The sequence below is a fragment of the Heterodontus francisci genome, chromosome 7 (assembly GCF_036365525.1).
Source record: "Heterodontus francisci isolate sHetFra1 chromosome 7, sHetFra1.hap1, whole genome shotgun sequence".
NCBI lineage: Eukaryota > Metazoa > Chordata > Chondrichthyes > Heterodontiformes > Heterodontidae > Heterodontus > Heterodontus francisci.
Genome location: NC_090377.1, coordinates 3,644,959 through 3,782,597, shown reverse-complemented (window position 1 = coordinate 3,782,597; position 137,639 = coordinate 3,644,959). Strand labels below are relative to the sequence as shown.

At 51.0% G+C, this 137,639-nt stretch overlaps 1 protein-coding gene across 1 annotated transcript; it reads left to right on the top strand.

The window, feature by feature from the left end:
• Nucleotides 1-17,067: 17,067 nt before the first annotated feature.
• Nucleotides 17,068-125,822, top strand: chpfa (chondroitin polymerizing factor a). The gene is made up of 4 exons (XM_068034448.1): nucleotides 17,068-17,958; nucleotides 93,582-94,146; nucleotides 111,882-112,064; nucleotides 124,249-125,822. The coding sequence occupies exons 1-4, from the start codon at nucleotides 17,687-17,689 to the stop codon at nucleotides 125,509-125,511; spliced, it is 2,283 nt and encodes a 760-aa protein (XP_067890549.1). The 5' UTR covers nucleotides 17,068-17,686; the 3' UTR covers nucleotides 125,512-125,822.
• The last annotated feature ends 11,817 nt before the right edge of the window (nucleotides 125,823-137,639 follow it).

Sequence of the window (137,639 nt, the reverse complement as noted above, 5' to 3'; positions counted from 1 at the left end):
TCTACTCTCAATCATCAGTAAAGCGATGGAAGGTGTCATCAAGTGACACTTGCTTAGCAATAATCTGCTCACTGACGTTCAGTTTGGGTTCCACCAGGGCCACTCAGCTCCTGACTTCATTACAGCCTTGGTTCAAACATGGACAAAAGAACTGAACTCCAGAGGTGAGGTGAGAGTGACTGCCCTTGACATCAAGGCAACATTTGACAGAGTATGGCATCAAGGAGCCCTAGCAAAACTGGAGTCAATGGGAATCAGGGGAAAAACCCTCTGCTGGTTGGAGTCATACCCAGTGCAAAGGAAGATGGTTGTGGTTGTTGGAGGTCAATCATCTGAGTTCCAGGACATCACTGCAGGAGTTCCTCAGGGTAGTGTCCTAGGCCCAACCATCTTCAGCTGCTTCATCAATGACCTTCCTTCAATCACAAGGTCAGAAGTGGGGATGTTCGCTGATGATTGCACAATGTTCAGCACCATTCACAACTGCTCAGATACTGAAGCAGTCCGTGTAGAAATGCAGCAAGACCTGGACAATATCCAGGCTTGGGCTGATAAGTGGCAAGTAACATTCGTGCCACACAAGTGCCAGGCAATGACCATCTCAAACGAGAGAATCTAACCATCTCCCCTTGACATTTAACGGCATTACCATCACTGAATCCCCCACTATCAACATCCTGGGAGTTACCACTGACTAGAAACTGAACTGGACCAGTCACAAATACCGTGGCTACAAGAGCAGGTCAGAAGCTGGAAATTCTGTGGTGAGTAACTCACCTCCTGTCTCACCAGTGCCTGTCCACCATCTACAAGGTAGAAGTCAGGAGTGTGATGGAATACTCTCCACTTGCCTGGAGACACCATCCAGGACAAAGCAGCCCACTTGATTGGCACTCATCCACCACTGACACACAGTGGCAGCTGTGTGTACTATCTACAAGATGCACTGTAGCAACTCACCAAGGCTCCTTCGACAGCACCTTCCAAACCCACGACCTCTACCACACAGAAGGACAAGGGCAGCAAATACATGGGAACACCACCACCTGCAAGCTCCCCTCCAAATCACACACCATCCTGACTTGGAACTATATCGCCCTTCCTTCACTGTTGCCAGGTCAAAATCCTGGAACTCCCTTCCTAACAGCACTGTGGGTGTACCTACCCCACATGGACTGCAGCAGTTCAAGAAGGCAGCTCACCACCACCTTCTCAAGGGCAATTAGGGATGGGCAATAAATGCTGGCCTGGCCAGCGACACCCACATCCCATGAATGAATTAAAAAAAAAAACTCAGTGGCGTATCTGTGGAATTCTCTATCCGAGGGCTATGGATGTTCAGTTATTGAGTATGTTTAAGACGGAGATCAATAGATTTTTAGATATTAAAAAGATATCAAAAGATAAGGGGATAGGGCAGGAAAATGGTCTTGAGGTAGAAGATCAGCAATGATCTTGTTGAATAAAGGAACAGGCTCGAGGGAGCGAATGGCCCACTCCTGCTCCAATGGAATCACAAATCAGCCCAGAGTAGGTAAGGACAGCAGGTTTCCTTCCCTTAAAAAAGGACTTCAATGAACCGTTTGGGTTTTTGTGGCAATTCACAATTGCTGGCTCACTTCTACTGTGACCAGCTTTGTCACGTTATGCGGAATTCAAATTCTCAAACTGCCCAGTGTGATTTGAGCTCATGTTCTCTCGATTGTTAATCCAGCAATTAAACAACTCAGCTCCTGTAACCACAGGAGATTCATTCCCACACAGCACAGGCCGGAGGTGGAACCTGGGCCTGTCCTGCTCCATGTGGGGCTCAGTAGCACCACCACCACACTGAGTGAGACATGTACTCACAACACATCGAGCTTTATATTCAAGTCTGTGTCTCAAATATGCAACCAAAGTGTAATTGATTGAAAAAAAAAGGTTCCAGATCACCCTAGTGCTGAGGCTCAAATAGAGAGATTCCGTTTTACCAGCAAGAAATGCCTGGTCTCAGTGACTGGTGACAGAACACAGTTCTTGCAGAGTCTTCTGAGGGGATTGTAACCCCCAGGGCTTAGCGGGAAGCTAGTTGGTGGGCTAAGGGTTTCTGTGCTGACTATACCTGCTACTGGCCTGTCCCTCTGGTCCAGTTTGGCCTGCAAGAGCCTTGAGGAGACTCTTCCGATCTTCATTCTGCAAAGCCATGGTTGAAACTTCAGTCCTCAGTATATCATGAGCCAACTGCAGCCTGTGTTCCTGTTGAGGGGGAGAAAACAAAACATGGAGAGGGGAAAGTACATTAGATAGGAAAGGAGACTAGAACCAGGGGTCAGTGTCACGAAAAGGGGCAAGCCATTTTGAATAGGGTGGGGGGAGGGGGGACGGGAAGGGGGAGGAGGGGTGTGGGGAAGAGGGAAAAGGGCCTGGGACAAGGACCAGGAGGGGATGGTCCTCAATCCACCTCATCTCACGGCTGCCATAGGATCTGAACAAGTCAGACAGGTACGAGATAAACTCTTGTCAGAGTGGGTTTAAAACATGTTAATAAGGTACCACAGAGACAGTGAGAGTCTGTACCTAATCCTGCAGCTTCTCGAATGCACTGCCTGAAAGCATAATCTAAACAGTCCCATTTTGAGAGGGTGCAAGAGCAGAGGGACCTGGGGTAAATATTCACAAATCTTTGAAGGTGACTGGGAAAAAGATGTAGTGGTGGGTCAAGAAAGCATATGGGATATTGGCTGGTTTCCAAAATTTTTTCGAAAATTCCCTAGATTCTAGAACGGTCCCAGCGGATTACAAGTTATCAAATATTGGAAAATGTTGGAATCTATTAAAGAAGTTTTCACAATGTGCTTAGAAAATCCTAGTATGATCAGACAGACAGTCAACATAGTCTTACAAAAGGGAAATAGTGTTTGACAAATTTGTTTTTTTGAGCATGTAACTAGTAGGGTAGATGAAGGAGAACCAGTAGATGTCGTATACTGGATTTCCAAAAGGCATTCGATAAGATGCCACACAAAAGATTAATACACAATATATTAGCATGGATAGAGGATTGGTTAATGGACAGAAAGCAGAGAGTAGGGATAATCAGGGAATTTTCAAGTTGGCAGGCTGTGACTTGAGAGTTACAAGCTAGCCAGGAAGGATCTAAAGGGAGAGATAAGAAGAGCAAGGAGAGGACACGAGAAGTCATCGGCGGATAGGATCAAAGAAAACCCTAAGGCTTTCTATAGGTATATCAGGAATAAAAGAATGACTAGAGATAGGTTAGGGCCAATCAAGGATAGTAGTGGGAAGTTGTGTGTGGAATCGGAGGAGATAGGGGAAGTGTTAAATGAATATTTTTCGTCAGTATTGACAGTGGAGAAAGAAAATGTTGTCGAGGAGAATACTGAGATTCAGACAACTAGGCTAGATGGGATTGAGGTTCACAAGGAGGAGGTGTTAGCAATTTTGGAAAGTGTGAAAATAGATAAGTCCCCTGGGCCAGATGGGATTTATCCTAGGATTCTCTGGGAAGCCAAGGAGGAGATTGCAGAGCCTTTGTCCTTGATTTTTATGTCGTCATTGTCGACAGGAATAGTGCCGGAAGACTGGAGGATAGCAAATGTTGTCCCCCTGTTCAACAAGGGGAGTAGAGACAGCCCTGGTAATTATAAACCTGTGAGCCTTACTTCGGTTGTGGGTAAAATGTTGGAAAAGGTTATAAGAGATAGGATTTATAATCATCTTGAAAAGAATAAGTTCATTAGAGATAGTCAGCACGGTTTTGTGAAGGGTAGGTCGTGCCTCACAAACCTTATTGAGTTTTTTGACAAGGTGACCAAACAGGTGGATGAGGGTAAAGCCGTGGATGTGGTGTATATGGATTTCAGTAAGGCGTTTGATAAAGTTCCCCACGGTAGGCTATTGCAGAAAATACAGAAGTATGGGATTGAAGGTGAATTAGTGCTTTGGATCAGAAATTGGCTAGCTGAAAGAAGACAGAGGGTGGTGGTTGATGGTAAATGTTCATCCTGGAGTATAGTTTCTAGTGGTGTACCGCAAGGATCTGTTTTGGGGCCACTGCTGTTTGTCATTTTTATAAATGACCTGGATGAGGGTGTAGAAGGGTGGGTTAGTAAATTTGCGGATGACACGAAGGTCGGTGGAGTTGTGGATAGTGCCGAAGGATGTTGTAGGTTACAGAGGGACATAGATAGGCTGCAGAGCTGGGCTGAGAGATGGCAAATGGAGTTTAATGCGGAAAAGTGTGAAGTGACTCACTTCAGAAGGACTAACAGGATTGCAGAGTACTGGGCTAATGGGAAGATTCTTGGTAGTGTAGATGAGCAGAGAGATCTTGGTGTCCAGGTACATAAATCCCTGAAAGTTGCCACCCAGGTTAATAGAGCTGTTAAGGCAGCATATGGTGTGTTAGCTTTTATTAGTAGGGGGATCGAGTTTAGGAGCCACGAGGTCATGCTGCAGCTGTACAAAACTCTGGTGAGACCGCACCTGGAGTATTGCGTGCAGTTCTGGTCACCGCATTATAGGAAGGATGTGGAAGCTTTGGAAAAGGTGCAGAGGAGATTTACTAGGATGTTGCCTGGTATGGAGGGAAGGTCTTACGAGGAAAGGCTGAGGGACTTGAGGTTGTTTTCGTTAGAGGGAAGGAGGAGAAGAGGTGACTTAATAGAGACATATAAGATAATCAGAGGGTTGGACAGGGTGGATAGTGAGAGCCTTTTTCCTCGGATGGTGATGGCAAACACGAGGGGACATAGCTTTAAGTTGAGGGGTGATAGATATAGGACAGATGTCAGAGGTAGTTTCTTTACGCAGAGAGTAGTAGGGGCGTGGAACGCCCTGCCTGCAGCAGTAGTAGACTCGCCAACTTTAAGGGCATTTAAGTGGTCATTGGATAGACATATGGATGAAAATGGAATAGTGTAGGTCAGATGGTTTCACAGGTCGGCGCAACATCGAGGGCCGAAGGGCCTGTACTGCGCTGTAATGTTCTATGTTCTATGTTCTATAATGGAGTGCGGAAGCACCAGCTATTTACAATCTATATTAATGACTTAGACAAAGAGGTTGAAAATACTGTGTCCAAATTTGCTGCTGAGAATTAGGTGGGAATGTAAGCTGTGATGAGAATGAGGCTGCAAAGAGATATCGACAGGTTAAGTGAGTGGGTAACAAGACAGCAGATGGAGTATAATGTGGGGAAGTGAGAGTTATTCACTTTCGTAGTAAAAATAGAAAAGCAAAATTTTTTTTAAAAAAGACATTAAACTTCGAAATGTTGCTGTTCAAAGAGACTTGTGGGGTACTCATACAAAAGGAATACAAAGTTAGCACGTAGGTACAGCAAGAAATTGGGAAATCAAATGGCATGTTGGTCTTTATTGCAAGGGGATTGGAGTACAGGAATAAAAAAGTAGTACTGTACTAGGTTTTGGTGAGACCACATCTGGAATACAGTGTGCAGTTTTGGTCTCCACATTTAAAGGAAGGGTATATTTCTAAAACCTTTTGCATTGTACAGTAACTCTGTCCAGTCAGTGGTTCCTAACTGGGATTCCTCCTAGACAATACTTCGATAATGTGTGGAAATAGTTTTCATATTTCTATATGGGTGATATTTTGCTACAGGGAGATTTAATAGAGGTCTTCAAATTATGAAGAGTTTTGATAAGAGTCAAAAAGGAGTAAGAGTTTTCAGTGGTAGGAGGGTCTGTTACCAGAGGACTTTGATTTAAGGTAACTGGCAAAAGGACCAGAGGAATGATCAGCAGAATTTATTGATTTATTTTTACACAGTGAGTTGTTGTGATCTGGAACGCGCTGCCTGAAAGGGCAGTGGAAGCAGATTCATGAACAACTTTCCAGAAGTAATTGGACAGTTGTCCCCCCACTTACCTTTTCTGCTCCACCCACATATTCCATCACCTCTTCAATAAATTCAGGCCAATCTTTATTGTCCATTCCTAAATACCCTCAACTGAGTGGCTTATTGGGCCATTTCAGAGGGCAGTTTAGAGTCAACTACATTGCTGTGGGTCTGGAGTCACATAGACCAGACTGGGCAAGGGCATTAGTGGACCAGATGAGTTTTTACAACAATCTAGTAGTTACATGGTCACCATCATTAAAACAGGCTTTTTATTCCAGATTTACTTCATTGAATTTAAATTCCCAGTCATGGGATTTGAACTCATGTCTCCAGGCCCTGGATTACAATGCTGGTAATTTTTTTTTTTTTTTTTAATATTCTTGCATGGAATGTGGGCATCACTGGCTAGGCTGGCATTTGTTACCCATCCCCAATTTCCCTTGACAGCTTATTGGACCATTTGAGGGCATTTAATAGTCAACCACATTGCTGTGGGTCTGGAGTTACACGTAGGCCAGACCCCAGGTAAGGACAGCAGATTTCCTTTCCTCAAGGAAATTAGTGAACGAGAGGGGTTTTTCTGATGATCGATGATCGTTTCATGGCACCATTATGAGACTAGCTTTCAATCCCAGAGTTTTTTTTTAATTAATTGAATTTAAATTCCACCAACTGCTGTGGTGGGATTTGAACCAGGGTCCCTGGTGTTTTAGCTTGGGCCTCTGAATTACTAGTTCAGTGACATTACCACTATGCCACCATCTCCCCCATTTAACATAACCACAATGCTCCCAAACTCTAAATGGAATAGTTAATATAAAGCTCAGATTCCCCAATTACAAGGCTTACTTTCACATTCGCCCTAATCAATCCCAAACAAACAGTACCACACAACTGAAGGTTTGATTTCAACCAGGGTCTATTGTGGGTTTCCTCTGCGAGTTCGCAGACCTTCCCCAAACTCCTACCAGCTGCTCGCAGGCCAGCTCAACCTTGTGTCTCCTCCGCAACTCGACATCCAGCTGGTTACAAGCATGTTTGAACCTCACTTCGAGAGCAGTCAGCTCAATGTCCATCTTCGCCAAGTGAGTTCTGCACGCTAACAACTCCTCCTCAGCATTCCACCATTTTTTCCTACAATTCTCAAAGTTCATTGCCAGTTGGAGCATTGCTGGAAGACAAAACACATTTCAATTCCATCAAGAACCTTTCATCATTGTATCACAACAACCTATATTTATATAGTGCATTTAACATTGTAAAACATCCCAAGGTGCTTCACAGGAGCATTCAGACAAAATTTGACAGATACATAAGGAGATATTAGGAAAGATGATCAACAGCCTGGTTAAAGAGGTAGGTTTTACAGAGCACATTAAGAGGAAGAGAGGTTTGGGGAGAGAATTCTAGAGCTTAAAGCACAGGCAACTGAAGGCACAGCCGGCAATATTAAAATCAGGGATGCACAAGAGGTCAGAAATGGAGGAGTGTGGAGATCTCAGAGGGTTGTAGGGCTGAAGGAGGTTTACAAAGATGTGGAGAAGAGGAGATGAGTAATTTGAACACAAGGATGCAAACATACTGTGTACGAGAGAGACTGCAGTGAGGATAGAGGGGGCTAGGGCCCAAACTGATTATCCAGGTCATACTAATGGGATGAATTCTCGCCCAAGAAAACTGGCTGAAGGTCCTGTATCACTGAAGAGATTGGGTGGATATATAAACTATATGTATTTGGGAAGTTATGTTCATTCAGTCCAATTACAGTCAAACCAAAGACAAGGAACAATCTTCCATCGGTCCTCAGAAAGTGATGTAATAAAGGGTGAAGTGTAGGAGCTCACTTTATATATTAATAACCCAGAGAATGAGTTCAAATCTCAGAATGGTAGATTGGCAATTTGAATTTGTAAAAGTGATTCTGAAACTGTCAGAAAAATCCATTGATTCACTAATGCCTTCCTCACCCAGTCTAGGCCTACATGTAACTCCAGTCCCACACCAATGTGGTTGACTCTTAACTATTCTCCGGTCTAACAAGACATTCAGTTGCATCAAACTACTAACAGAACAACAAATACCAGTTTTGTTAGTTATGCCCACATTCTGAGAATAAATTTACAAAGGGCAATCCAGCCCCAACTTCAGATATCCCTTTAAGCCCAATGATCACCTTGTTCATTCCTGTGACAGATTACTTCACTCAGTTGTATCAGAATATGCAGCTTATTCTCCACACTTGCTTTGAATGTTGCCATCATTCTGCAACTGAAAAGAGAGAACAGTCATGTAGATTTCAGAAATCTGATGATGTAACTTCCCTCCCACACAAACCATCTATCAGCTTGGATGTATACTGGGACATTCCTTTAAAATCACCAGCAATTGGCCAATTAAACAGTTAGTTAATTTGAGATTAGATGAGCTCAGTCAACATGCTGGAGTTTGTAAACAAGCAATGAGCTAATGAGGAGAAACAATGAGCCACAGTCTCCTTTTCTCATTAATTGGTACCTGATAATTGTAACATCGACAAGATGCACTGCAGCAACTCACCAAAGCTCTTTTGACAGCACCTTCCAAACCTGTGACCACTACCACCTAGAAGTGCAGAGATCTCAGAGGGTTGTGGGGCTGGAGATACAGAGGTAGGGAAGGAAAGAGACCTTGGAGGGGATTTGAAAACAAGGATGAGAGTTTTAAGATGAAGGTGTTGTTTAACCAGAGCCAGTGTAGGTCAATGAGCACAGGAGTGATGGGTGAACAGTACTTGGTGCAAGTTAGGACAAAGGCAGCAGAGTTTTGGATGGCCTCAAATTTTCAGAGGGTAGAATATGGGAGGCTGGCCAGGAGTGTGTTGGAATAGTCAAATCTAGAGGTAACATAGGCATGGATGAGCATTTCAGCTGCAGATGAGCTGAGTCAGGTGATGTTAGGGAGGTGGAAATAGGCAGTCTTAGTGATAGCGTGGATATGTTGTCGGAAGCTCATCTCGGGATCAAATATTACACCTAGGTTGTGAACAGTCTGGTTCAGCCTCAGACAGTTGCCAGGGAGAGGGATGGAGTCGGTGACTAGGAAATGGAGTTTGTGGCAGGGACCAAAGACAATGGCTTCGGTCTTCCCAATATTCGCTTGGAGGAAATTCCTGTTTATCCAACACTGGATGTTGGACAATCAGTCTGATAACTTTAGCAAGGCTTTCGACAAGGTCCCACATGGCAGACTGGTTAAAGAAATAAAAGCCCATTGGATCCAGGGAAATGCAGCAAGGTGGATACAAAATTGGCTCAGTGGCAGGAAACAAAGGGTAATTGTTGACGGGTGTTTTTGCAACTGGAGGGCTGTTTCCAGTGGTGTTCCGTGGGGTTCAGTACTGGGTCCCTGCTTTTTCTGGTATATATTAACGATTTGGATGGAAATGTAGGGGGCATGATCAAGACATTTGCAGAAGACACAAAGATTGGCCGTGTGGTAGATAGCGAGGAGGATAGCTGTCGGCTGCAGGAAGATATTGATGGGCAGAAAAGTGGCAAATGGAATTCAACCTGGAGAAGTGTGAGGTGATGCATTTGGGGAGGTCAAACAAGGCAAAGGAATACACGAATAATGGGAAAATACTGAGAAGTGGAGAGAAAGTGAGGGACCATGGAGTGAATGTCCACAGATCCCTGAAGGTAGCAGGACAGATCAATAAGGTGGTTAAGAAGGAAGATGCAATCCTTTCCTTTATTCGCTATGATATAGAATATAAGAGCAGGGAGATTATGCTGGAACTGTATAATTCATTAGTTAAGCCACAACTTGAGTACTGTGTGCAGTTCTGGTCACCTCATTACAGAAAGGATGTAATTGCACTAGAGAGGGGACAGAGGAGATTTATGAGATATTGCCAGGACTGGAAAAATGCAGCTATGAGGGAAGATTGGATAGGCTGGGGTTGTTCCCCTTGGAACAGAGAAGGCTGAGGGGAGATCTGATTGAAATGTACAAAATTTTGAGGATCCTGGATAGAGTGGAGGTGAAAGGTCTATTCACCTTAGCAGAGAGGTCAGTGACGAGGGGGCATAGATTTAAAGTGATTGGTAGAAAAATTAGAGGGGAGATGAGGGAAACCTTTTTCACCCAGAGGGTGATGGGTGTCTAGAATTCACTGCCAGAAAGGGTAGTTGAGGCAGAAACCCTCAACTCATTTAAAAGGTGCCTGCAACTCACTCCTGACTCCCCAAAGCCTGTACACAATCTACAAGGCACAAGTCAGGAGTGTGATGGAATACTCTCCACTTGCCTGGATGGGTGCAGCTCCAACAACACTCAAGAAGCTCAACACCATCCAGGACGAAGCGGCCCGCTTGATTGTCACCCCCTCCACAAACCCTCCACCACCGACGCACAGTGACAGCAGTGTGTACCATCTACAAGATGCACTGCAGCAACGCACCAAGTCTCCTTAGACAGCACCTTCCAAACCCGACCTCTAGCAACTAGAAGGACAAGGGCAGCAGATACATGGGAACACCACCACCTGCAAGTTCCCCTCCAAGTCACACACCATCCTCACTTGGAACTATATCACCGTTCCTTCACTGTCGCTGGGTCAAAATCCTGGAACTCCCTCCCTAACAGCACTGTGGGTGTACCTACCCCACATGGACTGCAGTGTTTCAAGAAGGTGGCTTACCACCACCTTCTCAAGGGCAATTAGGGATGGGCAATAAATGCTGGCCTGGTCAGTGACGCCCACATCCCATGAATGAATTTAAAAAAAAAGATAGGCACCTCGAGTGCCGTAATCTGCAGGGCTACAGAACAAATGCTGGAAGGTGGGATCAAGCTGGGTGGCTTTCTCCTGGCTGACGCAGATACGATGGGCCAAGTGGCCTCTTTCTGTGCCATAAACTTTCTATGATCTTAATTAAGAGATAGTGGAGGAGTTGAGAGAAGTGGTGGTGAGTTGGAGCTGGGTGTTATCAGTGCATAGAACATAGAACATAACAGCACAGTACAGGCCCTTCGGCCCACGATGTTGTGCCGAACCTTTAACCTGCTCTAAGATCAAACTAACTACATACCCTTCATTCTACTATCATCCATGTACCTATCCAAGAGTCGCTTAAATGTCCCTAATGTATCTGCTTCTACTACCACCGCTGGCAGTGCATTCCACGCACCCACCACTCTCTGTGTAAAGAACCTACCTCTGACATCTCCCCGAAACCTTCCTCCAATCACCTTAAAGTTATGCCCCCTGGTGATGGCCCTTTCCACCCTGGGAAAAAGTCTCTGACTATCCACTCTATCTATGCCTCTCATCATCTTGTACCCCTCTATGAAGTCACCTCTCATCCTTCTTCGCTCCAATGAGAAAAGCCCTAGCTCCCTCAATCTTTCTTCGTAAGACATGCCCTCCAGTCTAGGCAGCATCCTGGTAAATCTCCTCTGCACCCTCTCTAAAGCTTCCACATCCTTGCTATAATGAGGCGACCAGAACTGAACACAATATTCCAAGTGTGGTCTAACCAGGGCTTTATAGAGCTGCAGCATAACCTCGCGGCTCTTAAACTCAATCCCCCTGTTAATGAAAGCCAACACCCCATACGCCTTCTTAACAACCCTATCAACTTGGGTGGCAACTTTGAGCGATCTATGGACATGGACCCCAAGATCCCTCTGTTCCTCCACATTACCAAGAATCCTGTCTTTAAGCCTGTATTCCGCATTCAAATTCGACCTTCCAAAATGAATCACTTCACACTTTTCCAGGTTGAACTCCATCTGCCACTTCTCAGCCCAGCTCTGCATCCTGTCAATGTCCCGTTGCAACCTACAACAGCCTTCCACACTATCCACAACTCCAGCAACCTTCGTGTCATCGGCAAAGTTGCTAACCCAGCCTTCCACTTCCTCATCCAAGTCATTTATAAAAATCACAAAGAGCAGAGGTCCCACAACAGATCCTTGTGGAACACCACTGGTCACCGAGCTCCAGGCTGAATACTTTCCATCTACTACCACCCTCTGTCTTCTATGGGCCAGACAATTTTGTATCCAGACTGCCAACTTTCCCTGAATCCCATGCCTCCTTACTTTCTGAATGAGCCTACCATGGGGAACCTTATCAAACGCCTTGCTAAAATCCATGTACACCACATCCACTGCTCTTCCTTCATCAATGTGTTTTGTCACATCTTCAAAGAATTCAATAAGGCTTGTGAGGCATGACCTGCCCCTCATAAAGACATGTGTGAAAACTACCGCTGGATGATGTCGCCAAGGGGCAGCATGTAGATGAGAAAGAGGAGGGAGCCAAGGATAGATCCTTGGGGACACTAGAGGTAATGGTATGAGAGCAGGAAGAAAATCATTGCAGGTGATTCTCTGGCGACGGTAAGAATGGAACCAGGTGAGAGCAGTCCCACCCAGCTGGACGACAGTGGAGAGGTGTTGGAGGAGGATGATGTGGTCAACCATGTCTAAGGCTGCAAACAGGTCGAGAAGGGCAAGATTATAGAGTCATAACGTCATCAATGGCATAGAAGAAGGCCATTCTGCCAATCTTGGGTCAGTCTTCTCTCTGTCTCTCTCACTCGCTGCCCCGGGGCTATCCAGGGATAATATTTCTCCCTCTTGGGTCTATCCTGGGTTTATCTTTCTCTCTCTTGGGTCTATTCCAGGTTAATCTCTCCCTTTCTCTCGGACAAGTGGTATAAGTGTCAATGGGGGAGCATTTCGGGGATAGTGACCATAACTCTGGAAGATTTAAGGTAGTTATGGAAAAGGACAAAGACGGACCAGAAATAAAGGTACTGAATTGGGGAAACGCTGATTTCAATCTGATAAAACAGGATCTGGCCAAAGTGGACTGGGAGCAGCTACTTGTAGGAAAGTCTACATCAGACCAGTGAGAATCATTCAAAGAGGAAATAGTGAGAGTTCAGAGCCAACATGTTCCTGTAAAGGTGAAGGGTAGGACCAACAAGTCCAGGGAACTCTGGATGTCAAGGGATATAGAGGATTGGATCAGGGATACAAAGGAGGCTTATGGCAGATTCAGAGCACTGAAAACAGCGGAGGCCCTAGAGGAGTATAGAAAGTGTAGGGGATACTTAAAAAAGTAATTAGGAGAGCAAAGAGGGGGCATGAAAAATCACTGGCGGGCAAGAAAAAGGAAAATCCTAAGACGTTTTATAAGTATATTAAGGTCAAGAGGATAACCAAGGAAAGAGTAGGGTCCATTAGGGACCAAAGTGGCAATCTGTGTGTGGAGCTGGAGGGCAGAGGTGAGGTTTTAAATGATTACTTTTCATCTGTGTTCACTATGGAGAAGGACGATGTAGGTGTAGAGATCAGGGAGGGGGATTGTGATATACTTGAACATATTAGCATTGAAAGGGAGGAAGTATTAGCTGTTTTAGCGGGCTTAAAAGTGGATAAATCCTCAGGCCCAGATGAGATGTATCCCAGGCTGTTATGTGAGGCAAGGGAGGAGATAGCAGGGGCCCTGACACAAATTTTCAAATCCTCTCTGGCCACAGGAGAGGTGCCAGAGGACTGGAGGACAGCGAATGTGATACCATTATTCAAGAAGGGTAGCAGGGATAAACCAGGTAATTACAGGTCGGTGAGTCTAACATCAGTGGTTGGGAAAATATTGGAAAAAATTCTGAGGGACAGGATTAATCTCCACTTGGAGAGACAGGGATTAATCAGGGATAGTCAGCATGGCTTTGTCAGGGGAAGATTGTATCTCATCAATTTGATTACATTTTTTGAGGAGGTGATTAGATGTGTAGATGAGGGTAAAGTAGTTGATGTAGTCGACATGGACTTCAGTCAACCTTTTGATAAAGTCCTGCGAGGGAGATTGGTTGAGAAGGTAAGAGCCCATGGGATCCAGGACAATTTGGCAAACTGGATCCAAAATTGGCTTAGTGGCAGGAGGCAGAGGGTGATGGTCGAGGGTTGTTTTTGCGATTGGAAGCCTGTGACCAGTGGTGTAACACAGGGATCGGTGTTGGGACCCTTGCTGTTCGTAGTGTACATTAATGATTTAGATGTGAATATAGGAGGTATGATCAGTAAGTTTGCAGATGACACGAAAATTGGTGGTGTCGTAAATAGTGAGGAGGAAAGCCTTAGATTACAGGACGATATAGATGGGCTGGTAAGATGGGCGGAGCAGTGGCAAATAGAATTTAATCCTGAGAAGTGTGAGGTGATGCATTTCAGGACGATTAACAAGGCAAGGGAATATACAATGGATGGTAGGACCCTAGGAAGTACAGAGGGTCAGAGGGACCTTGGTGTACTTGTCCATAGATCACTGAAGGCAGCAGCACAGGTAGATAAGGTGGTTAGGAAGGCACATGGGACAATTACCTTTATTAGCCGAGGCATAGAATATAAGAGCAGGGAGGTTATGATGGAGCTGTATAAAACGCTAGTTAGGTCACAGCTGGAGTACTGTGTACAGTTCTGGGCACCACACTATAGGAAGGATGTGATTGCACTGGAGAAGGTGCAGAGGAGATTCACCAGGATGTTGCCTGGGCTGGAGCATTTCAGCTATGAAGAGAGACTGGATAGGCTAGGGTTATTTTCCTGAGAGCAGAGAAGGCTGAGGGGGGACCTGATTGAGGTATACAAAATTATGAGGGGGTTAGATAGGCAGAAACTTTTTCCCTTAGCGGAGGGGTCAATACCCAGGGGGCATAGATTTAGGATAAGAGGCAGGAGGTTTAGAGGGGATTTCAGGAAAGATTTTTTCACCCAGAGGGTGGTGGGAATCTGGAACATACTGCCTGAAGATGTGGTAGAGGCAGGAACCCTCACAACATTTAAGAAGTATTTAGATGAGCACTTGAAACGCCAGAGCATACAAGGCTATGGGCCAAGTGCTGGAAAATGGGATTAGAATGGATGGGCTTGATGGCCAGCACAGACACGATGGGTCAAAGAGCCTGTTTCTGTGCTATCTGACTCTATGACTCTCAGGTCTATCCCAGGTTAATGTTCCTCTCTCTCTCTGGTCTATCCCGGGCTAATCCTGGGTTTCTATCGCCCCTTCAATTTCATGGCACCTAGGTTCCAAACTGGACAACAACCAATCACAAAGGTCTTGTCATTCATCTGCCTGGCCATATGGTCCCAGCCCCACCCTCTCCTCCATTCATAAAATATCAGCTCCACTCCTTCCTGCTCCCTGCCCTCTCCAGTCTTCACTGGAATTTAGAAGAGTAAGAGGCAATTTGATTGAAACATATAAGATCCTGAGGGGTCTTGACAGGGTGGATGTGGAAAGGATGTTTCCTCTTGTGGGAGAATCTAGAACTAGGGGTCACTGTTTAAAAATAAGGAATCACCCATTTAAGACAGAGATGAGGTGAATTTTTTTCTCTCAGAGGGTCGTGAGTCTTTGAAACTCTCTTCCTCAAAAGGCGGTGGAAGCAGAGTCTTTGAATATTTTGAAGGCAGAGGTCGATAGATTCTTGATAAGCAAGGGGGTGAAAGGTTATTGGGGGCTGGGGGGAAATGTGGAGTAATCAGTTCAGCCATGAACTTATTGAATGGTGGAGCAGGCTCGAGGGGCCGAGTGGCCTACTCCTAGTTCATATTCATATTTGATGGAACAATCAGGGAGACTCTGTGACCCAGAAATCACTAAACAGAAATAATCTCAAATAAAAACTGGATGTGCTGATGAAAAGTCACTGACCTGAAACGTTAACTCTGCTTCTCTCTCCACAGATGCTGCCAGACCTGCTTAGTATTTCCAGCACTTTCTATTTTTATTTCAGATTTCCACCATCTGCAGTATTTTGCTTTTATTTTAGGAATAATCTCAAGTTTAGGGCAGCAGTATTGGGATGGTCCAATCAAACCAAAGAGATATCAATATAGGCTTCAAAGGCTATCAGAGGGCAGGACAGCATCCAACAAAACTAGGATGTAGTTAGTGATGTCTATAGGACCCTTAATATTTCCTGCGAATGGGACCTCACTGTCAGTGAAGCAAACTGCTAATGGAGTCAAAAGCAACTGAACTGCCAGTCCCAGGGTCAGCAAAGAATTAACAAACGCAGACCCAGCACTGAATAAACCATACTCAACCCCAACTGGGCAGAGATAGATTACGCCCTCTCAGTTATTGCTGACTATTTAGAATCTCTAGTTCCCTGAGTTGTCCTTATGCTTCCAGTAAAGTGGTCTAGACCAACTCCCACTGGCTTGCTCCCAAATGATAATTCATTGGCCTCCATTTCAAAATTCTCATCTTTTTTTATATCTACACTCCTCTAATTCAGGCCTCTTGAGTTTCCCCGATTTTAACTGCTCCACCATTGGCAGCCACTCCTAACTCTGAGTCAAAAGGTTCTGAGATCAAGTACCACTCCAGCCACTCGAGTACAAAATAAAGGCTGATACTCCCAGTGAGTACTGAGGGAGTGCTGCACTGTCGGAGGGTCAGTACTGAGGGAGTGCTGCACTGTCGGAGGGTCAGTACTGAGGGTGTGCTGCACTGTCGGAGGGTCAGTACTGAGGGAGTGCTGCACTGTGGGAGGGTCAGTACTGAGGGAGTGCTGCACTGTCGGAGGGTCAGTGCTGAGGGAGTGCTGCACTGTCAGATGGTCAGTACTGAGGGAGTGCTGCACTGTCGGAGGGTCAGTACTGAAGGAGTGCTGCACTGTCAGAGGGTCAGTGCTGAGGGAGTGCTGCACTGTCAGAGGGTCAGTGCTGAGGGAGTGCTGCACTGTCGGAGGGTCAGTACAGAGGGAGTGCTGCACTGTCGGAGGGTCAGTGCTGAGGGAGTGCTGCACTGTCAGATGGTCAGTACTGAGGGAGTGCTGCACTGTCGGAGGGTCAGTGCTGAGGGAGTGCTGCACTGTCAGATGGTCAGTACTGAGGGAGTGCTGCACTGTCGGAGGGTCAGTACTGAAGGAGTGCTGCACTGTCAGAGGGTCAGTGCTGAGGGAGTGCTGCACTGTCGGAGGTGCCATCTTGCAAATGCAATGTTTACCGATGCCCCCCTGCCCTCTCAGGTGGGCATTAAAGATACTTGGGCACTAGTTGAATGAAGAGTTGCTGTGATGTGGGACAGTCTCTCTCTCTCTTTCTCACTCTCTCTCTGCTGAATCAGTCCTGGGACAGGATCCCAGACAGAGAAGTGACGTTCAGGAGGAGGAGCGAGAAGGTGACACGTCAGGAGGAGAAGATTAAAAACGGAGAGAAAGAGGAATAGAGAGAGAGAGAGAGAGAGAAAATCACAGGGAAAGAGAGCGCGAGGGAGAAAAAGAGAGAAAAAGTGAGAGAGAGGGAGCGAGAAATTCAGGAAAGGAGTGAAAGAGATATAGAGAGGGATAGAGAGAGGGACAGAGAGAGGGATATAGAGAGGGATAGAGAGAGGGATAGTGATAGGGATAGAGAGGGGGATAGTGATAGGGATAGAGAGGGGGAGCGGGGATTCCCCCTCCCCGCACTGGTTACATTGTAACAAAGGAGCTGCGGCTGATCAAAGGCACCGGGAGTCCCGGGGTCTTAGTGATTCCTCCGTTTCAGGGTCAGTGATTCCCGGTTTGGGTTCGGGATTCCCGGTTTTTGAGAGTATTCCCGGTGTTTGGGGTTGTGATTCTCTGTTCTGGGAGGTATTCCCAGTTTTTGGTGGTTAGTCCTGAATTTTTGGTGGTTATTCCCACTTTTTGGGAGTATTCCCAAATTTGGGTGGTTATTCCCAGTTTCAGGGTATTCCTGAGTTTTGGAGGATATTCCCAGGCTTTGGAGTGTTTTCCGGGTTTTGCGATATTCCCGGTGCCACTCGCCATGCGTCTATCCATGCTGCTGGCCCTGGTTCGGCCAGTGGGTCCCATTGTGATCGGGGTGTCTCTGGGTTTCACCCTGAGTTTGCTGAGCAGCGGTTGGGGCGAGGAGCCCTGTTCACAGCCCCGGGAAGCTGCAGGGATCCGCGGTCGCAAACCCAGCTCGGTGGCTGCTGTTCCCGGAGCCGAGGCCGAGCCGAAACCGCAGGAATTCGAACCCAGGATCGTCCCGTATAAAGCAGCAAGTGTTAAAAATCCAGGCAAGAAAACTGTCAGGTAAGGGAATGGGATCGGGAATGGGGGAGAGGGGAATGTAGACAAGGGGCTGGATCTGGCAGTGTGACTGGAAGCAGGGAATTGGGGCTGATGAATGGGGATAGGGAACAAAGAATGGGAATATGGAATTGGAACAAAACATAGAATTCTTTGGGGAATGGGATAGGGATTGGGGAATGGGGTTGGGATCAGAGACTAGATATTGGTTTCAGGGATTGGGATCAGTTGATGGAAGTTAGATCTTGAATGAGATCAAGCAATGGGATAAAGGCCTTAACTTAAATCAGGAAATAGGATAGGGAGAAATCAGTGGGATATCATTCTAGACTGGGATCGAGGAGCAAATGTATTCCAATTTCTAGGCTTTATTATGAGTGGAAGGTGCCTGATAACTGAGTCACAGAGTTATACAGCACAGAGACAGGCCCATCGATAACTGGAGCTCACTTTCCTCTTCCCCCTTTCCAATATTCCGTACACCTCAGCTGAAAACATGATCTTTTGCACAGACACCATCCCAGAGACACCTGGTGACTTCCAGGAACTCACCTGATTCTTCATTCTTCACCTAGAATTCAGAACAGGCTTCTCAAAGCATCTCAGCCAAGGCTAATCCACTTCTTAACAAACACTCACATATTGTCCAGCACAGGGTCACTGGACAGGGGTCAGGAGCAGGAACTCTGCAATTTCTTTCCCTCCTATGTTGGGCAGTGAGGGCACTTAAAAAATTAGTTGAAAAATGGTGTCATTTTCCTGCAAATATCAGTTGACATTATGATCCAGTCAGCACCGGGATTACAGGACAGAGTTATAGCATGTGTGAAATGTTAGTGATGTATCCACATAAACGGAGAACAAAGCACGAGGGTCAATTCAATCTTTTCTACATCCAAATTCAGGCAGTATTGCAGGGAACATTATCAGCTGGAAAACACTGGGGTACAGTACTGGCGGGTACAGGTCTGACACTGTAAAACACTGGGGTACAGTACTGGTGGGTAAAGGTCTGACACTGTATAACACTGGGGTACAGTACTGGTGGGTAAAGGTCTGACACTGTAAAACACTGGGGTACAGTACTGGTGGGTACAGGTCTGACACTGTAAAACACTGGGGTACAGTACTGGTGGGTAAAGGTCTGACACTGTATAACACTGGGGTACAGTACTGGTGGGTAAAGGTCTGACACTGTATAACACTGGGGTACAGTACTGGTGGGTACAGGTCTGTTACTGTATATCACTGGGGTACAGTACTGGTGGGTACAGGTCTGTTACTGTATATCACTGGGGTACAGTACTGGTGGGTACAGGTCTGTCACTGCATATCACTGGGGTACAGTACTGGTGGGTAAAGGTCTGACACTGTATAACACTGGGGTACAGTACTGGTGGGTAAAGGTCTGACACTGTATGACACTGGGGTACAGTACAGGTGGGTAAAGGTCTGACACTGTATAACACTGGGGTACAGTACTGGTGGGTAAAGGTCTGACACTGTATAACACTGGGGTACAGTACGGGTGGGTACAGGTCTGACTGTAAAACACTGGGGTACAGTACTGGTGGGTACAGGTCTGACACTGTAAAACACTGGGGTACAGTACTGGTGGGTACAGGTCTGTCACTGTATAACACTGGGGTACAGTACTGGTGGGTACAGGTCTGTCACTGTATAACACTGGGGTACAGTACTGGTGGGTACAGGTATGTCACTGTATAACACTGGGGTACAGTACAGGTGGGGACAGGTCTGACATCTGTATAACACTGGGGTACAGTACTGGTGGGGACAGGTCTGACACTGTAAAACACTGGGGTACAGTACTGGTGGGTACAGGTCTGTCACTGTATAACACTGGGGTACAGTACTGGTGGGTACAGGTCTGTCACTGTATAACACTGGGGTACCGTACTGGTGGGTACAGGTCTGTCACGGTATAACACTGGGGTACAGTACTGGTGGGTACAGGTCTGTCACTGTAAAACACTGGGGTACAGTACTGCTGGGTACAGGTCTGTCACTGTATAACACTGGGGTACAGTACTGGTGGGTACAGGTCTGACACTGAATAACACTGGGATACAGCACTGGTGGGTACAGGTCTGACATTGTAAAACACTGGGGTACAGTACTGGTGGGTACAGATCTGTTACTGTATATCACTGGGGTACAGTACTGGTGGGTACAGGTCTGTCACTGCATAACACTGGGGGACAGGACTGGTGGGGAAAGGGTTGTCACTGTATAACACTGGGGTACAGTACTGGTGGGTACAGGTCTGTCACTGTGTAACATTGGGGTACACTACTGGTGGGGATAGGTCTGTCACTGTATAACACGGGTACAGTACTGGTGGGTACAGGTCTGTCACTGTGTAACATTGGGGTACACTACTGGTGGGGATAGGTCTGTCACTGTATAACACGGGTACAGTACTGGTGGGGACAGGTCTGTCACTGTATAACACGGGTACAGTACTGGTGGGTACAGGTCTGTCACTGTGTAACACTGGAGTACAGTGCTGGTGGGTACAGGCCTGTTACTGCATAACACTGGGGTACAGTACAGGTGGGTACAGGTCTGTCACTGTATAACACTGGGGTACAGTACTGGTGGGTACAGGTCTGTCTCTGTATAGTACTGGGGTACAAGTACTGATGGGCACATGTCGGTCACTGTATAACACTGGGATACAGTACTGGTGGGGACAGGTCTGTCACTGCATATCACTGGGGTACAGTACTGGTGGGTAAAGGTCTGACACTGTATAACACTGGGGTACAGTACTGGTGGGTAAAGGTCTGACACTGTATAACACTGGGGTACAGTACTGGTGGGTACAGGTCTGACACTGTATGACACTGGGGTACAGTACAGGTGGGTAAAGGTCTGACACTGTATAACACTGGGGTACAGTACTGGTGGGTAAAGGTCTGACACTGTATAACACTGGGGTACAGTACTGGTGGGGACAGGTCTGTCTTTGTTTAACACTGAGGTACAGTACTGGTGGGGACAGGTCTGTCACTGTATAACACTGGGGTACAGTACTGGTGGGGACAGGTCTGTCACTGCATATCACTGGGGTACAGTACTGGTGGGTAAAGGTCTGACACTATAACGGGTACAGTACTGGTGGGGACAGGTCTGTCACTGTATAACACTGAGGTACAGTACTGGTGGGTAAAGGTCTGACACTGTATGACACTGGGGTACAGTACAGGTGGGTAAAGGTCTGACACTGTATAACACTGGGGTACAGTACTGGTGGGTAAAGGTCTGACACTGTATAACACTGGGGTACAGTACTGGTGGGTACAGGTCTGACACTGTAAAACACTGGGGTACAGTACTGGTGGGTACAGGTCTGACACTGTAAAACACTGGGGTACAGTACTGGTGGGTACAGGTCTGTCACTGTATAACACTGGGGTACAGTACTGGTGGGTACAGGTCTGTCAATGTATAACACTGGGGTACAGTACTGGTGGGTAAAGGTCTGACACTGTATTACACTGGGGGACAGTACTGGTGGGTACAGGTCTGACACTGTAAAACACTGGGGTACAGTACTGGTGGGTACAGGTCTGTTACTGTATAACACTGGGGTACAGTACTGGTGGGTACAGGTATGTCACTGTATAACACTGGGGTACAGTACCGGTGGGTACAGGTCTGTCACTGTATAACACTGGGGTACAGTACTGGTGGGTACAGGTCTGTCACTGTAAATCACTGGGGTACAGTACTGGTGGGTACAGGTCTGTCACTGTATAACACTGGGGTACAGTACTGGTGGGTACAGGTCTGTCACTGTATAACACTGGGGTACAGTACTGGTGGGTACAGGTCTGTCACGGTATAACACTGGGGTACAGTACTGGTGGGTACAGGTCTGTCACTGTATAACACTGGGGTACAGTACTGGTGGGTACAGGTCTGACACTGTAAAACACTGGGGTACAGTACTGCTGGGTACAGGTCTGTCACTGTATAACACTGGGGTACTGTACTGGTGGGTACAGGTCTGACACTGAATAACACTGGGATACAGCACTGGTGGGTACAGATCTGTTACTGTATATCACTGGGGTACAGTACTGGTGGGTACAGGTCTGTCACTGCATAACACTGGGGGACAGGACTGGTGGGGAAAGGGTTGTCACTGTATAACACTGGGGTACAGTACTGGTGGGTACAGGTCTGTCACTGTGTAGCACTGGGGTAAAGTACTGGTGGGGACAGGTCTGGCACTGTATAACACTGGGGTACAGTACTGGTGGGGACAGGTCTGTCACTGTATAACACTGGGGTACAGTACTGGTGGGTACAGGTCTGTCACTGTATTACATTGAGATATAGTACTGGTGGGTACAGGTCTGTCTCTGTATAGTACTGGGGTACAAGTACTGATGGGCACATGTCGGTCACTGTGTAAGACGGGGGTACAGTACTGGTGGGGACAGGTCTGTCACTGTGTAACACGGGGGTACAGTACTGGTGGGGACAGGTCTGTCACTGTGTAGCACTGGGGTACAGTACTGGTGGGGACAGGGTTGTCACTGTAGAACACTGGGGTACAGTACTGGTGGGTAAAGGTCTGACACTGTATAACACTGGAGTACAGTACTGGTGGGTACAGGTCTGTTACTGTATAACACTGGGGTACAGTACTGGTGGGGACAGGTCTGTCTTTGTTTAACACTGAGGTACAGTACTGGTGGGGACACGTCTGTCACTGTATAACACTGGGATACAGTACTGGTGGGGACAGGTCTGTCACTGCATATCACTGGGGTACAGTACTGGTGGGTAAAGGTCTGACACTGTATAACACTGGGGTACAGTACTGGTGGGTAAAGGTCTGACACTGTATGACACTGGGGTACAGTACAGGTGGGTAAAGGTCTGACATTGTATAACACTGGGGTACAGTACTGGTGGGTACAGGTCTGACACTGTATAACACTGGGGTACAGTACTGGTGGGGACAGGTCTGTCTTTGTTTAACACTGGGGTACAGTACTGGTGGGGACAGGTCTGTCTTTGTTTAACACTGAGGTACAGTACTGGTGGGGACAGGTCTGTCACTGTATAACACTGGGATACAGTACTGGTGGGGACAGGTCTGTCACTGCATATCACTGGGGTACAGTACTGGTGGGTAAAGGTCTGCCACTGTATAACACTGGGGTACAGTACTGGTGGGTAAAGGTCTGACACTGTATAACACTGGGGTACAGTACTGGTGGGTAAAGGTCTGACACTGTATGACACTGGGGTACAGTACAGGTGGGTAAAGGTCTGACACTGTATAACACTGGGGTACAGTACTGGTGGGTAAAGGTCTGACACTGTATAACACTGGGGTACAGTACTGGTGGGTAAAGGTCTGACACTGTAAAACACTGGGGTACAGTACTGGTGGGTAAAGGTCTGACACTGTAAAACACTGGGGTACAGTACTGGTGGGTACAGGTCTGTCACTGTATAACACTGGGGTACAGTACTGGTGGGTAAAGGTCTGACACTGTATTACACTGGGGGACAGTACTGGTGGGTACAGGTCTGACACTGTAAAACACTGGGGTACAGTACTGGTGGGTACAGGTCTGTTACTGTATAACACTGGGGTACAGGACTGGTGGGTACAGGTATGTCACTGTATAACACTGGGGTACAGTACTGGTGGGGACAGGTCGGACATCTGTATAACACTGGGGTACAGTACTGGTGGGTACAGGTCTGACACTGTAAAACACTGGGGTACAGTACTGGTGGGTACAGGTCTGTCACTGTATAACACTGGGGTACAGTACTGGTGGGTACAGGTCTGTCACTGTATAACACTGGGGTACAGTACTGGTGGGTACAGGTCTGTCACTGTATAACACTGGGGTACAGTACTGGTGTGGACAGGTCTGTCACTGTATAACACTGGGATACAGTACTGGTGGGGATGGGTCTGTCACTGTATAACACTGGGGTACAGTACTGGTGGGTACAGGTCTGTCACTGTATAACACTGGGGTACAGTACTGGTGGGGATGGGTCTGTCACTGTATAACACTGGGGTACAGTACTGGTGGTTACAGGTCTGTCACGGTATAACACTGGGGTACAGTACTGGTGGGTACAGGTCTGTCACGGTATAACACTGGGGTACAGTACTGGTGGGGACAGGTCTGTCTTTGTTTAACACTGAGGTACAGTACTGGTGGGGACAGGTCTGTCACTGTATAACACTGGGATACAGTACTGGTGGGGACAGGTCTGTCACTGCATATCACTGGGGTACAGTACTGGTGGGTAAAGGTCTGCCACTGTATAACACTGGGGTACAGTACTGGTGGGTAAAGGTCTGACACTGTATAACACTGGGGTACAGTACTGGTGGGTAAAGGTCTGACACTGTATGTCACTGGGGTACAGTACAGGTGGGTAAAGGTCTGACACTGTATAACACTGGGGTACAGTACTGGTGGGTAAAGGTCTGACACTGTATAACACTGGGGTACAGTACTGGTGGGTAAAGGTCTGACACTGTAAAACACTGGGGTACAGTACTGGTGGGTACAGGTCTGACACTGTAAAACACTGGGGTACAGTACTGGTGGGTACAGGTCTGTCACTGTATAACACTGGGGTACAGTACTGGTGGGTAAAGGTCTGACACCGTATTACACTGGGGGACAGTACTGGTGGGTACAGGTCTGACACTGTAAAACACTGGGGTACAGTACTGGTGGGTACAGGTCTGTTACTGTATAACACTGGGGTACAGTACTGGTGGGTACAGGTATGTCACTGTATAACACTAGGGTACAGTACTGGTGGGGACAGGTCGGACATCTGTATAACACTGGTGTACAGTACTGGTGGGTACAGGTCTGACACTGTAAAACACTGGGGTACAGTACTGGTGGGTACAGGTCTGTCACTGTATAACACTGGGGTACAGTACTGGTGGGTACAGGTCTGTCACTGTATAACACTGGGGTACAGTACTGGTGGGTACAGGTCTGTCACTGTATAACACTGGGGTACAGTACTGGTGTGGACAGGTCTGTCACTGTATAACACTGGGATACAGTACTGGTGGGGATGGGTCTGTCACTGTATAACACTGGGGTACAGTACTGGTGGGTACAGGTCTGTCACTGTATAACACTGGGGTACAGTACTGGTGGGGATGGGTCTGTCACTGTATAACACTGGGGTACAGTACTGGTGGTTACAGGTCTGTCACGGTATAACACTGGGGTACAGTACTGGTGGGTACAGGTCTGACACTGTATAACACTGGGGTACAGTACTGGTGGGTACAGGTCTGACACTGTAAAACACTGGGGTACAGTACTGGTGGGTACAGGTCTGTCACTGTATAACACTGGGGTACAGTACTGGTGGGTACAGGTCTGTCACTGTATAACACTGGGGTACAGTACTGGTGTGGACAGGTCTGTCACTGTATAACACTGGGATACAGTACTGGTGGGGATGGGTCTGTCACTGTATAACACTGGGGTACAGTACTGGTGGGTACAGGTCTGTCACTGTATAACACTGGGGTACAGTACTGGTGGGGATGGGTCTGTCACTGTATAACACTGGGGTACAGTACTGGTGGTTACAGGTCTGTCACGGTATAACACTGGGGTACAGTACTGGTGGGTACAGGTCTGACACTGTATAACACTGGGGTACAGTACTGGTGGGTACAGGTCTGACACTGTAAAACACTGGGGTACAGTACTGCTGGGTACAGGTCTGTCACTGTATAACACTGGGGTACAGTACTGGTGGGTACAGGTCTGACACTGAATAACACTGGGATACAGCACTGGTGGGTACAGGTCTGACATTGTAAAACACTGGGGTACAGTACTGGTGGGTACAGATCTGTTACTGTATATCACTGGGGTACAGGACTGGTGGGTACAGGTCTGTCACTGCATAACACTGGGGTACAGGACTGGTGGGGAAGGGTTGTCACTGTATAACACTGGGGTACAGTACTGGTGGGTACAGGTCTGTCACTGTGTAACATTGGGGTACACTACTGGTGGGGATGGGTCTGTCACTGTATAACACAGGGGTACAGTACTGGTGGGTACAGGTCTGTCACTGTGTAACACTGGAGTACAGTGCTCGTGGGTATAGGCCTGTTACTGTATAACACTGGGGTACAGTACTGGTGGGTACAGGTCTGTCACTGTGTAGCACTGGGGTACAGTACTGGTGGGGACAGGTCTGGCACTGTATAACACTGGGGTACAGTACTGGTGGGGACAGGTCTGTCACTGTATAACACTGGGGTACAGTACTGGTGGGTACAGGTCTGACACTGAATAACACTGGGATACAGCACTGGTGGGTACAGGTCTGACATTGTAAAACACTGGGGTACAGTACTGGTGGGTACAGGTCTGTCACTGTGTAACACTGGAGTACAGTGCTCGTGGGTATAGGCTTGTTACTGTATAACACTGGGGTACAGTACTGGTGGGTACAGGTCTGTCACTGCATAACACTGGGGTACAGTACTGGTGGGGACAGGTCTGTCACTGTATAACACTGGGGTACAGTACTGGTGGGTACAGGTCTGTCACTGTATAACACTGAGGTACAGTACTGGTGGGTACAGGTCTGTCTCTGTATAGTACTGGGGTACAAGTACTGATGGGCACATGTCTGTCACTGTGTAACACGGGGGTACAGTACTGGTGGGTACAGGTCTGTCACTGCATAACACTGGGGTACAGTACTGGTGGGGACAGGTCTGTCACTGTATAACACTGGGGTACAGTACTGGTGGGTACAGGTCTGTCACTGTATAACACTGAGGTACAGTACTGGTGGGTACAGGTCTGTCTCTGTATAGTACTGGGGTACAAGTACTGATGGGCACATGTCTGTCACTGTGTAACACGGGGGTACAGTACTGGTGGGGACAGGTCTGTCACTGTGTAACACGGGGGTACAGTACTGGTGGGGACAGGTCTGTCACTGTATTACGCTGGGGTACAGTCCTTGTGGGTACAGGTCTGTCACTGTATAACACTGGGGTACAGTACTGGTGGGGACAGGCCTGTCACTGCATAACACTGGGGTACAGTACTGGTGGGGACAGGTCTGTCACTGTCTCACACTGGGGTACAGTACAGCTGGGGAGAGGTCTGTCACTGTATAACACTGAGGTACTGTACTGGTGGGGACAGGTCTGTCACTGTATCACACTGGAGTACAGTACTGGTGGGGACAGGTCTGTCACTGTATAACACTGGGGTACAGTACTGGTGGGGACAGGTCTGTCACTGTATAACACTGGGGTACAGTACTGGTGGGGACAGGTCTGTCTCTGTATAACACTGGGGTACAGTACTGGAGGGTAAAGGTCTGACACGGTATAACACTGGGGTACAGTACTGGTGGGTAAAGGTCTGACACTGTATTACACTGGGGTACAGTACTGGTGGGTACAGGTCTGACACTGTAACACACTGGGGTACAGTACTGGTGGGTACAGGTCTGACACTGTAAAACACTGGGGTACAGTACTGGTGGGTACAGGTCTGTCACTGTATAACACTGGGGGACAGTACTGGTGGGTACAGGTCTGACACTGTAAAACACTGGGGTACAGTACTGGTGGGTACAGGTCTGTTACTGTATAACACTGGGTTACAGTACTGGTGGGTACAGGTATGTCACTGTATAACACTGGGGTACAGTACTGGTGGGGACAGGTCGGACATCTGTATAACACTGGGGTACAGTACTGGTGGGTACAGGTCTGACACTGTATAACACTGGGGTACAGTACTGGTGGGTACAGGTCTGTCACTGTATAACACTGGGGTACAGTACTTGTGGGTACAGGTCTGTCACTGTATAACACTGGGGTACAGTACTGGTGGGTACAGGTCTGTCACGGTATAACACTGGGGTACAGTACTGGTGGGTACAGGTCTGACACTGTATAACACTGGGGTACAGTACTGGTGGGTACAGGTCTGACACTGTAAAACACTGGGGTACAGTACTGCTGAGTACAGGTCTGTCACTGTATAACACTGGGGTACAGTAGTGGTGGGTACAGGTCTGACACTGAATAACACTGGGATACAGCACTGGTGGGTGCAGGTCTGACATTGTAAAACACTGGGGTACAGTACTGGTGGGTGCAGATCGGTTACTGTATATCACTGGGGTACAGTACTGGTGGGTACAGGTCTGTCACTGCATAACACTGGGGTACAGGACTGGTGGGGAAATGGTTGTAACTGTATAACACTGGGGTACAGTACTGGTGGGGGCAGGTCTGTCACTGTGTAGCACTGGGGTAAAGTACTGGTGGGGACAGGGTTGTCACTGTATAACACTGGGGTACGGTCCTGGTGGGGACAGGTCTGTCACTGTATCACACTGGGGTACAGTACTGGTGGGTACATGTCTGTCACTGTATAACACTGGGGTACAGTACTGGTGGGTACAGGTCTGTCACTGTGTAACATTGGGGTACACTACTGGTGGGGATAGGTCTGTCACTGTATAACACAGGGGTACAGTACTGGTGGGTACAGGTCTGTCACTGTGTAACACTGGAGTACAGTGCTGGTGGGTATAGGCCTGTTACTGTATAACACTGGGGTACAGTGCTGGTGGGTACAGGTCTGTCACTGTGTAGCACTGGGGTACAGTACTGGTGGGGACAGGTCTGGCACTGTATAACACTGGGGTACAGTACTGGTGGGGACAGGTCTGTCACTGTATAACACTGGGGTACAGCACTGGTGGGTACAGGTCTGTCTCTGTATAGTACTGGGGTACAAGTACTGATGGGCACATGTCTGTCACTGTGTAACACGGGGGTACAGTACTGGTGGGGACAGGTCTGTCACTGTATAACGCTGGGGTACAGTACTTGTGGGTACAGGTCTGTCACTGTATAACACTGGGGTACAGTACTGGTGGGGACAGGCCTGTCACTGTATAACACTGGGGTACAGTACTGGTGGGGACAGGTCTGTCACTGTCTCACACTGGGGTACAGTACAGCTGGGGAGAGGTCTGTCACTGCATAACACTGAGGTACTGTACTGGTGGGGACAGGTCTGTCACTGTATCACACTGGAGTACAGTACTGGTGGGGACAGGTCTGTCACTGTATAACACTGGGGTACAGTACTGGTGGGGACAGGTCTGTCACTGTATAACACTGGGGTACAGTACTGGTGGGGACAGGTCTGTCGCTGTATAATACTGGGGTACAGTACTGGTGGGTAAAGGTCTGACACTGTATAACACTGGGGTACAGTACTGGTGGGTACAGGTCTGACACTGTTAAACACTGGGGTACAGTACTGGTGGGTAAAGGTCTGACACGGTATAACACTGGGGTACAGTACTGGTGGGTAAAGGTCTGACACTGTATAACACTGGGCTACAGTATTGGTGGGTACAGGTCTGTCACTGCATAACACTGGGGTACAGGACTGGTGGGGAAAGGGTTGTCACTGTATAACACTGGGGTACAGTACTGGTGGGGACAGGTCTGTCACTGTATAGCACTGGGGTACAGTATTGGTGGGGACAGGTCTGTCACTGTATAACACTGGGTCCAGTACTGGTGGGGACAGGTCTGTCACTGTATAACACTGGGGTACAGTACTGGTGGGGACAGGTCTGTCACTGTATAACACTGGGGTACAGTACTGGTGGGGACAGGTCTGTCACTGTATAATACTGTGGTGCAGTACTGGTGGTTACAGGTCTGTCACTGTGTAACACTGGGAGACAGTACTGGTGAGGACAGGTCTGTCACTGTATAACACTGGGGTACAGTCCTGGTGGGGACAGGTCTGTCACTGTATCACACTGGGGTACAGTACTGGTGGGGACAGGTCTGTCACTGTATAACACTGGGGTACAGTACTGGTGGGGACAGGTCTGTCACTGTATAATACTGTGGTGCAGTACTGGTGGTTTCAGGTCTGTCACTGTGTAACACTGGGAGACAGTACTGGTGGGTACATGTCTGTCACTGTATAACACTGGGGTACAGTACTGGTGGGTACAGGTCTGTCACTGTGTAACACTGGGGTACAGTACTGGTGGGGACAGGTCTGTCACTGCATCACACTGGAGTACAGTACTGGTGGGGACAGGTCTGTCACTGTATAACACTGGGGTACAGTACTGGTGGGGACAGGTCTGTCACTGTGTAGCACTGGGGTACAGTACTGGTGGGGACAGGTCTGGCACTGTATAACACTGGGATACAGTACTGGTGGGGATGGGTCTGTCACTGTATAACACTGGGGTACAGTACTGGTGGGTACAGGTCTGTCACTGTATAACACTGGGGTACAGTACTGGTGGGGATGGGTCTGTCACTGTATAACACTGGGGTACAGTACTGGTGGTTACAGGTCTGTCACGGTATAACACTGGGGTACAGTACTGGTGGGTACAGGTCTGACACTGTATAACACTGGGGTACAGTACTGGTGGGTACAGGTCTGACACTGTAAAACACTGGGGTACAGTACTGCTGGGTACAGGTCTGTCACTGTATAACACTGGGGTACAGTACTGGTGGGTACAGGTCTGACACTGAATAACACTGGGATACAGCACTGGTGGGTACAGGTCTGACATTGTAAAACACTGGGGTACAGTACTGGTGGGTACAGATCTGTTACTGTATATCACTGGGGTACAGGACTGGTGGGTACAGGTCTGTCACTGCATAACACTGGGGTACAGGACTGGTGGGGAAGGGTTGTCACTGTATAACACTGGGGTACAGTACTGGTGGGTACAGGTCTGTCACTGTGTAACATTGGGGTACACTACTGGTGGGGATGGGTCTGTCACTGTATAACACAGGGGTACAGTACTGGTGGGTACAGGTCTGTCACTGTGTAACACTGGAGTACAGTGCTCGTGGGTATAGGCCTGTTACTGTATAACACTGGGGTACAGTACTGGTGGGTACAGGTCTGTCACTGTGTAGCACTGGGGTACAGTACTGGTGGGGACAGGTCTGGCACTGTATAACACTGGGGTACAGTACTGGTGGGGACAGGTCTGTCACTGTATAACACTGGGGTACAGTACTGGTGGGTACAGGTCTGACACTGAATAACACTGGGATACAGCACTGGTGGGTACAGGTCTGACATTGTAAAACACTGGGGTACAGTACTGGTGGGTACAGGTCTGTCACTGTGTAACACTGGAGTACAGTGCTCGTGGGTATAGGCTTGTTACTGTATAACACTGGGGTACAGTACTGGTGGGTACAGGTCTGTCACTGCATAACACTGGGGTACAGTACTGGTGGGGACAGGTCTGTCACTGTATAACACTGGGGTACAGTACTGGTGGGGACAGGTCTGTCACTGTATAATACTGTGGTGCAGTACTGGTGGGGACAGGTCTGTCGCTGTATAATACTGGGGTACAGTACTGGTGGGTACAGGTCTGTCACTGTATAACACTGAGGTACAGTACTGGTGGGTACAGGTCTGTCTCTGTATAGTACTGGGGTACAAGTACTGATGGGCACATGTCTGTCACTGTGTAACACGGGGGTACAGTACTGGTGGGTACAGGTCTGTCACTGCATAACACTGGGGTACAGTACTGGTGGGGACAGGTCTGTCACTGTATAACACTGGGGTACAGTACTGGTGGGTACAGGTCTGTCACTGTATAACACTGAGGTACAGTACTGGTGGGTACAGGTCTGTCTCTGTATAGTACTGGGGTACAAGTACTGATGGGCACATGTCTGTCACTGTGTAACACGGGGGTACAGTACTGGTGGGGACAGGTCTGTCACTGTGTAACACGGGGGTACAGTACTGGTGGGGACAGGTCTGTCACTGTATTACGCTGGGGTACAGTCCTTGTGGGTACAGGTCTGTCACTGTATAACACTGGGGTACAGTACTGGTGGGGACAGGCCTGTCACTGCATAACACTGGGGTACAGTACTGGTGGGGACAGGTCTGTCACTGTCTCACACTGGGGTACAGTACAGCTGGGGAGAGGTCTGTCACTGTATAACACTGAGGTACTGTACTGGTGGGGACAGGTCTGTCACTGTATCACACTGGAGTACAGTACTGGTGGGGACAGGTCTGTCACTGTATAACACTGGGGTACAGTACTGGTGGGGACAGGTCTGTCACTGTATAACACTGGGGTACAGTACTGGTGGGGACAGGTCTGTCTCTGTATAACACTGGGGTACAGTACTGGAGGGTAAAGGTCTGACACGGTATAACACTGGGGTACAGTACTGGTGGGTAAAGGTCTGACACTGTATTACACTGGGGTACAGTACTGGTGGGTACAGGTCTGACACTGTAACACACTGGGGTACAGTACTGGTGGGTACAGGTCTGACACTGTAAAACACTGGGGTACAGTACTGGTGGGTACAGGTCTGTCACTGTATAACACTGGGGGACAGTACTGGTGGGTACAGGTCTGACACTGTAAAACACTGGGGTACAGTACTGGTGGGTACAGGTCTGTTACTGTATAACACTGGGTTACAGTACTGGTGGGTACAGGTATGTCACTGTATAACACTGGGGTACAGTACTGGTGGGGACAGGTCGGACATCTGTATAACACTGGGGTACAGTACTGGTGGGTACAGGTCTGACACTGTATAACACTGGGGTACAGTACTGGTGGGTACAGGTCTGTCACTGTATAACACTGGGGTACAGTACTTGTGGGTACAGGTCTGTCACTGTATAACACTGGGGTACAGTACTGGTGGGTACAGGTCTGTCACGGTATAACACTGGGGTACAGTACTGGTGGGTACAGGTCTGACACTGTATAACACTGGGGTACAGTACTGGTGGGTACAGGTCTGACACTGTAAAACACTGGGGTACAGTACTGCTGAGTACAGGTCTGTCACTGTATAACACTGGGGTACAGTAGTGGTGGGTACAGGTCTGACACTGAATAACACTGGGATACAGCACTGGTGGGTGCAGGTCTGACATTGTAAAACACTGGGGTACAGTACTGGTGGGTGCAGATCGGTTACTGTATATCACTGGGGTACAGTACTGGTGGGTACAGGTCTGTCACTGCATAACACTGGGGTACAGGACTGGTGGGGAAATGGTTGTAACTGTATAACACTGGGGTACAGTACTGGTGGGGGCAGGTCTGTCACTGTGTAGCACTGGGGTAAAGTACTGGTGGGGACAGGGTTGTCACTGTATAACACTGGGGTACGGTCCTGGTGGGGACAGGTCTGTCACTGTATCACACTGGGGTACAGTACTGGTGGGTACATGTCTGTCACTGTATAACACTGGGGTACAGTACTGGTGGGTACAGGTCTGTCACTGTGTAACATTGGGGTACACTACTGGTGGGGATAGGTCTGTCACTGTATAACACAGGGGTACAGTACTGGTGGGTACAGGTCTGTCACTGTGTAACACTGGAGTACAGTGCTGGTGGGTATAGGCCTGTTACTGTATAACACTGGGGTACAGTGCTGGTGGGTACAGGTCTGTCACTGTGTAGCACTGGGGTACAGTACTGGTGGGGACAGGTCTGGCACTGTATAACACTGGGGTACAGTACTGGTGGGGACAGGTCTGTCACTGTATAACACTGGGGTACAGCACTGGTGGGTACAGGTCTGTCTCTGTATAGTACTGGGGTACAAGTACTGATGGGCACATGTCTGTCACTGTGTAACACGGGGGTACAGTACTGGTGGGGACAGGTCTGTCACTGTATAACGCTGGGGTACAGTACTTGTGGGTACAGGTCTGTCACTGTATAACACTGGGGTACAGTACTGGTGGGGACAGGCCTGTCACTGTATAACACTGGGGTACAGTACTGGTGGGGACAGGTCTGTCACTGTCTCACACTGGGGTACAGTACAGCTGGGGAGAGGTCTGTCACTGCATAACACTGAGGTACTGTACTGGTGGGGACAGGTCTGTCACTGTATCACACTGGAGTACAGTACTGGTGGGGACAGGTCTGTCACTGTATAACACTGGGGTACAGTACTGGTGGGGACAGGTCTGTCACTGTATAACACTGGGGTACAGTACTGGTGGGGACAGGTCTGTCGCTGTATAATACTGGGGTACAGTACTGGTGGGTAAAGGTCTGACACTGTATAACACTGGGGTACAGTACTGGTGGGTACAGGTCTGACACTGTTAAACACTGGGGTACAGTACTGGTGGGTAAAGGTCTGACACGGTATAACACTGGGGTACAGTACTGGTGGGTAAAGGTCTGACACTGTATAACACTGGGCTACAGTATTGGTGGGTACAGGTCTGTCACTGCATAACACTGGGGTACAGGACTGGTGGGGAAAGGGTTGTCACTGTATAACACTGGGGTACAGTACTGGTGGGGACAGGTCTGTCACTGTATAGCACTGGGGTACAGTATTGGTGGGGACAGGTCTGTCACTGTATAACACTGGGTCCAGTACTGGTGGGGACAGGTCTGTCACTGTATAACACTGGGGTACAGTACTGGTGGGGACAGGTCTGTCACTGTATAACACTGGGGTACAGTACTGGTGGGGACAGGTCTGTCACTGTATAATACTGTGGTGCAGTACTGGTGGTTACAGGTCTGTCACTGTGTAACACTGGGAGACAGTACTGGTGAGGACAGGTCTGTCACTGTATAACACTGGGGTACAGTCCTGGTGGGGACAGGTCTGTCACTGTATCACACTGGGGTACAGTACTGGTGGGGACAGGTCTGTCACTGTATAACACTGGGGTACAGTACTGGTGGGGACAGGTCTGTCACTGTATAATACTGTGGTGCAGTACTGGTGGTTTCAGGTCTGTCACTGTGTAACACTGGGAGACAGTACTGGTGGGTACATGTCTGTCACTGTATAACACTGGGGTACAGTACTGGTGGGTACAGGTCTGTCACTGTGTAACACTGGGGTACAGTACTGGTGGGGACAGGTCTGTCACTGCATCACACTGGAGTACAGTACTGGTGGGGACAGGTCTGTCACTGTATAACACTGGGGTACAGTACTGGTGGGGACAGGTCTGTCACTGTGTAGCACTGGGGTACAGTACTGGTGGGGACAGGTCTGGCACTGTATAACACTGGGGTACAGTACTGGTGGGGACAGGTCTGTCACTGTATAACACTGGGGTACAGTACTGGTGGGTACAGGTCTGTCACTGTATAACACTGGGGTACAGTACTCGTGGGGACAGGCCTGTCACTGCATAACACTGGGGTACAGTACTGGTGGGGACAGGTCTGTCACTGTCTCACACTGGGGTACAGTACAGCTGGGGAGAGGTCTGTCACTGTATAACACTGAGGTACTGTACTGGTGGGGACAGGTCTGTCACTGTATCACACTGGAGTACAGTACTGGTGGGGACAGGTCTGTCACTGTATAACACTGGGGTACAGTACTGGTGGGGACAGGTCTGTCACTGTATAACACTGGGGTACAGTACTGGTGGGGACAGGTCTGTCTCTGTATAACACTGGGGTACAGTACTGGAGGGTAAAGGTCTGACACGGTATAACACTGGGGTACAGTACTGGTGGGTAAAGGTCTGACACTGTATTGCACTGGGGTACAGTACTGGTGGGTACAGGTCTGACACTGTAAAACACTGGGGTACAGTACTGGTGGGTACAGGTCTGACACTGTAAAACACTGGGGTACAGTACTGGTGGGTACAGGTCTGTCACTGTATAACACTGGGGGACAGTACTGGTGGGTACAGGTCTGACACTGTAAAACACTGGGGTACAGTACTGGTGGGTACAGGTCTGTTACTGTATAACACTGGGTTACAGTACTGGTGGGTACAGGTATGTCACTGTATAACACTGGGGTACAGTACTGGTGGGGACAGGTCGGACATCTGTATAACACTGGGGTACAGTACTGGTGGGTACAGGTCTGACACTGTATAACACTGGGGTACAGTACTGGTGGGTACAGGTCTGTCACTGTATAACACTGGGGTACAGTACTTGTGGGTACAGGTCTGTCACTGTATAACACTGGGGTACAGTACTGGTGGGTACAGGTCTGTCACGGTATAACACTGGGGTACAGTACTGGTGGGTACAGGTCTGACACTGTATAACACTGGGGTACAGTACTGGTGGGTACAGGTCTGACACTGTAAAACACTGGGGTACAGTACTGCTGAGTACAGGTCTGTCACTGTATAACACTGGGGTACAGTAGTGGTGGGTACAGGTCTGACACTGAATAACACTGGGATACAGCACTGGTGGGTGCAGGTCTGACATTGTAAAACACTGGGGTACAGTACTGGTGGGTGCAGATCGGTTACTGTATATCACTGGGGTACAGTACTGGTGGGTACAGGTCTGACACTGAATAACACTGGGATACAGCACTGGTGGGTGCAGGTCTGTCACTGCATAACACTGGGGTACAGGACTGGTGGGGAAATGGTTGTAACTGTATAACACTGGGGTACAGTACTGGTGGGGGCAGGTCTGTCACTGTGTAGCACTGGGGTAAAGTACTGGTGGGGACAGGGTTGTCACTGTATAACACTGGGGTACGGTCCTGGTGGGGACAGGTCTGTCACTGTATCACACTGGGGTACAGTACTGTTGGGTACATGTCTGTCACTGTATAACACAGGGGTACAGTACTGGTGGGTACAGGTCTGTCACTGTGTAACATTGGGGTACACTACTGGTGGGGATAGGTCTGTTACTGTATAACACTGGGGTACAGTGCTGGTGGGTACAGGTCTGTCACTGTGTAGCACTGGGGTACAGTACTGGTGGGGACAGGTCTGGCACTGTATAACACTGGGGTACAGTACTGGTGGGGACAGGTCTGTCACTGTATAACACTGGGGTACAGCACTGGTGGGTACAGGTCTGTCTCTGTATAGTACTGGGGTACAAGTACTGATGGGCACATGTCTGTCACTGTGTAACACGGGGGTACAGTACTGGTGGGGACAGGTCTGTCACTGTATAACGCTGGGGTACAGTACTTGTGGGTACAGGTCTGTCACTGTATAACACTGGGGTACAGTACTGGTGGGGACAGGCCTGTCACTGTATAACACTGGGGTACAGTACTGGTGGGGACAGGTCTGTCACTGTCTCACACTGGGGTACAGTACAGCTGGGGAGAGGTCTGTCACTGCATAACACTGAGGTACTGTACTGGTGGGGACAGGTCTGTCACTGTATCACACTGGAGTACAGTACTGGTGGGGACAGGTCTGTCACTGTATAACACTGGGGTACAGTACTGGTGGGGACAGGTCTGTCACTGTATAACACTGGGGTACAGTACTGGTGGGGACAGGTCTGTCGCTGTATAATACTGGGGTACAGTACTGGTGGGTAAAGGTCTGACACTGTATAACACTGGGGTACAGTACTGGTGGGTACAGGTCTGACACTGTTAAACACTGGGGTACAGTACTGGTGGGTAAAGGTCTGACACGGTATAACACTGGGGTACAGTACTGGTGGGTAAAGGTCTGACACTGTATAACACTGGGCTACAGTATTGGTGGGTACAGGTCTGTCACTGCATAACACTGGGGTACAGGACTGGTGGGGAAAGGGTTGTCACTGTATAACACTGGGGTACAGTACTGGTGGGGACAGGTCTGTCACTGTATAGCACTGGGGTACAGTATTGGTGGGGACAGGTCTGTCACTGTATAACACTGGGTCCAGTACTGGTGGGGACAGGTCTGTCACTGTATAACACTGGGGTACAGTACTGGTGGGGACAGGTCTGTCACTGTATAACACTGGGGTACAGTACTGGTGGGGACAGGTCTGTCACTGTATAATACTGTGGTGCAGTACTGGTGGTTACAGGTCTGTCACTGTGTAACACTGGGAGACAGTACTGGTGAGGACAGGTCTGTCACTGTATAACACTGGGGTACAGTCCTGGTGGGGACAGGTCTGTCACTGTATCACACTGGGGTACAGTACTGGTGGGGACAGGTCTGTCACTGTATAACACTGGGGTACAGTACTGGTGGGGACAGGTCTGTCACTGTATAATACTGTGGTGCAGTACTGGTGGTTTCAGGTCTGTCACTGTGTAACACTGGGAGACAGTACTGGTGGGTACATGTCTGTCACTGTATAACACTGGGGTACAGTACTGGTGGGTACAGGTCTGTCACTGTGTAACACTGGGGTACAGTACTGGTGGGGACAGGTCTGTCACTGCATCACACTGGAGTACAGTACTGGTGGGGACAGGTCTGTCACTGTATAACACTGGGGTACAGTACTGGTGGGGACAGGTCTGTCACTGTGTAGCACTGGGGTACAGTACTGGTGGGGACAGGTCTGGCACTGTATAACACTGGGGTACAGTACTGGTGGGTACAGGTCTGACATTGTAAAACACTGGGGTACAGTACTGGTGGGTAAAGGTCTGACACTGTAAAACACTGGGGTACAGTACTGGTGGGTAAAGGTCTGACACTGTATAACACTGGGGAACAGTACTGGTGGGTAAAGGTCTGACACTGTAAAACACTGGGGTACAGTAATGGTGGGTAAAGGTCTGACACTGTAACACACTGGGGTACAGTACTGGTGGGTACTGGTCTGTCACTGTATAACACTGGGGTACAGTACTGGTGGGTACAGGTCTGACTGTATAACACTGGGGTACAGTACTGGTGGGTAAAGGTCTGACACTGTATAACACTGGGGGAGAGTACTGGTGGGTACAGGTCTGACACTGTAAAACACTGGGGTACAGTACTGGTGGGTACAGGTCTGACACAGTATAACACTGGGGTACAGTACTGGTGGGTACTGGTCTGTCACTGTATAACACTGGGGTACAGTACTGGTGGGTACAGGTCTGACTGTATAACACTGGGGTACAGTACTGGTGGGTACAGGTCTGACACAGTAAAACACTGGGGTACAGTACTGGTGGGTACAGGTCTGTTACTGTATAACACTGGGGTACAGTACTGGTGGGTACAGGTCTGTCACTGTGTAGCACTGGGGTACAGTACTGGTGGGGACAGGTCTGGCACTGTATAACACTGGGGTACAGTACTCTTGGGGACAGGTCTGTCACTGTATAACACTGGGGTACAGTACTGGTGGGTACAGGTCTGTCACTGTATAACACTGAGGTACAGTACTGGTGGGTACAGGTCTGTGTCTGTATAGTACTGGGGTACAAGTACTGATGGGCACATGTCGGTCACTGTATAACACGGGGGTACAGTACTGGAGGGGACAGGTCTGTCGCTGTATAATTCTGGGGTACAGTACTGGTGGGTACAGGTCTGACACTGTAAAACACTGGGGTACAGTACTGGTGGGTAAAGGTCTGACACTGTATCACACTGGGGTACAGTACTGGTGGGTACAGGTCTGACACTGTAAAACACTGGGGTACAGTACTGGTGGGTACAGGTCTGTCACTGTATAACACTGGGGTACAGTACTGGTGGGTACAGGTCTGTCACGGTATAACACTGGGATACAGTACTGGTGGGTACAGGTCTGACACTGTATAACACTGGGATACAGTACTGGTGGGTACAGGTCTGACACTGTATAACACTGGGGTACAGTACTGGTGGGTACAGGTCTGACACTGTAAAACACTGGGGTACAGTACTGGTGGGGAAAGGGTTGTCACTGTATAACACTGGGGTACAGTACTGGTGGGGACAGGTCTGTCACTGTATAGCACTGGGGTACAGTACTGGTGGGGACAGGTCTGTCACTGTATAATACTGTGGTGCAGTACTGGTGGTTACAGGTCTGTCACTGTGTAACACTGGGAGACAGTACTGGTGAGGACAGGTCTGTCACTGTATAACACTGGGGTACAGTCCTGGTGGGGACAGGTCTGTCACTGTATCACACTGGGGTACAGTACTGGTGGGTACATGTCTGTCACTGTGTAACACTGGAGTACAGTGCTGGTGGGTAGAGGCCTGTTAGTGTATAACACTGGGGTACAGTACTGGTGGGTACAGGTCTCTCACTGTGTAGCACTGGGGTACAGTACTGGTGGGGACAGGTCTGGCACTGTATAACACTGGGGTACAGTACTGGTGGGTACAGATCTGACATTGTAAAACACTGGGGTACAGTACTGGTGGGTAAAGGTCTGACACTGTATAAAACTGGGGTACAGTACTGGTGGGTAAAGGTCTGACACTATATAACACTGGGGGACAGTACTGGTGGGTACAGGTCTGACACTGTAAAACACTGGGGTACAGTACTGGTGGGTACAGGTCTGACACTGTAAAACACTGGGGTACAGTACTGGTGGGTACAGGTCTGTCACTGTATAACACTGGGCGACAGTACGTTTGGGGACAGGTCTATCACTGTATAACACTGGGGTACAGTACTGGTGGGTACAGGTCTGACACTGTAAAACACTGGGGTACAGTACTGGTGGGTACAGGTCTGTCACTGTATAACACTGGGCGACAGTACGTTTGGGGACAGGTCTATCACTGTATAACACTGGGGTACAGTCCTGGTGGGGACAGGTCTGTCACTGTGTAACACTGGAGTACAGTGCTGGTGGGTAGAGGCCTGTTAGTGTATAACACTGGGGTACAGTACTGGTGGGTACAGGTCTGTCACTGTGTAGCACTGGGGTACAGTACTGGTGGGGACAGGTCTGTCACTGTATAACACTGGGGGACAGTACTGGTGGGTACAGATCTGACATTGTAAAACACTGGGGTACAGTACTGGTGGGTAAAGGTCTGACACTGTATAAAACTGGGGTACAGTACTGGTGGGTAAAGGTCTGACATTGTATAACACTGGGGTACAGTACTGGTGGGTAAAGGTCTGACACTGTATAACACTGGGGGACAGTACTGGTGGGTACAGGTCTGACACTGTATAACACTGGGATACAGTACTGGTGGGTACAGGTCTGACACTGTATAACACTGGGGTACAGTACTGGTGGGTACAGGTCTGACACTGTAAAACACTGGGGTACAGTACTGGTGGGGAAAGGGTTGTCACTGTATAACACTGGGGTACAGTACTGGTGGGGACAGGTCTGTCACTGTATAGCACTGGGGTACAGTACTGGTGGGGACAGGTCTGTCACTGTATAATACTGTGGTGCAGTACTGGTGGTTACAGGTCTGTCACTGTGTAACACTGGGAGACAGTACTGGTGAGGACAGGTCTGTCACTGTATAACACTGGGGTACAGTCCTGGTGGGGACAGGTCTGTCACTGTATCACACTGGGGTACAGTACTGGTGGGTACATGTCTGTCACTGTGTAACACTGGAGTACAGTGCTGGTGGGTAGAGGCCTGTTAGTGTATAACACTGGGGTACAGTACTGGTGGGTACAGGTCTCTCACTGTGTAGCACTGGGGTACAGTACTGGTGGGGACAGGTCTGGCACTGTATAACACTGGGGTACAGTACTGGTGGGTACAGATCTGACATTGTAAAACACTGGGGTACAGTACTGGTGGGTAAAGGTCTGACACTGTATAAAACTGGGGTTCAGTACTGGTGGGTAAAGGTCTGACACTATATAACACTGGGGGACAGTACTGGTGGGTAGAGGTCTGACACTGTAAAACACTGGGGTACAGTACTGGTGGGTACAGGTCTGACACTGTAAAACACTGGGGTACAGTACTGGTGGGTACAGGTCTGTCACTGTATAACACTGGGCGACAGTACGTTTGGGGACAGGTCTATCACTGTATAACACTGGGGTACAGTACTGGTGGGTACAGGTCTGACACTGTAAAACACTGGGGTACAGTACTGGTGGGTACAGGTCTGTCACTGTATAACACTGGGCGACAGTACGTTTGGGGACAGGTCTATCACTGTATAACACTGGGGTACAGTCCTGGTGGGGACAGGTCTGTCACTGTGTAACACTGGAGTACAGTGCTGGTGGGTAGAGGCCTGTTAGTGTATAACACTGGGGTACAGTACTGGTGGGTACAGGTCTGTCACTGTGTAGCACTGGGGTACAGTACTGGTGGGGACAGGTCTGTCACTGTATAACACTGGGGGACAGTACTGGTGGGTACAGATCTGACATTGTAAAACACTGGGGTACAGTACTGGTGGGTAAAGGTCTGACACTGTATAAAACTGGGGTACAGTACTGGTGGGTAAAGGTCTGACATTGTATAACACTGGGGTACAGTACTGGTGGGTAAAGGTCTGACACTGTATAACACTGGGGGACAGTACTGGTGGGTACAGGTCTGACACTGTAAAACACTGGGGTACAGTACTGGTGGGTACAGGTCTGACACTGTATAACACTGGGGTACAGTACTGGTGGGTACAGGTCTGTCACTGTATAACACTGGGGTACAGTACTGGTGGGTACAGGTCTGACACTGTATAACACTGGGGTACAGTACTGGTGGGTACAGGTCTGACACTGTAAAACACTGGGGTACAGTACTGGTGGGTACAGGTCTGTCACTGTATAACACTGGGGTACAGTACTGGTGGGTACAGGTCTGTCACTGTATAACACTGGGGTACAGTACTGGTGGGGACAGGTCTGACACTGTATAACACTGGGGTACAGTACTGGTGGGTACAGGTCTGTCACTGTATAACACTGGGGTAGAGCACTGGTGGGGACAGGTCTGTCACTGCATAACACTGGGGTACAGTACTCGTGGGGACAGGTCTGTCACTGTATAACACTGGGATACAATACTGGTGGGGACAGGTCTGTCATTGTTTAACACTGGGATACAGTACTGGTGGGGACAGGTCTGTCACTGTATAACACTGGGATACAGTACTGGTGGGGACAGGTCTGTCACTGCATATCACTGGGGTACAGTACTGGTGGGGAAAGGTCTGACACTGTATAACACTGGGGTACAGTACTGGTGGGTAAAGGTCTGACACTGTATAACACTGGGGTACAGTACTGGTGGGTAAAGGTCTGACACTGTATAACACTGGGGTACAGTATAGGTGGGTAAAGGTCTGACACTGTATCACACTGGGGTACAGTACTGGTGGGTAAAGGTCTGACACTGTATCACACTGGGGTACAGTGCTGGTGGGTAAAGGTCTGACACTGTATAACACTGGGGTACAGTACTGGTGGGTAAAGGTCTGACACGGTATAACACTGGGGTACAGTACTGGTGGGTACAGGTCTGACACTGTATAACACTGGGGTACAGTACTGGTGGGTACAGGTCTGACACTGTAAAACACTGGGGTACAGTACTGGTGGGTACAGGTCTGTCACTGTATAACACTGGGGTACAGTACTTGTGGGTACAGGTCTGTCACTGTATAACACTGGGGTACAGTACTGGTGGGTACAGGTCTGTCACGGTATAACACTGGGGTACAGTACTGGTGGGTACAGGTCTGACACTGTATAACACTGGGGTACAGTACTGGTGGGTACAGGTCTGACACTGTAAAACACTGGGGTACAGTACTGGTGGGTACAGGTCTGTCACTGTATAACACTGGGGTACAGTCCTGGTGGGGACAGGTCTGTCACTGTATCACACTGGGGTACAGTACTGGTGGGTACATGTCTGTCACTGTGTAACACTGAAGTACAGTGCTGGTGGGTAGAGGCCTGTTAGTGTATAACACTGGGGTACAGTACTGGTGGGTACAGGTCTGTCACTGTGTAGCACTGGGGTACAGTACTGGTGGGGACAGGTCTGGCACTGTATAACACTGGGGTACAGTACTGGTGGGGACAGGTCTGTCACTGTATAACACTGGGGTACAGTACTGGTGGGTACAGGTCTGACATTGTAAAACACTGGGGTACAGTACTGGTGGGTAAAGGTCTGACACTGTATAACACTGGGGTACAGTACTGGTGGGTACAGGTCTGACACTGTATAACACTGGGGTACAGTACTGGTGGGTACAGGTCTGACACTGTAAAACACTGGGGTACAGTACTGGTGGGTAGGGGTCTGACACTGAATAAGACTGGGAGACAGTACTGGTGGGTACAGGTCTGACACTGTATAACACTGGGGTACAGTACTGGTGGGTACTGGTCTGACATTGTTAAACACTGGGGTACAGTACTGGTGGGTACAGATCTGTTACTGTATAACACTGGGGTACAGTACTGGTGGGTACAGGTCTGACATTGTATAACACTGGGGTACAGTACTGGTGGGTAAAGGTCTGACACTGTATAACACTGGGGGACAGTACTGGTGGGTACAGGTCTGACACTGTAAAACACTGGGGTACAGTACTGGTGGGTACAGGTCTGACACTGTATAACACTGGGGTACAGTACTGGTGGGTACAGGTCTGTCACTGTATAACACTGGGATACAGTACAGGTGGGGACAGGTCTGTCACTGCATATCACTGGGGTACAGTACTGGTGGGGAAAGGTCTGACACTGTATAACACTGGGGTACAGTACTGGTGGGTAAAGGTCTGACACTGTATAACACTGGGGTACAGTACTGGTGGGTAAAGGTCTGACACTGTATAACACTGGGGTACAGTATAGGTGGGTAAAGGTCTGACACTGTATCACACTGGGGTACAGTACTGGTGGGTAAAGGTCTGACACGGTATAACACTGGGGTACAGTACTGGTGGGTAAAGGTCTGACACTGTAAAACACTGGGGTACAGTCCTGGTGGGTCCAGGTCTGACACTGTAAAACACTGGGGTACAGTACTGGTGGGTAAAGGTCTGACACTGTATAACACTGGGGTACAGTACTGGTAGGTGCAGGTCTGACACTGTAAATCACTGGGGTACAGTACTGGTGGGTACAGGTCTGTCACTGTAGAACACTGGGGTACAGTACTGGTGGGTACAGGTCTGTCACGGTATAACACTGGGGTACAGTACTGGTGGGTACAGGTCTGACACTGTATAACACTGGGGTACAGTACTGGTGGGTACAGGTCTGACACTGTAAAACACTGGGGTACAGTACTGGTGGGTACAGGTCTGTCACTGTATAACACTGGAGTACAGTACTGGTGGGTACAGGTCTGTCACTGTGTAGCACTGGGGTACAGTACTGGTGGGGACAGGTCTGGCACTGTATAACACTGGGGTACAGTACTGGTGGGGACAGGTCTGTCACTGTATAACACTGGGGTACAGTACTGGTGGGTACAGGTCTGACATTGTAAAACACTGGGGTACAGTACTGGTGGGTAAAGGTCTGACACTGTATAACACTGGGGTACAGTACTGGTGGGTACAGGTCTGACACTGTATAACACTGGGGTACAGTACTGGTGGGTACAGGTCTGACACTGTAAAACACTGGGGTACAGTACTGGTGGGTAGGGGTCTGACACTGAATAAGACTGGGAGACAGTACTGGTGGGTACAGGTCTGACACTGTATAACACTGGGGTACAGTACTGGTGGGTACTGGTCTGACATTGTTAAACACTGGGGTACAGTACTGGTGGGTACAGATCTGTTACTGTATAACACTGGGGTACAGTACTGGTGGGTACAGGTCTGTCACTGCATAACACTGGGGTGCAGGACTGGTGGGGAAAGGGTTGTCACTGTATAACACTGGGGTACAGTAATGGTGGGGACAGGTCTGTCACTGTATAACACTGGGGTACAGTACTGGTGGTTACAGGTCTGTCACTGTGTAACACTGGGAGACAGTACTGGTGAGGACAGGTCTGTCACTGTATAACACTGGGGTACAGTCCTGGTGGGGACAGGTCTGTCACTGTATCACACTGGGGTACAGTACTGGTGGTTACATGTCTGTCACTGTATAACACTGGGGTACAGTACTGGTGGGTACAGGTCTGTCACTGTGTAACATTGGGGCACACTACTGGTGGGGATAGGTCTGTCACTGTATAACACGGGTACAGTACTGGTGGTTACATGTCTGTCACTGTATAACACTGGGATACAGTACTGGTGGGTACAGGTCTGTCACTGTGTAACACTGGAGTACAGTGCTGGTGGGTATAGGCCTGTTACTGTATAACACTGGGGTACAGTACTGGTGGGTACAGGTCTGTCACTGTGTCGCACTGGGGTACAGTACTGGTGGGGACAGGTCTGGCACTGTATAACACTTGGGTACAGTACTGGTGGGGACAGGTCTGTCACTGTATAACACTGGGGTACAGTACTGGTGGGTACAAGTCTGACATTGTAAAACACTGGGGTACAGTACTGGTGGGTAAAGGTCAGACACTGTATAACACTGGGGTACACTACTGGTGGGTAATGGTCTGACACTGTATAACACTGGGGGACAGTACTGGTGGGGACAGGTCTGACACTGTAAAACACTGGGGTACAGTACTGGTGGGTACAGGTCTGACACTGTATAACACTGGGGTTTAGTACTGGTGGGTACAGGTCTGTCACTGTATAACACTGGGGTACAGTACTGGTGGGTACATGTCTGTTACTGTCTAACACTGGGGTACAGTACTGGTGGGTACAGGTCTGTCACTGTATAACACTGGGGTACAGTACTGGTGGGGACAGGTCTGACACTGTATAACACTGGGTTAGAGCACTGGTGGGGACAGGTCTGTCACTGCATAACACTGGGGTACAGTACACGCGGGGACAGGTCTGTCACTGTATAACACTGGGATACAATACTGGTGGGGACAGGTCTGTCATTGTTTAACACTGAGGTACAGTACTGGTGGGGACAGGTCTGTCACTGTATAACACTGGGATACAGTACTGGTGGGGACAGGTCTGTCACTGCATATCACTTGGGGAAAATACTGGTGGGTAAAGGTCTGACACTGTATAACACTGGGGTACAGTACTGGTGGGTAAAAGTCTGACACTGTATAACACTGGGGTACAGTACTGGTGGGTAAAGGTCTGACACTGTATAACACTGGGGTACAGTACTGGTGGGTAAAGGTCTGACACTGTATAACACTGGGGTACAGTACTGGTGGGTAAAGGTCTGACACGGTATAACACTGGGGTACAGTACTGGTGGGTAAAGGTCTGACACTGTATAACACTGGGGTACAGTACTGGTGGGTCCAGGTCTGACACTGTAAAACACTGGGGTACAGTACTGGTGGGTAAAGGTCTGTCACTGTGTAACACTGGGAGACAGTACTGGTGAGGACAGGTCTGTCACTGTATAACACTGGGGTACAGTACTGGTGGGTACGGGTCTGTCACTGCATAACACTGGGGAACGGACTGGTGGGGAAAGGGTTGTCACTGTATAACACTGGGGTACAGTATTGGTGGGGACAGGTCTGTCACTGTATAATATTGTGGTGCAGTACTGGTGGTTGCAGGTCTGTCACTGTGTAACACTGGGAGACAGTACTGGTGAGGACAGGTATGTCACTGTATCACACTGGGGTACAGTACTGGTGGGTACATGTCTGTCACTGTATAACACAGGGGTACAGTACTGGTGGGTACAGGTCTGTCACTGTGTAGCACTGGGGTACAGTACTGGTGGGGACAGGTCTGAGACTGTATAACACTGGGGTACAGTACTGGTGGGGACAGGTCTGTCACTGTATAACACTGGGGTGCAGTACTGGTGGGTACAGGTCTGTCACTGTATAACACTGAGGTACAGTACTGGTGGGTACAGGTCTGTCTCTGTATAGGACTGGGGTACAAGTACTGATGGGCACATGTCGGTCACTGTATAACACTGAGGTACAGTACTGGTGGGTACAGGTCTGTCTCTGTATTGTACTGGGGTACAAGTACTGATGGGCACATGTCTGTCACTGTGTAACACGGGGGTACAGTACTGGTGGGGACAGGTCTGTCACTGCATTACGCTGGGGTACAGTACTGGTGGGGACAGGCCTGTCACTGTATAACACTGGGGTACAGTACTGTTGGGGACAGGTCTGTCACTTTCTCACACTGGGGTACAGTACTGCTGGGGAGAGGTCTGTCACTGTATAACACTGAGGTACTGTGCTGGTGGGGACAGGTCTGTCACTGTATCACACTGGAGTACAGTACTGGTGGGGACAGGTCTGTCACTGTATAACACTGGGGTACAGTACTGGTGGGGAGAGGTCTGTCACTGTATAACACTGGGGTACAGTACTGGTGGGGACAGGTCTGTCTCTGTATAACACTGGGTTACAGTACTGGAGAGGACAGGTCTGTCGCTGTATAATACTGGGGTACAGTACTGGTGGGTACAGGTCTGTCACTGTATAACACTGGGGTACAGTACTGGTGGGTACAAGTCTGTCACTGTATAACACTGGGGTACAGTACTGGTGGGTACAGGTCTGACACTGAATAACACTGGGATACAGCACTGGTGGGTACAGGTCTGACATTGTAAAACACTGGGGTACAGTACTGGTGGGGACAGATCTGTTACTGTATAACACTGGGGTACAGTACTGGTGGGGAAAGGGTTGTCACTGTATAACACTGGGCGACAGTACGGCTGGGGACAGTTCTGTCACTGTATAGCACTGGGGTACAGTACTGGTGGGGAAAGGGTTGTCACTGTATAACACTGGGTGACAGTACGGCTGGGGACAGGTCTGTCACTGTATAGCACTGGGGTACAGTACTGGTGGGGACAGGGATGTCACTGTATAACACTGGGCGACAGTACGGCTGGAGACAGGTCTGTCACTGTATAACACTGGGGTACAGTACTGGTGGGGACAGGTCTGTCACTGTATAATACTGTGGTGCAGTACTGGTGGTTACAGGTCTGTCACTGTGTAACACTGGGAGACAGTACTGGTGAGGACAGGTCTGTCACTGTATAACACTGGGGTACGTTCCTGGTGGGGACAGGTCTGTCACTGTATCACACTGGGGGACAGTACTGGTGGGTACATGTCTGTCACTGTATAACACTGGGGTACAGTACTGGTGGGTACAGGTCTGTCACTGTGTAACATTGGGGAACACTACTGGTGGGGATAGGTCTGTCACTGTATAACACTGGGCGACAGTACGGCTGGGGACAGGTCTGTCACTGGATAACACTGGGGTACAGTACTGGTGGGGACAGGTCTGTCACTGTATAATATTGTGGTGCAGTACTGGTGGTTGCAGGTCTGTCACTGTGTAACACTGGGAGACAGTACTGGTGAGGACAGGTCTGTCACTGTATAACACTGGAGTACAGTGCAGGTGGGTATAGGCCTGTTACTGTATAACACTGGGGTACTGTACTGGTGGGTACAGGTCTGTCACTGTGTAGCACTGGGGTACAGTACTGGTGGGGACAGGTCTGAGACTGTATAACACTGAGGTACAGTACTGGTGGGGACAGGTCTGTCACTATAACACTGGTGTACAGTACTGGTGGGGACAGGTCTGTCACTGTATAACACTGAGGTACAGTACTGGTGGGTTCAGGTCTGTCTCTGTATAGTACTGGGGTACAAGTACTGATGGGCACATGTCGGTCACTGTATAACACTGGGGTACAGTACTGGTGGGGACAGGTCTGACACTGTATAACACTGGGTTAGAGCACTGGTGGGGACAGGTCTGTCACTGCATAACACTGGGGTACAGTACACGCGGGGACAGGTCTGTCACTGTATAACACTGGGATACAATACTGGTGGGGACAGGTCTGTCATTGTTTAACACTGAGGTACAGTACTGGTGGGGACAGGTCTGTCACTGTATAACACTGGGATACAGTACTGGTGGGGACAGGTCTGTCACTGCATATCACTTGGGGAAAATACTGGTGGGTAAAGGTCTGACACTGTATAACACTGGGGTACAGTACTGGTGGGTAAAAGTCTGACACTGTATAACACTGGGGTACAGTACTGGTGGGTAAAGGTCTGACACTGTATAACACTGGGGTACAGTACTGGTGGGTAAAGGTCTGACACTGTATAACACTGGGGTACAGTACTGGTGGGTAAAGGTCTGACACGGTATAACACTGGGGTACAGTACTGGTGGGTAAAGGTCTGACACTGTATAACACTGGGGTACAGTACTGGTGGGTCCAGGTCTGACACTGTAAAACACTGGGGTACAGTACTGGTGGGTAAAGGTCTGTCACTGTGTAACACTGGGAGACAGTACTGGTGAGGACAGGTCTGTCACTGTATAACACTGGGGTACAGTACTGGTGGGTACGGGTCTGTCACTGCATAACACTGGGGAACGGACTGGTGGGGAAAGGGTTGTCACTGTATAACACTGGGGTACAGTATTGGTGGGGACAGGTCTGTCACTGTATAATATTGTGGTGCAGTACTGGTGGTTGCAGGTCTGTCACTGTGTAACACTGGGAGACAGTACTGGTGAGGACAGGTATGTCACTGTATCACACTGGGGTACAGTACTGGTGGGTACATGTCTGTCACTGTATAACACAGGGGTACAGTACTGGTGGGTACAGGTCTGTCACTGTGTAGCACTGGGGTACAGTACTGGTGGGGACAGGTCTGAGACTGTATAACACTGGGGTACAGTACTGGTGGGGACAGGTCTGTCACTGTATAACACTGGGGTGCAGTACTGGTGGGTACAGGTCTGTCACTGTATAACACTGAGGTACAGTACTGGTGGGTACAGGTCTGTCTCTGTATAGGACTGGGGTACAAGTACTGATGGGCACATGTCGGTCACTGTATAACACTGAGGTACAGTACTGGTGGGTACAGGTCTGTCTCTGTATTGTACTGGGGTACAAGTACTGATGGGCACATGTCTGTCACTGTGTAACACGGGGGTACAGTACTGGTGGGGACAGGTCTGTCACTGCATTACGCTGGGGTACAGTACTGGTGGGGACAGGCCTGTCACTGTATAACACTGGGGTACAGTACTGTTGGGGACAGGTCTGTCACTTTCTCACACTGGGGTACAGTACTGCTGGGGAGAGGTCTGTCACTGTATAACACTGAGGTACTGTGCTGGTGGGGACAGGTCTGTCACTGTATCACACTGGAGTACAGTACTGGTGGGTACAGGTCTGTCACTGTATAACACTGGGGTACAGTACTGGTGGGGAGAGGTCTGTCACTGTATAACACTGGGGTACAGTACTGGTGGGGACAGGTCTGTCTCTGTATAACACTGGGTTACAGTACTGGAGAGGACAGGTCTGTCGCTGTATAATACTGGGGTACAGTACTGGTGGGTACAGGTCTGTCACTGTATAACACTGGGGTACAGTACTGGTGGGTACAAGTCTGTCACTGTATAACACTGGGGTACAGTACTGGTGGGTACAGGTCTGACACTGAATAACACTGGGATACAGCACTGGTGGGTACAGGTCTGACATTGTAAAACACTGGGGTACAGTACTGGTGGGGACAGATCTGTTACTGTATAACACTGGGGTACAGTACTGGTGGGGAAAGGGTTGTCACTGTATAACACTGGGCGACAGTACGGCTGGGGACAGTTCTGTCACTGTATAGCACTGGGGTACAGTACTGGTGGGGAAAGGGTTGTCACTGTATAACACTGGGTGACAGTACGGCTGGGGACAGGTCTGTCACTGTATAGCACTGGGGTACAGTACTGGTGGGGACAGGGTTGTCACTGTATAACACTGGGCGACAGTACGGCTGGAGACAGGTCTGTCACTGTATAACACTGGGGTACAGTACTGGTGGGGACAGGTCTGTCACTGTATAATACTGTGGTGCAGTACTGGTGGTTACAGGTCTGTCACTGTGTAACACTGGGAGACAGTACTGGTGAGGACAGGTCTGTCACTGTATAACACTGGGGTACGTTCCTGGTGGGGACAGGTCTGTCACTGTATCACACTGGGGTACAGTACTGGTGGGTACATGTCTGTCACTGTATAACACTGGGGTACAGTACTGGTGGGTACAGGTCTGTCACTGTGTAACATTGGGGAACACTACTGGTGGGGATAGGTCTGTCACTGTATAACACTGGGCGACAGAACGGCTGGGGACAGGTCTGTCACTGGATAACACTGGGGTACAGTACTGGTGGGGACAGGTCTGTCACTGTATAATATTGTGGTGCAGTACTGGTGGTTGCAGGTCTGTCACTGTGTAACACTGGGAGACAGTACTGGTGAGGACAGGTCTGTCACTGTATAACACTGGAGTACAGTGCAGGTGGGTATAGGCCTGTTACTGTATAACACTGGGGTACTGTACTGGTGGGTACAGGTCTGTCACTGTGTAGCACTGGGGTACAGTACTGGTGGGGACAGGTCTGAGACTGTATAACACTGAGGTACAGTACTGGTGGGGACAGGTCTGTCACTATAACACTGGTGTACAGTACTGGTGGGGACAGGTCTGTCACTGTATAACACTGGGGTACAGTACTGGTGGGGACAGGTCTGTCACTATAACACTGGTGTACAGTACTGGTGGGGACAGGTCTGTCACTGTATAACACTGAGGTACAGTACTGGTGGGTTCAGGTCTGTCTCTGTATAGTACTGGGGTACAAGTACTGATGGGCACATGTCGGTCACTGTATAACACTGAGGTACAGTACTGGTGGGTACAGGTCTGTCTCTGTATTGTACTGGGGTACAAGTACTGATGGGCACTTGTCTGTCACTGTGTAACACTGGGGTACAGTACTTGTGGGTACAAGTCTGTCACTGTGTAACACTGGGGTACAGTACTTGTGGGTACAAGTCTGTCACTGTATAACACTGGGGTACAGGACTGGTGGGGACAGGCCTGTCACTGTATAACACTGGGGTACAGTACTGGTGGGGACAGGTCTGTCACTGTATAACACTGGGGTACAGGACTGGTGGGGACAGGCCTGTCACTGTATAACACTGGGGTACAGTACTGGTGGGGACAGGTCTGTCACTGTATAACACTGAGGTACTGTGCTGGTGGGGACAGGTCTGTCACTGTATCACACTGGACTACAGTACTGGTGGGGACAGGTCTGTCACTGTATAGCACTGGGTGACAGTACGGCTGGGGACAGGTCTGTCACTGTTTAACACTGGGGTACAGTACTGGTGGGGACAGGTCTGTCACTGTATAATACTGTGGTGCAGTACTGGTGGTTACAGGTCTGTCACTGTGTAACACTGGGAGACAGTACTGGTGGGTATAGGCCTGTTACTGTATAACACTGGGGTACTGTACTGGTGGGTACAGGTCTGTCACTGTGTAGCACTGGGGTACAGTACTGGTGGGGACAGGTCTGAGACTGTATAACACTGAGGTACAGTACTGGTGGGGACAGGTCTGTCACTATAACACTGGTGTACAGTACTGGTGGGGACAGGTCTGTCACTGTATAACACTGGGGTACAGTACTGGTGGGGACAGGTCTGTCACTATAACACTGGTGTAGAGTACTGGTGGGGACAGGTCTGTCACTGTATAACACTGAGGTACAGTACTGGTGGGGACAGGTCTGTCACTATAACACTGGTGTACAGTACTGGTGGGTACAGGTCTGTCTCTGTATTGTACTGGGGTACAAGTACTGATGGGCACTTGTCTGTCACTGTGTAACACTGGGGTACAGTACTTGTGGGTACAAGTCTGTCACTGTATAACACTGGGGTACAGGACTGGTGGGGACAGGCCTGTCACTGTATAACACTGGGGTACAGTACTGGTGGGGGCAGGTCTGTCACTGTATAACACTGGGGTACAGGACTGGTGGGGACAGGCCTGTCACTGTATAACACTGGGGTACAGTACTGGTGGGGACAGGTCTGTCACTGTATAACACTGAGGTACTGTGCTGGTGGGGACAGGTCTGTCACTGTATCACACTGGACTACAGTACTGGTGGGGACAGGTCTGTCACTGTATAACACTGGGGTACAGTACTGGTGGGGACAGGTTTGTCACTGTATAACACTGGGGTACAGTACTGGTGGGTACAGGTCTGTCACTGTATAACACTGGGGTACAGTACTGGTGGGTACAAGTCTGTCACTGTATAACACTCGGGTACAGTACTGGTGGGTACAGGTCTGACACTGAATAACACTGGGATACAGCACTGGTGGGTACAGGTCTGACATTGTAAAACACTGGGGTACAGTACTGGTGGAGACAGGTCTGTCACTGCATAACACTGGGGTACAGGACTGGTGGGGACAGGTCTGTCACTGCATAACACTGGGGTACAGGACTGGTGGGGAAAGGGTTGTCACTGTATCACACTGGGGTACAGTACTGGTGGGTAAAGGTCTGACACTGTATAACACTGGGGTACAGTACTGGTGGGTAAAGGTCTGACACGGTATAACACTGGGGTACAGTACTGGTGGGTAAAGGTCTGACACTGTATAACACTGGGGTACAGTACTGGTGGGTACAGGTCTGTCACTGTATAACACTGAGGTACAGTACTGGTGGGGACAGGTCTGAGACTGTATAACACTGGGGTACAGTACTGGTGGGGACAGGTCTGTCACTGTATAACACTGGGGTACAGTACTGGTGGGGACAGGCCTGTCACTGTATAACACTGGGGTACAGTACTGTTGGGGACAGGTCTGTCACTGTCTCACACTGGGGTACAGTACTGCTGGGGAGAGGTCTGTCACTGTATAACACTGAGGTACTGTGCTGGTGAGGACAGGTCTGTCACTGTATCACACTGGAGTACAGTACTGGTGGGTACAGGTCTGTCACTGTATAACACTGGGGTACAGTACTGGTGGGGACAGGCCTGTCACTGTATAACACTGGGGTACAGTACTGTTGGGGACAGGTCTGTCACTGTCTCACACTGGGGTACAGTACTGCTGGGGAGAGGTCTGTCACTGTATAACACTGAGGTACTGTGCTGGTGGGGACAGGTCTGTCACTGTATCACACTGGAGTACAGTACTGGTGGGGACAGGTCTGTCACTGTATAACACTGGGGTACAGTACTGGTGGGGACAGGTCTGTCACTGTATAACACTGGGGTACAGTACTGGTGGGGAGAGGTCTGTCACTGTATAACACTGGGGTACAGTACTGGTGGGGACAGGTCTGTCTCTGTATAACACTGGGGTACAGTACTGGAGAGGACAGGTCTGTCACTGTATAACACGGGGGTACAGTACTGGTGGGGACAGGTCTGTCACTGCATTACGCTGGGGTACAGGACTGGTGGGGACAGGCCTGTCACTGTATCACACTGGGGTACAGTACTGGTGGGGACAGGTCTGTCACTGTATAACACTGAGGTACTGTGCTGGTGGGGACAGGTCTGTCACTGTATCACACTGGACTACAGTACTGGTGGGGACAGGTCTGTCACTGTATAACACTGGGGTACAGTACTGGTGGGGACAGGTTTGTCACTGTATAACACTGGGGTACAGTACTGGTGGGTACAGGTCTGTCACTGTATAACACTGGGGTACAGTACTGGTGGGTACAAGTCTGTCACTGTATAACACTGGGGTACAGTACTGGTGGGTACAGGTCTGACACTGAATAACACTGGGTACAGTACTGGTGGGTACAGGTCTGACATTGTAAAACACTGGGGTACAGTACTGGTGGGGACAGATCTGTTACTGTATAACACTGGGGTACAGTACTGGTGGGTACAGGTCTGTCACTGCATAACACTGGGGTACAGGACTGGTGGGGAAAGGGTTGTCACTGTATAACACTGGGGTACAGGACTGGTGGGGAAAGGGTTGTCACTGTATCACACTGGGGTACAGTACTGGTGGGTAAAGGTCTGACACTGTATAACACTGGGGTACAGTACTGGTGGGTAAAGGTCTGACACGGTATAACACTGGGGTACAGTACTGGTGGGTAAAGGTCTGACACTGTATAACACTGGGGTACAGTACTGGTGGGTACAGGTCTGTCACTGTATAACACTGAGGTACAGTACTGGTGGGGACAGGTCTGAGACTGTATAACACTGGGGTACAGTACTGGTGGGGACAGGCCTGTCACTGTATAACACTGGGGTACAGTACTGTTGGGGACAGGTCTGTCACTGTCTCACACTGGGGTACAGTACTGCTGGGGAGAGGTCTGTCACTGTATAACACTGAGGTACTGTGCTGGTGAGGACAGGTCTGTCACTGTATCACACTGGAGTACAGTACTGGTGGGTACAGGTCTGTCACTGTATAACACTGGGGTACAGTACTGGTGGGGACAGGCCTGTCACTGTATAACACTGGGGTACAGTACTGTTGGGGACAGGTCTGTCACTGTCTCACACTGGGGTACAGTACTGCTGGGGAGAGGTCTGTCACTGTATAACACTGAGGTACTGTGCTGGTGGGGACAGGTCTGTCACTGTATCACACTGGAGTACAGTACTGGTGGGGACAGGTCTGTCACTGTATAACACTGGGGTACAGTACTGGTGGGGACAGGTCTGTCACTGTATAACACTGGGGTACAGTACTGGTGGGGAGAGGTCTGTCACTGTATAACACTGGGGTACAGTACTGGTGGGGACAGGTCTGTCTCTGTATAACACTGGGGTACAGTACTGGAGAGGACAGGTCTGTCACTGTATAACACGGGGGTACAGTACTGGTGGGGACAGGTCTGTCACTGCATTACGCTGGGGTACAGGACTGGTGGGGACAGGCCTGTCACTGTATCACACTGGGGTACAGTACTGGTGGGGACAGGTCTGTCACTGTATAACACTGAGGTACTGTGCTGGTGGGGACAGGTCTGTCACTGTATCACACTGGACTACAGTACTGGTGGGGACAGGTCTGTCACTGTATAACACTGGGGTACAGTACTGGTGGGGACAGGTTTGTCACTGTATAACACTGGGGTACAGTACTGGTGGGTACAGGTCTGTCACTGTATAACACTGGGGTACAGTACTGGTGGGTACAAGTCTGTCACTGTATAACACTGGGGTACAGTACTGGTGGGTACAGGTCTGACACTGAATAACACTGGGTACAGTACTGGTGGGTACAGGTCTGACATTGTAAAACACTGGGGTACAGTACTGGTGGGGACAGATCTGTTACTGTATAACACTGGGGTACAGTACTGGTGGGTACAGGTCTGTCACTGCATAACACTGGGGTACAGGACTGGTGGGGAAAGGGTTGTCACTGTATAACACTGGGGTACAGTACTGGTGGGGACAGGTCTGTCACTGTATAGCACTGGGGTACAGTACTGGTGGGGACAGGTTTGTCACTGTATAACACTGGGCGACAGTACGGCTGGGGACAGGTCTGTCACTGTATAATACTGTGGTGCAGTACTGGTGGTTACAGGTCTGTCACTGTGTAACACTGGGAGACAGTACTGGTGAGGACAGGTCTGTCACTGTATAACACTGAGGTACTGTGCTGGTGGGTACAGGTCTGACACTGAATAACACTGGGATACAGCACTGGTGGGTACAGGTCTGACATTGTAAAACACTGGGGTACAGTACTGGTGGGGAAAGGGTTGTCACTGTATAACACTGGGCGACAGTACGGCTGGGGACAGGTCTGTCACTGTATAGCACTGGGGTACAGTACTGGTGGGGAAAGGGTTGTCACTGTATAACACTGGGCGACAGTACGGCTGGGGACAGGTCTGTCACTGTATAACACTGGGGTACAGTACTGGTGGGGACAGGTCTGTCACTGTATCACACTGGGGTACACTACTGGTGGGGATAGGTCTGTCACTGTATAACACAGGGGTACAGTACTGGTGGGGACAGGGTTGTCACTGTATAACACTGGGCGACAGTACGGCTGGGGACAGGTCTGTCACTGTATAACACTGGGGTACAGTACTGGTGGGAACAGGTCTGTCACTGTATAATATTGTGGTGCAGTACTGGTGGTTGCAGGTCTGTCACTGTGTAACACTGGGAGACAGTGCTGGTGGGTATAGGCCTGTTACTGTATAACACTGGGGTACTGTACTGGTGGGTACAGGTCTGTCACTGTGTAGCACTGGGGTACAGTACTGGTGGGGACAGGTCTGAGACTGTATAACACTGGGGTACAGTACTGGTGGGGACAGGTCTGTCACTATAACACTGGGGTGCAGTACTGGTGGGTACAGGTCTGTCACTGTATAACACTGAGGTACAGTACTGGTGGGGACAGGTCTGTCACTATAACACTGGGGTACAGTACTGGTGGGGACAGGTCTGTCACTGTATAACACTGGGGTACAGTACTGGTGGGTACAGGTCTGTCACTGTATAACACTGAGGTACAGTACTGGTGGGTACAGGTCTGTCTCTGTATAGTACTGGGGTACAAGTACTGATGGGCACATGTCGGTCACTGTATAAGACTGAGGTACAGTACTGGTGGGTACAGGTCTGTCTCTGTATAGTACTGGGGGACAAGTACTGATGGGCACTTGTCTGTCACTGTGTAACACTGGGGTACAGTACTGGTGGGGACAGGTCTGTCACTGCATTACGCTGGGGTACAGGACTGGTGGGGACAGGTCTGTCACTGTCTCACACTGGGGTACAGTACTGCTGGGGAGAGGTCTGTCACTGTATAACACTGAGGTACTGTGCTGGTGGGGACAGGTCTGTCACTGTATCACACTGGACTACAGTACTGGTGGGTACAAGTCTGTCACTGTATAACACTGGGGTACAGTACTGGTGGGTACAGGCCTGTCACTGTATAACACTGGGGGACAGTACTGGTGGGGACAGGTCTGTCACTGTCTCACACTGGGGTACAGTACTGCTGGGGAGAGGTCTGTCACTGTATAACACTGAGGTACTGTGCTGGTGGGGACAGGTCTGTCACTGTATCACACTGGACTACAGTACTGGTGGGTACAAGTCTGTCACTGTATAACACTGGGGTACAGTACTGGTGGGTACAGGTCTGACACTGAATAACACTGGGATACAGCACTGGTGGGTACAGGTCTGACATTGTAAAACACTGGGGTACAGTACTGGTGGGGACAGATCTGTTACTGTATAACACTGGGGTACAGTACTGGTGGGTACAGGTCTGTCACTGTCTCACACTGGGGTACAGTACTGCTGGGGAGAGGTCTGTCACTGTATAACACTGAGGTACTGTGCTGGTGAGGACAGGTCTGTCACTGTATCACACTGGAGTACAGTACTGGTGGGTACAGGTCTGTCACTGTATAACACTGGGGTACAGTACTGGTGGGGACAGGCCTGTCACTGTATAACACTGGGGTACAGTACTGTTGGGGACAGGTCTGTCACTGTCTCACACTGGGGTACAGTACTGCTGGGGAGAGGTCTGTCACTGTATAACACTGAGGTACTGTGCTGGTGGGGACAGGTCTGTCACTGTATCACACTGGAGTACAGTACTGGTGGGGACAGGTCTGTCACTGTATAACACTGGGGTACAGTACTGGTGGGGACAGGTCTGTCACTGTATAACACTGGGGTACAGTACTGGTGGGGAGAGGTCTGTCACTGTATAACACTGGGGTACAGTACTGGTGGGGACAGGTCTGTCTCTGTATAACACTGGGGTACAGTACTGGAGAGGACAGGTCTGTCACTGTATAACACGGGGGTACAGTACTGGTGGGGACAGGTCTGTCACTGCATTACGCTGGGGTACAGGACTGGTGGGGACAGGCCTGTCACTGTATCACACTGGGGTACAGTACTGGTGGGGACAGGTCTGTCACTGTATAACACTGAGGTACTGTGCTGGTGGGGACAGGTCTGTCACTGTATCACACTGGACTACAGTACTGGTGGGGACAGGTCTGTCACTGTATAACACTGGGGTACAGTACTGGTGGGGACAGGTTTGTCACTGTATAACACTGGGGTACAGTACTGGTGGGTACAGGTCTGTCACTGTATAACACTGGGGTACAGTACTGGTGGGTACAAGTCTGTCACTGTATAACACTGGGGTACAGTACTGGTGGGTACAGGTCTGACACTGAATAACACTGGGTACAGTACTGGTGGGTACAGGTCTGACATTGTAAAACACTGGGGTACAGTACTGGTGGGGACAGATCTGTTACTGTATAACACTGGGGTACAGTACTGGTGGGTACAGGTCTGTCACTGCATAACACTGGGGTACAGGACTGGTGGGGAAAGGGTTGTCACTGTATAACACTGGGGTACAGGACTGGTGGGGAAAGGGTTGTCACTGTATCACACTGGGGTACAGTACTGGTGGGTAAAGGTCTGACACTGTATAACACTGGGGTACAGTACTGGTGGGTAAAGGTCTGACACGGTATAACACTGGGGTACAGTACTGGTGGGTAAAGGTCTGACACTGTATAACACTGGGGTACAGTACTGGTGGGTACAGGTCTGTCACTGTATAACACTGAGGTACAGTACTGGTGGGGACAGGTCTGAGACTGTATAACACTGGGGTACAGTACTGGTGGGGACAGGCCTGTCACTGTATAACACTGGGGTACAGTACTGTTGGGGACAGGTCTGTCACTGTCTCACACTGGGGTACAGTACTGCTGGGGAGAGGTCTGTCACTGTATAACACTGAGGTACTGTGCTGGTGAGGACAGGTCTGTCACTGTATCACACTGGAGTACAGTACTGGTGGGTACAGGTCTGTCACTGTATAACACTGGGGTACAGTACTGGTGGGGACAGGCCTGTCACTGTATAACACTGGGGTACAGTACTGTTGGGGACAGGTCTGTCACTGTCTCACACTGGGGTACAGTACTGCTGGGGAGAGGTCTGTCACTGTATAACACTGAGGTACTGTGCTGGTGGGGACAGGTCTGTCACTGTATCACACTGGAGTACAGTACTGGTGGGGACAGGTCTGTCACTGTATAACACTGGGGTACAGTACTGGTGGGGACAGGTCTGTCACTGTATAACACTGGGGTACAGTACTGGTGGGGAGAGGTCTGTCACTGTATAACACTGGGGTACAGTACTGGTGGGGACAGGTCTGTCTCTGTATAACACTGGGGTACAGTACTGGAGAGGACAGGTCTGTCACTGTATAACACGGGGGTACAGTACTGGTGGGGACAGGTCTGTCACTGCATTACGCTGGGGTACAGGACTGGTGGGGACAGGCCTGTCACTGTATCACACTGGGGTACAGTACTGGTGGGGACAGGTCTGTCACTGTATAACACTGAGGTACTGTGCTGGTGGGGACAGGTCTGTCACTGTATCACACTGGACTACAGTACTGGTGGGGACAGGTCTGTCACTGTATAACACTGGGGTACAGTACTGGTGGGGACAGGTTTGTCACTGTATAACACTGGGGTACAGTACTGGTGGGTACAGGTCTGTCACTGTATAACACTGGGGTACAGTACTGGTGGGTACAAGTCTGTCACTGTATAACACTGGGGTACAGTACTGGTGGGTACAGGTCTGACACTGAATAACACTGGGTACAGTACTGGTGGGTACAGGTCTGACATTGTAAAACACTGGGGTACAGTACTGGTGGGGACAGATCTGTTACTGTATAACACTGGGGTACAGTACTGGTGGGTACAGGTCTGTCACTGCATAACACTGGGGTACAGGACTGGTGGGGAAAGGGTTGTCACTGTATAACACTGGGGTACAGTACTGGTGGGGACAGGTCTGTCACTGTATAGCACTGGGGTACAGTACTGGTGGGGACAGGTTTGTCACTGTATAACACTGGGCGACAGTACGGCTGGGGACAGGTCTGTCACTGTATAATACTGTGGTGCAGTACTGGTGGTTACAGGTCTGTCACTGTGTAACACTGGGAGACAGTACTGGTGAGGACAGGTCTGTCACTGTATAACACTGAGGTACTGTGCTGGTGGGTACAGGTCTGACACTGAATAACACTGGGATACAGCACTGGTGGGTACAGGTCTGACATTGTAAAACACTGGGGTACAGTACTGGTGGGGAAAGGGTTGTCACTGTATAACACTGGGCGACAGTACGGCTGGGGACAGGTCTGTCACTGTATAGCACTGGGGTACAGTACTGGTGGGGAAAGGGTTGTCACTGTATAACACTGGGCGACAGTACGGCTGGGGACAGGTCTGTCACTGTATAACACTGGGGTACAGTACTGGTGGGGACAGGTCTGTCACTGTATCACACTGGGGTACACTACTGGTGGGGATAGGTCTGTCACTGTATAACACAGGGGTACAGTACTGGTGGGGACAGGGTTGTCACTGTATAACACTGGGCGACAGTACGGCTGGGGACAGGTCTGTCACTGTATAACACTGGGGTACAGTACTGGTGGGAACAGGTCTGTCACTGTATAATATTGTGGTGCAGTACTGGTGGTTGCAGGTCTGTCACTGTGTAACACTGGGAGACAGTGCTGGTGGGTATAGGCCTGTTACTGTATAACACTGGGGTACTGTACTGGTGGGTACAGGTCTGTCACTGTGTAGCACTGGGGTACAGTACTGGTGGGGACAGGTCTGAGACTGTATAACACTGGGGTACAGTACTGGTGGGGACAGGTCTGTCACTATAACACTGGGGTGCAGTACTGGTGGGTACAGGTCTGTCACTGTATAACACTGAGGTACAGTACTGGTGGGGACAGGTCTGTCACTATAACACTGGGGTACAGTACTGGTGGGGACAGGTCTGTCACTGTATAACACTGGGGTACAGTACTGGTGGGTACAGGTCTGTCACTGTATAACACTGAGGTACAGTACTGGTGGGTACAGGTCTGTCTCTGTATAGTACTGGGGTACAAGTACTGATGGGCACATGTCGGTCACTGTATAAGACTGAGGTACAGTACTGGTGGGTACAGGTCTGTCTCTGTATAGTACTGGGGGACAAGTACTGATGGGCACTTGTCTGTCACTGTGTAACACTGGGGTACAGTACTGGTGGGGACAGGTCTGTCACTGCATTACGCTGGGGTACAGGACTGGTGGGGACAGGCCTGTCACTGTATAACACTGGGGGACAGTACTGGTGGGGACAGGTCTGTCACTGTCTCACACTGGGGTACAGTACTGCTGGGGAGAGGTCTGTCACTGTATAACACTGAGGTACTGTGCTGGTGGGGACAGGTCTGTCACTGTATCACACTGGACTACAGTACTGGTGGGTACAAGTCTGTCACTGTATAACACTGGGGTACAGTACTGGTGGGTACAGGTCTGACACTGAATAACACTGGGATACAGCACTGGTGGGTACAGGTCTGACATTGTAAAACACTGGGGTACAGTACTGGTGGGGACAGATCTGTTACTGTATAACACTGGGGTACAGTACTGGTGGGTACAGGTCTGTCACTGCATAACACTGGGGTACAGGACTGGTGGGGAAAGGGTTGTCACTGTATAACACTGGGGTACAGTACTGGTGGGGACAGGTCTGTCACTGTATAGCACTGGGGTACAGTACTGGTGGGGACAGGTTTGTCACTGTATAACACTGGGCGACAGTACGGCTGGGGACAGGTCTGTCACTGTATAACACTGGGGTACAGTACTGGTGGGGACAGGTCTGTCACTGTATAATACTGTGGTGCAGTACTGGTGGTTACAGGTCTGTCACTGTGTAACACTGGGGTACAGTCCTGGTGGGGACAGGTCCGTCACTGTATCACACTGGGGTACAGTACTGGTGGGTACATGTCTGTCACTGCATAACACTGGGTTACAGTACTGGTGGCTACAGATCTGTCACTGTGTAACACTTGAGTACAGTGCTGGTGGGTAGAGGCCGGTTACTGTATAACACTGGGGTACAGTACTGGTGGGTACAGGTCTGTCACTGTGTAGCACTGGGGTACAGTATTGACGGGGACAGGTCTGACATTGTAAAACACTGGGGTACAGTACTGGTGGGTAAAGGTCTGAGACTGTATAACACTGGGGTACAGTACTGGTGGGTAAAGGTCTGACACTGTATAACACTGGGGGACAGTACTGGTGGGTACAGGTCTGACACTGTAAAACACTGGGGTACAGTACTGGTGGGTACAGGTCTGACACAGTATAACACTGGGGTACAGTACTGGTGTGTACAGGTCTGTCACTGTATAACACTGGGGTACAGTACTGGTGGGTACAGGTCTGTTACTGTATAACACTGGGGTACAGTACTGGTGAGTACAGGTCTGTTACTGTATAACACTGGGGTACAGTACTGGTGGGTACAGGTCTGACATCTGTATAACACTGGGGTACAGTACTGGTGGGTACAGGTCTGACACTGTAAAACACTGGGGTACAGTACTGGTGGGTACAGGTCTGTCACTGTATAACACTGGGGTACAGTACTGGTGGGTACAGGTCTGACATCTGTATAACACTGGGGTACAGTACTGGTGGGTACAGGTCTGACACTGTAAAACACTGGGGTACAGTACTGGTGGGTACAGGTCTGTCACTGTATAACACTGGGGTACAGTACTGGTGGGTACAGGTCTGACACTGTATAACACTGGGGTACAGTACTGGTGGGTACCGTTTTGACACTGTAAAACACTGGGGTACAGTCCCTGTGGGTACAGGTCTGTTACTGTATAACACTGGGGTACAGCACTGGTGGGGACAGGTCTGACACTGTATTACATTGGGGTACAGTACTCGTGGGGACAGGTCTGTCACTGTATAACACTGGGATACAGTACTGGTGGGGACAGGTCTGTCACTGCATATCACTGGGGTACAGTACTGGTGGGTAAAGTTCTGACACTGTATAACACTGGGGTACAGTGCTGGTGGGTAAAGGTCTGACACTGTATAACACTGGGGTACAGTACAGGTGGGTAAAGGTCTGACACTGTCTCACACTGGGGTACAGTACTGGTGGGTAAAGGTCTGACACTGTATAACACTGGGGTATAGTACTGGTGGGTAAAGGTCTGACACGGTATAACACTGGGTACAGTACTGGTGGGTAAAGGTCTGACACTGTGTAACACTGGGGTACAGTACTGGTGGGTACAGGTCTGACACTGTAAAACACTGGGGTACAGTACTGGTGGGTAAAGGTCTGTCACTGTATAACACTGGGGTACAGTACTGGTGGGTACAGGTCTGACACTGTAAAACACTGGGGTACAGTACTGGTGGGTAAAGGTCTGACACTGTATAACACTGGGGTACAGTACTGGTGGGTACAGGTCTGACACTGTAAAACACTGGGGTACAGTACTGGTGGGTACAGGTCTGTCACTGTATAACACTGGGGTACAGTACTGGTGGGTACAGGTCTCTCACGGTATAACACTGGGGTACAGTACTGGTGGGTACAGGTCTGACACTGTATAACACTGGGATACAGTACTGGTGGGTACAGGTCTGACACTGTAAAACACTGGGGTACAGTACTGGTGGGTACTGGTCTGACACTGAATAACACTGGGGTACAGTACTGGTGGGTACAGGTCTGTCACTGCATAACACTGGGGTACAGGACTGGTGGGGAAGGGGTTGTCACTGTATAGCACTGGGGTACAGTACTGGTGGGGACAGGGTTGTCACTGTATAACACTGGGCGACAGTACGGCTGGGGACAGGTCTGTCACTGTTTAACACTGGGGTACAGTACTGGTGGGTACAGTTCTGACACTGTATAACACTGGGGTACAGTACTGGTGGGTAAAGGTCTGACACTGTATAACACTGGGGTACAGTGCTGGTCGGTAAATGTCTGACAGTGTATAACACTGGGGTACAGTACAGGTGGGTAAAGGTCTGACACTGTCTCACACTGGGGTACAGTACTGGTGGGTAAAGGTCTGACACTGTATAACACTGGGGTACAGTACTGGTGGGTAAAGGTCTGACACGGTATAACACTGGGGTACAGTACTGGTGGGTACTGGTCTGACACTGTAAAACACTGGGGTACAGTACTGGTGGGTAAAGGTCTGACACTGTATAACACTGGGGTACAGTACTGGTGGGTACAGGTCTGACACTGTATAACACTGGGGTACAGTATTGTTGAGTACAGGTCTGTCACTGTATAACACTGGGGTACAGTACTGGTGGGTACAGGTCTGTCACTGTATCACACTGGGGTACAGTTTGGTGGGTACAGGTCTGTCACTGTATAACACTGGGGTACAGTACTGGAGGGGACAGGTCTGTCGCTGTATAATACTGGGGTACAGTACTGGTGGGGAGAGGTCTGTCACTGTATAACACTGGGGTACAGTACTGGTGGGGACAGGTCTGACACTGTAAAACACTGGGGTACAGTATTGTTGGGTACAGGTCTGTCACTGTATAACACTGGGGTACAGTACTGGTGGGTACAGGTCTGTCACTGTATCACACTGGGGTACAGTTTGGTGGGTACAGGTCTGTCACTGTATAACACTGGGGTACAGTACTGGAGGGGACAGGTCTGTCGCTGTATAATACTGGGGTACAGTACTGGTGGGGAGAGGTCTGTCACTGTATAACACTGGGGTACAGTACTTGTGGGTACAGGTCTGACATCTGTATAACACTGGGGTACAGTACTGGTGGGTACAGGTCTGACACTGTAAAACACTGGGGTACAGTACTGGTGGGTACAGGTCTGTCACTGTATAACACTGGGGTACAGTACTGGTGGGTACAGGTCTGACACTGTATAACACTGGGGTACAGTACTGGTGGGTACTGTTCTGACACTGTAAAACACTGGGGTACAGTCCTGGTGGGTACAGGTCTGTTACTGTATAAAACTGAGGTACAGTACTGGTGGGGACAGGTCTGTCACTGTATAACACTGGGATAAAGTACTGGTGGGGACAGGTCTGTCACTGCATATCACTGGGGTACAGTACTGGTGGGTAAAGGTCTGACACTGTATAACACTGGGGTACAGTACTCGTGGGTAAAGGTCTGACACTGTATAACACTGGGGTACAGTGCTGGTGGGTAAAGGTCTGACACTGTATAACACTGGGGTACAGTACAGGTGGGTAAAGGTCTGACACTGTCTCACACTGGGGTACAGTACTGGTGGGTAAAGGTCTGACACTGTATAACACTGGGTACAGTACTGGTGGGGACAGGTCTGTCACTATAACACTGGGGTACAGTACTGGTGGGGACAGGTCTGTCACTATAACACTGGGGTACAGTACTGGTGGGGACAGGTCTGTCACTGTATAACACTGGGTACAGTACTGGTGGGTACAGGTCTGTCACTATAACACGGGTACAGTACTGGTGGGTACAGGTCTGTCACTATAACACTGGGGTACAGTACTGGTGGGTACAGGTCTGTCACTATAACACGGGTACAGTACTGGTGGGGACAGGTCTGTCACTGTATAACACTGGGTACAGTACTGGTGGGGACAGGTCTGTCACTATAACACTGGGGTACAGTACTGGTGGGGACAGGTCTGTCACTGTATAACACTGGGGTACAGTACTGGTGGGGACAGGTCTGTCACTGTATAACACTGGGGTACAGTACTGGTGGGGACAGGTCTGTCAGTGTATAACACTGGGTACAGTACTGGTGGGGACAGGTCTGTCACTATAACACTGGGGTACAGTACTGGTGGGGACAGGTCTGTCACTGTATAACACTGGGGTACAGTACAGGTGGGGACAGGTCTGTCACTGTATAACACTGGGGTACAGTACTGGTGGGGACAGGTCTGTCACTGTATAACACTGGGGTACAGTACTGGTGGGTACAGGTCTGTCACTGTATAACACTGGGGTACAGTACTGGTGGGGACAGGTCTGTCACTGTATAACACTGGGGTACAGTACTGGTGGGGACAGGTCTGTCACTGTATAACACTGGGGTACAGTACTGGTGGGTACAGGTCTGTCACTGTATAACACTGGGGTACAGTACTGGTGGGGACAGGTCTGTCACTGTATAACACTGGGGTACAGTACTGGTGGGGACAGGTCTGTCAATGTATAACACTGGGTACAGTACTGGTGGGGACAGGTCTGTCACTGCATCACACTGGGGTACAGTACTGGTGGGGACAGGTCTGTCACTGTATAACACTGGGGTACAGTACTGGTGGGTACAGGTCTGTCACTGTATAACACTGGGGTACAGTACTGGTGGGGACAGGTCTGTCACTGTATAACACTGGGGTACAGTACTGGTGGGGACAGGTCTGTCAATGTATAACACTGGGTACAGTACTGGTGGGGACAGGTCTGTCACTGCATCACACTGGGGTACAGTACTGGTGTGGACAGGTCTGTCACTGTATAACACTGGGGTACAGTACTGGTGGGGACAGGTCTGTCACTGTATAACACTGGGGTACAGTACTGGTGGGTACAGGTCTGTCACTGTATAACACTGGGGTACAGTACTGGTGGGGACAGGTCTGTCACTGTATAACACTGGGGTACAGTACTGGTGGGGACAGGTCTGTCACTGTATAACACTGGGGTACAGTACTGGTGGGTACAGTTCTGTCACTGTATAACACGGGGGTACAGTACTGGTGGGGACAGGTCTGTCACTGTATAACACTGGGGTACAGTACTGGTGGGGACAGGTCTGTCAATGTATAACACTGGGTACAGTACTGGTGGGGACAGATCTGTCACTGTATAACACTGGGGTACAGTACTGGTGGGTACAGGTCTGTCACTGTATAACACTGGGGTACAGTACTGGTGGGGACAGGTCTGTCACTGCATAACACTGGGGTACAGTACTGGTGGGGACAGGTCTGTCAAGGTATAACACTGGGGTACAGTACTGGTGGGTACAGGTCTGTCACTGTATAACACTGGGGTACAGTACTGGTGGGTACAGGTCTGTCACTGTATAACACTGGGGTACAGTACTGGTGGGGACAGGTCTGTCAATGTATAACACTGGGGTACAGTACTGGTGGGTACAGGTCTGTCACTGTATAACACTGGGGTACAGTACTGGTGGGTACAGGTCTGTCACTGTATAACACTGGGGTACAGTACTGGTGGGTACAGGTCTGTCACTGTATAACACTGGGGTACAGTACTGGTGGGGACAGGTCTGTCACTGCGTCACACTGGGGTACAGTACTGGTGGGGACAGGTCTGTCACTGTATAACACTGGGGTACAGTACTGGTGGGTACAAGTTTATTAATACTATCCTTTATCTGGTAATTTGAGGTTGGTTTCCATTAATACTGTATATTGAATTTGTCACTTTATCTTTTGTTTGTGCTATTTTGTGGTTTCATTTCTGAGCAGAAAAGAATGTCAGGGAATTTGGGTCGTGTTTTATGGAAATTCTAATCCTGTTGGTTTGTTATCAGGATCCTGTTGTAATTCATAACAAAAGATGCTGTGAAATTGAGTGCGCCGTGAACTCTGAGCAGTTGTTGATCTCAGTGTTACCTGCTGAAGCGTTGATGTTATTATATCTGGTAGTTTGATTGGTGGGTGAGAGCCAAGATCCAGAGCCCCGTCTGCTGCTTCTGTTCCGAACTTGTTTATCTGGTCTCTGTGCTAAGATGGGGAATAAATCATTCCAGTTGCCATATCCACTCGTCATTGAATCACTGTTGGTGCAGAATGTGCCCGTGTCGGTGACGGTAACGTCAGGTTCCAGATAGGTTTTTCGTGTTTCAGGGAATCAAGGAATATGGAGAACAGGCGAGAAAGTGGAGTTGAGACAGCAGATCAGTTATGATCGATGGGGGAGCAGGGTCGAGGGGCCAAATGGCCTACTCCTGCTCCTATTTCTCAGGTTCTTACTGTGTCGACCCAACAGTCACACATACAACAGACATGTGACTGACACACACTGTTATTGCAAAATTTAGCATAAATTCTTACGCTCTATCCAAAGAAAAGAGCTTGAATTGCATTTCTGTGGTTTATCATCAGCTGTGCAACGTGTCCTGGCCACAGTGACCACAATCTCTCTTCGCAAAACCAGCTCGATGCTCTGACAAAGGCTGAGAAGCTTGAAAATCTGATTCCCTGATGCACTTTCAGATTAAAACAGCGTCACATCTCATCTCACACAAATATCAGCTCGTCAGTTCACAGCCAATACGCTCTCTGCCAGAGAGTGCGGCAGTGGGATTTGTTTGGGATTGATACAGGGCGATGGGGAGAGAGTGGGGCAGTGGGATTAGTTTGGGATTGATACAGGGCTATGGGGAGAGAGCAGGGCAGTGGGATTAGTTTGGGATTGATACAGGGCTATGGGGAGGGAGTGGGGCAGTGGGATTAGTTTGGGATTGATACAGGGCTATGGGGAGAGAGCGGGGCAGTGGGATTAGTTTGGGATTGATACAGGGCAATGGGGAGGGAGTGGGGCAGTGGGATTAGTTTGGGATTGATACAGGGCAATGGGGAAGGAGTGGGGCACTGGGATTTGTTTGGGATTGATGAAGGGCTATGGGGAGAGAGTGGGGCAGTGGGATTTGTTTGGGAGTGATACAGGGCGATGAGAGAGCAGGGCAGTGGGATTAGTTTGGGATTGATACAGGACTATGGGGAGAGTGGGGCAGTGGGATTAGTTTGGGGTTGATACTGGGCTATGGGGGGAGAGCGGGGCAGTGGGATTAGTTTAGGATTGATACAGGGCTCTGGGGAGAGAGCAGGGCAGTGGGACTAGTTTGGGGTTCACACTGGGCTACGGGGAGAGTCTGGGGCCATGGGATTTGTTTGGGATTGATACTGGGCTATGGGGAGAGAGAAGTGAAGTGGGATTAGTTTGGGATTGACACAGGACTATGGGGAGAGAGCGGGGCAGTGGGATTTGTTTGGGATTGATACAGGGCGATGGGGAGAGAGCAGGGCAGTGGTATTTGTTTGGGATTGATACTGGGCTATGGGGAGAGAGCAGGGCAGTGGGATTAGTTTGGGGTTGATACTGGGCTATGGGGAGAGAGCAGGGCAGTGGGATTAGTTTGGGGTTGATACTGGGCTGTGGGGAGAGAGCGGGACAGTGGGATGTGTTTGGGATTGATACTGGGCTATGAGGAGAGAGCGGGGCAGTGGGATTTGTTTGGGGTTGATACTGGGCTATGGGAAGAGACGGGGGCCATGGGAATTGTTTGGGATTGATACTGGGCTATGGGGAGAGAGCAGGACAGTGGGATTAGTTTGGGGTTGATACTGGGCTATGGGGAGAGAGCAGGGCAGTGGGATTAGTTTGTGGTTGATACTGGGCTATGGGGAGAGAGCAGGGCAGTGGGATTAGTTTGTGGTTGATACTGGGCTATGGGGAGAGAGCAGGGCAGTGGGATTAGTTTGTGGTTGATACTGGGCTATGGGGAGAGAGCGGGGCAGTGGGATTAGTTTGGGATTGATACAGGACTATGGGGAGAGCGGGGCGGTGGGATTAGTTTGGGGTTGATACTGGGCTATGGGGGGAGAGCGGGGCAGTGGGATTAGTTTAGGATTGATAGAGGGCTCTGGGGAGAAAGCAGGGCAGTGGGACTAGTTTGGGGTTCACACTGGGCTATGGGGAGAGTCTGGGGCCATGGGATTTGTTTGGGATTGATACTGGGCTATGGGGAGAGAGCAGGGCAGTGGGATTAGTTTGGGATTGACACAGGGCTATGGGGAGAGAGCGGGGCAGTGGGATTAGTTTGGGATTGATACAGAGCTATGGGGAGAGAGCGGGGCAGTGGGATTTGTTTGGGATTGATACAGGGCTATGGGGAGAGAGCAGGGCAATGGGATTTGTTTGGGGTTGATGCTGGGCTATGGGGAGAGAGCAGGACAGTGGGGTTAGTTTGGGGTTGATGCTGGGCTATGGGGAGAGAGCAGGGCAGTGGGATTAGTTTGGGGTTGATACTGAGCTATGGGGAGAGAGCAGGGCAGTGGGATTAGTTTGGGGTTGATACTGGGCTATGGGGAGAGAGCAGGGCAGTGGGATTAGTTTGGGGTTGATACTGGGCTATGGGGAGAGAGCAGGGCAGTGGGATTAGTTTGGGGTTGATACTGGGCTATGGGGAGAGAGCAGGGCAGTGGGATTAGTTTGGGGTTGATACTGGGCTATGGGGAGAGAGCAGGGCAGTGGGATTAGTTTGGGGTTGATACAGGGCTATGGGGAGGAAGCGGGGCAGTGGGATTAGTTTGGGGTTGATACTGGGCTATGGCGAGAGAGCAGGGCAGTGGGATTAGTTTGGGGTTGATACTGGGCTATGGGGAGAGAGCAGGGCAGTGGGATTAGTTTGGGGTTGATACTGGGCTATGGGGAGAGAGCAGGGCAGTGGGATTAGTTTGGGGTTGATACAGGGCTATGGGGAGGAAGCGGGGCAGTGGGATTAGTTTGGGGTTGATACTGGGCTATGGCGAGAGAGCAGGGCAGTGGGATTAGTTTGGGGTTGATCCTGAGCTATGGGGAGAGAGCAGGGCAGTGGGATTAGTTTGGGGTTGATACTGGGCTATGGGGAGAGAGCAGGGCAGTGGGATTAGTTTGGGGTTGATCCTGAGCTATGGGGAGAGAGCAGGGCAGTGGGATTAGTTTGGGGTTGATACAGGGCTATGGGGAGGAAGCGGGGCAGTGGGATTAGTTTGGGGTTGATACTGGGCTATGGCGAGAGAGCAGGGCAGTGGGATTAGTTTGGGGTTGATACTGGGCTATGGGGAGAGAGCGGGGCAGTGGGCTTTAGTTTCGGGATTGATACTGGGCTATGGGGAGAGAGCGGGGCAGTGGGATTAGTTTGGGGTTGATACAGGGCTATGGGGAGAGAGCAGGGCAGTGGGATTAGTTTCGGGATTGATACTGGGCTATGGGGAGAGAGCAGGGCAGTGGGATTAGTTTGGGGTTGATACTGGGCTATGGGGAGAGAGTGGGGCAGTGGGATTAGTTTGGGGTTGATACTGGGCTATGGGGAGAGAGCGGGGCAGTGGGATTCGTTTGGGGTTGATACTGGGCTATGGCGAGAGAGCAGGGCAGTGGGATTAGTTTGGGGTTGATCCTGAGCTATGGGGAGAGAGCAGGGCAGTGGGATTAGTTTGGGGTTGATCCTGAGCTATGGGGAGAGAGCAGGGCAGTGGGATTAGTTTGGGGTTGATCCTGAGCTATGGGGAGAGAGCAGGGCAGTGGGATTAGTTTGGGGTTGATACTGGGCTATGGGGAGAGAGCAGGGCAGTGGGATTAGTTTGGGGTTGATACTGGGCTATGGGGAGAGAGCGGGGCAGTGGGCTTTAGTTTCGGGATTGATACTGGGCTATGGGGAGAGAGCGGGGCAGTGGGATTAGTTTGGGGTTGATACAGGGCTATGGGGAGAGAGCAGGGCAGTGGGATTAGTTTCGGGATTGATACTGGGCTATGGGGAGAGAGCGGGGCAGTGGGATTCGTTTGGGGTTGATACTGGGCTATGGGGAGAGAGCGGGGCAGTGGGATTCGTTTGGGGTTGATACTGGGCTATGGGGAGAGAGCAGGGCAGTGGGATTAGTTTCGGGATTGATACTGGGCTATGGGGAGAGAGCGGGGCAGTGGGATTCGTTTGGGGTTGATACTGGGCTATGGGGAGAGAGCAGGGCAGTGGGCTTTAGTTTGGGGTTGATACTGAGCTATGGGGAGAGAGCAGGGCAGTGGGATTAGTTTGGGGTTGATACTGGGCTATCCAGTTGCTTCTCTTGGTGACCATGCCAGCTCTGTCCAATCAGTGCCCAATCCCCATTTTCCCACCATCTATGCCACAATACACCAACCCTACTCGGACACTCAGTCCACCCCCTCCTCCCCCATCACCCCAACCAGTACACGCTGGCTGAATTGCTCTTGTGCACTTGTGATATACGACGGTTGTAGTGATGTTTACCTGAGCTATTTGGCAGGAATTGTCCTCACGCTGTTTGGCTCAATTGTGTGTGCTGCTGTCATGTTTGTGAGTGTGATTAGGAATGATTTGTGGGTACAGAGTGTGTGTGTGTATAGCATGTTACTGCTTGTGAAAGCTGGCTGCCGATTCTTTCCAACGGCTGCCAAAGTGCAGTAACTAATTGCTGTTCACATCCTCTGTCTAAAGCCTTAACCATTTTAAACATGTTAACCAGGGTCTTCTCACACACCACCTGCCCCTCTATCCTGCTAGCCCCCATCCCCACCCTGGGACAGTGTCGAGGGAGCTTCACTCTGTACATAACCCCGTTTTATTTCTTTTTTTTCTTTTTTAAGGTGGCCTTTATACCCCAGGCCCCTTTTTATGTATTTTATGTCGAGGGGGCCTTTATTCCTCAGGCCCCCTTTATATACATATGTACTCCAGTCCCTGCGGTGTCCACCGGTCGCGGATGGCCACAAGTGTACCGGCGGACACCGCATGCTCCTTCTCCAGGGACTCCCGGGCGCGAACGTAACGGCGGAAGAGGGGCAGGCAATCGGGGAGGACGGACCCCCCGACCGTCCGCAGCCTGGACCTGTGAATTGCCACCTTGGCCAGGCCCAGGAGCAGACCGACGAGGAGATCCTCCTCCCGGCCCAAGCCCCTCCGCACCGGGTGTCCAAAGATCAGGAGCGTGGGACTGAAGTGCAGCCAGAACTTGAGGAGTAGCCCCTTCAAATACTCAAACAGGGGCTGCAGCCTCGCACACTCCACCCTCCTTTTTTTTTTCAGTTACTCTGGGCCTGAGCCCAGCCCTGGGACAGGTGGATTCCCTGAGAGCGTGTCTTGGGCTGAGCTCAGGCTCGGGTTGTGTCATGGTGTCCAGGGGACGAGCCTCTCGCTGTTTACTTTTCCTCCGCGCCTTCCTTCCACTTGGATGGGCACTCCCTTCCCCGCCGGAGGCTGTGAAAACCACAGCCTCCGGAACCGACTGAGCGGTGTCGACAAAATGCAGCCCGTGTCTGATAGCGTGCAGAGTCCCGAAAAGGTATTCGTGATCCACCCTGTTGAACACCTTCTCCTGATCAAGGGAGAGAAAGGCGACCGACTGACCAGTCCTCTGGGAAAGTTGGATCAGGTCCCGGACCAGGTGGATGTTGTCCTGGATGGACCGGCCCGGGACCGTGTAGGACTGGTCTGGGTGGATCATGTGGGCCAGCACGGAGCCCAGGCGGGTAGACATAGCCCGGGCAAAGATCTTGTAAACCGTGCTGAGGAGGGAGACCAGACGCCAGTTTTTAAGCAGGCGGAGATCGCTCCTCTTCGGCAGCAGGACGATGACCGCCCTGCGCCACGAGAGGGGCATCTCCCCGGTCGCCAGGCTTTCCCCCAGGACCCGCACGTAATCGTCCCCCAGGACATCCTGAGGAATTCCACGGTCAACCCGTCCAGGCCCAGGGATTTGCCCTTCGAGAGCTGGTGTAGGGCGCTGGTCAGCTCTGCCAATGTGAGCGGAGCCTCCAATCCTTCGGCTGACCTGCGGCAGGTCCTCCCACAAAACTCTGCACGCGTCCTCTCTGGACGGATCCGGAGAGAACAACACACTGTAATAAGTACGGACCAGGAGGCCCATTCCCTCCGGATCCGTGATGGAGGATCCGTCGTCGGCCAGCAGCTCGACGAGCTGCTTACGGATCCCCCGCCATTTTTCCAGCGAGTAGAAGAAGGGTGAGGCGCGGTCCAAATTTCCAGGATCAGGATCTGCGACCTCACGTACGCGCCTCGGGACCCTATGAGCTGCAGGTCCCTCAGCGCGCCCTTCTTCTCTTTGTACGCCTGCCACAGGGCTGGGTCTGTGACGGCATGACCGAGGCGGGACTCCAAGTCGAGCACCACCCTTACTTGGCTCCCGATCTCGGCTTCCCGCCTCTTGGTCGACCCATTCGCGTACTCCTGACAGAAGATGCGGACGTGAGTCTTGCCCACATCCCACCATGCCTCAAGGAGCGCAATCCCCCCTGCTTCCTTCTCCAGTCGGCCCAGAATCGACGGAACGAGTCCCGGAATCGCTTGTCCGCCAGCAGCCGGTTATTAAAGTGCCAGTACGTGGAACCCGCCCTCGTGCGGAGCGGAGTGAACTCCGCCCACACCAGGCGGTGGTCCGAGCACGGCACCGGCCGCATGGAGGCTGTCGAGATGCGGGAGACGTCCGCCTGCGAAAAGTAGAGGCGGTCGATTCGGGACTCTCCTCCTCCAGACCTCCACGTGAAGGCGCTGGAGTCGGGATGGAGATTCCACCAGACGTCTACCAAGTTGAGGGAGCTGATCAGTCCCCTCAACTTCTCCACCGACGTGTGGCCGTGCTGGGGACCGGAGCGATCCCCCACCTCGAGGGTGCAGTTAAAATCCCCCCCGAGGATGATGCACTCGGCGCTATCGATGGAGCTCAAGAGAGTGGACACTTCTTCAAAGAAGCGCGCTTGCAACACGCCGGGCCTGGGCGCGTACACGTTCACAAAGTGGAGCGGCACGCTACCCAGGCGAACGGCGAAGTGGAGCAAGCGGCCCGGCATTAGCTCCTTGACCCCCAAGATCTCCGGCTGAAAAGTCAGGGTCAACAAGATATCTGCCCCACTAGAAGTAGGGGTGAGGTGACTCATGTAGACCCCACCCTGCCACTCCAGGAGCCAGGTGGCTTCGTCTCCCGGAACGGTGTGGGTTTCCTGTGCAGAATTTGCAAGTTCTCCCTGTGACCGCGTGGGTTTTTGCCGGGTGCCCCGGTTTCCTCCCACAGCCAAAGACTTGCAGGTTGATAGGTAAATTGGCCATTATAAATTGCCCCTAGTGTAGGTAGGTGGTAGGGAATATGGGATTACTGCAGGGTTAGTATAAATGGGTGGTTGTTGGTGGGCACAGACTCGATGGGCCAAAGGACCTGTTTCAGTGCTGTATCTCTGAAATAAAATAAATAAAGCTCATCGCATATCTCCCTTCCCTGAGGACTGAGAGATTGTGAAATCTGCGGTGAGACCCTCTGCTGCCATTGATGTTGAGGCTGGCTATGGTTATCTTCATGTCAAAGGTACTTAAAACCCGTCATCAAAACCTCACTGTGAGGAGGGAGTGGAAGTGCACCTGGCCTTCCACTCCCCCAGCAACCCATTGAGGAACGCATTAAATCGGCACCTCTCAACCAGTTTTACGCCCGCGCCCTTGCCCGCTTTCTTGAGGGCAGCACGGACGGACTGAATGATCAGCGCCAGACTCGACCAAGGGCCGAGGGCCAGCTGAACTTTGTTGCAGCAACCCCTGCAATACGCGAGGAAGTCCTGGAGTTCCACCGTGGGATGAGAGGAGACTTGGTGGGAGCCACGAGGGACTCCACCACCTCACTGGCGATGGAATCAAGGTGGTCCTCCGTGCCCTACACCGAATCCCCATCCTCCTCCGGGTCATCACCGCCAGCAGCCGACACACCCACCACACACTGTGGAGCGGACGTCCCAGCCGTGCCAGCTGGTCCCGCCTCCGTCACGATCCCACCCCCAGGATCGATGGCGGAGGAGTCCTCTCTGGGTTCTCAGATGGAACTGGAGCCTGTGGGTGCCAGCGGTTCAGGACCCCCCCCCTCCACCTCCGTCCCCAGGCCAATCAGTGGTCCAGGGGAGATGGAAGTTCCCGACTCCGGAAATCCAGCTGGAGCCGGGACCGGAGGCGGAGAGATGAGGCCATCTCCTGCCCCGTCAGCGCCCACAGGCGCAGAAGACAGGGAATTACACAGATTGGCCTCTGGGTCGGGTACATCCCGGGCGGTAGCGTCAGGCTGTTGGGAGGGCGGTCCCACACAGGTCTCGCTCCCGCCAAGGACACCCGACCCATCGGCCAAAGGAATGATTTCTCCCGTGGGGTCCACAGATTCCCCTACCAAGGGCGGGCCCCCCACCTCAGGAGTTGACAAGATTACAGGGGCATCTCCTGCACCTCCGTTGTGAGGGGTGGAGGGTTCCTGCCCAGGGCTCGAGGCCCTTATCGTGCTGGTGGCAGAGGGAGCCTGAGGACCCACGCCAGGAGATGGACCCCGTGGTTCAAGGCCGTCTTCAGAGGACGGACGTCTCCTCCTCTTATTTCGGGAGAAGCGAGGAGGCTCAGAGACCTCCATATCATCAGGGGCCTCTGCCTCTGCATCCACCTTCTGCCTGGTTACCCTGGGCCTGAGCCCAGCCCTGGTGGATTCCCCAGGAGCAGGCCTTGGGCTGAGCTCAGGCTCGGGTTGTGTCAACAGTGTCCAGGGGCCTCTCAATGTTTATTTTTCCTCCGCGCCTTCCTTCCACTTGGACGGGCACCCCCCTCCTCGCTGGAGGCCGTGAAAACCACAGCCTCTGGCACCGACTGAATGGTATCTGGTGGAGGTGTAGAGGATGGTGGGAGGAGGTGCAGCGGCGCCACACTGGGCTGCCGAGGTGGAGTTGGCAGCCGGGAGGTTGGGGCAGTTCTTACGAACATGTCCCACCCCCTTGCAGACATGGCACCGTGCCCCGTCCAAGGTCCAGAAGACGCTGTAGGCCGTCCCCTGGAACTCTACATCAAAATGGCCCTCCGTAACCTCCTCCCGCACCAGCTGCATAAATAGCTGGCGGCGGAAGGAGTACACGTGCCGGAGGCTGTGTTCCCGAGCAGGATTGGGGTGATCCCTGACCTTACCTCCCCCAGATGGTGCAGGTGGGGGAGGAGGAGCTCACTGGGAATGAAGGGTGGGACATTTAATAACATTACCCGCTGCGCTGTGGCCCACAGAGGGTTCACCGGCAGGAAAGTCCCACCCACTGTGAGCCCCGTACTTGGGGCGAGGGACACCGCCCGCTCGGTCTTCAGGAAGAACACAGCCTTCCCATACACCTTTGAGGCTGCAACAATGGCCGAGGGGCCCATGACCACGGCCATTGCCTTAACACAAGCCTCAATAGTCATGGTAGGGTGGGTGTAACTCTTCACCCCATGTTTTGTTGTTTAAGATTTTAAATGGTGACGGGGCCACAGGAGCGGCTGCCGCAGCTGCTGCAACATAGGAGGGCCCCGCCACCGGAGAGGACTGAGAAGTCATGGAGTAGAAGAGTTACACACACTGTGTTGAGAGCAAATAAAAAAGCAAATACAATAACAAATCAAAAATGCAAACACTTAAAGGATTGTAGCAAGGGGAAGAGGCTGAGGGAGAGGAAGGCCAAGAGGAATCAGTCTTTGTTGGTATTTTAAAAGAAGTCTTTTAGCTGGTCTTCCAGTTGGGTGGGTGGGGTGATGTCTTCACCTAGGTCAGCTGTAAGCTGTCCCAGGCTCAATAGTTGGGGTTGGGAGTTTGTGTTAAACACAGGAGCTCCCTATTGAACAATACAGCCCCACCCAAGGTCTTCAGGTCTCTTCTTTCCCCACCCCCAACAATCAATGAAAAAGACTTCAATATGAAACAAACGCATAGAAGAGCTTCCAGTTCTCTGCCTTCCTTCCTTTGTTGTCAATGTGGAAAAACCTTTGTTTTAATCTCAGTCTCTCCCTCTTGCAACAGTCAGCTGCACCTCATTGATGCACTCAGCACCTCCAATTAGCCAGCAGCCAACCCCAGTTTTTTTTTTAACTAACCCCATTTTTTTTTTATTATGTCGAGGGGGCCTTTATTCCTCAGGCCCCCTTTATATACACACTTATATTTTAAAAATAACTTTATTAAAAACCAGATAAAATAAACAAAAAACTCAAATTAAAATGCCCCAATCAACCTGTACCTGTCCTGGGAGTGTTTGATGGGGACAGTGTAGAGGGAGCTTTACTTTGTATCTAACCCCCGTACTGTACCTGTCCCTGGGAGTGTTTGATGGGGGACAGTGTAGAGGGAGCTTTACTCTGTATCTAACCCCGTTTTTTTTTTTTTTTTTTTACTCTGTATCTAACCCCCGTTTTTTTTTTTTTTTTTTTTTTTTTTAAACAAGGTGACCTTTATACCCCAGGCCCCTTTTATATTTTTCACATCGAGGGGGCCTTTATCCCTCAGGCCCCCTTTATGTACATATTTACAGTTTTAAAATAACTTTATTAAAACAGATAAATAAACAAAAAACTCAAATTAAAATGCCATTCTCGGCGTCGACGATGCACTCCAGTCCCTACGGTGCCCACCGGTCACGGAAGGCCTCAAGCGTACCGGCGGACACCGCATGCTCCTTTTCCAGGGACACCCGGGCGCGAACGTAACCGCGGAAGAGGGGCAGGCAATCAGGGAGGACGGAACCCCCGACGGCCCGCAACCTGGACCTGTGAATTGCCACCTTGGCCAGGCCCAGGAGCAGACCGACGAGGAGATCCTCCTCCCGGCCCAAGCCCCTCCGCACCGGGTGCCCAAAGATCAGGAGCGTGGGACTGAAGTGCAGCCAGAATTTGAGGAGCAGCCCCTTCAGATACTCAAATAGGGGCTGCAACCTCGCACACTCCGTATAAATGTGGAACACGGACTCGTCCAGGCCGCAGAAAGTACAGGTGGCCTGGGAGTCCGTGAACCTACTTAAAAGCCTATTGCACGGGACTGCTCTGTGCAGCACCCTCCACCCCAGGTCCCCGATGTAAAGGGGGAAGACTCCCGCATAGAGAGACCTCCATCGGGGTTTCCCCTCGCCGCCAGATGGCAACGCGGACCGCCAGGGCGTGTCCGGCCGGCTGACGAGGGCGAGGAAGTGGAAAGTGTGCAGGAGCAGCCCGTACAGGAAACCCCTCCGCGCCGATTGGAATGGCACGGAGGGCATTCCCGAGAGGCGGCTCGGGTTGTGCGGGACCGGCTCCCGAGGAGGGTTTCGGGGCCTGGGTCCGATGAGCAGTTCCGGCCCAGCGGGGGTCAGCTCGGCCGGGATCGCTCCGCACTCCCGAGCCCCCTCGCCACCCACAGTGAGGGGCGTCCCGGGGGTTTCAGCTACTCCTCCGCCCGCCGGACCGTCCCCGGAGTCGGCCGCCCGGACAGCCGAGGCGCTCTCCTCCGCCGGCGGGGGAGCGCCCTGACTGGAGGCGACCATGTTCCAGACTCGGAAAAGATCCCGGTAAAAGACAGGCAACTCCCTCAGAGAGGCGCGGCTAACGGACTCCACCGGGAGCTGCGTGTCGTCTTGAAGGCAGTGACACTGGCGGAAAAAATACGTCGCCAGCGCACACCATCTGGGAGGACGCTCGACGTACAGGTATCTCTGCAGGGTCCGAAGGCGGAGAGTCGCAGCCTGGGTGCGGACGCACACCAGCGACTGACCGCCCTCCTCGATCGGGAGACTCAGGACCGCGGCAGAGACCCAGTGTTTCCTCTTGCCCCAGAAGAAATCGACGAGTTTCTTCTGGATCTTGGTGGCAAATACAGGGGGCGGGGCCAAAGTGACCAACCGGTACCACAGCATGGAGGCCACCAGTTGGTTTATGACCAACGCTCGGCCCCTGTAGGAAAGCACTCGGAGCAGTCCTGTCCAGCGCCCCAGCCGAGCGGTGACTTTCGCCTCCAACTCCTGCCAGTTTGCCGGCCAGGCTTCCTCAGCGGGGCTAAGGTGGACTCCCAGATAGAGGAGGTGCGTGGTGCTCCACGCAAAAGGTGTCATCTCCTCCGGCAGGGAATCCACCCGCCACTGACCAACCAGGAGTCCGGAACATTTCTCCCAATTGATCCTCGCGGAGGACGCGGCAGAAAAGGTCTGCTGGCAGTCGCGCATCCTCCGCGAGTCAACGGGATCTGTGATTGCGAGGAGCACGTCGTCGGCGTAAGCCGAGAGGACGACCCGCATGGCCGGCTCGCGCAGAGCCAATCCCGTCAACCTCCTGCGAAGCAGGCACAGGAAGGGCTCCACGCAGATGGTATACAATTGGCCGGACATGGGGCACCCCTGACGCACTCCTCTCCCAAAGCGAAGGGGCGCCGTCAAGGACCCGTTAACTTTGACTAGACACTCTGCGGCGGCGTATAAAAGTCGGACCCGGGCCACGAAATGCGGCCCGAGTCCGAAAGCGCGCAGAGTCCCGAAAAGGTAATCGTGATCCACCCTGTCGAACGCCTTCTCCTGATCGAGGGAGAGAAAGGCGACCGACTGACCAGTCCTCTGGGAAAGATGGATCAGGTCCCGGACCAGGTGGATGTTGTCCTGGATGGACCGGCCCGGGACCGTGTAGGACTGGTCGGGGTGGATCATGTGGGCCAGCACGGAGCCCAGGCGGGTAGACATAGCCCGGGCAAAGATCTTATAATCCGTGCTGAGGAGGGAGACCGGACGCCAGTTTTTAAGCAGGCGGAGATCGCCCCTCTTCGGCAGCAGGACGATGACCGCCCTGCGCCACGAGAGGGGCATCTCCCCGGTCGCCAGGCTTTCCCCCAGGACCCGCGCGTAATCGTCCCCCAGGACGTCCCAGAACGCCCTGAGGAACTCCACGGTCAACCCATCCAGCCCTGGGGATTTGCCCCTCGAGAGCTGGTGGAGGGCGCCAGTCAGCTCCGCCAACGTGAGCGGAGCCTCCAATCCTTCGGCGCCCTCCGGGCTGACCTGCGGCAGGTCCTCCCACAAAACTCTGCGCGCATCCTCGCTGGACGGATCCGGAGAGAACAACGCACTGTAATACGTCCGGACCAGGAGGCCCATTCCCTCCGGATCCGTGATGGAGGATCCGTCGTCGGCCAGCAGCTCGACAAGCTGCTTACGGACCCCCCGCCATTTTTCCAGCGAGTAGAAGAAGGGTGAGGCGCGGTCCAAATCTTCCAGGATCTGGATCCGCGACCTCACGTACGCGCCTCGGGACCCTATGAGCTGCAGGTTCCTCAGCGCGCCCTTCTTCTCTTTGTACGCCTGCCACAGGGCCGGGTCCGCGACGGCATGACCGAGGCGGGATTCCAAGTCGAGCACCTCCCTCTCAAGGCGCCCGACCTCGGCCTCCCGCCTCTTGGTCGACCCCTTCGCGTACTCCTGACAGAAGACGCGGATGTGAGTCTTGCCCACATCCCACCATAGCCTCAAGGAGGGGAAGCCCCCCTGCTTCCTTCTCCAGTCGGCCCAGAATCGACAGAACGAGTCCCGAAATCGCACGTCCTCCAGCAGCCGGTTGTTAAAGTGCCAGTACGCGGACCCCGCCCGCGTGCGGAGCGGAGTGAACTCCGCCCACACCAGGCGGTGGTCCGAGCACGGCACCAGCCGCATGGAGGCCGCCGAAACGCGGGAGACGTACGCCTGCGAAATGTAGAGGCGGTCGATTCGCGACCCCCCTCCTCCAGACCTCCACGTGAAGGCGCTGGAGTCGGGATGGAGATTCCGCCAGACGTCCACCAAGTTAAGGGAGCTGATCAGTCCCCTCAACTTCTCCACCGACGCTTGGCCGCGCTGGGGACCGGAGCGATCCCCCACCTCGAGGGTGCAGTTAAAATCCCCCCCGAGGATGATGCACTCGCCGCTGTCGATGGAGCTCAAGAGAGCGGACACTTCTTCAAAGAAGCGCGCTTGCAAAGCGCCGGGCCTGGGCGCGTACACGTTCACAAAGTGGAGCGGCACGCTACCCAGGCGAACGGCGAGGTGGAGCAAGCGGCCCGGCACTAGCTCCTTGACCCCCAAGATCTCCGGCTGAAAAGTCGGGGCCAACAAGATAGCCACCCCACTAGAAATAGGGGTGAGGTGACTCATGTAGACCCCACCCTGCCACTCCAGGAGCCAGGTGGCTTCGTCTCCCGGAACGGTGTGGGTTTCCTGCAGAAAGCTCACCGCGTATCTCCCTTCCCTAAGGACTGAGAGATTGTGAAATCTGCGGTGAGCCCCTCTGCTGCCGTTGATGTTGAGGCTGGCTATGGTTATCTTCATGTCAAAGGTACGTAAAACCCGTCACCAACAGCTCACTGTGAGGAGGGAGTGGAAGTGCACCTGGCCCTCCACTCCCCCAGCAACCCATTGAGGAACACATTAAAACGGCGCCTCTCAACCAGTTTCACGTCCGCGCGCTTGCCCGCTATCTTAAGGGCGGCACGGACGGACTGGATGATCAGCGCCAGATTCGACCAACGGTCGAGGGCCAGCTGAACTTTATTGCGGCAACCTCTGCAAGCCGCGAGGAAATCCCGGAGTTCCGCCGTGGGGATGAGAGGAGATTCGGTGGGAGGCACGAGGGACTCCACCACCTCACTGGCGATGGAATCAAGATCATCCTCCGTGCCCCGCACCGAATCCCCATCCTCCTCCGGGTCGTCACCGCCAGCGGCCGACACATCCACCACACACTGTGGGGCGGACGTCCCGGCCGCGCCAGCTGGTCCCGCCTCCGTCACGATCCCACCCCCAGGATCGATGGCGGAGGAGTCCTCTCTGGGTTCTATTGTGAAACTGGAGCCTGTAGGCACCAGCGGTTCAGGACCCCCCTCCACCTCCATCCCCAGGCCAATGACTGGTCCAGGGGAGACAGAAGTTCCGGACTCCGGGAAACCAGCCGGAGCAGAGACTGGAGGCGGCGAGAGGAGGCCATCTCCCGCTCCGCCAGCACCCACAGGCCCAGCAGATGGGGCAGCATTCTCAGTTATAACTGGGTCGGGTGTCTCCTGGTTGGTGGTGGACTCCGGCTGGGAGGCCCGACCCTCTGGGGCCTCGCCCTCCCCTTCATTCAGGACACCCGACCCAGTAGCAGTGGCGGAATGGGCGGTTTCCCCAGGCTCCCCCACCACAAGCAGGGCCCCACTTACTCCTTCAGGAGGGGCCTCACGTACCGGGGCCATCCCCTCCCCTCCATCCTGAGGAATAGGGAGCACCTGCCCGGACTTTGCAGCCTTGGTGGTGGCGGTAGGGGGCACCTGAGGACCAGAAACAGGAGGCAGCTCCCCTCCAACAGATGGGCCCTGCACCTCAGGGCCCTGTGTTATTTCTGTGGAGGGGTGCCTTCTCCTCTTTTTCGCACTTGGGCGCGGAGACTCAGAGACCTCCATGTCATCAGAGGCCTCCGCCTCCGCACCCTTTTTTCCTTTTTTAGTCACCCTGGGCCTGAGCCCAGCCCTGGGACAGGTGGATTCCATGGGAATGGGCTTTGGGCTGAGCTCAGGCTCGGGTTGAGTCAAAGTGTCCAGGGGACGCGCCTCACGATGTTTCTTTTTTCCCCGCGTCTTCCTTCCGCTCGGACGGACGCTCCCCTCCCCGCCAGAGGCTGTGAAAACCACAGCCTCCGGAACCGACTGAGCGGTGTCTGTTGGATGTGCGGGGGGAGTGGGAGGAGGTGCTGTGGAACCACTCTGGGCCGCCGAGGTGGAGCTGGCGGCCGGGAGGTTGGGGCAGTTCTTCCGAACATGCCCCACCCCCTTGCAGACGTGGCACCGCGCCCCGTCCGAGGTCCAAAAGACGCGGTAGGCCGTCCCCTGGAACTCCACATTAAATTGGCCCTCCGTGTCCTCCTCCCGCGCCAGCTGCATAAATAACTGGCGGCGGAAGGAGTAGACATGTTGGAGGCTGTGCTCCCGAAGACCAAGCCGGACTGGGGTGATCCCCGACCTCACCTCCCCCAGATGGTGCAGGTGGGGGAGGAGAAGCTCACTGGGAATGAAGGGTGGGACGTTGGACAACATTATCCGATGCGCAGTGGCCCCCAGAGGGTCCACTGGCAGGAAGGTCCCCCCCACAGTGAGCCCTTTACTCAGGGCCAGGGACACCGCCCGCTCGGTCTTCAAAAAGAACACAGCCTTCCCATACATCTTTGAGGCCGCAACAATGGCCGAGGGGCCGACAACCACGGCCATTGCCTTAACGCAGGCCTCAATAGACATGTTGGGGTGGGGATAGCTCTTCACCCCATGGCTGCATGTCAATAATTTAAAGGGTGACGGGGCCACGTGGGCAGCCACAGAAGCTGCAGCTGCGTAGGTAGTAGAGGGCCCCGCCACCGGTGATGAAGGGCTTGCCATGGGTCCAAGAGCTAAACCCACCCCAAATTGTGGACTTGCACACTAAATTACAGATTCACAGAAAAATTTGAAAAGACAAACAAACAAACAACAGGTTAGTGGAGAGGCTGAGGTAAGAGAGGAGAGGTAAAGACAGGCTGGAAGGGATGACTTGCTTTCTGGAGGTGGTGCTCACAGTACACTTAAAACAGTCTTTGAAGTTGGTCTTCCGGTCTTCTGGTTGGGGGAGTCGTCTTCACCTGGGTCAGCTGAAGCTGCCCAGGCACTATCTATCCCCTTCCGTCTGTTTAGCTGGGCAGCTTCAGCTGACCCAGGCTTGGCAATTGGGGTGGGGAGGGAGCTTTCCTGTGTGCTTTTGCAGCAGCACAGATTCCTGTTGAATTGGCAGCCCCACCCCTTGTTGTTCCAGCCACTTGTTCCTCCCCCAACAGTCCAAAGTAAATTACTGGTGTTCAGCACCCACCTCCAGACAAAGCCTTGTTTCCACAAAATGTCCCTTTCTTCTCTTTAATGGAGACTGTTGTTGGAGTTTTCCTCTGCTTGTTGGTAGCTGCTCTCCCTTGCTCAGTGCAGCTCCTCTCTCCACCTCTGCAACCTCCAACTGCCACCAGCACTCTCAGCTGCACCTCGTTGATGCACTCAGGCTCCCAAATCAGTGGGCAGCCAATCCCAGTGCTGTATCTGTCCTGGGAGTGTTTGATGGGACAGTGTAGAGGGAGCTTTACTCTGTATCTAACCCCGTGCTGTACCTGTTCTGGGAGTGTTTGATGGGGACAGTGTAGAGGGAGCTTTACTCTGTATCTAACCCCGTGCTGTACCTGTCCTGGGAGTGTTTGATGGGACAGTGTAGAGGGAGCTTTACTCTGTATCTAACCCCGTGCTGTACCTGTTCTGGGAGTGTTTGATGGGGACAGTGTAGAGGGAGCTTTACTCTGTATCTAACCCCGTTTTTTTTTTTTTTTTTTTTTTTTTACAAGGTGACCTTTATACCCCAGGCCCCTTTTATATTTTTCACATCGAGGGGGCCTTTATCCCTCAGGCCCCCTTTATGTACATATTTACAGTTTTAAAATAACTTTATTAAAACAGATAAATAAACAAAAAACTCAAATTAAAATGCCATTCTCGGCGTCGACGATGCACTCCAGTCCCTGCGGTGCCCACCGGTCGCGGAAGGCCTCAAGCGTACCGGCGGACACCGCATGCTCCTTTTCCAGGGACACCCGGGCGCGAACGTAACCGCGGAAGAGGGGCAGGCAATCGGGGAGGACGGACCCCCCGACGGCCCGCAACCTGGACCTGTGAATTGTCACCTTGGCCAGGCCCAGGAGCAGACCGACGAGGAGATCCTCCTCCCGGCCCGAGCCCCTCCGCACTGGGTGCCCAAAGATCAGGAGCGTGGGACTGAAGTGCAGCCAGAATTTGAGGAGCAGCCCCCTCAGATACTCAAATAGGGGCTGCAACCTCGCACACTCCATATAAATGTGGAACACGGACTCGTCCAGGCCGCAGAAAGTACAGCTGGCCTGGGAGTCCGTGAACCTACTTAAAAGCCTATTGCACGGGACTGCTCTGTGCAGCACCCTCCACCCCAGGTCCCCGATGTAAAGGGGGAAGACTCCCGCGTAGAGAGACCTCCATCGGGGTTTCCCCTCGCCGCCAGATGGCAACGCGGACCGCCAGGGCGTGTCCGGCCGGCTGACGAGGGCGAGGAAGTGGAGAGTGTGCAGGAGCAGCCCGTACAGGAAACCCCTCCGCGCCGATTGGAATGGCACGGAGGGCATTTCCGAGAGGCGGCTCGGGTTGTGCGGGACCGGCTCCCGAGGAGGGTTTCGGGGCCTGGGTCCGATGAGCAGTTCCGGCCGAGCGGGGGTCAGCTCGGCCGGGATCGCTCCGCACTCCCGAGCCCCCTCGCCACCCGCAGTGAGGGGCGTCCCGGGGGTTCCGGCTACTCCTCCGCCCGCCGGACCGTCCCCGGAGTCGGCCGCCCGGACAGCCGAGGCGCTCTCCTCCGCCGGCGGGGGAGCGCCCTGACTGGAGGCGACCATGTTCCAGACTCGGAAAAGATCCCGGTAAAAGACAGGCAACTCCCTCAGAGAGGCGCGGCTAACGGACTCCACCGGGAGCTGCGTGTCGTCTTGAAGGCAGTGACACTGGCGGAAAAAATACGTCGCCAGCGCACACCATCTGGGAGGACGCTCGACGTACAGGTATCTCTGCAGGGTCCGAAGGCGGAGAGTCGCAGCCTGGGTGCGGACGCACACCAGCGACTGACCGCCCTCCTCGATCGGGAGACTCAGGACCGCGGCAGAGACCCAGTGTTTCCTCTTGCCCCAGAAGAAATCGACGAGTTTCTTCTGGATCTTGGTGGCAAATACAGGGGGCGGGGCCAAAGTGACCAACCGGTACCACAGCATGGAGGCCACCAGTTGGTTTATGACCAACGCTCGGCCCCTGTAGGAAAGCACTCGGAGCAGTCCTGTCCAGCGCCCCAGCCGAGCGGTGACTTTCGCCTCCAACTCCTGCCAGTTTGCCGGCCAGGCTTCCTCAGCGGGGCTAAGGTGGACTCCCAGATAGAGGAGGTGCGTGGTGCTCCACGCAAAAGGTGTCATCTCCTCCGGCAGGGAGTCCACCCGCCACTGACCAACCAGGAGTCCGGAACATTTCTCCCAATTGATCCTCGCGGAGGACGCGGCAGAAAAGGTCTGCTGGCAGTCGCGCATCCTCCGCAAGTCAACGGGATCTGTGATTGCGAGGAGCACGTCGTCGGCGTAAGCCGAGAGGACGACCCGCATGGCCGGCTCGCGCAGAGCCAATCCCGTCAACCTCCTGCGAAGCAGGCACAGGAAGGGCTCCACGCAGATGGTATACAATTGGCTGGACATGGGGCACCCCTGACGCACTCCTCTCCCAAATCGAAGGGGCGCCGTCAAGGACCCGTTAACTTTGACTAGACACTCTGCGGCGGCGTATAAAAGTCGGACCCGGGCCACGAAATGCGGCCCGAGTCCGAAAGCGCGCAGAGTCCCGAAAAGGTAATCGTGATCCACCCTGTCGAACGCCTTCTCCTGATCGAGGGAGAGAAAGGCGACCGACTGACCAGTCCTCTGGGAAAGATGGATCAGGTCCCGGACCAGGTGGATGTTGTCCTGGATGGACCGGCCCGGGACCGTGTAGGACTGGTCGGGGTGGATCATGTGGGCCAGCACGGAGCCCAGGCGGGTAGACATAGCCCGGGCAAAGATCTTATAATCCGTGCTGAGGAGGGAGACCGGACGCCAGTTTTTAAGCAGGCGGAGATCGCCCCTCTTCGGCAGCAGGACGATGACCGCCCTGCGCCACGAGAGGGGCATCTCCCCGGTCGCCAGGCTTTCCCCCAGGACCCGCGCGTAATCGTCCCCCAGGACGTCCCAGAACGCCCTGAGGAACTCCACGGTCAACCCATCCAGCCCTGGGGATTTGCCCCTCGAGAGCTGGTGGAGGGCGCCAGTCAGCTCCGCCAACGTGAGCGGAGCCTCCAATCCTTCGGCGCCCTCCGGACTGACCTGCGGCAGGTCCTCCCACAAAACTCTGCGCGCATCCTCGCTGGACGGATCCGGAGAGAACAACGCACTGTAATACGTCCGGACCAGGAGGCCCATTCCCTCCGGATCCGTGATGGAGGATCCGTCGTCGGCCAGCAGCTCGACGAGCTGCTTACGGACCCCCCGCCATTTTTCCAGCGAGTAGAAGAAGGGTGAGGCACGATCCAAATCTTGCAGGATCTGGATCCGCGACCTCACGTACGCGCCTCGGGACCCTATGAGCTGCAGGTTCCTCAGCGCGCCCTTCTTCTCTTTGTACGCCTGCCACAGGGCCGGGTCCGCGACGGCATGACCGAGGCGGGATTCCAAGTCGAGCACCTCCCTCTCAAGGCGCCCGATCTCGGCTTCCCGCCTTTTGGTCGACCCCTTCGCGTACTCCTGACAGAAGACGCGGATGTGAGTCTTGCCCACATCCCACCATAGCCTCAAGGAGGGGAAGCCCCCCTGCTTCCTTCTCCAGTCGGCCCAGAATCGACAGAACGAGTCCCGAAATCGCACGTCCTCCAGCAGCCGGTTGTTAAAGTGCCAGTACGCGGACCCCGCCCGCGTGCGGAGCGGAGTGAACTCCGCCCACACCAGGCGGTGGTCCGAGCACGGCACCAGCCGCATGGAGGCCGCCGAAACGCGGGAGACGTACGCCTGCGAAATGTAGAGGCGGTCGATTCGCGACCCCCCTCCTCCAGACCTCCACGTGAAGGCGCTGGAGTCGGGATGGAGATTCCGCCAGACGTCCACCAAGTTAAGGGAGCTGATCAGTCCCCTCAACTTCTCCACCGACGCTTGGCCGCGCTGGGGACCGGAGCGATCCCCCACCTCGAGGGTGCAGTTAAAATCCCCCCCGAGGATGATGCACTCGCCGCTATCGATGGAGCTCAAGAGAGCGGACACTTCTTCAAAGAAGCGCGCTTGCAAAGCGCCGGGCCTGGGCGCGTACACATTCACAAAGTGGAGCGGCACGCTACCCAGGCGAACGGCGAGGTGGAGCAAGCGGCCCGGCACTAGCTCCTTGACCCCCAAGATCTCCGGCTGAAAAGTCGGGGCCAACAAGATAGCCACCCCACTAGAAATAGGGGTGAGGTGACTCATGTAGACCCCACCCTGCCACTCCAGGAGCCAGGTGGCTTCGTCTCCCGGAACGGTGTGGGTTTCCTGCAGAAAGCTCACCGCGTATCTCCCTTCCCTAAGGACTGAGAGATTGTGAAATCTGCGGTGAGCCCCTCTGCTGCCGTTGATGTTGAGGCTGGCTATGGTTATCTTCATGTCAAAGGTACTTAAAACCCGTCACCAACAGCTCACTGTGAGGAGGGAGTGGAAGTGCACCTGGCCCTCCACTCCCCCAGCAACCCATTGAGGAACACATTAAAACGGCGCCTCTCAACCAGTTTCACGTCCGCGCGCTTGCCCGCTATCTTAAGGGCGGCACGGACGGACTGGATGATCAGCGCCAGATTCGACCAACGGTCGAGGGCCAGCTGAACTTTATTGCGGCAACCCCTGCAAGCCGCGAGGAAATCCCGGAGTTCCGCCGTGGGGATGAGAGGAGATTCGGTGGGAGGCACGAGGGACTCCACCACCTCACTGGCGATGGAATCAAGATCATCCTCCGTGCCCCGCACCGAATCCCCATCCTCCTCCGGGTCGTCACCGCCAGCGGCCAACACATCCACCACACACTGTGGGGCGGACGTCCCGGCCGCGCCAGCTGGTCCCGCCTCCGTCACGATCCCACCCCCAGGATCGATGGCGGAGGAGTCCTCTCTGGGTTCTATTGTGAAACTGGAGCCTGTAGGCACCAGCGGTTCAGGACCCCCCTCCACCTCCATCCCCAGGCCAATGACTGGTCCAGGGGAGACAGAAGTTCCGGACTCCGGGAAACCAGCCGGAGCCGAGACTGGAGGCGGCGAGAGGAGGCCATCTCCCGCTCCGCCAGCACCCACAGGCCCAGCAGATGGGGCAGCATTCTCAGTTATAACTGGGTCGGGTGTCTCCTGGTTGGTGGTGGACTCCGGCTGGGAGGCCCGACCCTCTGGGGCCTCGCCCTCCCCTTCATTCAGGACACCCGACCCAGTAGCAGTGGCAGAATGGGCGGCTTCCCCAGGCTCCCCCACCACAAGCAGGGCCCCACTTACTCCTTCAGTAGGGGCCTCATGTACCGGGGCCATCCCCTCCCCTCCATCCTGAGGAATAGGGAGCACCTGCCCGGACTTTGCAGCCTTGGTGGTGGCGGTAGGGGAAACCTGGGGACCCGAAACAGGAGACAGCTCCCCTCCAACAGATGGGCCCTGCGCCTCAGGGCCCCTTGTTACCTCTGTGGAGGGGTGCCTTCTCCTCTTTTTCCCAGTTGTGTGCGGAGGCTCAGAGACCTCCATATCATCAGAGGCCTCCACCTCCACACTCTCCTTTTTTTTATTCACTCTGGGCCTGAGCCCAGCCCTGGGGCAAGTTGACTTCCCGAGATCGGGCCTTGGGCTGAGCTCAGGCTCGGGTAGTGTCACGATATCCAGGGGACGCGCCTCTCGATGTTTATTTCTCCTCCGCGCCTTCCTTCCACTTGGACGGTCACCCCCCTCCCTGCCGGAGGCCGTGAAAACCACAGCCTCCGGTACCGACTGAATGGTATCTGGTGGTGGTGTAGTGGGGGTGGGAGGAGGTGCAGCGTCGCCACCCTGGGCCGCTGAGTTGGAGTTGGCAGCCGGGAGGTTGGGGCAGTTCTTACGAACATGCCCCACCCCCTTACAGACATGGCACCGCACCCCGTCCAAGGTCCAGAAGACGCGGTAGGCCGTCCCCTGGAATTCTACATTGAAGTGGCCCTCTGTCACCTCCTCCCGCGCCAGCTGCATGAATAACTGGCGGCGGAAGGAGTAGACGTGTCGGAGGCTGTTCTCCCGAAGACCGAGCGGGACTGGGGTGAGCCCCGTCTTTACCTCCCCCAGATGGTGCAGGTGGGGAAGGAGGAGCTCACCAGGGATGAAGGGTGGGACATTGGATAAAACGAGCCTTTGCGCAGTGGCCTCCAGGGGGTCCACTGGCAGAAAGGTCCCGCCCACGGTGAGCCCCTTGCTCAGAGCCAGGGACACCGCCCGCTCGGTCTTCAGGAAAAACACTGCCTTCCCGTACATTTTAGAGGCTGCAACAATGGCCGAAGGGCCGACAACCTCGGCCATTGCTTTCACGCATGCCTCTATAGTCATGTTCGGGTGGACGTAGCTCTTGACCCCATGCTTCGTTGTTAATAAAGCAAACGGTGACGGGGCAACAGGTGCAGCTGCAGCAGCCGCAGCAGCATATGAACGGGAAGGCCCCGCCACCGGCGAAGAGGGGCTTGCCATGGGGTCTAAGAGCCACGTCCACCCCCAAGAAACAAAACAAATTTACACAATTTTTTTTAAAAAAGCAAACTTTAAACAAGGTGGAGTGGGAGTAGAGGAGGATGGGGTAGGATGGTAAAGGAAATGGGGAGGATAGGTGACTGAGGCGACTGAGTGGAGGAAGGGAGAGAAAGGCTGAAAAGGATGTTTGATCCAACTGCCAGTTGGAGCACCTTTATAACAATTAGTCCAAAACTGTTTGTTGTCTTCCAGTTGGGGGAGGCTTCTTCGCCCGGGACGGCTGGAGCCGCCCGGTACTCTCCTCTTCTGATTTTAACAAGACAGTCTTCACCCGGGCAACTCCAGCTGTCCCGAGCAGGCAGTTGGGGTGAGGAGGGAGCTCCCTGTGTGCAAACACCAATACAAATACAGGGGCCCCCTACTGGATTTGGCTGCCCCACCCCTGAGTCTTCAGGCCTCTTCTCCCTCCCCCAAACAGTTTAAACTTCAGAGTCTTTCAGGTGCCCTGACACCCACCTTTCCAGAAAAATTGCAGCCTTCCTTGATGGTTTCCCTCCACTCTGTATTCACCTTTCTCCAGTCTCTCTCCCCAGTTGCTGCAGTCTCCACTCTGCACTCTGCAGTTGCTGCAGCACAGGTGCAGCTGCTCCCCCTGATTGCTGGCAGGAAGAGCTCCAAATTGCCCAGCCAATCCCAGTGCTGTACCTGTCCTGGGAGTGTTTGATGGGACAGTGTAGAGGGAGCTTTACTCTGTATCTAACCCCGTGCTGTACCTGTTCTGGGAGTGTTTGATGGGGACAGTGTAGAGGGAGCTTTACTCTGTATCTAACCCCGTGCTGTACCTGTTCTGGGAGTGTTTGATGGGGACAGTGTAGAGGGAGCTTTACTCTGTATCTAACCCCGTGCTGTACCTGTCCTGGGAGTGTTTGATGGGACAGTGTAGAGGGAGCTTTACTCTGTATCTAACCCCGTGCTGTACCTGTCCTGGGAGTGTTTGATGGGGACAGTGTAGAGGGAGCTTTACTCTGTATCTAACCCCGTGCTGTACCTGTCCTGGGAGTGTTTGACATTTCCTTTCACTTTGTTTTAGGTCGCGTTACATCAGCACTGAGCTGGGAATCCGGGAGCGGTTGTTTGTTGGTGTCCTGACGTCTAAAACTACTCTCAATACTCTGGCTGTTGCTGTGAACCGTACAATGGGCCATCACATTGACAAGGTCCTGTACTTCACTGGGACCAGGAGCCGGAAGATTCCGCATGGAATGTACATCGTAACCCATGGTGATGAGCGGCCCATCTGGAACATGTACCAGACAGTGAAGTATGTCTTTGAGCATTACAGTGGCGAGTACGACTGGTTCTATTTTGTACAGGACGACTCGTACACCGAGAGTGATCGTATCAAGGCACTCGTCAGCCATCTGAGCATCAACACTGACCTGTACATGGGACGTCCTGAGGACTTTATCGGTGGTGAGACAGAGGGGCGGTACTGCCATGGAGGTTTCGGATACCTGCTGTCCCGTAGCCTCCTGATCAAACTGCAGCCACACCTGGAGAGCTGTCGGAACGACATCCTCAGTGCCAGGCCTGATGAGTGGCTGGGGCGATGCATCATTGATTATGTGGCAGTGAACTGTGTCAGTGAGTACGAGGTGGGTGCAACACGCTGGGACTTTAAAATGTAGCCGGATTGAAAATGAGGATTTATCCTAATCCATTGTGGAATGATTTTAGGTGTTAATCATTGCGAATGCTGTGTGTAGCCAGTCGTGGGGGTGTGGAGAGGTGGGAGAGAGGAGAAAGTGTTAACCTTCCCCCTGCTCCCTCTCTCTCAGACACTGAGGCATCTGGTGCGCTGGACCCAGCAACAAAAAGGAAAATAAAACAAATGCTTTGACACTCTCCACTTCAAAAAATAAAGGAAAACAACAGGGATGAGGATGAGGGATTCCGGTTAATGTGGAGAGACTGGAGAAGCTGGGATTGTTCTCCTTCGAGCAGAGAAGGTTAAGGGGGAGATTTAATAGAGGTGTTCAAAATTATAAAGGGTTCTAATAGAGTAAATAAGAAGAAACAGTTTCCACTGACGGAGGGTCAGTAACCAGAGGGACACAGATTAAGATCATTGGTAAAAGAATCAGAGGGGGAGATGAGGAGAATGTTTTTACACAGTGAGTTATTGTGATCTGGAACGCGCTGCCTGAAAGGGCGGTGGAAGCAGATTCAATAGTAACTTTCAAAAGGGAATTGGATAAATACTTGAAGAGGAAAATGTTACAGGACTGTGGGGAAAGAACAAGAGAGTTGGGCGAACTGGATAGCTTGTTTAAAGAGCCAGCACAGGTACAATGGGCCGAATGGCCTCCTCCTGTACAATCTGATTCTATGAATATTTTTGAGTCAGGTCAGGAAGAAACACATTTGGAAAAGTGCAGACCAGTGGAAAAAGGCAAATCAAGGTCCATGTGGAGTTGGGATGTTGTGCGGAGCAGTGAATGAGATTCCATGTGGGATCGCTCTCTGTGTGGCTTCTCTGATCATGTGGTGTGGAATCAGGTTTGGCCTGGAGAGGGACTGGCCTTGAGGAGAAACCTCGATTCCGTTGGCCAGCGGTCAAATTGTGAGCAGGAAAAGCGTCACTTCAGAAAGAGAAAGACAGAGAGCCTCTGTTACATCTCAGCTCCTGGAGCCTGGCAGAGTCAGTGAGAGCAGCTTTACTCAGAAACACATTCCCCAAGCTGCCTGCATGTGTAAACCTCCTCCCTCCCTCGAGTGGAACCAGCACAGACTTGCATCTCTCGTTCTCCCTGCTTGCCTCTCTTGACAGGCTGCCAAGAATTGTGAGAGTTGAACGAGCTGGAGAGGGCCTCGCTGTTGCGAGGAGGGAGAGAGGAGAGAGGGGCCGGTCAGCACATGGACTGATAGCAGAGAAAGTGCTGAATGAATGAATTATAATCCCAGTAACAGACTGAGACTCCTCCACTCCCTCACACAGCCTCAAACTGTGAGACTCCTCCCCTCCCTCACACAGCCTCAAACTGAGAGACTCCTCCCCTCCCTCACACTGCCTCAAACTGAGAGACTCCTCCATTCCCTCACACAGCCTCAAACTGTCAGACTCCTCCACTCCCTCACACTCCCTCAAACTGAGAGACTCCTCCCCTCCCTCACACTCCCTCAAACTGAGAGACTCCTCCACTCCCTCACACTCCCTCAAACTGTGAGACTCCTCCACTCCCTCACACAGCCTCAAACTGAGAGACTCCTCCCCTCCCTCACACTGCCTCAAACTGAGAGACTCGTCCCCTCCCTCACACTGCCTCAAACTGAGAGACTCCTCCATTCCCTCACACAGCCTCAAACTGTGAGACTCCTCCCCTCCCTCACACAGCCTCAAACTGAGAGACTCCTCCCCTCCCTCACACTGCCTCAAACTGAGAGACTCCTCCATTCCCTCACACAGCCTCAAACTGTCAGACTCCTCCACTCCCTCACACAGCCTCAAACTGAGAGACTCCTCCCCTCCCTCACACTCCCTCAAACTGAGAGACTCCTCCACTCCCTCACACTCCCTCAAACTGTGAGACTCCTCCACTCCCTCACACAGCCTCAAACTGAGAGACTCCTCCCCTCCCTCACACTGCCTCAAACTGAGAGACTCCTCCATTCCCTCACACAGCCTCAAACTGTCAGACTCCTCCACTCCCTCACACAGCCTCAAACTGAGAGACTCCTCCCCTCCCTCACACTCCCTCAAACTGAGAGACTCCTCCACTCCCTCACACTCCCTCAAACTGAGAGACTCCTCCCCTCCCTCACACTGCCTCAAACTGAGAGACTCGTCCCCTCCCTCACACTGCCTCAAACTGAGAGACTCCTCCCCTCCCTCACACTGCCTCAAACTGAGAGACTCCTCCCCTCCCTCACACAGCCTCAAACTGAGAGACTCTTCCCCTCCCTCACACTCCCTCAAACTGAGAGACTCCTCCACTCCCTCACACTCCCTCAAACTGTGAGACTCCTCCACTCCCTCACACAGCCTCAAACTGAGAGACTCCTCCCCTCCCTCACACTGCCTCAAACTGTGAGACTCCTCCCCTCCCTCACACTGCCTCAAACTGAGAGACTCCTCCCCTCCCTCACACAGCCTCAAACTGAGAGACTCCTCCCCTCCCTCACACTGCCTCAAACTGAGAGACTCCTCCACTCCCTCACACAGCCTCAAACTGAGAGACTCCTCCCCTCCCTCACACTCCCTCAAACTGTGAGACTCCTCCACTCCCTCACACAGCCTCAAACTGAGAGACTCCTCCCCTCCCTCACACTGCCTCAAACTGAGAGACTCCTCCCCTCCCTCACACAGCCACAAACTGAGAGACTCCTCCCCTCCCTCACACTGCCTCAAACTGAGAGACTCCTCCACTCCCTCACACAGCCTCAAACTGAGAGACTGAGAGACTGAGAGACTGAGAGACTCCTCCCCTCCCTCACACTCCCTCAAACTGAGAGACTGCTCCCCTCCCTCACACTCCCTCAAACTGAGAGACTCCTCCCCTCCCTCACACTCCCTCAAACTGAGAGACTCCTCCACTCCCTCACACTCCCTCAAACTGAGAGACTCCTCCCCTCCCTCACACTCCCTCAAACTGAGAGACTCCTCCCCTCCCTCACACTCCCTCAAACTGAGAGACTCCTCCCCTCCCTCACACTCCCTCAAACTGAGAGACTCCTCCCCTCCCTCACACTCCCTCAAACTGAGACTCCTCCCCTCCCTCACACTCCCTCAAACTGAGAGACTCCTCCCCTCCCTCACACTCCCTCAAACTGAGAGACTCCTCCACTCCCTCACACTCCCTCAAACTGAGACTCCTCCCCTCCCTCACACTCCCTCAAACTGAGAGACTCCTCCCCTCCCTCACACTCCCTCAAACTGAGAGACTCCTCCCCTCCCTCACACTCCCTCAAACTGAGAGACTCCTCCACTCCCTCACACAGCCTCAAACTGAGAGACTCCTCCCCTCCCTCACACTGCCTCAAACTGAGAGACTCCTCCCCTCCCTCACACTGCCTCAAACTGAGACTCCTCCCCTCCCTCACACTCCCTCAAACTGAGAGACTACTCCACTCCCTCACACTCCCTCAAACTGAGAGACTCCTCCCCTCCATCTCCCCTCAAACTGTGAGACTCCTCCCCTCCCTCACACTGCCTCAAACTGAGAGACTCCTCCCCTCCATCTCCCCTCCAACTGAGACTCCTCCCCTCCCTCACACTGCCTCAAACTGAGAGACTCCGCCCCTCCATCTCCCCTCAAACTGAGACTCCTCCCCTCCCTCACTCTCCCTCAAACTGAGAGACTCCTCCCCTCCATCTCCCCTCAAACTGAGACTCCTCCCCTCCCTCACTCTCCCTCAAACTGTGAGACTCCTCCTCTCCCTCACACTCCCTCAAACTGTGAGACTCCTCCCCTCCCTCACACTCCCTCAAACTGTGAGACTCCTCCCCTCCCTCACACTCCCTCAAACTGAGAGACTCCTCCCCTCCCTCACACTCCCTCAAACTGAGAGACTCCTCCCTTCCCTCACACTCCCTCAAACTGAGTGACTCCTCCACTCCCTCACACTCCCTCAAACTGAGAGATTCCTCCGCTCCATCTCCCCTCAAACTGTGAGACTCCTGCCCTCCATCTCCCCTCAAACTGTGAGACTCCTCCCCTCCCTCACACTCCCTCAAACTGTGAGACTCCTCCCCTCCCTCACACTCCCTCAAACTGTGAGACTCCTCCCCTCCCTCACACTCCCTCAAACTGTGAGACTCCTCCCCTCCCTCACACTCCCTCAAACTGTGAGACTCCTCCTCTCCCTCACACTCCCCTCAAACTGTGAGACTCCTCCGCTCCATCTCCCCTCAAACTGTGAGACTCCTCCTCTCCCTCACACTCCCCTCAAACTGTGAGACTCCTCCGCTCCATCTCCCCTCAAACTGTGAGACTCCTCCTCTCCCTCACACTCCCTCAAACTGTGAGACTCCTCCTCTCCCTCACACTCCCCTCAAACTGTGAGACTCCTCCCCCCTCTCAGTCTCCATTTCTTCCTACCGTTTATTGGCCAGTAAAATTGTTGCCTAAACACCATTCCCTTTATTTTGAAGCTTGCACTCTGACCTGTGGCCTCTGTGTAATGCAGTAAATGTGCTCAAAGTGCAAGTTTGAAGGTGCAATGCTAGTCACAGCTGCACACTGCTGTCTGCTGTCACTCACATACCCATCAAACCACACAACAGCAAGGGATTTGGAAGGTGAATGGAATTATTGAGAGAGGAATGGAATATAAAAGTAGGGAGGTTATCCTTCACTTATACAGGGCATTGATGAGACTGTATTCTGGAGTATTGTGTACAGTTTTGGTCTCCTTACTTAAGGAAGGATCTAATTATATTCGAAGCAGTTCAGAGAAGGTTCACTCGCCTGGATTCTGGGATGGAGGCCTTATCTTATGAGTAAAGGTTGGGCAGGTTGGACCTGTATCCATTGGAGTTTAGAAGAATGAGAGGTGATCTTATTGAAATGTATAAGATCCTGAGGGGTCTTGACAGGGTAGATGCTGAGAGGATGTTTCCCCTCGTGGGAGAGACTAGATCGAGGGGACACAGTTTAAAATTAGGGGTTTCCCATTTAAGATACGAACATACAAAAATACGAGCTCGGAGCAGGAGGAGGCCACTCGGCCCTTCGAGCCTGCTCCGCCATTCAACAAGATCATGGCTGATCTGATTGTATCTCAACTCCACATTCCCGCCTACCCCCAATAACCTTCCACCCCCTTGCTTATCAAGAATCTATCTACCTCTGCCTTAAAAATATTCAAAGACTCTGCTTCCACTGCCTTTTGAGGAAGAGAATTCCAAAGACTCACAACCCTCAGAGAGAAAAAAATTCTCCTCATCTCTGTCTTAAATGGGCGACTCCTTATTTTTAAACCTAGTTCTAGATTCTCCCACAAGAGGAAACATCCTTTCCACATCCACCCTGTCAAGACCCCTCAGGATCTTATATGTTTTAATCAAGTCGCCTCTTACTCTTCTAAATTCCAGGGGATACAAGTCTAGCCTGTCCAATCTTTCCTCATAAGACAACCCGCCCATTCCAGGTATTAGTCTAGTAAACCTTCTCTGAACTGCTTCCAACACATTTACATCCTTCCTTAAATAAGGAGACCAATACTGTACACAGTACTCCAGATGTGGTCTCACCAATGCTCTGTATAGCTGAAGCATAACCTCCCTACTTTTGTATTCGATTCCCCTCACAATAAACGATAACATTCTATTAGCTTTCCTAATTACTTGCTGTACCTGCATACTAACCTTTTGCGATTCATGCACTAGGACACCCAGATCCCTCTGCACCTCAGAGCTCTGCAATCTCTCACCATTTAGATAATATGCTTTTTTAATCTTCCTGCCAAAATGGGCAATTTCACATTTTCCCCACATAATACTCCATTTGTGAGGTCTTTGCCCACTCATTTAACCTATCTATATCCCTTTGTAGCCCCCTTATGGCCTTTTCACAACTTACTTTCCTCCCTATCTTTGTGCCATCAGAAAATTTAGCAACCATACCATTGGTCCCTTCATCCAAGTCATTTATATAAATTGTAAAAAGTTGAGGCCCCGACACAGATCCCTGTGGCACCACTCGTTACATCTTGCCAACCAGAAAATGACCTATGTATGCCTACTCTCTATCTCCTGTTCGTTAGCCAATCTTCTATCCATGCCAATATGTTACCTCCTACACCATGAGCTTTTATTTTCCGCAATAACCTTTGATGTGGCACCTTATCAAATGCCTTCTGGAAATCTAAGTACAATACATCCACCAGTTCCCCTTGATCCACAGCACATGTAACTCCCTCAAAGAACTCCAATAAATTGGTTAAACATGATTTCCCTTTCACAAAACCATGTTGACTCTGCCTGATTCCCTTGAATTTTTCTAAATGCCCTGCTATAACGTCTTTAATAATAGCTTCTAACATTTTCCCGATGACACGTTAAGCTAACTGGCCTGTAGTTTCCTGCTTTCTGTCGCCCTCACTTTTTGAATAAAGGAGTTACATTCGCTATTTTCCAATCTAATGGAACCTTCCCCAAATCTCGGGAATTTTGGAAAATTAAAGCTAACACATCAACTTTCTCACCAGCCACTTCTGTTAAGAGCCTAGGGATGAAGTTCATCAGGACCCGGGGACTTGTCAGCCCGCAGCTCCAACAATTTGTTCAGTACCACTTCCCTGGTGATTGTAATTTTCTTGAGTTCCTCCCTCCCTTCCATTTAATGATTTGCAACTATTTCTGGGATGGAGCTGAGGAGAAATTTTTTTAGCTGAAGGTCGTGAATCTGTGGAATTCTTATCCCCAGAGAGCAGTGGAGGCTGTGTCATTGAATATATTTCAGGCTGAGTTAGATAGATTCTTGATAGACAAGGGAGTCAAAGGGTTATGGGGGGGCAGACAGGAAAGTAGAATTGAGGCCACAATCAGATCAGCTGTGATCTTGTTGAATGGTGAGCAGGCTCGAGGGGCTGAATGGCCTATTCCGGCTCCTAATTCGTCTCTTTGTGTGTTCGTATGTTAGCATGTTTCTGTCTACAGTAAACAGGAGGTGAGTTGAAAACCTTAGAGAGAGCAGGACGTCATCCCTGAGTGACCAGTGTTTTGGAATTGTGTTGTAATTGTAACCAGTAACCAGAATCCTGCACCGAGGCCAAGTGTTTTTGGCAGTTGCCTGACGTTTACTGAGGTTACTGGTGTTAAACTTGTTCCTCTGTAGAATATGGCTTTCTCTAACAGTGAATTAATTAAACCTTTGATATTGAGGGACATTGCTTCATGAGGAATTGTTTGGTTTTATTTTATTGTTGGTGTAGAGAATTAGGTCAAAAGGATTTTATTGAGGGGGATTTTCTTAATATTGAGAAACGAGAAGCTGTATCGGGACTGAGAATTTAGTCTAGAATTTTTTCAACTTTGAGATTGTCCGAGAATGGACCGACAGCAGCTGCCGAGCCCACACGGATGGATGGTGGGACTCTGGGCAACATATTACCGGCAACCGCCAATTAGCAGGCGGCAATCAGGACTGTCAACCGGTTGAGGAGGGTGGCCCGACTCTCAGTGCTGCCGACCCAATCAGAGGGGACCACTGCTGAGGCTGCAGGATGGAGAGGGTCCCTCCATGTTGAGGCTGGCAAGTTATTTTATTTACTGTGCCGGGCCAGGTGGGGACAGGCCCTGGTGATGGGGGTGGGGAGGTGGGGGGCAGGCCCTGGTATTGGTATTGGGGTGGGGACAGGCCCTGGTATTGGGGTGGGGAGGTGGGGACAGGCCCTGGTATTGGGGTGGGGAGGTGGGGACAGGCCCTGGTATTGGTATTGGGGTGGGGAGGGGGGGACAGGCCCTGGTGTTGGGGTGGGGAGGTGGGGACAGGCCCTGGTGATGGGGTGGGGAGGTGGGGACAGGCCCTGGTGTCGTGGTGGGGAGGTGGAGACAGGCCCTGGTATCGTGGTGGGGAGGTGGGGACAGGCCCTGGTATTGGTATTGGGGTGGGGAGGGGGGGACAGGCCCTGGTATCGGGGTGAGGAGGTGGGGACAGGCCCTGGTATCGGGGTGAGGAGGTGGGGACAGGCTCTGGTATTGGTATTGGGGTGGGGAGGGGGGGACAGGCCCTGGTATCGGGTTGGGGAGATGGGGACAGGCCCTGGTGTCGGGGTGAGGAGGTGGGGACAGGCCCTGGTATCGGGGTGGGGAAGTGGGGACAGGCCCTGGTGTCGGGGTGAGGAGGTGGGGACAGGCCCTGGTATCGGGGTGGGGAGGTGGGGACAGACCCTGGTATCGGGGTGAGGAGGTGGGGACAGACCCTGGTATCGGGGTGAGGAAGTGGGGACAGGCCCTGGTATCGGGGTGGGGAGGTGGGGACAGACCCTGGTATCGGGGTGAGGAGGTGGGGACAGACCCTGGTATCGGGGTGGGGAGGTGGGGACAGACCCTGGTATCGGGGTGAGGAGGTGGGGACAGACCCTGGTATCGGGGTGGGGAGGTGGGGACAGATCCTGGTATCGGGGTGGGGACAGGCCCTGGTATTGGTATTGGGGTGGGGAGGGGGGGACAGGCCCTGGTATCGGGTTGGGGAGATGGGGACAGGCCCTGGTGTCGGGGTGAGGAGGTGGGGACAGGCCCTGGTATCGGGGTGGGGAGGTGGGGACAGACCCTGGTAGCGGGGTGAGGAGGTGAGGGCAGGCCCTGGTATCGGGGTGAGGAGGTGGGGGTGTAACCTCAAGCGGCGGTGTCAGAGCCGCAGGGGCAGCCACTGTCGCCAGGGGCCCCTCTGTAGGCCATGGCCTGGCCATTAAGGAAGGACTGCCTCTGGGAAGCTGCTGGCAGGCTGGGAAAGCCGGCTCCTGTTCCAACCTTGGTAAAATGCCAGTGGGGGCAGGAAGTGGCTGTTAATTCTTCTGGTTGGTGAACACCAAGCTGCTCCCATTCCCAGCGGTGCCTCCTGCTGCCATTTAACGAGGCCTCCCCCCTCCTACCCATCTCGAGAAGGCTGGTAATATCCAGTCGTTAGGATTTTATGTACACAAATCACTAAACCCTAATGGGCAGGTACAAAAATTAATTAAAAAGGCTAATGGAATGTTGACCTTTATCTCGGGGACTGGAATATAATGGGGAGGAAGTGATGTTACAGTTTATATAAAGCTCCGGTCAGACCCCATCCAGAGTTACTGGGTTCAGTTCTGGGCCCCGCACCTCAGGAAGGAGATATTGGCCTTGGAATCATAGAATCATAGAAAGTTTAAGTCACAGAAAGAGGCCACTTGGCCCATCGTGTCTGTGCCAGCTGAAAAACATTCCACCTATTCTATTCCCATTTTCCAGCGTTTGGTCCGTAGTCCTGCAGATTACAGCACTTGAGGTGTATATTCAAACTCCTTTTGAATGAGTTGAGGGTCTTTGCCTCAACTACCCTTTCAGGCAGTGAGTTCCAGACCATCGCCACCCTCTGGATGAAAACGTTTTCCCTCATCTCCCCTCTAATTTTTCTACGAATCACTTTAAATCTATGCCCCCTCATCACTGATCTCTCTGCTAAGGTGAATAGACCCTTCACCTCCACTCTATCCAGGATCCTCAAAATTTTATACATTTCAATCAGATCTCCCCCTCAGCCTTCTCTGTTCCAAGGAGAACAACCCCAGCCTATCCAATCTTTCCTCATAGCTGCATTTTTCCAGTCCTGACAGCATCCTCGTAAATCTCCTCTGTACCCTCTCTAGTGTAATTACATCCTTTCTGTAATGAGGTGACCAGAACTGCACACAGCACTCAAGTTGTTGCCTAACCAATGAGTTATACAGTTCCAGCATAACCTCCCTGCTCTTATATTCTATATCTCGGCTAATAAAGGAAAGGATTCCATCTGCCTTCTTAACCACCTTATCGACCTGTTCTGCTACCTTCAGGGATCTGTGGACATTCACTCTAAGGTCCCTCACTTCCTCTACACTTCTCAGTATTTTCCCATTAATCGTGTATACCTTTGCCTTGTTTGACCTCCTCAAATGCATTACCTCACACTTCTCCAGGTTGAATTACATTTGCCACTTTTCTGCCCGTCTGACCAGACCATCACTATCTTCCTGCAGCCTACAGCTATCCTCCTCACTATCTACCACTCGGCCAATCTTTGTGTTGTCTGCAAACTTCTTGATCATGCTCCCTACATTTACATCCAAATCGTTAATATATACCACAAAAAGTAGGAGAATACTTTGCTCCATTCACTTCTCACTGCCTAGATTTAATTGGAAATGTTTCCCTACAGTAATTAAGCTTTTAGCCGTTTGTTTTAAAGGCTGGGATGAGTGTCAGAGAGTCTGTTCCTCTGTGCCAAGAAAGTCTCTAATCAGCGATGATTAGTCCACATCTCATTTCAACCACATTTTTCCTAAATTGACTGTGTCAAATCCTGCATACAAACAGGTCTGGAACTTCTGTAGCATGTCTGGTACTGAGCCCCACACACACAGCACATGAAGATCCCAGGCTCCATCCCCAGCTTGTGCTGTGTTTGCTCATCTCACCCACTGGGACAGTTGGGGAGCTACTCTAGAGAGGGGCAAATCTGGTTAATGTCCCCCTGACCCCCGACTCCCAACAGCATCCTCAGTCTGAGCCCTGGCTCCGCTCTTTGTAGGAGATCGCCAGTCTTCTGGGTTGGTAGCAATGAAGTCACCTGCTTCCACTCATTGAGACCAGCGAGTGGTCCCTCCTCACATTCACCCTCCACACACTGACACTTTGGGAGTGGGAGAGGTAGATAGCTGAGGTATGCTGGGGAGAGAAGGAAATGTTCTCTGTGTTCTCGGGGGAATCTGCTGCCACTTGTCCCCAACCCTTACTTTCATTCCAGGTGTGGAGAGCTATTTGTGCTGTGTTTCCCCATAATCTGATACCTGACTTGGTCACAGTGTTATGTGCAGGAGCAAAGAGGAGAGAAAATAAAGATGGTTACATCAGTATCACAGAATTGTTACAGCACGAAAGGAGGCCATTTGGCCCATCGTGTCCGCACTGGCTCTCTGAAAGAGCAATTCACCTAGTGTCATTCCCCTGCCTTCTCCCCGTAACCCTGCACAGTCTTCCTTGTCGTATAACAGTCTAATTCCCTTTTGAATGCTTCAATTGAACCTGCCTCCACCACGTTCTCAGTCAGCGCATTCCAGACCTTAACCACTCACTGCGTGAAAAAGTTTTTCCTCATGTCACTGGATCCATTGACATTTGCTAACGTGTACTCCCCTTGAGCCCTAACCCCTTCCCGTTCACTCCCATTGTACACAATCCCAATGGATCAAACCCCTTCCCGTTCACTCCCATTTGTACACAATCCCAATGGATCAAACCCCTTCCCGTTCGCTCCCCTTGTACACAATCCCAATGGATCAAACCCCTTCCCGTTCACTCCCATTTGTACACAATCCCAATGGATCAAATCCCTTCCCGTTCACTCCCATTGTACACAATCCCAATGGATCAAACCCCTTCCCGTTCACTCCCATTGTACACAATCCCAATGGATCAAACCCCTTCCCGTTCACTCCCATTTGTACACAATCCCAATGGATCAAACCCCTTCCCGTTCACTCCCATTTGTACACAATCCCAATGGATCAAACCCCTTCCCGTTCACTCCCATTTGTACACAATCCCAATGGATCAAACCCCTTCCCGTTCACTCCCATTGTACACAATCCCAATGGATCAAACCCCTTCCCGTTCACTCCCCTTGTACACAATCCCAATGGATCAAACCCCTTCCCGTTCACTCCCATTTGTACACAATCCCAATGGATCAAACCCCTTCCCGTTCACTCCCATTTGTACACAATCCCAATGGATCAAACCCCTTCCCGTTCACTCCCATTGTACACATTCCCAATGGATCAAACCCCTTCCCATTCACTGCCATTGTACACAATCCCAATGGATCAAACCCCTTCCCGTTCACTCCCATTTGTACACAATCCCAATGGATCAAACCCCTTCCCGTTCACTCCCATTGTACACAATCCCAATGGATCAAACTCCTTCCCGTTCACTCCCATTGTACACAATCCCAATGGATCAAACCCCTTCCCGTTCACTCCCATTGTACACAATCCCAATGGATCAAACCCCTTCCCGTTCACTCCCATTGTACACAATCCCAAGGGATCAAACCCCTTCCCGTTCACTCCCATTGTACATAATCCCAATGGATCAAACCCCTTCCTATTCACTCCCACTGTACACAATCCCAATGGATCAAACCCCTTCCTATTCACTCCAACTGTGCAGAATTCCAATTTTTAAAAACCCGTTCCTCAGATATGGGCATCACTGGCCAGGCCAGCATTTATTGCCCATCCCTAAGGAGGCTAGGTGAGTTGTTGCAGTGCATTTTGTAGATAGAAACATAGAAAATAGGAGCAGGAGAAGGCCATTCGGCCCTTTGAGCCTGCTCCGCCATTCATTATGATTATGGCTGATCATCCAACTCAGTAGCCTGTTCCCACTTTCCCCCCATATCCTTTGATCCCTTTTGACCCAAGAGCGATATCTAACTCCTTCCTGAAAACATACAATGTTTTGGTCTCAACTGTTTTCTGTGGTAGTGAATTCCACAGGCTCACCACTCTCTGGGTGAAGAAATGTCTCCTCATCTCAGTCCTGAAAAGTTTACCCCGTATCCTTAGACTATGACCCGTGGTTCTGGACTCCCCCACCATCGGGAACATCCTTCCTGCATCTACCCTGTCAAGTCCTGTTAGAATTTTATAGGTTTCTATGAGATCCCCCCTCACTCTTCTGAACTCCAGCGAATATAATTCTAACTGACTCAATCTTTCCTCATACATCTGTCCCACCATCCCAGGAATCAGTCTGGTAAACCTTCGCTGCACTCCCTCTACAGCAAGAACATCCTTCCTCAGATAAGGAGACCAAAACTGCACACAATATTCCAGGTGTGGCCTCACCAAGGCCCTGTATAATTGCAGCAAGACATCCCTGCTCCTGTACTCGAATCCTCTCGCTATGAAGGGCAAATATTTGCCTTTTTTACCGCCTGTTGCACCTGCATGCTTACCTTCAGCGACTGTACGAGAACACCCAGGTCTCGTTGCATATTCCCCTCTCTCAGTTTATAGCCATTCAGATAATAATCTGCCTTCCTGTTTTTGCTACAAAAGTGGATAACCTAACATTTATCCACATTATACTGCATCTGCCATGCATTTGCCCACTCACTCAACTTGTCCAAATCACCCTGAAGCTTCTCTGCATCCTCCTCACAACTCCCCCTCTCACCCAGTTTTGTGTCATCTGCAAATTTGGAGATATTACATTTAGTTCCCTCATCTAAATCATTAATATATATTGTGAATAGCTGGAGTCCTAGCATTTATCCCTATTCTTTGTTTCCTGTCCGCCAACCAATTTTCTATCCATCGCAATACACTACCCCCAATCCCATGCGCTTTAATTTTACACGCTAATCTCTTATGTGGGACTTTGTCAAAAGCCTTCTGAAAGTCCAAATAAACCATATCCATTGGCTCCCCCTCATCAACTCTACTAGTTACATCCTCAAAGAATTCTAGTAGATTTGTCAAGCATGATTTCCCGTTCGTAAATCCATGCTGACTCTGTCCGATTCTACCACTGTTCTCCAAGTGCTCTGCTATAAAATCTTTGATAATGGACTCTGGAATTTTCCCTACTACTGACGTCAGGCTGACTAGTCTATAATTCCCTACTTTCTCTCTACCTCCTTTTTTAAATAGTGGGGTTACATTAGCTACCCTCCAATCTGTAGGAACTGTTCCAGAGTCTATAGAATCTCGGAAGATGACCACCAATGCATCTACTATTTCTAGGGTCACTTCCTCAAGTACTCTGGGATGCAGACCATCAGGCCCTGGGGATTTATCGGCCTTCAATCCCATCAATTTCCCCAACACCATTTCTCTACTAATACTGATTTCTTTCAGTTCCTCTCTCTCACTAAACCCTGTGATCCCCAACATTTCTGGTATGATATTTGTGTCCTCCTTTGTGAAGACAGAACCAAAGTATGCATTTAGTTGCTCAGCCATTTCTTTATTCCCCATAATAAATTCCCCTGTTTCTGACTGTAAGGGACCTACATTTGTCTTCACCAATCTTTTTCTCTTCACATACCTATAGAAACTTTTACAGTCAGTTTTTATGTTCTCTGCAAGCTTTCTCTCGTACTCTATTTTCCCCTTCTTAATCAATCCCTTGGTCCTCCTTTGCTGAATTCTAAATTGCTCCCAATCCTCAGGTCTGTTGTTTATTCTGGCAGATTTATATGCCTCTTCCTTGGATCTCATGCTATCTCTAATTTCCCTTGTAAGCCATGGTTTGGTTACCTTTCCCGTTTTACTTTTACTTTAGATGGTACACACTGCTGTCACTGTGTGTGGGTGGTGGAGGGAGTGAATGTTTGTAGATGGGGTGCCAATCAAGCGGGCTGCTTTGTCCTGGATGGTGTTGAGCTTCTTGAGTGTTGTTGGAGCTGCACCCATCCAGGCAAGTGGAGAGTATTCCATCACACTCCTGACTTGTGCCTTGTAGATGGTGGACAAGCTTTGGGGAGTCAGGATGTGAGTTTCCCGCCTCAGGATTCCTAGCCTCTGACCTGCTCTTGTAGCCACAGTATTTATGTGGCTATTTCAGTTCAGTTTCTGGTCAATGGTAGCCCTAGGATGTTGATAGTGGGAGATTCAGCAATGATAATACCATTGAATGTCGAGGGGAGATGGTTAGATTCTCTCTTGTTGGAGATGGTCATTGCCTGGCACTTGTGTGGGGCGAATGTTACTTGCCACTTATCAGCCCAAGCCTGGATATTGTCCAGGTCTTGCTGCATTTCTACACGGACTGCTTCAGTATCTGAGGAGTCGCGAATGGTGCTGAACATTGTGCAATCATCAGCGAACATCCCCACTTCTGACCTTATGATGGAAGGAAGGTCATTGATGAAGCAGCTGAAGATGGTTGGGCCGAGGACACTACCCTGAGGAACTCCTGCAGTGAACCACCGCCATCTTCCTTTGTGCTAGGTATGACTCCAGCCAGCGGAGGGTTTTCCCCCGATTCCCATTGACCTCAGTTTTACTCGGGCTGTTTGATACTGCACACGATCAAATGGTCCCTTGATGTCAAGGGCAGTCAGTCCTCATCAATGGATGAAACTCCTTCACACTCACTGTTCCGTGAGTATAATTCCTGACTAATATTACGCAGTGTTCTGACACTAAACGTATCGCTGAGTGTTTTTGCTGTTTTATGTTTGTTGACTTTTATTCTGGGTTATTACATGGCCACTGATTGTGTTGTGGTAATGATCTGTGCAATATGTGATTAATCAAATACATGACCCAGTTCATCTCCTGAGTTCTCTCAGTCCAGGTGTTTACTGGAACAGTTTGCACTCACAGTGCAGAAAATAATCAAATTCTTCTCCCCGCTTGATCACTGTGCAGTCAGAAGAATCAGGTCAGTAAATTCCGACATGGGTGAACCACTGTCTGTGAAAGCCAGATTCCCCAGCATCGGTAAGATATCAATCTAACATCTCCACTCAGACAGAGGCTGCAGGGTTTGGCTGTAAATCAGCTCCTAATGGGATCCAGCACAGCTCTTAGGAGAGGGTGATGTTACCGACTGAATATCATCGAACATTAGAAACCCCGAGGAGGTCATTCTGCCCATTGTGCATGTGCTGGCTCTTTGAAACAGCAATCCAATTATTCCTTTTGAAAGTTACTATTGAATCTGCTTCCACTGCCCTTTCGGGCAGCGCGTTCCAGATCACAACAACTCACTGTGTAAAAAAAATTCTCATCTCCCCCTCTGATTCTTTTGCCAATCACCTGAAATCTGTGTCCCTCTGCTCACTGACCCTCTAGGCACTGGAGACCGAGTAAATAAGGAAAAGGTATCAAGAACCTTCATCATTTTGAACACCTCGATTAAATCACCTCTTAACCTTCTCTGCTCTAAGGAGAACAATCTCAGATTCTCCAGTCTCTCCACATTAACTCAATTCCCTTATCCCTGGTACATTCCAGTAAATCTCCTCCGCACCCTCTCCAAGAACTTGACATTTTCCTAAAGAGCAGAGCCCTGAATTGGACACAATCCTCTAGCTGGGACTAAACCAGTGGTTTATAAAGATTTAACAGACGTTCCTGGCTCTTGTACTCTAATCCTCCATTAATAAAGCAACATTGTGAGTGTGGAGAGACTGCAGATACTGAGCAAGATCTGACACCTGCCTATACTGCTGGCTGCAGTATATCTGAGCTGATGTTGGACATAAAGCAGCCTCCTGATTAGTTTCAGTGACTTGTCAATTGAAGATGGGCTGTGAGGCACCTGATGGTTAAATATCTTGCTAACACTCACTGCTCAAACATGAAACACAGCTTCTTGGTGACATTCTGAGGGAAAGGAGCATCTGGCAGGGGAGGGAGAAGGTTTTTGTACAATTGGAGTTATCCTGTTGTGTTCTGTCGTATTCTTCTCGTTGTAGCAGATGGCCTGTTTTAGTTCCAGGACTGTGGAGACGTCCCTGTCTGCGTTTCAGTGTCAGTCTGTCACAGATTAAAATTGCTGCATTACAGTTGAAAAAAATGAAAGTGCCTCACCTTTAAGTGAGCTGATAAATTTCTCAGGGGACAGGATAGGCTGGTATTTCCTCATATAGCAGGATATCAACTGATCTAAGATGGTTTAAGATGGATAAAGAATTTGATAGGATAGATAGAAAATTAGAGCCAAGCTGTTCAGGGGTGATTTCAGGAAGAACTTCCTCAAACAAAGGGCAGTGGAAATCGGGAACTCTCTCCCCCAAAAAGCTGTTGCGTCTGGGAGTTAATAGGAGCTTCCAAGCTCATATCGATGGATTTTTGTTGGGTAAGGGAATCGAGGGACATGGAGACATTCTGAGGGAGAGGAGCATCTGGAAACGGAGGGAGAAGTTGAGAAATGGGATTGAGCTACAGATCAGCCATGATGCTGGAACAGGCTCGAGGGGCTGAATGGCCTCCTCCTGTTCCTGTGTAATAGGCTAGAGGGGCTGAATGGCCTCCTCCTGTTCCTGTGTAATAGGCTAGATGGGCTGAATGGCCTCCTCCTGTTCCTGTGTAATACGCTAGAGGGGCTGAATGGCCTCCTCCTGTTCCTGTGTAATAGGCTAGAGGGGCTGAATGGCCTCCTCCTGTTCCTGTGTAATAGGCTAGAGGGGCTGAATGGCCTCCTCCTGTTCCTGTGTAATAGGCTAGAGGGGCTGAATGGCCTCCTCCTGTTCCTGTGTAACAGGCTCGAGGGGCTGAATGGCGGCCTCCTGTTCCTGTGTAATAGGCTCGAGGGGCTGAATGGCGGCCTCCTGTTCCTGTGTAACAGGCTCAAGGGGCTGAAGGGCCTCCTCCTGTTCCTGTGGAACAGGCTCGAGGGGCTGAATGGCCTCCTCCTGTTCCTGTGGAAGTGGTCCCAACCCCAGCAGCTCAATCTGATTTTATGGACCTTGTTTAGATTCGGCTGACCTCAGGGCTCAATGAAAAGCATCGACCAGTTGGAGACATTACATTACGGCAGTTCTCCTGGATGTTGCTGGAGTTTGGAATGAGACCATGGAACATGAGGTTGAGGTTTGGATCTTTGAGTAAGTGCAGTGGGTCTGAGAGGGTGGAATATGTCCAGATGTCACAGTGATGGTTTCTCATGCACCAATTCTCCACTCTCTCCCTGCAGGGTCTGCACTATCGATACTTTGAACTGGGGAAGAATACTGAGCTGGAAAAGGAGGACGGGTCACAGTTCAGGAATGCACTCACTATCCATCCCGTGCTTGACCCGGTCCAGATGTATCGGCTACACAAGCGTTACACAGAGCTGGAGCTAGAGCAGACGTACCTGGAGATTGAACAGCTGCAGGTGGTGGTCTCGGGGAGGGGTTCGGTGGTACAGCACAGCCAAGCATCTCACCTCAGAATCACGAGGTTGGGGGGTTCAAGTCTCACCCCAAAGACTTGAGCAGGTGGCTGAGGCTGACACTTCCAGTGCAGTACTGAGGGAGTGCTGCACTGTCGGAGGGTCAGTACTGAGGGAGTGCTGCACTGTCGGAGGGTCAGTACTGAGGGAGTGCTGCACTGTCGGAGGGCCAGTACTGAGGGAGTGTTGCACTGTCGGAGGGTCAGTACCGAGGGAGTGCTGCACTGTTGGAGGTTTTGACTTTCGGATGAGGTGTCCACTCCAAGGCCCATGTGACACGGTTGGAGGAAGAGTTCGCCTCGGTGTCCAGGCCAATATTTATTGCTCGGCCAACATCACTAAAGCATTATCTGATCATGTATTTTGTTGCAGTTTGTGGGATCTTGCTGTGCGCAGTGTTTCCTACTGTTAAAGACTTTGGGACGTCCCGAAGTTGTGAAAGATGCTTTAGAAAGTTTCTTCTTTCAAAGCAGTGGAGAGGAGAATCGTCTGGTTTGTGGAATCTGCAGGTGATAGAAAAATAGGAGCAGAAATTGGCCATTCAGCCCATCAAGACTGCTCTGCTATTCAATTAGATCATGGCTGATCATCTACCTCAATGCCACTTTCCCACACTATCCCCAAATCCCTTGTTGTCATTCGTGTTCAGATCTATCATCAGTTTGAGATAGTTCATCAAGTTTAAATCTACCCCAGATATTCCATAACAAAAGGTCAAAGGATTTGAAAGTTGTAAAGTTATTTTATGCAGAAACACTGCGGGGGAGGGGGAGTGATTTTCTCAGAATTGTGAATGTGCAGTCACTGAGTCAAAGTTCATACAGAGCGCAGACTATGGAATTTCCCCAGCCTGGGATTGTGGACACAGATACACACACACCCACTGAGACACAGATACAGGTACACTGAGACACAGTTACACACGCACACACTGAGACACAGATACACGCACACTGTGATACAGATACACACGCGCACTGTGATACAGATACACACGTGCACTGAGACACAGATACACGCGCACACTGCGACACAGATACACACACATGCTGAGATACAGATACACGCACACTGCGACTCAGATACACACACTGAGACACAGATACACTACGACACAGATACACGCGCACTGCGACACAGATGCAAGCACACTGCGACACAGGTACACACACCGAGACACAGATACACACACACACTGCGACACAGATACACGCGCACTGCGACACAGATACACGCGCACTGCGACACAGATACACGCGCACTGCGACACAGATGCAAGCACACTGCGACACAGGTACACACACCGAGACACAGATACACGCGCACTGCGACACAGATAGACGCGCACTGCGACACAGATACACGCGCACTGCGACACAGATGCAAGCACACTGCGACACAGGTACACACACCGAGACACAGATACACACACACACTGCGACACAGATACACACGCACTGCGACACAGATAGACGCGCACTGCGACACAGATACAAGCACACTGCGACACAGATACAAGCACACTGCGACACAGATACACGCACACTGCGACACAGATACACACACACGCTGAGATACAGATACACGCACACTGCGACTCAGATACACACACTGAGACACAGATACACTACGACACAGATACACACACACGCTGAGACACAGATACACACACACGCTGAGATACAGATACACGCACACTGCGACTCAGATACACACACTGAGACACAGATACACTACGACACAGATACACACACACGCTGAGACACAGATACAAGCACACTGCGACACAGATACACGCACACTGCGACACAGATACACACATGCTGAGACACAGATACAAGCACACTGCGACACAGATACACGCACACTACGACACAGATACACACGCACACTGCGACACAGATACACACATGCTGAGACACAGATACACGCACACTGCGACACAGGTACAAGCACACTGCGACACAGATACACACGCACACTACGACACAGATACACACGCACACTGCGACACAGATACACACATGCTGAGACACAGATACACGCACACTGCGACACAGGTACAAGCACACTGCGACACAGATACAAGCACACTGCGACACAGATACACGCACACTACGACACAGATACACACGCACACTGCGACACAGATACACACATGCTGAGACACAGATACACGCACACTGCGACACAGGTGCAAGCACACTGCGACACAGATACAAGCACACTGCGACACAGATACACGCACACTACGACACAGATACACACGCACACTGCGACACAGATACACGCATGCTGAGACACAGATACACGCACACTGCGACACAGGTACAAGCACACTGCGACACAGATACACACACGCTGAGATACAGATACACGCACACTGCGACTCAGATACACACACTGAGACACAGATACACTACGACACAGATACACACACACGCTGAGACACAGATACACACACACGCTGAGACACAGATACACACACACGCTGAGATACAGATACACGCACACTGCGACTCAGATACACACACTGAGACACAGATACACTACGACACAGATACACACATGCTGAGACACAGATACAAGCACACTGCGACACAGATACACGCACACTACGACACAGATACACACATGCTGAGACACAGATACACGCACACTGCGACACAGGTACAAGCACACTGCGACACAGATACAAGCACACTGCGACACAGATACACGCACACTACGACACAGATACACACGCACACTGCGACACAGATACACACATGCTGAGACACAGATACAAGCACACTACGACACAGATACACAAGCACACTGCGACACAGATACACAAGCACACTGCGACACAGATACAAGCACACTGCGACACAGATACACACGCACACTACGACACAGATACACACGCACACTGCGACACAGATACACACATGCTGAGACACAGATACACGCACACTGCGACACAGGTACAAGCACACTGCGACACAGATACAAGCACACTACGACACAGATACACAAGCACACTGCGACACAGATACAAGCACACTGCGACACAGATACACGCACACTACGACACAGATACACACGCACACTGCGACACAGATACACACATGCTGAGACACAGATACACGCACACTGCGACACAGGTACAAGCACACTGCGACACAGATACACACGCACACTACGACACAGATACACACGCACACTGCGACACAGATACACACATGCTGAGACACAGATACACGCACACTGCGACACAGGTACAAGCACACTGCGACACAGATACAAGCACACTACGACACAGATACACACGCACACTGCGACACAGATACACACACACGCTGAGATACAGATACACGCACACTGCGACACAGGTACAAGCACACTGCGACACAGATACAAGCACACTGCGACACAGATACAAGCGCACTGCGACACAGATACACGCACACTACGACACAGATACACACGCACACTGCGACACAGATACACACATGCTGAGACACAGATACACGCACACTGAGACACAGGTACAAGCACACTGCGACACAGATACAAGCACACTACGACACAGATACACAAGCACACTGCGACACAGATACAAGCGCACTGCGACACAGATACACGCGCACTGTGACACAGGTACAAGCACACTGCGACACAGATACAAGCACACTGCGACACAGATACACAAGCACACTGCGACACAGATACAAGCACACTGCGACACAGATACACGCACACTACGACAGATACACACATGCTGAGACACAGATACAAGCACACTGCGACACAGATACACGCACACTACGACACAGATACACACATGCTGAGACACAGATACACGCACACTGCGACACAGGTACAAGCACACTGCGACACAGATACAAGCACACTGCGACACAGATACACGCACACTACGACACAGATACACACGCACACTGCGACACAGATACACACATGCTGAGACACAGATACAAGCACACTACGACACAGATACACAAGCACACTGCGACACAGATACACAAGCACACTGCGACACAGATACAAGCACACTGCGACACAGATACACACGCACACTACGACACAGATACACACGCACACTGCGACACAGATACACACATGCTGAGACACAGATACACGCACACTGCGACACAGGTACAAGCACACTGCGACACAGATACAAGCACACTACGACACAGATACACAAGCACACTGCGACACAGATACAAGCACACTGCGACACAGATACACGCACACTACGACACAGATACACACGCACACTGCGACACAGATACACACATGCTGAGACACAGATACACGCACACTGCGACACAGGTACAAGCACACTGCGACACAGATACAAGCACACTACGACACAGATACACACGCACACTGCGACACAGATACACACACACGCTGAGATACAGATACACGCACACTGCGACACAGGTACAAGCACACTGCGACACAGATACAAGCACACTGCGACACAGATACAAGCGCACTGCGACACAGATACACGCACACTACGACACAGATACACACGCACACTGCGACACAGATACACACATGCTGAGACACAGATACACGCACACTGAGACACAGGTACAAGCACACTGCGACACAGATACAAGCACACTACGACACAGATACACAAGCACACTGCGACACAGATACAAGCGCACTGCGACACAGATACACGCGCACTGTGACACAGGTACAAGCACACTGCGACACAGATACAAGCACACTGCGACACAGATACACAAGCACACTGCGACACAGATACAAGCACACTGCGACACAGATACACGCACACTACGACAGATACACACATGCTGAGACACAGATACACGCACACTGAGACACAGGTACAAGCACACTGCGACACAGATACAAGCACACTACGACACAGATACACGCGCACTGTGACACAGGTACAAGCACACTGCGACACAGATACAAGCACACTGCGACACAGATACAAGCACACTGCGACACAGATACACAAGCACACTACGACACAGATACACAAGCACACTGCGACACAGATACAAGCGCACTGCGACACAGATACACGCACACTACGACACAGATACACAAGCACACTGCGACACAGATACAAGCGCACTGCGACACAGATACACGCACACTACGACACAGATACACACGCACACTGCGACACAGATACACACATGCTGAGACACAGATACACGCACACTGAGACACAGGTACAAGCACACTGCGACACAGATACAAGCACACTACGACACAGATACACAAGCACACTGCGACACAGATACAAGCGCACTGCGACACAGATACACGCGCACTGTGACACAGGTACAAGCACACTGCGACACAGATACAAGCACACTACGACACAGATACACAAGCACACTGCGACACAGATACAAGCACACTGCGACACAGATACACGCACACTACGACACAGATACACACGCACACTGCGACACAGATACACACATGCTGAGACACAGATACACGCACACTGCGACACAGGTACAAGCACACTGTGACACAGATACAAGCACACTACGACACAGATACACAAGCACACTGCGACACAGATACAAGCGCACTGCGACACAGATACACGCACACTACGACACAGATACACACGCACACTGCGACACAGATGCACACATGCTGAGACACAGATACACGCACACTGCGACACAGGTACAAGCACACTGCGACACAGATACAAGCACACTACGACACAGATACACAAGCACACTGCGACACAGATACAAGCGCACTGCGACACAGATACACGCGCACTGTGACACAGGTACAAGCACACTGAGACACAGATAGACACACGCTGAGACACATACAAGCACACTGAGACACAGATACAAGCACACTGAGACACAGATACACACACGCTGAGACACAGATACAAGCACACTGAGACACAGATACAAGCACATTGAGACACAGATACACACACGCTGAGACACAGATACAAGCACACTGAGACACAGATACACACACGCTGAGACACAGATACAAGCACACTGAGACACAGATACAAGCACATTGAGACACAGATACACACACGCTGAGACACAGATACAAGCACACTGAGACACAGATACACACACGCTGAGACACAGATACAAGCACACTGAGACACAGATACACACACGCTGAGACACAGATACAAGCACACTGAGACACAGATACACACGCGCTGAGACAAAGATACACGCGCACTGCGACACAGGTACAAGCACACTGCGACACAGGTACAAGCACACTGCGACACAGGTACAAGCACACTGCGACACAGATACAAGCACACTGAGACACAGATACACACACGCTGAGACACAGATACAAGCACACTGAGACACAGATACACACACGCTGAGACACAGATACACGCGCATTGCGACACAGATACACGCGCACTGAGACACAGGTACAAGCACACTGCGACACAGATACACACACGCTGAGACACAGATACAAGCACACTGAGACACAGATACACACGCGCTGAGACAAAGATACACGCGCACTGCGACACAGGTACAAGCACACTGCGACACAGGTACAAGCACACTGCGACACAGGTACAAGCACACTGCGACACAGGTACAAGCACACTGAGACACAGATACACACACGCTGAGACACAGATACAAGCACACTGAGACACAGATACACACACGCTGAGACAAAGATACACACACGCTGAGACAAAGATACACGCGCACTGCGACACAGATACAAGCACACTGCGACACAGATACAAGCGCACTGCGACACAGATACAAGCGCACTGCGACACAGATACACGCACACTGAGACAAAGATACACACACACCGAGACACAGATACACACGCACACTGCGACACAGATACACGTGCACTGCGACACAGGTACAAGCGCACTGCGACACAGATACACACACGCTGAGACACAGATGCACGCACACTGCGACACAGATACAAGCACACTGCGACACAGATACAAGCACACTGAGACACAGATGCACGCACACTGCGATACAGATACAAGCGCACTGCGGCACAGGTACAAGCACACTGAGACACAGATACACACACGCTGAGACACAGATACAAGCACACTGAGACACAGATACACACACGCTGAGACACAGATACAAGCACACTGAGACACAGATACACACACGCTGAGACACAGATACAAGCACACTGAGACACAGATACACACACGCTGAGACAAAGATACACGCGCACTGCGACACAGATACAAGCGCACTGCGACACAGATACAAGCGCACTGCGACACAGATACACGCACACTGAGACAAAGATACACACACACCGAGACACAGATACACACGCACACTGCGACACAGATACACGTGCACTGCGACACAGGTACAAGCGCACTGCGACACAGATACAAGCGCACTGCGGCACAGGTACAAGCACACTGAGACACAGATACACACACGCTGAGACACAGATGCACGCACACTGCGACACAGATACAAGCACACTGCGACACAGGTACAAGCACACTGAGACACAGATGCACGCACACTGCGACACCGATACAAGCACACTGAGACACAGATGCACGCACACTGCGACACAGGTACAAGCACACTGAGACACAGATGCACGCACACTGCGATACAGATACAAGCGCACTGCGACACAGGTACAAGCACACTGAGACACAGATACACACACGCTGAGACACAGATGCACGCACACTGCGACACAGATGCACGCACACTGCGACACAGATACAAGCACACTGCGACACAGGTACAAGCACACTGCGACACCGATACAAGCACACTGAGACACAGATGCACGCACACTGCGACACAGATACAAGCACACTGCGACACAGGTACAAGCACACTGAGACACAGATACAAGCACACTGCGACACAGGTACAAGCACACTGAGACACAGATGCACGCACACTGAGACACAGATGCACGCACACTGCGACACAGGTACACACACACCGAGACACAGATACAAGCGCACTGCGACACAGATACACACACGCTGAGACACTGATGCACGCACACTGCGACACAGATACAAGCACACTGCGACACAGATACAAGCACACTGAGACACAGATACAAGCACACTGCGACACAGGTACAAGCACACTGAGACACAGATGCACGCACACTGAGACACAGATGCACGCACACTGCGACACAGGTACACACACACCGAGACACAGATACAAGCGCACTGCGACACAGATACAAGCACACTGAGACACAGATACACACACGCTGAGACACTGATGCACGCACACTGCGACACAGATACAAGCACACTGCGACACAGGTACAAGCACACTGCGACACAGGTACAAGCACACTGAGACACAGATACACACATGCTGAGACACAGATACACACACGCTGAGACACAGATACACACGCACACCATGAGACACCGATACACACGCACACTGCGACACAGGTACAAGCACACTGAGACACAGATGCACGCACACTGCGACACAGATACAAGCACACTGCGACACAGATACAAGCACACTGAGACACAGATACACACATGCTGAGACACAGATACACACACGCTGAGACACAGATACACACGCACACCATGAGACACCGATACACACGCACACTGCGACACAGGTACACGCACACTGAGACACAGATACACGCACACGCTGAGACACAGATACACACACACACCATGAGACACCGATACACACGCACACTGCGACACAGGTACACGCACACTGAGACACAGATACACACACACACCATGAGACACCGATACACACGCACACTGCGACACAGGTACACGCACACTGAGACACAGATACACACACACACCATGAGACACCGATACACACGCACACTGCGACACAGGTACACGCACACGCTGAGACACAGATACACGCACACGCTGAGACACAGATACACGCACACTGCGACACAGGTACACGCACACTGAGACACAGGTACACACACACACTGCGACTCAGATACACACACACTGTGACACAGATACAAGTACACTGTGACACCGATACACACGCACACTGAGACACAGATACACACACACACTGAAACACAGATACACACACACCATTAGACACAATTACAGGCACACTGAGACACAGTTACACACACACACACACTGAAACACAGATACACACACACCATGAGATACAGTTACAGGCACACTGAGACACAGTTACACACACACACACACTGAAACACATACACACACACCATGAGACACAGTTACAGGCACACTGAGACACAGTTACACACACACGCTGAGACACAGATACACATGCACACTGCGACACAGGGACACGCACGCTGAGACACAGATACACGCATGCTGAGACACAGATACACGCATGCTGAGACACAGGTACACGCACACTGCGACACAGGTACACGCACACTGAGACACAGGTACACACACACACTGCGACTCAGATAAACACACACCGTGACACAGATACAAGCACACTGTGACACCGATACACACGCACACTGTGACACAGAAAGGCACGCACACTGTGACACAGATACACATGCACACTGAAACACAGATACACACACACACCATTAGACACAGTTACAGGCACACTGAGACACAGTTACACACACACACACTGAAAAACAGATACACACACACCATGAGACACAGTTACAGGCACACTGAGACACAGTTACACACACACACACTGAAACACATACACACACACCATGAGACACAGTTACAGGCACACTGCGACACAGTTACACACACACACTGAGACAGAGATACACATGCACACCATGAGACACCGATACACACGCACACTGCGACACAGGTACACGCACACTGAGACACAGAAAGGCACGCACACTGTGACACAGATACACACGCACACTGAGACACAGATACACACACACACTGAAACACAGATACACACACACCATTAGACAGGCACACTGAGACACAGTTACACACACACACACTGAAACACAGATACACACACACCATGAGACACAGTTACAGGCACACTGAGACACAGTTACACACACATACACTGAAACACATACACACACACCATGAGACACAGTTACAGGCACACTGAGACACAGTTACACACACACACACTGAGACACAGTTACACACACACTGAGACAGAGATACACACGCACACCATGAGACACCGATACACACGCACACCATGACACAGACACAAGCACACTGCGACACAGAGACATGCGCACACACTGATGCACAGATACAGGCACACTGAGACACAGTTCCACACACACACTGAGATACAGATACACACACACTGAGACACACATACGCATGCACACTGAGACACAAATACACACACACACTGAAACACAGATACACACACACTGCGACACAGATACACACGTACACACTGAGACAGAGATACATATACACACACACTGAGACACAGTTACACACACACACTGAGACAGAGATACACACGTACACACTGAGACACAGTTACAGGCACACTGAGACAGAGATACACACACACACACTGAGACACAGTTACACACACACACTGACACAGATACACACGTACACACTGAGACACAGTTACAGGCACACTGAGACAGAGATACACACACACATACTGAGACACAGTTACACACACACACCGACACAGATACACACGTACACACTGAGACACAGTTACAGGCACACTGAGACAGAGATACACACACACACACTGAGACACAGTTACACACACACACTGAGACAGAGATACACACGTACACACTGAGACACAGTTACAGGCACACTGAGACAGAGATACACACACACATACTGAGACACAGTTACACACACACACTGAGACACAGATACTCATGCACATTGAGACAGATGCAGACCCCTGCACATATGGACAAAGACAAACAGAGGCTCACACTGACACATTTGGGAGTTGAGATGTTTTTGTATGGTGGGTCCTGATGCTCCTGGGTCAGAGAAGGGAACGTGACCTGGAATTGTATTCCAGCTCAGTGTTCAGTGGCTGCTGCTGGGCTAGGACAGGATCGAGTGTGACTGTGAAGCACCCAGCAGTTGAACAACCTGCTGACACTGTTGCTGTTCAGACTCGCATGAGGTACTGGAGGGCCCTCGGGGGAAAGGGGAGAGGGTAACAGACGGATAATTTTCCTCCTTCTGGTCCCTGCACCTCAGGAAGGAGGTATCGGCTTTGGGGCGGGGGGGAGGCGGGGAGCAGCTCAGATTCACCAGAATGATACTGGGGCAGAAAGGGTTATGAGGACAGGTTGTACAGACTGGGCTTGTATTCCCGCGAGTAGAGAAGATTAATAGATGATCTAAATGAGGTGTTTAAGATGTTTCAAGGATTTGATAGGGTAGATAGAGAGAAACTATTTCCTCTGGTGATGGGGAGTCCAGAACAAGGGGGAAGAACCTTAAAATTCAAGCCAGGCCGTTCAGGGGTGATGTCAGGAAGCACTTTGTCACACAGAAGGCAGTGGAAATCGGAACTTCTTTGCGTATGTGGTGGAGTGGTCTGGAGCAAAGCTACAGAATAGGAGCTGAGATTAGGATTAGACATGATCTCACTGAGTGTTGGAATATGTTCAAGGGACTGAATGGCCTCTTCCTGTTCCTATATACTGGGTTTGTGGGGCTGAATGGCCTCTTCCTGTTCCTATATACTGGGTTTGTGGGGCTGAATGGCCTCTTCCTGTTCCTATATACTGGGTTTGTGGGGCTGAATGGCCTCTTCCTGTTCCTATATACTGGGTTTGTGGGGCTGAATGGCCTCTTCCTGTTCCTATATACTGGGTTTGTGGGGCTGAATGGCCTCTTCCTGTTCCTATATACTGGGTTTGTGGGGCTGAATGGCCTCTTCCTGTTCCTATATACTGGGTTTGTGGGGCTGAATGGCCTCTTCCTGTTCCTATATACTGGGTTTGTGGGGCTGAATGGCCTCTTCCTGTTCCTATATACTGGGTTTGTGGGGCTGAATGGCCTCTTCCTGTTCCTATATACTGGGTTTGTGGGGCTGAATGGCCTCCTGCTCCTAACCCTCTTTTTTGCTCCCATTTTCAGGATGAAATCAAGAATGTCAGTAGGCTAACAGCTGAGGGGGAGAAAGCCAGCAGCTGGCCGGTGGGGATTAACCCCGCTTTCCAGCCCCACACACGGTTTGAGGTCCTTCGCTGGGATTACTTCACTGAGGACCAAGTCTTCTCCTGTGTGGATGGGTCCCCGAAGTGTGAACTTCATGGGATTGACAAGAGTGATGTCAGCAACATCATCGAGACAGCCGTGGAGGAACTGAATAAGAAATACCAGCCGTCTCTTCACCTGCGCAAAGAGCAGCTGCTCAACGGTTACCGCAGGTTCGACCCTACCCGCGGCATGGAGTACACGCTGGACTTGCGGCTGGAAGTGGTGACCCAGAAGGGCCACAGCCGCTCCATCACCAAGAGGGTCTACCTCGTGCGGCCACTAAGCAATGTGGAGATTATCCCCATGCCGTATGTGACTGAGGCCACCAGGGTCCACATCATTCTCCCCCTCAGTGTCCACGAGAGGGAGCAAGCCATTCATTTCATCGATCTGTACGCCCTCAACGCACTGGAGAACAACGAAAATGCAATCCTCACCCTGCTCTTCATTTATGACCCCTTAGAGGCTCAGAGGGTCAATCAGAATGACATCTTTAGCAGTGTCAAGACCAAGATCGTGGACTGTGAGAGGAAGTATCCAGAAACAAAGATTCCCTGGATTAGTGTGAAGACTGACTCACCATCTCAGCTAAAAATCATGGACATCATCTCTAAGAAGCACCCGGTAGACACTTTGTTCTTTGTCGCTGGGATTAACACGGAGATTAACTTTGAGTTCCTTAACCGTTGCCGAATGAACACCATCAACCAATGGCAGGTCTTCTTCCCCATCCACTTCCAGGAGTATAACCCGAGAATTGCCTATCATAACAAGCCGCTGCCACCAACCATCGACCTGCTCAAGGATTCCGGCCACTTTGACCGCGACTTCTTTGATGCTGCTTGCTTCTACAATTCTGACTACATGACAGGCCGAGGCAAGATGGCCTCCGATGCACTGGAGAACGAGGAGATCCTGGAGACACTGGACCTGTACGAGATGTTTGTCCAGTACTCCAACCTCCATGTCTTCCGTGCAGTCGAGCCCGCCCTGCGCCAGAAGTACGGACGGAGGATGTGTAACCCGAGAGTGAGTGAGGAGATCTATCACCGCTGTGTGCAGAGTAACCTCCAGGGCCTGGGCTCCCGCTCACAGCTGGCTATGCTCTTGTTTGAACAAGAACAAGGGAATAGCACCTGACAGAAGGCCATGGACTATGGCAGGTGATTGACTGGCAGCCGAGGAGCATTCATTGGTCTACATTACTCCTCTCACATCCCTATTTCTCTCTGCTGTCCCCCGCTCAAGTTTCAGGACACACTCATTGCCGGACTGTGACTGGCTCCTTCCCTCTTTCTCCAACCAAACAACAGAGATGTCAACCGGTCAAAGAGGACCAGTGTTGGTCAACAGGCTCTCTGATCCCAGGGGGAAGCAGACTGCCATCCCATAATTCCATCCAAGCTACCAATGGACCCAAGCATCCATGTATATTCTATTTTTATAATAAAGGTCATAACATTTTTCGCTTTCCTTCCATTTGCCGTGTCCAACGGTGAGACTGCAGATTAAACAAGAGACACTGAGGTCTTCTGCTCTGTTGATATTCTGTGAATGAGTGGGGTGGGGGTGTTCTGGGGAATGAGGTGGGGCTTGGGGGAAGTGGCTGGGAGATCGGGAGAGGAGGATGGGCAGGATGTAATTCCCCTGTCAGCATTCCGAAGGGATCGTTCCCTCCGCGACACCCTGGTCCACTCCTCCATTATCCCCGTCCCACGGCCCCTTCCCCTGCAATCGCAGGACGTGTAATACCTGCCCATTTACCTCCTCTCTCCTCACTATCCCAGGCCCCAAACACTCCTTTCAGGTGAAGCAGCGATTTACTTGTACTTCTTTCAATGTAGTATACTGTATTCGCTGCTCACAGTGTGGTCTCCTCTACATTGGGGAGACCAAGCACAGACTGGGTGACCGCTTTGCGGAACATCTCCGCTCAGTCCGCAAGCAGGACCCTGAGCTTCCGGTTGCTTGCCATTTCAACACTCCCCCCTGCTCTCATGCTCACATCTCTGTCCTGGGATTGCTGCAGTGTTCCAGTGAACATCAACGCAAGCTCGAGGAACAGCATCTCATTTACCGATTAGGCACACTGCAGCCTGCCGGATTGAACATTGAGTTCAATAATTTCAGAGCATGACAGCCCCCCATTTTACTTTCATTTTTAGTTATTTTTTCTTCCTTGTTTTTACATTATTTTTTACAATCTTTTTTTTGCATTTATTTCATTTCATCTTAGTTTGTTCAGTTTGCTTACCCACTGTTTTTTTTCAGGTTTGCACTTGCTGCTGTTCAATATTCAGTGTATTTACACCTAATCTGTACTAATGCTTTGTCTTTCAACACACCATTAACATATTGTTTGCCTTTTCTCCGTGACGTTTTGGTCAGCTATGTGGCCTGGTCCAATCTGCACCTTCTCCTTTGTTATCTCTTGCCCCACCCCCACCTCACTTGTTTATAATCTGTGACTTTTCTAATATTTGTCAGTTCCGAAGAAGGGTCGCTGACCCGAAACGTTAACTCTGCTTCTCTTTCCACAGATGCTGCCAGACCTGCTGAGTGATTCCAGCATTTCTTGTTTTTGTTTCAGATTTCCAGCATCCGCAGTATTTTGCTTTTATTTTAGTATGTAATTGGGGTGGGGTGGACTGGGATGACAGGGAGGGGAGGAATGGGAGATGGAGAGAAGAGAATCAGCAAAAGGGCACAGGGGTTTTGAGGAAGATGTGATGGGTTTGGGGAGGGGCTGTGGGTTTATGGTCCATTTTTATGTGAGGGGTTTGGGCAGGGGCTGTGGGTTTATGGTCCATTTTTATGTGAGGGGTTTGGGGAGGGGCTGTGGGTTTATGGTTCATTTTTATGTGAGGGGTTTGGGCAGGGGCTGTGGGTTTATGGTCCATTTTGATGTGAGGAGTTTGGGCAGGGGTTGTGGGTTTATGGTCCATTTTGATGTGAGGGGTTTGGGCAGGGGCTGTGGGTTTATGGTCCATTTTGATGTGAGGGGTTTGGGCAGGGGTTGTGGGTTTATGGTCCATTTTGATGTGAGGAGTTTGGGCAGGGGTTGTGGGTTTATGGTCCATTTTGATGTGAGGGGTTTGGGGAGGGGTTGTGGGTTTATGGTCCATTTTGATGTGAGGGGTTTGGGGAGGGGTTGTGGGTTTATGGTCCATTTTGATGTGAGGGGTTTGGGGAGGGGTTGTGGGTTTATGGTCCATTTTGATGTGAGGGGTTTGGGGAGGGGCTGTGGGTTTATGGTCCATTTTGATGTGAGGGGTTTGGGGAGGGGTTGTGGGTTTATGGTCCATTTTGATGTGAGGGGTTTGGGCAGGGGCTGTGGGTTTATGGTCCATTTTGATGTGAGGGGTTTGGGCAGGGGCTGTGGGTTTATGGTCCATTTTGATATGAGGGGTTTGGGGAGGGGCTGTGGGTTTATGGTCCATTTTGATATGAGGGGTTTGGGGAGGGGTTGTGGGTTTATGGTCCATTTTGATATGAGGGGTTTGGGGAGGGGTTGTGGGTTTATGGTCCATTTTGATGTGAGGGGTTTGGGGAGGGGCCGTGGGTTTATGGTCCATTTTGATGTGAGGGGTTTGGGGAGGGGCTATGGGTTTATGGTCCATTTTGATATGAGGGGTTTGGGGAGGGGCTGTGGGTTTATGGTCCATTTTGATATGAGGGGTTTGGGCAGGGGTTGTGGGTTTATGGTCCATTTTGATGTGAGGGGTTTGGGCAGGGGTTGTGGGTTTATGGTCCCTTTTGATGTGAGGGGTTTGGGCAGGGGCTGTGGGTTTATGGTCCATTTTGATGTGAGGGGTTTGGGCAGGGGCTGTGGGTTTATGGTCCATTTTTATGTGAGGGGTTTGGGGAGGGGCTGTGGGTTTATGGTTCATTTTTATGTGAGGGGTTTGGGCAGGGGTTGTGGGTTTATGGTCCATTTTGATGTGAGGGTTTTGGGGAGGGGCTGTGGGTTTATGGTCCATTTTGATGTGAGGGGTTTGGGGAGGGGCTGTGTGTTTATGGTCCATTTTGATGTGAGGGGTTTGGGATGGGGCTGTGGGTTTATGGTCCATTTTGATGTGAGGGGTTTGGGCAGGGGCTGTGGGTTTATGGTCCATTTTGATGTGAGGGGTTTGGGCAGGGGCTGTGGGTTTATGGTCCATTTTGATGTGAGGGGTTTGGGCAGGGGTTGTGGGTTTATGGTCCATTTTGATGTGAGGAGTTTGGGCAGGGGTTGTGGGTTTATGGTCCATTTTGATGTGAGGGGTTTGGGGAGGGGTTGTGGGTTTATGGTCCATTTTGATGTGAGGGGTTTGGGGAGGGGTTGTGGGTTTATGGTCCATTTTGATGTGAGGGGTTTGGGGAGGGGTTGTGGGTTTATGGTCCATTTTGATGTGAGGGGTTTGGGGAGGGGCTGTGGGTTTATGGTCCATTTTGATGTGAGGGGTTTGGGGAGGGGTTGTGGGTTTATGGTCCATTTTGATGTGAGGGGTTTGGGCAGGGGCTGTGGGTTTATGGTCCATTTTGATGTGAGGGGTTTGGGGAGGGGCTGTGGGTTTATGGCCCATTTTGATGTGAGGGGTTTGGGCAGGGGCTGTGGGTTTATGGTCCATTTTGATGTGAGGGGGTTGGGGAGGGGCTGTGGGTTTATGGTCCATTTTGATGTGAGGGGTTTGGGCAGGGGTTGTGGGTTTATGGTCCATTTTGATGTGAGGAGTTTGGGGAGGGGCTGTGGGTTTATGGTCCATTTTGATGTGAGGGGTTTGGGGAGGGGCTGTGGGTGTATGGTCCATTTTGATGTGAGGGGTTTGGGGAGGGGCTGTGGGTTTATGGCCCATTTTGATGTGAGGGGTTTGGGCAGGGGCTGTGGGTTTATGGTCCATTTTGATGTGAGGGGGTTGGGGAGGGGCTGTGGGTTTATGGTCCATTTTGATGTGAGGGGTTTGGGCAGGGGTTGTGGGTTTATGGTCCATTTTGATGTGAGGAGTTTGGGGAGGGGCTGTGGGTTTATGGTCCATTTTGATGTGAGGGGTTTGGGGAGGGGCTGTGGGTGTATGGTCCATTTTGATGTGAGGGGTTTGGGGAGGGGCTGTGGGTTTATGGTCCATTTTGATGTGAGGGGTTTGGGGAGGGGCTGTGGGTTTATGGTCCATTTTGATGTGAGGGGTTTGGGGAGGGGCTGTAGGTTTATGGTCCATTTTGGGAACCAACAGTGTTGAAAATCATGGGAATTTGACCGTGAGCACAATGAAGAATAAAAATCAAACACATGTTTTTGTTTGAATGTATTTTCTAAATGGTACAATTTCAAGGGGATGCAGGATCAGCGAGACCTAAGGGTGTTTGTACACAAATCTTTGAATGTGATAGGACAAATTGAGAAGGTTGTTAAAAAGTGTATGTGATCCTTGGCTTACTAATAGAGGAATCAATTCAGCAACAAGGAAGTTATTGCTAAACCTTTATAAACCACTGGTTAGGCCCCAGCTGGAGGACTGAATCCAATTCTGGGCTCCACACTTTAGGAAGGATGTCGGGGCCTTGGAGGGAGGGGAGGAGATTTACTAGAAAGTTCCAGGGATGAGGAACTTCACTTATGCAGAGGAGCTTAGATTTTCTCCTAGTGTTCTCTGTGGGGTGTTTTATTAATTCACGGAATGTGGGCGTCGCTGGCCAGGCCAGTATTTATTGCCCATCCCAAATTGCCCTTGAGAAGGTGGCGGTGAGCTGCCTTCTTGAACCTCTGCAGTCCATGGTATCGGTACACCCACAGTGCTGTTAGGGAGGGAGTTCCAGGTGTTTGACCCAGCGACCGTGAAGGAACGGTTTCCTAATTCCGTGAGTATGACTCTGTCAGGCTGTTGCTTGACTGGTCTGTGGGACAGCTCTCCCAACTTTGGCACAAGTCCCCAGATGTTAGCAAGGAGGACGTTGCAGGGTAGACAGGGCTTGTGTCATTTCTGGCCCCTGTATTAATGCTGGATGATCCATCCGTTCTTTTAAATTCTTACTGCTTTTTCTAGCAGTTTGATACAACTGAGTGGCTTGCTCGGCCATTTCAGAGGTCAGTTAAGAGTCAACTGCATTGCTGTGGGTCTGGGGTCACATGTAGGTTGGGTAAGGAAGGCAGATTTAGAAGCAAAATAATGCAGATGCTGGAAATTTGAAATAAAAACAAGAAATGCTGGAAATAGCAGGATTGGCAGCACCTGTGGAGAGAGAAGCAGAGTTAACGTTTCAGTTCAGTGACCCTTCTTCAGAACAGATTCCCTTCCCTAAATTATAGAATCACAGAGTGAGGCCATTTGGCCCATTGTGTCCGTGCCAGCTCTCTTTGGGAGCACGTCCCTCTCCCACCTTTTCCTGAAAACCTGCAAATTTTTCCTCTTCAGTTAATTATACAATTCTTATTTGAAAGCCACAATTGAACCTGTCTCCACCGCACTCTCAGACAGTGCATTCCAGATCCTAAACACTCACTGAACCTGCCTCCACCACACTCTCAGACAGTGCATTCCAGATCCTAAACACTCACTGAACCTGCCTCCACCACACTCTCAGACAGTGCATTCCAGATCCCAAACACTCACTGAATCTGCCTCCACCACACTCTCAGACAGTGCATTCCAGATCCTAAACACTCACTGAACCTGCCTCCACCACACTCTCAGACAGTGCATTCCAGATCCTAAACACTCACTGAACCTGCCTCCACCACACTCTCAGACAGTGCATTCCAGATCCCAAACACTCACTGAATCTGCCTCCACCACACTCTCAGACAGTGCATTCCAGATCCTAAACACTCACTGAATCTGCCTCCACCATACTCTCAGACAGTGCATTCCAGATCCTAAACACTCACTGAATCTGCCTCCACCACACTCTCACGCAGTGCATTCCAGATCCTAAACACTCACTGAATCTGCCTCCACCACACTCTCAGACAGTGCATTCCAGATCCTAAACACTCACTGAACCTGCCTCCACCACACTCTCAGACAGTGCATTCCAGATCCTAAACACTCACTGAACCTGCCTCCACCACACTCTCAGACAGTGCATTCCAGATCCCAAACACTCACTGAATCTGCCTCCACCACACTCTCAGACAGTGCATTCCAGATCCTAAACACTCACTGAACCTGCCTCCACCACACTCTCAGACAGTGCATTCCAGATCCTAAACACTCACTGAACCTGCCTCCACCACACTCTCAGACATTGCATTCCAGATTCAAAACACTCACTGAACCTGCCTCCACCACACTCTCAGACAGTGCATTCCAGATCCTAAACACTCACTGAACCTGCCTCCACCATACTCTCAGACAGTGCATTCCAGATCCCAAACACTCACTGAATCTGCCTCCACCACACTCTCAGACAGTGCATTCCAGATCCTAAACACACACTGAACCTGCCTCCACCACACTCTCAGACAGTGCATTCCAGATCCCAAACACTCACTGAATCTGCCTCCACCACACTCTCAGACAGTGCATTCCAGATCCTAAACACTCACTGAACCTGCCTCCACCACACTCTCATGCAGTGCATTCCAGATCCTAAACACTCACTGAACCTGCCTCGACCACACTCTCAGACAGTACATTCCAGATCCTAAACACTCACTGAACCTGCCTCCACCTCACTCTCAGACAGTACATTCCAGATCCTAAACACTCACTGAACCTGCCTCCACCACACTCTCAGACAGTGCATTCCAGATCCTAAACACTCACTGAACCTGCCTCCACTACACTCTCAGACAGTGCATTCCAGATCCTAAACACTCACTGAAACTGCCTCCACCACACTCTCAGACAGTGCATTCCAAATCCTAAACACTCACTGAACCTGCCTCCACTACACTCTCAGACAGTGCATTCCAGATCCTAAACACTCACTGAACCTGCCTCCACCTCACTCTCAGACAGTGCATTCCAGATCCTAAACACTCACTGAACCTGCCTCCACCTCACTCTCAGACAGTGCATTCCAGATCCTAAACACTCACTGAATCTGCCTCCACCACACTCTCAGACAGTGCATTCCAGATCCTAAACACTCACTGAACCTGCCTCCACCACACTCTCAGACAGTGCATTCCAGATCCTAAACACTCACTGAATCTGCCTCCACCACACTCTCAGACAGTGCATTCCAGATCCTAAACACTCCCTGAATCTGCCTCCACCACACTCTCAGACAGTGCATTCCAGATCCTAAACACTCGCTGTGTGAAAACGATTTGCCTTATGTCACCATTGCTTCTTTTGCCAATCACTTTAAATCTGTCTTCTGGTTCTTAACCAATGGGAACAGTTTCTCCCTATCTACTCTGTCCAGACCCCTCGTGATTTTGAACACCTCTATTAATCTCCTCTTAATCTTCTCTTTAAGGAGAACAACCCCAGCTTCTCGAATCTATCCATGTAACTGAAGTTCCTCATCACTGAAAGCATTCTTGTAAATATTTTCTGCACTTTCTCTCATGACTTCACTTCTCAACATGCAGTGTCCAGAATTGGACACAGTACTCCAGTTGAATCTGAACCAGTGTTTTATGCAGGATATTAGTAACCGTAGAGTCATAGAGTCGTACAGCATTGAAATAGGCCCTTCGGCCCACCGCGTCCATGCTGACCATAATGCCTATCTATACTAATCCCACCTGCCTGCATTAATTCCATATCCCTCTATGCCTTGCTCATTCAAGTACCTGTCCAGATGCCTCTTAAATGTCGCTACTGTTCCTGCCTCCACCACCTCCTCTGGCAGCTCATTCCAGATACCCACTATTCTTTGTGTGAAAAATTTACCCTTTGATCCCCATTAAACCTCCTCCCTCTCACCTTAAATCTTTGCCCTCTAGTTTTAGTCACCCCTACCATGGGAAACAGACTCTGGCTATCTACCCTATCTATGCCTCTCATAATTTTATATACCTCTATCATGTCCCCTCTCAGCCTCCTTTGCTCCAGGGAAAACAGACCCAGCCTATCCAATTTCTCTTTATATCTCAAGCCCTCCAAACCAGGCAACATCCTTGTGAATCTTTTCTGCACCCTCTCTAGCTTAATCACATCTTTCCTGTAGTGCAGCGACCAGAACTGCACACAGTACTCCAAATGCGGCCTAACCAACGTTATGTACAACTGTAACATGATGTCCCAACTCTTGTACTCAATGCCTCGGCCGATGAAGGCAAGCATGCCATACGCCTTCTTCACCACCCTGTCTACCTGTGTTGCCACTTTCAGGGAACTATGTACTTGCACCCCAAGGTCTCTCTGCTCAACAACACTCCCCAGGGCTCTGCCATTCACTGTATATGTCCTGCCCTAGTTTAATTTCCCAAAATGCATCACTTCGCACTTGTCTGCGTTAAATTTCATTTGCCACTCCCTTGCCCACTTTCCCAGTTGATCTATATCCTGTTGTAACCTGAGACAACCTTCTTCTCTGTCCACTATACCACCAATTTTGGTGTCATCGGCAAACTTACTAATCATACCCCTTACATTCACATCCAAGTCATTAATATATATGACAAACAACAGAGGGCCCAGCACCGATCCCTGTGGCACACCACTGGTCACCGGCCTCCAATCTGAAAAACAACCCTCCACTACCACCCTCTGCCTCCTATCACCAAACCAATTTTGTATCCAATTTGCTAGCTCACCCTGGATCCCATGTGTTTGAATCTTCTGGACCAGCCTATCATGCGGGACCTTGTCAAAGGCCTTGCTAAAGTCCATGTAGACAACGTCCATCGCCCTGCCCTCGTCAATCCTCTTGGTCACCTCCTCGAAAAACTCAATAAAATTCATGAGACATGATTTCCCATGCACAAAGCCATGCTGACTATCCCTAATCAGACCTTGCCTTTCCAGATGCATATAAATTCTGTCTCCCAGAATCCCTTCCAATAACTTTCCCACCACTGATGTAAGGCTCACCGGCCTGTAGTTCCCTGGCTTATCCCTGCTCCCCTTCTTAAATAAAGGCACAACATTAGCTATCTTCCAGTCTTCCGGTACCTCACCTGTGGCTAACGATGATACAAAAATTTCTGCCAGGGCCCCAGCAATCTCCTCCCTTGCTTCTCACAGCATCCAAGGATACACCTGGTCAGGCCCTGGGGATTTATCCACCTTAATGTGCTTCAAAACCTCCAACACCTCCTCCTTTGTAATGTTGGTATGCTCCAGGATATTGGTCTTCCCTCCCTTGAACTCACTAGCTTCCATGATCTTCTCCACAGTAAATACGGACGAGAAATATTCATTTAAGACCTCGCCCATTTCCCGTGGCTACACACATAGATTGCCACACTGATCCTTAAGGGGACCTACTGTCTCCCTCGCTACCCTTTTACTCTTAATATACTTACAGAATTTTTTCGGATTCTCCTTTATCTTATCTGCCAGGGAAATCTCATGGCCCCTTTTCGCCCTCCTAATTTCCTTTTTAACTGTAGTCCTACATCCCCTATACTCCTCGAGGGACTCGCTTGATCCCAGCTGCCTATACCTGACATATGCCTCCTTCTTTGTCCTGACCAGACCCTAATATATCCCTCGTCAACCTTGGTTCCCTAAACCTGCCTGCCTTGCCCTTCCATCTAACAGGAACATGCCGGCCCTGAACTCTTCCTATCTCACTTTTAAAAGCCTCCCACTTGCCAGACGTCCCTTTACCTGTAAACAGCCTCTCCCATTCAACTTTTGAGAGTTCCTGTCTGATGCCATCGAAATTAGCCTTCCCCCAATTTAGGACTTCAACCTGAGGACCAGTCCTATCCTTTTCCATAACTATCTTGAAGCTAATAGAGTTATGGTCACTGGTCCCAAAGTGCTCCCCTACTGACACATCAACCACCTGCCCATCCTCTATTCCTAAGAGGAGGTCGAGTGTAGCCCCTTCTCTAGTAGGGCCATCCACATACTGCTTCAGAAAACTATCCTGGACACACTTAACAAATTCTTCCCCATCTGATCCCTTAGCACTAAGGCAGTCCCAGTCAATATTAGGGAAGTTAAAATCACCTACTATTACAACCCTATAATTCCTACACCTATCTGTGATTTCCCGACATATATGCTCCTCCACTTCCCTCTATTGGGGAGCCTATAGTATAATCCCATCAAAGTGATCACCCCTTTCTTATTTCTAAGTTCTACCCATATGGCCTCGCTGGACATTCCCCCCGGGATATCCTCTCCAAGTACTGCCGTGATCCCCTCCCTAATCAATAGTGCAACTCCCCCTCCTCTCTTACCTCTACCTCTGTCACGCCGGAAGCATCGGTATCCTGGAACATTGAGCTGCCAGTCCTGCCCATCCCTCAACCACATTTCTGTAATAGCTATAATATCACAATCCCATGTACCGATTCATGCTCTGAGTTCATCTGTCTTACCTGTAAGGCTTCTCGCATTAAAGTAAATGCAGTTTAGCCTACCAGACCTTCCACACTCCCTGTCCTGCCCCTGCCCCTGCCCGGCCTGCCTACTGGACTTGCTTGCTTTAACCTCTATTGTACAGCTCACCTCTGCACCAGAAGAGATCCCAATGATCCAAGTAGCTGAAGCCCTCCCGCCTACACCAGCTCTTCAGCCATGCATTCATTTGCCTAATCCTCCTATTCCTACCCTCACTAGCACGTGGCACAGGGAGTAATTCTGAGATTACAACCCTAGAGGTCCTGCTTTTTAACCTTCTGCCTAACTCCCTATATTCACTTTACAGGACCTCATCTCTCTTCCTGCCTATGTCGTTAGTACCAATATGGACCACGACCTCTGGCTGCTCACCCTCCCCTTTCAGAATGTCCTGTAGCCGCTCAGAGACATCCTTGACCCTAGCATCAGGGAGGCAACATACCATCCTGGAGTCTCATTTGCGTCCACAGAAACGCCTATTTGCACCCCTTACGATAGAATCCCCTATCACTATCGCTCTTCCAACCCTTTTCCTCCCCTGTTGTGCAGCAGAGCCCTCCACGATGCCACGAACTTGGCTGTTGTTGCTTTCCCCTGGGAGGTCATCCCCCACAACAGTATCCAAAGAGGTATATCTGTTTGAGAGGGGGATGGCCACAGGGGACTCCTGTACTACCTGTCTGCCCCTACTACTCCACCTGGTAGTCACCCAACCCTTTTCTGCCTGTGCAGCCATTACCTGGGGTGTGACCACCTCGCTAAATGTGCTATCCATGACTTCCTCAGCATCACAGATGCTCCACAGTGAATCCACCCACAGCTCCAGCTCCGTAATGCAGGTAGTCAGTAGCTGCAGATGGATACACTTCCTGTACACATGGTCGTCAGGGACACTGGAAGCTTCCCTGATTTCCCACATAGTGCAGGAGGAGCAGATCACAGGGCTGAGCTCACCTGTCATGACTTACCCTTAGATTAATTAGTTACTCCCTTAACTAAAAAATACTAATTACACTCGGGGCCATGTTCTACCCACTACAATCTGAAGTCCTTAAAAAAAAACACTTTAGTCGTACTCACCTTATCACTAGAGCTTTTTTTCCCACAAAAAAAAGTTCGCCTTATTTTCTTTAAGGTATTCTAACAGCTGCTACTCACCAACCAATCACCTTGCAGCTCTCCTCTGATGTCACTGTTTGCCCTTTTTTTTCAAAACTCTGGCACATTGGAAGATCCACTCCTGGAGGGTAAGAGATGGGATTTTACAAGAATCTGATAATTTCATGGTTGTCATTTCTGACATTAGTTTTTTATTCCTGATTTATTAAACCCCTCTTCACCCCTCACTCCAGTCCTGTACTTTCTCCCTGGTACACACTGAATTGTCGGAAGTCTGGCATATTCTGAGTCCGTTCCTGCTGTGAGTTACATTCCCTCTCCAGCATGGTGCCAGAACCATCTTCTTTAGAATTAGAATTAGAACATTACAGTGCAGTACAGGCCCTTCGGCCCTCGATGTTGCGCCGACCAACTTCTTCTTCTTCTTTGGCCTCCTTATCTCGAGCGACATTGGGTCAGCGCCTGGAGGTGGTCAGTGGTTTGTGAAGCAGCTCCTGGAGTGACTATAAAGGCCAATTCTAGAGTGACAGACTCTTCCACAGGTGCTGCAGATAAAATTGGTTGTCGGGGCTGTTACACAGTTGGCTCTCCCCTTGCACTTCTGTCTTTTTTTCCTGCCAACTGCTAAGTCTCTTAGAATCACCACACTTTAGCCCCGCCTTTATGGCTGCCCACCAGCTCTGGCGATCACTGGCAACT

What these genes read in the sequence shown, in the direction of transcription:
- chpfa (XM_068034448.1), top strand. Translation starts at nt 17,687, where the DNA reads ATGCGTCTATCCATGCTGCTGGCCCTGGTTCGGCCAGTGGGTCCCATT. An exon ending in ACTGTGTCAGTGAGTACGAG is followed by an intron (nt 94,147 to 111,881) that starts GTGGGTGCAACA and finishes CTCTCCCTGCAG; the next exon opens with GGTCTGCACTATCGATACTT. An exon ending in TGGAGATTGAACAGCTGCAG is followed by an intron (nt 112,065 to 124,248) that starts GTGGTGGTCTCG and finishes TCCCATTTTCAG; the next exon opens with GATGAAATCAAGAATGTCAG.